The sequence below is a fragment of the Culex quinquefasciatus genome, chromosome 2, assembly GCF_015732765.1.
Source record: "Culex quinquefasciatus strain JHB chromosome 2, VPISU_Cqui_1.0_pri_paternal, whole genome shotgun sequence".
Taxonomy (NCBI): domain Eukaryota; kingdom Metazoa; phylum Arthropoda; class Insecta; order Diptera; family Culicidae; genus Culex; species Culex quinquefasciatus.
In genome coordinates, this window is record NC_051862.1 from 117322086 (window position 1) to 117466264 (window position 144179).

At 37.4% G+C, this 144179-nt stretch overlaps 1 protein-coding gene across 1 annotated transcript; it reads left to right on the forward strand.

Annotated features, from left to right (window-relative positions):
* Positions 1-22206: 22206 nt before the first annotated feature.
* On the forward strand, positions 22207-75410 carry LOC6041327 (lachesin). The gene is made up of 11 exons (XM_038255975.1): positions 22207-24160; positions 44088-44129; positions 58125-58222; positions 58294-58501; positions 58707-58853; positions 58952-59080; positions 59212-59346; positions 71032-71184; positions 72990-73076; positions 73373-73480; positions 74972-75410. The coding sequence occupies exons 1-11, from the start codon at positions 24067-24069 to the stop codon at positions 75136-75138; spliced, it is 1368 nt and encodes a 455-aa protein (XP_038111903.1). The 5' UTR covers positions 22207-24066; the 3' UTR covers positions 75139-75410.
* Positions 75411-144179: the final 68769 nt, after the last annotated feature.

Sequence of the window (144179 nt, forward strand, 5' to 3'; positions counted from 1 at the left end):
TTTTTTATAATTAATGTAAATCTCCTCTGATTGAAATCATCATCCCTAATTCTCACAAATCTGTAGCCACTAGATGATCTTCCAGGCCAGGTGCACCTTTCCAATCAAGTAATCCATTAGTCACTAATCCGAACCAGTGAATGTTTGAAGTTTTCTTCAAACCCTCACTTCCTCGTTTCAAACCACTTCGCACCAAACACACAAACGAATTGGAATTGGGGTGTACCGAAGGCCGAATGAAAATTTGATATTGTTATTATATTAAGAAACCCCTCTCTCGCTGGCCAACATGAACGTGCCCGGTATCAACAATCGTGCACCCGAAGTGGAGCTACGGCGGAACAGAGAGGGCTGGCAGGTTCTCGCTGCTGGTTCTAACCGCCAAGTGTAAGTCTGAAAACATTTAGCGTCATAACAACTTCATCCCACCCACGCACACACCACGAATTGCGAATCGTGCTCTACCCGCAAAAGTGCCCACAGAGCGATCCCAAAACATTTCGGACGAAGTGATTTAGAAACATTCGAAATTGAAAATTGGATTATAGGTTCTTGTCTTTTGGCCCCTCCGTCCAGAATGGAACAGACTCTCGGGTTGCTCCAGGGCGGAGATCTGCTGCTGCTGGCCCGGTTTTGGGTTTCGTAATGTTTTCCACTGCATTTGGCAAATGGATCAGATGAAAGTGCTATTGCTGCTGCTGCTGCTCATCCTGATTCACCACGTGGCCACAGCCAGTCCGGAGAAAGGAAGTCCAAAAGTGGTGGCACTTAAAGAGCCACCCCAAAATTGGAAATAATGCAGTTTAACTTTTTAGGCTTTTAGGCTTTACGATATTGATCCCGGAGAGAGAGGTCAAGATTCGACTCAATCTAATGGGCCTAAGAGCTTCATGCACTCGTTATTGGTCGGCCAAAGTGATTGGAACCGTTTGCCATCGCTGCCATGAAGAACGAGATATTACGACATGCTGATCCTGGTGGCAACTAAACGTGTTCTAAAGGTGAGTTTCTCAACACATCAACCCAGGCACAAGCTAGTTGCACGTTTAATTCATTTTAAACTTAATTAAGCCAATTATTTTTTACGCGCTGTTGAGCACGAAAACAGATTTGCAGCCGCCGCCGACGACGCCGCCTTGTCAACGGCTCTGCCTTGAACTCAACTCGACTAAACTCTCTACGAAAGTGCTGACTAGTTGACTGTCTACTGGTGGAGGTTGGGGGGGAAATTGAGACGATGTCTTTTTCGCTTTCGTTCCGCGAAGCTCTCCTCAATGATTGTAAGTTTAGTCGTACCAACCAACCGAGTCGGCAGACATTTGCGACTTTTCCTTTGAAGGCCTTTTTCGAGAGAGGAAAAAGGCTGAGGTGGCTGCATCCCACACCGCACTGACGACGGTGGTTAATTGAACTAAACATCCTCGTTTTTATCGAAATGTCTTCCGCCTCGATGAAATTGTAGGGCGATTTGTTTGCGGGCAACTGTTTTTACTTGTTGAAGTTGTTTCGCTTTGAAAGTATTGCGGAAAAAAACTGTTGAAATGCAACTTACAGAGGTGCTTTAAAATAATAAGATTTTCAGCACTTTGCACTTTAATCAATTGATTTGACTTGGAATTTGTTATTTACAGCAATGAAATAAATATTACTCAGTTTCATTTTTCAATCACACTCAAGACTGATTTAAGCGTTAAATATCCAGTTAGTTAAAAGCTAGTGCACTTGGAAATATTGTTCGCACAAATCCCAACGGAACGTCTAAAACGGGATTAGAGCGTCAGAATCTGTCTGTCCAAAACTTGAACCAGCAGTCAGCAGTGGTGTACATTTTCCATTTTTCACAAGCACACACATTAACACATTCTGCCACATGCGAAGCTACTCAGTGCGAATTTCATGAACAATCAATTCTCATATATGCAACACGTCGTCCTCATTCATGTTCTGGAGAGCTTGCTTGTGCACAGAGAGCCAGTGTTGCATGTTGTTGAGCATAAAGCAGGAGCAACGTGGTGCAGCAGTCAAGATTGTGGCTGCATCGCAACGAGCGAAAGTGCAGATGGAAATTTTTAGAAAGTGAAAAAGGCGGGCTTTGGAGCGAACGTTTGAACACATTTTGCTGCCTGCACAACAAACGAGTGATGATGGCTGAGCTAACCAGTATTCCCTGATGATGCTCGTTTTTTCTGCTGCTACTATTTTTATAAACATTGTGCAAGTTTGTGTATGGGTGGTAAAGTCAAAGGCATTCTGGAACACAGTTTGACCTTTTTTCGAAAGCCCTTCGTTGTTTGCTTTTTCGCGTTTTTTATGTCGCTGTTGGTTTTGTCAGGTTCAAACTGTTATTGCTATGGTGTCTACAATTCTTAAAAAGATTGGCCAGAGACGCTATCTTGTTATTGACTTTGTTATAAAAAGATTGGCACAAATTAAAAAAATTGGTTGGATAATATTTTGAGGAAATAAGTAAAACACGTGGGCACCAAAGGTGGGAGGAAATAGGGTGTCCAATTTTCCCGGGAAACGAGAAAAATATTTTTAAAATCCCGGGAATTTCCAGGATCCCGGGATTTATTTAAACATTCATTAAATCTATATTTTCATTATATTTGTTTAGTGTTCAAGCTAAAAATCATAGAATCAGCTCAATTCTATTAATTGGTGATAACCTACACTTCAATCTAAACCTATACGTCAGCTTTTAGATAGCTTAAGGGGTTACATAAATGTATATCGGCATAAATGTCAGAGGTTGGTATGAAAACACATTTAAACTTTTTCAAATCTATTTTCAAGACATTAAAATATATATTTTCATCCATCAACAAAATAAATTTGAAAACTTTTGGTTGTACCATTGCCGAGATATAACAATTTGAAGTTGGCAGTTGAAAAAAATGGGTGCCATGATATCTCAACACTGCTTTGACCAAATCGGCTCATAATTTTGGTGAACAGTCGTTGAACTGGTTCCGTGTGCCTGAATAAGGCCGATATTCAAAAAAGTTTATTTTTAAAACAGATGAAAATATTTTTATAATTTGCTTTTGATTCTTGCATTTTGTAACTAATGGTGGGCTACTCCAGCATTAATGAGACCCCCCTCTTTGCCTCAGGGTCGGCATGTTAATCCGGAATCGGTAGGGAAACACTTAATTAGACTATTAGACAAAACAAACCCACTTTATTCAGGTTACTAGCGGTTTATTGGCAGACTCAAGCTGCGTAAGTACCTCACTTCCTAGTTCTCCCACTTCCTTACTAGCTAATCCTACCTCACACGTCCTTCTTCCTTCTTCTTCGTCGGGGCCCCTTTCCGGAACACTTTCAGCTCGCGTTCCTCGAACAACGGCTACACGCCTCCACCGACCTCCGGGACTCGGTCTACCGGGGCGGGACACGTCTTCCTCTCTTGTTGTGCGACCACTATGGGCGGTCAGCTGCTGCTCTCGTACTCGACCCTCTTCTGCGCCACCTGCCTCGACGCTCCCGAGTATGTTGACGGACTCTGGGACTACGGCGGACGAATCCACCGGTCTGCCTGGTTTCCGGCGTCGGTTGGTATAACGGCTGGCGAGGCTGGCGTCTTATCTCGCGACGGTTGGTCAGAAGACCAAAATGGCGGCGTCGCGAGGGCGGTTCCCACACCGGAACGGTGTCGCGGGCGATCCTCGTGCGTGAGCGATCGTGCTCGGCGGTACGATGTACCGCGCGGGGAATACCGCGGGTGTCGGGTGGCTTACGGCGGACGGATGCGTCTGCGCCGGCCTGTACGCGAAGCGTACGAACACCGAGGGGTTCTGTGGGCACAATGGGGACGGAAATTAGCGATGGCGGAGGGAGGTTGGACGGCGATAGATCGGGGAAGCAACGGTATTTACCTGGATGTCCACAAATCAACGCAGGCTCCTCCTGCTTGCGTCCGGATCTCCAGATCGTCGGACGGCTTTCCTCCGGGATGGCGTCTACCGGATCTACTTCCACTTCACTTCCGAAACTTCACTTTTGAAACGGTGATATTACGGGTATCGACCGTTCTTGTACAAAATACCAGGCAAAGTGACCGTTGCAATGGCGGGGTTTTCTCCCTAGTAACATTTTAGGTTTTAAGTAGGCCATAAAAGCCTATTTAGGCCGTATGAGGGTTTTCAGAACCATGATAAAACCTGTAAGTTTAAAAATGTTACTAGGGCTCAGCGATCCTCAACCTCCCCCTTCTGGACTCCTTCGTCCCATCGTCCCATCATCCTGGTCATCGCCGCTACCCAAGGCGGGCGTTTGCGATGATCTCGTGCGCTCCTGGCGGTGACTAGCGCAACTAGCGGTGCAGCTTTGGTAGCGTCCGTAGGGGCTGGACAGCTACGCTAGTAGGTCGTTCTGCCCGCAAGCCTGCTCAAGTGCTCCCTCCGTAACGTGCCGCGGAACAAACGATCGCACTAATCTTGGGATGCAAATACCATAGGTTACAATTTTTCAAATATGCAAAATTCAAAATTCGGACATCGTCATGCACACGAGATGTCTTGTGAGTCTTCTCCCCAATTTCAGCCAATTTGGTCCATCCTATCTTTAAAAAAATGTTCACAAAGTTTGACAGTTTGCTTTGCGCATGGCAAAATGTTTCTGCTTAAATCGTCTCTTACTCAGTTTAATAATAACATATCTTCATGAAACTTTCAGGAGTGACCATCATTCATGTGGATTTAATAAATTTTATGTAATAAGTTTTATTGCTGATATATGCCGAATACAAATTTAAATGCTTTTAAATTCTTGTCGATTATAATGTTTTCAACTATTAATGTATTTCTACAAAAAAAAATATTTTAGGGCCAAAATTTGATTTTTTTTTTAAATTTCGGGAATTCCCGGGACAAGTTTTAAAAAAAATCCCGGGATTCGGAAATTCCCGGTTTTGCAAAGGTATGTAGTTCGATTCCCGTAGTCGACACTTTTGGTTTTTTGTTTGATGGATGATTTTTTTTTGCAAATGAACCTCGCGGGAATAATTCTCTCGCCCATCTCGAGCTGTGTTCTCTGAGTCCGTGTCCACTATTCTCTTGACTCGAGGCCATTATTCTCTCGGACGAGCGCTGTCCTGTTTTGAGTGTAGATAGGCCATTAGCTGTTTTGGAATATAATTTATTTAAAAATTGCTCAGCAAACCACCAACAAGAGATATTATTGGCTCAAGTGTTGTGTAAATCTCTCTATCTCCAGGAGAATACATGAATATCTTCTTAGGTACACCTCCATCAGGCCTACAACAAACTACTCCAAACTCCAGTTTTCTTTTCAATTTTCCCAGGATGGTGAATAAAACATGAACCTTGACGCAAACAGAGAAAAATTAATCCCATTAATGCATAATTTTTGTAAACAAGATAAGGTTGGTGTTCGTTCGTTGGTCCTTTTCCCACAAGATTTCCACTTTACTTTGCTTTCCAGCTACCTTCCTCGAAGGCCGCGCCGAAGTGTGCGAGATGAAACATAGTACACTAATCAAGATGTCGGTGCTAGGGCGAAACAAAAAAAAAGCGAAAGTTATGCTCACTTGACTTGCTGGGAAAACAAAAGCATCACAGTTTCAAACCTCCTAGCAGGGATACATTTATGGTTAACCGAGTGCTTTAAAAAAATTACATGTTTTGTTGTTGTTGAATTCTGTTTTAAATTATTCGTCACATTTTTTTTGCAATTTATATTTCAACTGAATGTAAATCTTTTTTTCGGCAAAAAAAAACCGGTAAGTGAAAAACACCCTGAATGATAAGAGGAAATAACAGGGCGCAAACTTGTAAATTTCAGCACCACATGCCATAGCAGCGACAATTTGCGGTGGTGGCGAAGGAAAGCTGCAGCAAGCAAGGAAGGATAGCATCAGCGCATAAGTTACGAAACTGCGAACCCTAGTGTGTGCGCCCATGGGTGGGGTGGACACGTGGTATTTTGTGAAGCCAAATATAAAATTATCTTACCATTTTTCCCAAAAAAAAAAGATATTTATTATTATTAACTCCATCGCTCTATCGTAATGTAGTGCCACACTCACCACAATTTCAAAATTTTGAAATCAATTGTAATTAGATATTTTTTTAGATATTGGCACTTTGAAATTGAATGAATTTAAGAACAAATTTAAAGTATTTTATTTTAAAAGAACAGAACGTTCCCTTATGACTCAGTCGCAAGCCAGCGACAAGTTAAGACGTGTTTTGCTCGTGTTGTAATCTCGCGTGCTTGGAAGTTTTTTACGGATGGAGGTGGAGGAATCCTCCGATGAGGAAGATTTTTGTCCCGTCCGCGGGAATCGGAAGCGGAAGAAGTCCAGCGAGGTCACTAAAATCGGCATCGAAGGAGAAAAAGTTGAGAAGACCCTGCTCATTAGCAACAAATTCAGCGCGCTTTCGGGCGACAAAAATAACAATGATGTCAGCCCAGCAGGAGGAGGAGACGCGGTTCCAGCACCCGGCCAGTCGGCAAGTAAACAAAAGCAACCACCTTTGGTGGTGAAGAACACCACGGATTTTTACAAGCTCGTGGCGATAGTGGAAAGTTGTAAATTTGGTTTCAATCCGATTTACAAACTAACCCGATTTGGAACCAAGGTGACCTGCTTCTCTGTCAAAGATTTTGACAAGTTGCAGGAGCTCCTCAAGTGGAACAAAGTGGAATTCTACACCCACGAACGGCGGAGCGAACGAAATCATCGGGTAGTTCTTCGTGGTTTACCTGATGAACTGAAACCGGACGAGGTCAAGTACCTGCTGAAGAGGGATCTCAAGCTAGACGCGCTAGAGGTGCATTCCATCAAGCGGAAGGAAAAGTCCACCGTGGACGAAATTCCGTACATTGTGGTCTTCCCCAAGGGATACACCAATCTGAAGAAGCTCTCTGCAATGAAAGTTGTGGCAAAAACTATCATCCGGTGGGAGGCCTACCGGAACAAGCGGCCGAACGTGACCCAGTGCAGGAACTGCTTGCAGCTGGGTCATGGAACCAGGAACTGTCACCTGAAAGGGAGGTGCAACAACTGTGGGGATCCCTACAAGACGGACGAGTGCAAAGTCCAAGAAGCCGAGCCGAAGCGGTGTGCCAACTGCTCTGGAGCCCACGAAGCCACGGACCGCAGCTGCCCTAAGCGTGCGGACTTCATCCAGTGGCGCCAGCAGGCGTCGAAACCGAAACCGCCGGCAAGGAAGGCGGAGAAGCAGAGTACAGCAGTTCCGGCGTTCACGCCGGCGGAGTTCCCTCCGTTGCCGGGTGCAGTCCCGGACGGAACATCGAAGGATCGCCCTCGCCCCGCAAGAAGCAGCCAAGGAAGCTCCCGAGACAGTGGAGCCACGAAAGAGGAAGCCGGGGATATGCTCTACAGTTCTGCTGAGCTGTGGGGCATTTTCTCGGAGTACATCGGCAGATTCAAAGCCTGCAAGACCCGCTTGGACCAAGTAACCCTCGTCAGTTACATGATCTCCAAGTATGAAGTGTAATGAGTTTTTTATATTTTTTTTTATATTTTGATTGTAAACTGATCCTCGGTCCTAACCTGGTCGTAGCACCTAAAAGGACCTAATAAAAATAAGTTATGAATAAAAAAAAAAACGTTCCCTTATATAGGTATATGCTCTTTTTTTTTGAAAATTTCAATTTCTGAATTTTCTGATTTCTCCTGCAATCTAGGGACCATCCATAAACCACGTGGACACTTTTTTGGGAATCTTTTACCCCCCCCCCTTCGTGGACAATTGTCCATACAAAAAAAATCTTTTTTGTATGGATCGTGGACAATCGCCATACCCCCTAAAGTGTCCACGTGGTTTATGGATGGTCCCTTAATGAAATTCTTCGAAAGAAACATATGTTTTCAAACTTAGGGCTTGTTTAATTTTTAATACTAGATATTTTTCATAAGGAGTCTTATTTATTAACATTCCAACGCCCAAGGCTTCAAAAAAGTTGGAACGGTAACTTCAACTCAATGGTTCTCGGGCATAACTCAACCAATCAAGATGATTCTTCTTTCCAGTGATTTGTTAGGATGCCTAGATGATTCTAGACCTTTGCAGAACTTAATTTGATCAAATCTGTATTTTTTGCGATCAAAAACATCGTTCCAACTTTTTTTTTCGCGTGTAAAAAAAAATCGTCGAAAATTCCGCGGAGGCATTCGTTTAAAAAAAGTTGGAACAATGTTTTTGGTCGCAGAAATTACAGATTTGTTCAAATCAAGTTCTGCAAAATTTTAGGATCATCTAGACATTCTTACAAATCACTGGGAACAAGAATCGTCCCGATTGATTGAGTTATGCCCGAGAACGGGCGTGTTGAAGTTAACGTTCCAACTTTTCTGGGAGGCTTGGGCGTCCGTGTAAGTTGGACATGCGTTGGGCGTTCCAGTGTTAACTGATTAAAAAATAAATACATACTAATGTAGTCAATTAAAAAAATCTGAACTTCAAACATCTTTACAAAACTTAAGCATGCACAACTTTCCTCCCTAAGGTAGCTCTTATTACCACTACCTCCCCCAACTCAAACCACCCAGAACCAGCAGCGGCCAAGGTGAAAATGGCCACCAAACATCAAACCGACGCTCAGGAAACAGTACCGGCCTGCCTGCCTGCCTACCTGCGTGTCATTTAGAGGATGGCACTGTGGAAAGGGTGGGGACAAACCTGGAGAGCTTGATGGCGCGACATCGAGGGAAACGAAGCGAAAAAATGCGATGATCAACATGATTTATGCACATGTGATTTTTGAAGCACACTGCTAGGAGTTTCACCATGGTTGCGGAACGGAGAGCAAGTTTTAAGGGGAAAATACCCTGGCCGGGCGAAATGTAAATTACAGTGCGGTGGCCTGTGGAAAATTCTTTTCGCCGTGTCGGTGGAAGCTTTTTTTTATCTTTTTCGTGAATTATCTCAGCCACTGACGGGAAAAGTGGAGAAAGGAGAGGGGGTTCTTTGGTGCGGCTAAGCCGTTAATCATAATGTCATCAGGGTGTACAAGATTTGCGGTGGATTCACACGGTTTCGCGCCCAGCGGTGCGTATTGAGTTGGTAAGTGTTTTTCGGAGGAGGGCAAAGAGCATCTCTTTGTAATTTTATTCACGCACTGTGTGGCGCATGTTATCTTGGAAAGGTATGAGCACAATGTTTGTACATAAATGCTTTTTGGAGAATGCCGCTGGGAAAAGAATTGAATAAAAATTGCTGTAAGTGTAACGAAACAGTTGAGTAAGATTTATGGTCAACGATACATGATTTGTTAATTTACTCTCCTGGAGACAGATCATCTTTTGAGTTTGCAGGAGCTTTGATCTGAGTAATATTTATTGAAGGTTTACCGAGTTAGATAAAAACGACGAGCGCTAAAAAACAAGATTTGAAATAAGTAGCATACAATTTCTCATGTTATTCCTGAAAAAGTTGGAAACCGGCAAAAATGACAAGGGTTGGTATGTGCACACTAGTAAAAGTAAATCTTTCCCAGTTCCTGAAGGGAACACCCTTGAAGAGTATCGGGGCCGGCATTTACAAAGCGGATTCAGTGGCAGTTTTATTCTCAACTTAATGTTAATGTTAATGTTAACATTCCATAGGTCGCATCCCTAAGGTGTCGTGATAAGGTCCAGTTTATGACGATACACTACCTTCCCTTTACTAAGTAATCGCTTCCAGAAGGGAAAAGATCACCAGTTGTGTTGGTACGAGCCGGGATTTGAACCCCGATCTACCGCTTACGAGGCGGAAGCGTTACACCTGGACTACGTGGCTCGGTCACACTAGAGTGTAACAAAAATGACTTTTTGGTGGGCATTCTAGGGTTTGTTCCGGTGAGCTTTATTGGACGTAACAGGAGCTGGAGCTTTGCATTTGAGTTTTAAATGTAATTTAACCCGTAAAAAAGATTTTTTTCAAAAATTTCATTTTGAGGCCTACACGCCAATGATGTTGAAAATAAACGCTTTAGTGCCCAAAATGCTCCAAAAAGAAACATTTTTGAAAAAATCTTTTTCACGGGTTAGATCCCATTAAAAATTCAAATGCAAACCGCCAGCTCCTGTTACGTCCAATCAAGCTCATATTTTGGATTTTGGATTTTGGCTCAAAAGCCTACCGGAACAAACCCTTGAATGTCCGCCAAAAAGTCATTTTTGTTACATCCTAGTGCACACACTTTTTTTGAATCTGTTTGTTCAGAATTAAAAGATACATTTTCAATTGTTAACAAAACACATTTTCGAGCTTTAAATAAAAAGTTCAATTTTAGAGCAGGATTATAGCCTTACCTCAGTGAGGAAGGCAAAAATGAATCTTAGATTGTCGATATCATTATTTCTTTATCTGGTCTGCTGTGTGCTATCTTGTGACATAGATCATTTTGGTCGAAAATGAGTTAATGATGACGTTTTGCTAAACTTAACAAACATTAAAAGATGCTTTAACCCGATTTTGGAATCTCGCTTCCGTTTCCCGGATATCGCAATACACACTTGTTACATAGACCAATTTATCATCAAAATTGTTCTTGTTTTTCACAAATTTATGTTGATGCACACTTTCGAAAGGTAATGTAATCTTTTGTTTTTGAAAGTGTACTGATAAAGTCGGTTAAACTATTGATTTATGCCTATTTAAGTTTGTATGGGAGTTCTGTGCACACTTGTGACACGTAGTACAATTTTACTATTGAAACATACTTGTGACACATGCTTTTCAGATTTTTATTTACATAATTTACTGTACCTTTTAACTGGTGTAACTAAATTAGTTGAAACTTGGAGCGATTGTTTAGCCATAGTATACGAACCGATTGCTTCAAAAAGTTTGACTCTATCATCCATAGTTTTGAAAATATTTATCGTCATACTTTAAAACAACATCGTCATACTTTAAGTCATACAAGATAGCTTAAAACAGACGATCTGTCGATGGATTTTTCGGGCTCTACAAAGTTGCTTAATAGTTTTGATTTAAAACGCAAAAGAGAAATTTGGCAAAAATATCAGTTTGAAAAACTTTCATTCAACTTGCACGAGCAGGAAATATTCCCTGTTTTGCAAAGCCAAATAAGCTAAAGACGGTTCTCTTCCATGTCCTTGGCTAAGACCTAGGTTTTTTGCATTTTATAGCAAAGGCACGTCCACGATGTTTGATGCAAACACAAAGTCTTTGCGGCATGAAATCCGTCCCTTTGATGAATTCCTGCCGAAGCGCGTCCGTCCTCAAATGTATGTGTGTGCGTGTCTGCATCCCCTAATTGTCCTAGTCAATATTTGATCACCGATGAAAATAGTCAAATTGGCAACACAAACACAAAAATCACTTTCCCACGCGCCGTGCCGACGATGTTGGCTTCGTCGCGCAAACAAAATGTTCCAAAGTACGACACACTCCAACACATGCTTGACACATACACACACATACATTTGTTCACACATGAGGTACGCGCGGATGGTGATGCTAATTTATTTAATTTCAACACTTCTGTTTAATCGATGAAACACACACACATCGACACTCACACATGTGACCAGCCCGTACACGAAACTTCGTCTAACATGATAAATAGCGATCATGTTCATGTAGGCGAGCATTAGCTTTCATGCTTGCCCCGATGATGTATCCGCTGCATGACACGGTACATACAACGAACACACACACACACACACACTCGTTCAGATGTGGTGGAAAATTACCCCCCCGTTGGTATTTTCAGTCGATTTGCTTTGCTTGTTCCATGATCGGACCACGTTATGCCCGGAATTTCGCTCCACTTCCTGGCAGAGGTCCCTGCTGAGCAATTCTCTGGGTTTTCATAAAATTAGGTTTATTCTTGCCTATAAATATGCCTGAGTTGTTAATGAATAAATATTTTTTGAAACATTTTATGTTTTCTTTTTGAAAAGTAAAATAGACCATTATTTTAATTATCTAAAAACTTACTATAAAATCGTTTTCAAATAGTCCTGTAAGCATCCTAAAAATACTCTTGAGTGCTGAAAAGTTGAACTTTAAAAATCTCGATTTTTTCAGCACGCTTCATACTCAGCCAACTTTCATAGCCTCGTTGGAGAAATGTTGAACTCCTGCTGAAATGGTCATCATCATCTCGATTTTAATCCTGACATACAGAACAGAAATCAATAAAAACTTCGTTTTTTAATGCCAGTCTTCATGCCTTGAAGCAGTTTTGTAGTTTGACACAATTGCCAAATTTCATAAATTGTATGACTACGAATATTTTTTAAAATTAATGATAGACAGTCAGTTGAAGTTTGTCACACTATTATGCCCCTTATTGTGTGTGTAAATTCTAATTGAAATTTAGTGTTAGAGTAACAAATTACAATCAAATATTTAAAGAATATTAATAATGATGTTATTATTTGCAACGTGTACTCTAGATTTTGTTAGAACATTGAACACTGTTTTTCTCAAAATTTCAAAAAGAGACACGTTAGAGCATGACCACGACGATTGGAGAAAATCAAGTTTGAATGCAAATTTCTAAAGATTTTACGACGATGAAGCCCGACGATGGACGGATGGATGGCTGGAACACGCGGTAAGGACACACTGGAACCACACACACACACACACATACACATCAGACCCTCCCTTCCCCGCCAACATTGGTCGGCTGCCCACACGGGAATAGAATAGCAAATTCCAGCACTTTGCGATAGTGACTGAACTATGTGTTTTGCATAGGAAAACTACAGCAGAGTCGCTCTATCGGCGCGCCTGTCCCCCTCATTGATCTATTCTGAGCTAGTTTCAACGAGGATTTTCCGGCCCTTTTGAAGTGCTTAGACAAAGGTTCGTGATTTTGTTGAAATTTTGATGCGATACACGACGTGAAAAGCATCAAACGCAACACACTTTTTATCGTTGAATCAAAAAGTGAGAAACAGCAAAAAAAAAGTTGCACCGTCAGCAGCGTATACAAACTAATGCGTGAAAAGGGGTTTTCGACACAAACTAACTTGGTAATTCAACAAAGTGGTTATATTTCCTTCTCTTTCACCGGGTAAAAGAGGTTGAAAGGTGTGTAGATAAAAATTGATTTTCAACTTTTTTCAACATCAACTCAATCATATAACACGTATGGCAATGATAGGTAAATAGTGATTTTATCGTGTGTCGAACGGACGACCTTTGTTTGGATTGTGAGTCCAACTGCCTACCTGCGACTCAACCGAGACAGAACCAGCGAGAGGACTCCTACACCTGGACTGAGCAAACGACCTAAGCTTTATAGGTTAGTCCGGGGCCAACATTTACTTCCCCATCCAAAGGAAGGCGTGGTCAGACAAATCTCGTCTCGAAAAATGCCACCGGGACCTTCTGGGATCATACCCAAGCCGACTGGGTGAGAAGCAACCACGCTAACCCCTACACCACGGGTCCCGACATTATTATGAATAAGTAACAACAACACTTTGTTGGAAGAGCGCAACCCCTCACATTAGCTTCCAAGCAGTGAGTTGACGTTTGGCGTCGCGTTTTTCGTTCATTAAAACGATGCTTCTGTCATAGTTAGTAGCATGCGTTGAACGTTTAAACTAAGATTTTGAAGGATTTCGGCGTCGCCGGATGTTTCGGCTCTGCGCAAGCTCAGGGATGACGCGGATGACCATGAACCCTTGAGAAAAATGATCCTTGGACCACCCCCGACATGGATACCTTGTGTAAGTTTGTCGCTCAGTTTGTTGGAGCGTTTGTAGGAGCGTTAAAGCACGCGTTTTCCATAGTAATTTCCATGTAAACTTTGTAACTGTCGTCTTGCGCGGCCTTAGAGTTACATGCTACCAGGCAAGGGCATCGAAGCATAAAACTCAGTGAGGGTTGTGGGAGGTCCGAATTGTGGCATCCTGAACATTAACCTAAGTTAGACAGTTAGCGATAAACGTGTAGAGCTGTGTATGTGTGAGTGTGAAGCTAGCGTGGATCAGAAGAGTCTGGTAGATGAAGCCGAACAATAAAGATGGAGCTCCGCTCCCGTGTTAATGATAAATAGTGTTTAGTTTAATATAAATAAATAGGAAAATATCACATTGGCGATCCTGCCATGTTGGTAAATAGTGATTGTGTGAATGAAACCTGACAGAAAAATACTGGAAAAACAATAAAATAAATAAAAGTTGCGCAAAAGGACAGCATCGGGGCGACGATGGCAGCGGGCAGCCGAGCAGGCATTGTCATTACGAGGCGGTGGGCCTGAGGCCGAGATGCTGGAGTTTCGGTGAGCATGTTCCGGTTGTTTTGTTTGTGTGATGCGAGCGGAGCAGAAATATGTGTGAAAGTATGTGTGTGTGCGAGTGTTATGCGTAATGATTGTGTGCGCGGTCTGATAGGTTAGGATGTTAAAGAGGTTTGAGTGTATGCGGCTCGGTTTGGTTTTGGCAAGAGGGGCTGCTTTGCGTCTTCTTCTCTTCAAATGTAAAAACAATGCCCACGAGCCATGCGCCGAAGTTTCTCCCTTTTCATCTCCCCCGCACTGCGCTTTGCGACCAAACTACTCTTATCTCCTGCATTCGTCACGGAATGCAAAGAACGCAGTAATTCTTTATTTCGCGTTGCGCAGCCATCACCCAGATTTATCGACGCAAGCACATTTTTTTATGGAGCGGGAGGAAGAGGAATCGAAAGTGAGGGGAGCAGGACTGAGTGTGTGTGTTTGATGTTTAATTGTGAAATGTCGTTTTTTTTTCGCGGAGTGAATGTGTGATGCACGAACGGCGCATTCAAGGAGTTTTGTTTACTTGATGCACGATTAAGGGATTCTGATTGAAGTAATCAATTATAACATTACCCAAAATTGGGTGAGCGGAAGTGTGATGTTTACTTTATACACATTGACGAGTTTCAATAGGAATTTTGGTTAATGTTTAGGTGCTGTATGGGAACAACATCTAATTCCAGTGTGCCTCTAATGTTGGCAGGTCAGAACTTTGACATTCAATTGAAGCTAATTAAAAGCGTTTTCAACTGAAATCCAATGACAAATAGCTCAACAGGAAGTGAGCAAGCAAGTTTCTATCAAAAGTTTTGCAAAATAAGTTGTTTAAATAGTGAAAATCAGCAAATTGGATGGAGTTAGGAGCGATTGCTTAACCTGCCAAACATACGAGAATTTCCCGTACTTATTAAACAAAAAGCTTTATAGCCACGAGTGATTTTAGTACAGTTTTCTTCAAAGAACAGGTGTCTTTGTGTGCTTGGGGATGCATAATGATCACTCTTGTCTGATTTTAGATTATCCACTGTAAGGCCTGAGGTAAAAAGGGTCATGAGGGTTTGTGTATAATCATTGGATTTAGAAATACATACTGTATCTATAACATTTTAAACTGACAAAAAGTTTAGTTTCGTAAGGTCTGGTTTGAAGTCCCAAAAGTCCTCAATGGAAAAATATGATAGTTAAAATACTTTAAATTTATAAAACATAAGTTGAAATGTTGTAAATCATAACCAATTTACTATGTTGCGTTTGTTGTTAAATAGTTTGAGAGATATGTACAAATATGTGAAAAATAAAAAGTTGATAGCAGTGGATAACGAATTACTTTTTCATATTAAACTGCCTTTACCTTCACTAAATGCAATTTCGTGTTGAGGGAATTCTTAAGACTTATATTAATCTATTAAACATTAGTACAAGGAATTATAACGACACACTACACTACTTTGTGCGATCAGGGGTAGTACAGTAATACCGTTGCTACTTCAAAAATGCAAAAAACAATGTTTTGTAAGAGAAAATGTATAGAGGGTTTTCAATGAAATTGATGATTTTAGAGCATAAAAAGAGATTTTGGATTTTAGAGCATATAAAGAGATAAAAACAACTGCTGCGAGAAATTGAGTCGGGTTTAGCCCAAGGACAATCGTCCGAAAAAGTTGAGTCGGGTTTAGCCCAAGGCCAACTGCAGCAAAAAAAGTTCCAGAAGGTTGAGTCGGGTTTAGCCCAAGGCCAACTGCAACAAAAGAGTTCCAGAAAAGTTGAGTCGGGTTTAGCCCAAGGCCAACTGCTGCAAGAGATTGAGTCGGGTTTAGCCCAAGGCCAATCGTCCGGAAAAGTTGAGTCGGGTTTAGCCCAAGGCCAACTGCAGCAAAAGAGTTCCTGAAGGTTGAGTCGGGTTTAGCCCAAGGCCAACTGCTGCAAGAGATTGAGTCGGGTTTAGCCCAAGGCCAATCGTCCGGAAAAGTTGAGTCGGGTTTAGCCCAAGGCCAACTGCAGCAAAAGAGTTCCTGAAGGTTGAGTCGGGTTTAGCCCAAGGCCAACTGCAACAAAAGAGTTCCTGAAAAGTTGAGTCGGGTTTAGCCCAAGGCCAACTGCTGCAAGAGATTGAGTCGGGTTTAGCCCAAAGCCAATCGTCCGGAAAAGTTGAGTCGGGTTTAGCCCAAGGCCAACTGCAGCAAAAGAGTTCCTGAAGGTTGAGTCGGGTTTAGCCCAAGGCCAACTGCTGCAAGAGATTGAGTCGGGTTTAGCCCAAGGCCAATCGTCCGGAAAAGTTGAGTCGGGTTTAGCCCAAGGCCAACTGCAGCAAAAGAGTTCCTGAAGGTTGAGTCGGGTTTAGCCCAAGGCCAACTGCAACAAAAGAGTTCCTGAAAAGTTGAGTCGGGTTTAGCCCAAGGCCAACTGCTGCAAGAGATTGAGTCGGGTTTAGCCCAAAGCCAATCGTCCGGAAAAGTTGAGTCGGGTTTAGCCCAAGGCCAACTGCAGCAAAAGAGTTCCTGAAGGTTGAGTCGGGTTTAGCCCAAGGCCAACTGCTGCAAGAGATTGAGTCGGGTTTAGCCCAAGGCCAATCGTCCGGAAAAGTTGAGTCGGGTTTAGCCCAAGGCCAACTGCAACAAAAGAGTTCCTGAAAAGTTGAGTCGGGTTTAGCCCAAGGCCAACTGCTGCTAAAGATTGAGTCGGGTTTAGCCCAAGGCCAATCGTCCGAAGAAGTTGAGTCGGGTTTAGCCCAAGGCCAACTGCAGCAAAAAAAGTTCCAGAAGGTTGAGTCGGGTTTAGCCCAAGGCCAACTGCAACAAAAGAGTTCCTGAAAAGTTGAGTCAGGTTTAGCCCAAGGTCAACTGCAGCAAAACTGAAGGTTGAGTCGGGTTTGCCCCGAGACTAGCTGCAGCTACCGAAAGAGTCAAGTTGAGTTATTTTAATGGGGAGGATTACACAGTAGAGGACAAAACTGTACAAAAGAATAGATGCTAACATGGAGAAAAAAAATACAACAGAAGAACTCCAAAGAAAGTTGTTGAAAAAACTTAGGATCGCGTTTCAATATAATGAGTTAATATAAAAAAAAAGTCGAAAATGTATCGCAAAAATAATCTACAGGAAGGATGGGGCACCATTGCCTGCACAGAACTCACCGAAAAGAATGATGAAACCTCATAACAAATTAAGCTACACAATGGATTTCACAATGAACAGTTCCACTATAAAAAAAGTTGTACAATCAAAGATATTATCCAAACAATGTTCCATTGTATTAAGAGGTAAAGCTGGGATTTATCTACGTATGTTTGACGACTTAATAAAAATAAAGAACAAATATAATCTATAACTACAGTTAAACACACATATACAAAAATATATGAGAAGAGAATGTATAAGACACGAAGTTCGAAATTGTTATCAATCAAATTGTAAATAAATAACATATCATACGTACGTCAGTCAACATTGCAAAGTATGTTTATCTCTGAATCGAGGAATCTTATGTATATGAAAAGAAATACAAAAAGGCAACCGCGGTATGAATAGAAGTATGAATTGTTAAATTTTAACTCTAGTAAGGCTACCACGACAGTATGAAACTCATTTTTGTTGAAGGTAAAGCCTTGAATCACTCTCTCAGAAAAAGCATTGTCATCACAGAATGCTCTCTAATCAATCTCATAAATATATAGGAAGATTCCAGTGATTTATATCAAAATGGTTCCATCTGTAACAGTGTGATAAAGGCTCAATAGGCGAAAATCAATCAAGGTTATGCCAAAGATTTGTAATATAATTTGTTAAAGTAGTGGATGGAAATAGGACCGACTTCTAAAACATATGTAACTGACCACTTGGAAGATAGTAATGTTCTGAAATTCGTTTTATTTAACAATGCTATTGAATAATGTAATGCAAGCCTTATGGCAACGACAGATTAATGTTATGTTTATTAAAGAAATGAGAGATGTGGATCGGTAAAATGGCGTGAAACATTATATTTCTAAGCAACTTTCATTCAATTTATTGCATTGTTTCAGTATTGTTTGTGTACAGTTACTTTCCTTAGTTGATATATAGACTAATTCTCAACAGTTAATAAACTCAAAGTTAAGGAATGATTTAGTAGGCATCTAATACATCTAGTAGTTTGATCACAGGAAAAAGCAGCCTCCGAATTAGAAAATAGAAGGAGTAAAGATAGATGAAAGGAGTTGTATAATATCACAGCTCAAACATTTTTAAGAAGGATGTTCATTGAAGCTTATATTTTAATAACATGGCTCGCGTCTGCCTATGAAAATATGAATTTTAGTTGGAAGAGGAATCCTTAGAGAGTTTTCATTTAAATTGATGTTATAATACGATTAAATATGTTGAAAAGAGGTTTATGATTTTACATACACGATAAACGTGGTTTTCACATTATATTTTACGTTTCAGAGCTTAGTATACCGGCAGGCGTGGTGAAATGGTTACGCTGTCCGCTTTATAAGTGGATGGTAGTGGGTTTCGATTCCCATCTGCTCCAACCATCCATCAGATGGGGAAGTAAAACGTTGGTCCCGGCCATGGTAGTTGTTAGGCTGTTAAGTCATTCCTGATATGGTAGTCGTCTTCCTGCTACAAAGGCAAACAACACACCAAACCAAGCCTGTTCCAGTGGAATCGCTGGGTGCGGTTGGACTCGCAATCCAAAGGTCGTCAAGTCGAACTCTTGTGTGGAAGATTCCTTGGAGTAGAAAGAGGTTTGGGTGCTTACCCCATTCAAGCTTTTAGACTCTTTGGTTCGAGCAGAAACTTGCAATAGAGACCAAAAAAAAAAACCTGGGGGACGTTAAAGGGGATGGTTTGTTAGTTTTTAGCTTGGTATACTGCTGATTTTTTTTTCTTTTTTTTTTTGTTACTTTAGTTGACTCGGAGGAAACCAGGATAGTTGGACGATCAATAATTACGCATAAGGGGAAATGGATCCGCATCTCTTGCATAGTTGATATCGGCAGCCTAAGCCGATAGCCTTCGCTTTACGGGACGGACACTTTACCAGGCGTTGCAAAACATGAGACGAGAAGTGGCAGAAAGGATTATAGTTTAAAATTAACTTTATTGTTTTGTTAGTTTACTTATTATAACATTCAATTTGGCAAGGGGAGGATGTGGCATCCTGAACATTAACCTAAGTTAGACAGTTAGCGATAAACGTGTAGAGCTGTGTATGTGTGAGAGTGAAGCTAGCGTGGATCAGAAGAGTCTGGTAGATGAAGCCGAACAATAAAGATGGAGCTCCGCTCCCGTGTTAATGATAAATAGTGTTTAGTTTAATATAAATAAATAGGAAAATATCACACGAATGACTCCCAATTTCTCTCAAGGGTCGGCATGCGCTCATGCTCACGAGGCAGGAAAACACAATGTGTCGCTTCAAGATAAACTCCTCGGTTTATCCTCTGACGTCACTTTATTACACCGGCTTCCTCTTCTACCTGACCTCCTATCCTTTCCCACTATCCCACTTCCTTACAGGCTACCTCCTACCTCGACCTGCTTCTTCCCGGATACCGTGGGTGGATCTTCTGCTGATGTGGGGCCCCTCAGCTACGCCTGCCGCTGCTCTGCTTCCGGATCTCCGGAACTGACCTCCGGCCGTCTCGTTCTGCTGCTCGCTGGCCTGGGGGTGGACGTTGAACTCACCGGCGTCCCGGTGTCGTTGTGGTTGCTGCTGCAGACTTCGCTGTCCCCTTCGTGTGCCTGTCCCTCGCGCCCTCGAGTATAGTGACGGACTCGAGCTTCCACGTCACCGAAGTTCTGTGGGAATTGCCCGGTTTCCGGCGCTGGGTTTGAGTCGTGGGACAGGTCTTCTTTCGGAACCAGGTGGTTCTCTGGGTGGCTTGCGGTTCGGGGGGTTCCAAAATGGAGGACGCAGACGATCTAGCGATGTCGGCTAAACGCTGCTCGTCGATACCGCAATTGATGACGGTAGACGGTGACGCTCACGGTCACGGATGTTGGGTGGAACCACGACCGAACCGGGGGATGTTCCGTAGCGAAGCTACGCGAACTTTAGTCCTAGACTAAGGGGTTCTGTGGATGAGATGAGGGGGGGGGGGGGGGGGGGATTGTAATGGCGGTCCTATCTAGTCTGGTCACTCGCGGCACAGATCAGGGTTGTTGGAGCGTTCGCGGGGAATTACCTGGAGTTCCTGGAGTTCTCGCTTCTCCCAGTCTCCTCTGTCCTCCGTGAAGTTCTTTGACCGCTTCCTGGCACTGGCACTTCACAACACTCCGTCGAGCTGTAGTACGACGGCTTTCGCGACTTGTCGCACTTCAATACACCGGGCAAATGGCCGATGAAAATCCGGGCCCCATCCCGCGAACCTCTAATCCGGCGAATCCTGGAAAACCCGCCCATCATCATCATCAGTTTCGCCACCCCCAATGGCCGCCCATTCGTTGATCCTCGGCCCTCTGGTGGTGGCTAGCAAAACTGCTCCTCGTTATAGGCGCTTTAGTACGGAAATGGCTGCGTCCGTACACGGGAGACATAAACCGACTCGTTTCACTATCCACGAACACACGCACTCCCCTGCCTCTGTGTCACCGGAATTCTCTCACAACACACCCACTGGTTACAACTTTAACCCCCGAGCGACAAGCCAGTTTTCAACCAAATGAGCTCAAATTTGGTATGAGAGTCCCTATGGGTACCTCTACAAGATGGCCCTTATTTCAGTCGGATTCGATCACTTTCGAAAAAAAATGACCCACCCTAGTATATATATGTTTTAGTTTTTTTTTGTGAAATTTCATTGTACACTTTTTTTTGCATTAACAAATTTATTCTTTTGAAAGTTACCCAGAAAACACGCCGTGAAGTAATTTTACGACGGAATTGCAAAACGTAATATGTTTCGGCATTGTTAAGGAATTTAACACTTATCTTGACAGCAAAGCCGATTCAAGTGAAGAAACAAACCATTCGCTGAAAAAAATCAAATTGAATGGGTGTTTTTCAGGATTGCAAAAAAAAAGTGTATTTAACTAGTTACTTTACATGATTTTCTGAACTCTATTAAAAGTTCCTTCTCGAAACTAGGAGTCCGAAGGTTTTTTAAAAATTTAAAAATTTTTGTATGGGGCGTAACATATAACCTCCGAACCCCCACTCCCCCTCCCCTCTAACTGCGTTACGTAATGAAAGAACGCTCCCAAAGTGTTTTATCAAATTCTTCTAAAACTATGGAAAAATGTTGACCAATTTTGACAATATAATTAATTTTGCGCTAAAATGACTTGAAACCTAAAAATGTTAAAGCTGAATTTAAATTTGTTTGATGTACCCACCAATAATTTGCTAGAATCATTGAATATTTTCTCACTCGGGATAACCAATTACTTTGAAAAACAAGTCATTCGACTGAATATAAAAACTATTATTTTCAACTTTGTTTTTTAGATTTTGAGTAGAACAATGAACCGCCGAATATCTAAATTGGCAATCAATTTCAACAAATTGTTCAAAATTGTACATTTATCTTTTCGATTACCAAGGAAGATTTCCTGATGGTAAACTAAACACTTTTAGCGCAGACAAGCTCCATTCGCATATTGCAAATTTCTCACGATTCTCAAAACCCACATATGAATACTCTGTTTTGCACATCGAATGTATTCTTGTCCGGTTATGTACCAAAGCTTGTGCCCCACAAATGCACTTTGTCCTCGTTTTTGTTTTGATCCGGCACACACGACATCGGTCGACATAGATTTCAACCGTGGACGTCCTGCGAATGAACTCCCAGAGTCGACATCCTTTCGGGAGTGCGCATGTTCACCGGTAGCCAACTTCCCCGATTTGAAAATGAACTCCGAGACCGGTACTTCCCCTGAAACCGTTCGGATTCCGGTTCGTTCGCTCGGAATCATGTGCTTAATCGCGGTGTCGTTACAAAAGTGATTGCATTAGCCCGCTTTCGCTTAGTCCCTTCGCAAGCCTTCGTTCGGTTGGATCTCGGTGTTGGATTTCCAGCAGGTTCCGGTTCTAGAACGTGTGCGGTTTTTGCTGCCTCTGATGTGATCCGGATCGGAAGGAATTTACTATCTACGTGGACTAACTCTTTCGTGTTTTTTTGTTTTTGTTCGGGGCCATTGCTGGCGCCCACGTTTGTGTAGTGTGTTGTGGGGTCATAAAAAAGAATGAGCGCCGCGAATAGTATTGTGACGGGGACAAGGACAGTATGAGGCTATGTTTGTTTATTTTACCAGCTGGCGTTCCATTAGAGCCGTTCCCATCGATATGCACCGCTAGGAGTCGTCACCCAGATAACAACGTGGCGAGCCTGCGATGTGGAGGCAAATAGTATTCAAAATAGTTTGGAGTAACGAGAGTGGTGCTAGCGTATTGGGCCTCCGCAAGGTAGCCCCGTAACTTTGACCGGAATGTGGTGGTCCCCGAGATAAGGGGTCGTTTGGAGAAAAACCAACAACAGAACCAAAGTGAGTGAGCCGAGAAAAATAAATTGACGCCGAGAGTTATCGGGGAAAATTGATTTCAGTGTGCGATTACGGTAATTTTCATAAATTCCTAGTGAAAATCGTGCAGGAAGGAATTAATTACAGCCGAATCTAAATAATGAATTAAGGGTCGACGACGGTGACGACAGACGACTGCTATCAAGCTAAAAGCCTCGCCGGGAGGGGTCGGAGCCAGAACGCATTTCAAAGGTCGTCGTCGTCGTCGTCGACGGCGTCGCGGCACCTATATATTAGGGATGACGAATTTGCTAAGTGGATGAATGAGTATCAACCTTTCGCCGTGCCCGCCGTTGTCGTCGTCGTCGTCGCAAGGACTTATTCGGACTTACGATCCGTGTGCGTGGAACGAGGGGTCCACCTACTTGTTGTGGCAACCGCCCCACAGTGATTGTGGAAGAGATCCAAACCAAGAGGGTAATAATGTAATAAATTTCTGTGGAAAGTACAATTTCGTGACAATCGGCAATAAAAACATTTCAAACAAAGAAAACCAAAAGTGTAAAAACCGGCAGAACAAGCGAAAGCTGCGAATAAAACGGAAAGAAACCGCTCCTCGTTCCCGCTCCTGGTCCTAGGGAGCCGGAAGCGCCCCGCCAACCGTAACCGCCGCCCAACTCAGTGCCCCAGCCCCGCCTTCCCTTAAAGTGACTGTGTGTAAGTGTGTGCGAGAGAGGAAAATATTTATTATGCAAGGATAAAGTGAAGTGAGAAAATTCAAAGTGTTTTATTTTTCCTGCACTCTCGTCGTCGCGCGGTATTCCCAACTACCCGCCCCTGGCACTGATTCTCTGTTTTTAACTCCGGTCTTGGATTTTGGCTCGGTGTCGGAAAATCCGAAAACCGGCACCACCGACGTTTCCCACGATATGGGTAAAGGTGGTGGCGCTTATCCTTGGCTGGGGCACGACTACGACCATCAGCACCAGCAATACCATCATCGCCGTCATTAGAGCCTCCGAGAGCCGTACGACTCCCTCCCTCCTCTCGCATCAGCATACCGGCACACACGAAACTTAAGGAACTGAACCGAAAGCGCAAAAGGCTCCCCCTTAAACGTGTGTGTGTGTGTGTGTGTGCACCTCACCATTTGGAGTACAACTCCTCACACGAGACTTGAGCCCACAAGTACGTACTCAACAGCAACGCTTAGGAGCGCTTGCAGCAGTAGTTAGGAAGAAGGCACTTGCCGTTTGCACACAACCTCCGCCACCACCCGGCAAGCAAATCAAGGAAAGAAATTCTACCACACAAGAACTGTTCTGTTGCACGGTGAAGGAAGTGCAAGTGGCAGCAAGAAGTGTTAGCATGAAAGCATTAAAATCGAATGCAATGCTGCTGGTTGCGAGTGTTTTGCTGATTTTAAATGGATTTCTCATCACGAGCACGCACAGCGAGGAAGGTAAGAAAAGAGTTAACTCGGTACTCTGTTGGCAAAGGGGGTGGAATCTTGGGGGCGGAAACAGATAGGGTGTCTTATAATTGCATGATGTTTTAGAGCACAGTTTAGCAAATCAGTTAAGATGATTTTAACGAAATTGGTTAGAATTATTTCAGCTTTATGTTCAGATATTTTCTCAAAATGTGAGAAAAAAAAAACAAAAAAAAAAATGTTGCCTCCATTACTGATGAAAAAAACTTTTTTAAATATGGATTCTCAACTTTTCCTCGCCTTTACGTACATCCATCAGCTCAGAATTGAGGTATGAATAAATGTCTGAGCGGTTCATTTTTTTTGCTGGATTTGATTTTAAATGCGTTGCGTACTGATGTTAAACTTTAACTTTCTGATTTTTTTAAGATCATTTAAAGCCACTAGAAGTAGGGTTGTTTAATTTTCTGTTTATGTTTTAAGTTTTTTTTATTCTTGAGTTTTTTTATATGCGTTTCTTGTTGACATAATTTACCTGTTTTGCTTGTTTATTTTGGTTGTCATTTTTTTTTTGAGCTTGTTTTTGTCTATTTTTTTTCATCGACCATCCTTTTTTTACAACATAGTCAACAAAATTACTGCATACTTATTTGACCATGACTATGACCAAGAGCAGAAGGATGACAAAAATTCCAATCATATTTATTATTATAACATTTTTATTTTGCTTTTAAAATAAAATGTTGCTAATTGTATAAGTTTTGCCTTTGTATTTTTCGAAATGGGTAATTCTCCGCAAACTCACACAGCAGTTGCCCCGACCCCTCTTCGATTTACGTGAAACTTTGTCCTAAGGGGTAACTTTTGTCCCTGATCACGAATTCTAGGTCCGTTTTTTGATATCTCGTGACGGAGGGGCGGTTCGACCACTTCCATTTTTGAACATGCGGAAAAAGAGGTGTTTTTCAATAATTTGCAGCCTGAAACTATGATGAGATAGAAATTTGGTGTCAAAGGGACTTTTATGTAAAATTAGACGCCCTTTTTGATGGCGTACACAGAATTCCGAAAAAACGTTTTTTTCATCGAAAAAAAACACTAAAAAAGTTTTTAAAATTCTCCCATTTTCCGTTACTCGACTGTAAAAATTTTGGAACATGTCATTTTTATGGGAAATTTACTATATACGCGGTAGGGTGTTCCTTTGGGCGTTCGCTGTGAGTTGTGGATTGCCTGCTTCTCTAATGAAGGTTCGACTAGGGGGGCATGCTTATTAATTTCTCGTCGCTCCATACCCTCAGTGACGTGATGGGAGCAAGGGCGTCTATGCAAAGTGTCCCTACACCCGCTACAAATTTCCGGCGCTTGGGGCGGGAAGAGGGAAATCATTTTATTCTATGCGCCGGTATTTGTAGCATTAAAATTCGTGCAAAAAAACTTATGCACGTGGGTGTACAGATTACGGAGTAAAAGATGATCGAATTGTTCACCTAGCGCTCACATGTGTTCCAGGACCAAGTTGCCTGCGGGTATGGGGATCATACATACATACATACATGTAATTTTTATGGGAAATTTAATGTACTCTTGGAATCTCCATTGGCCCAGAAGGGTCATTTTTTCATTTAGAACAAAATTTTTCATTTTAAAATTTCGTGTTTTTTCTAACTTTGCAGGGTTATTTTTTAGAGTGTAACAATGTTCTACAAAGTTGTAGAGCAGACAATTAAAAAAAAAAATATATAGACATAAGGGGTTTGCTTATAAACATCACGAGTTATCGCGATTTTACGAAAAAAAAGTTTTGAAAAAGTTGGGCGTAATCGATCATGGCCGTTCATGGTCACCCGCAACAGACACGGACGACGGAACAAAGAAAAACGCAAAAAGTAACTTTTTCAAAACTTTTTTTGAAAAGTTTCACGCAAATCGAAGAGGGGTCGGGGCAACTTTTCCCGATTTCGTGTGAGTTGGTAGAGAATTGCCCAAATGATTTTATTTCAAATTTAATCATTCTTTATGTTTGAATTGAATTCTATTCATTTCTATATTGATATATTCCGAATCGATTATTATCCAACATGACAAATTTGCAAAAAGATTGCAAAGAATCACTAAATTTCAAAATTTCTTCAAGTTTTGGCTGTATTTACTTCGAATTGAATTGTAACTTTTTTTGAAGGATTTTGATTGAAATAGATTTTTCATAAATGAGTGAGCAAAAATAATGGATTTTTTAGAACAACTTTTCAATTCTAAAAAAAGCTTTAAAAAGTACACTAATCATATTGAAAATGGATAACACTGATTTTTTTTTATATTAAAAAATGTTTCATAATGAGTCAAAAAATCAATTAGCAATGTGTATTTTTTTAAATACAATAATTCTACGAAATTTGTAGATTGACGCATTAAAAGATCAAATCAAATCAAATTATTCGCTCTACAGCATTGCCTGGGCGTTCTCGATTGTGAGTTTCTTACTCGAAACTAGGTGACCGAAGGCTTGATGGTTGAGACAATTGCAAACCTCTTTTTACACCTAAGCTTCCATCCACCCCGGGATTCGATTTTACGACTATTGGATTGTTAGTCCAACTGCCTACCAGCGACTCCACCGCGGCAGGACCCAGAGAGACGACTGCTACACCTGGATCGAGCTAACGACCTAACCCTCTATGTTAGACTGGGTCCAATATTTACTTTCCCATCCGACGAAAGGCGTGATCAGACAAATCTCGTCTCGAAAAATGCCACCGGGACCGTCTGGGATCGAACCCAGGCCGACTGGGTGAGAGGCAACCACGCTTACCCGTACACCACGGGTCCCACCCTTATCAGATATAAATATTTTACTATTTTTTTATTTCCTGTCTTTCAAAACAGTTTGAAATGTTTCGTAAAATATTAGAATAAAGGTGCACAACACCGCAAAAAAAAATTTCGTTTCGTTTCAATAAATTTGATTATGTCTTGTTGATTTTAAATTTAAAAAAAAATGCAGCATCCAAATTGGAATGTTTTTTAGTTAATGATACAGGGTATAATTACAATACAATTTTAATTAAAGCAAAATAAAAATAATTCAAAAAAATACATCTTTGAAAATAATCTTTGTTTTTCTTTTCTAAAATCAAGATATTTGAATCTTATTTGCAACCCCGAGCAGACGGTAAGAACTTGAGAAGGTCAGTTTTTGATATTGTGAGAAGATCGAAATATGTTATTGGGATGATCGGATTAGTTGTTAAAATAACAAAAATCAACAACAAAGATTTGTTCGAAGGATAACTTAAACTGTTATTATGTTGTTATTGCAATAACAAACCAATAACAAAGAAGGAATCATGAAGGAATAACAAGATTTGTTATTTTGCGCGGAGAGGTGGAGCACCATAATAACAAAAATTGTTATTGAACTTGTATGTCTCCATAACAAAAAAAGTTATTGTTTTGGTTTATTTGTCATTTGCAAATAAACCTAAACGAAACTATTGGCACTACGCCCCCCGGGGCATGGCCTTCCTCTAACGTGGGATTTCTGCTCCAGCGCCTCTGACGAGACAGGAGAAACCGGGACCGACGTTTTACTTCACCATCCGATAGAAGCTCAGTGGATAAGGCGGGAATCGAACCCGCGTCTCATAGCATCATCGGGATCGGCAGCCGAAGCCGCTACCCCTGCGCCACGAGACCCACTTGCAAATAAACCTGCAGTTGCCATAACTCTTCTGGACTAGTCAGAGCTGCAGAGTCGGGATCCTTCAAGCGACTTTGAATCCATACTTTGGAGACAACTCCGAATCCGACTCCAAGTGAAAGTTGCTGAAAATTAGCTTAATCCGATGCCGTCTCCGAGGTCTCTCTCCAGCTCGAACTTCAACGTCAGCTCCGACTTCCTCGCTCTGTGAAAATAATAACAGTTTTTATTATTCACATTTCAAACATTCTCAATAAGTAAATCACTTCCCTTAGAGAATATAACAAACTTAAAAAAAAACAACTTTCAAAAGTTAATTCATGGTTAAATAAATGACCACGATTAAATTGGTCAAAATTATTCCATAGTTCTAACCAATTTTAGTGAAGTCCCTTAGGGGGTATATCAAATAATTAAAAAAATCAACTTTCAAAATTTCAACTTTTTAGAACAATTTTAGCTTAAGGACCTCATTTCATGACTAAAATAATGACCCCGACGAAAATGTCAAAATTATCCCATAGTTCTAGCCAATTTTAGCAAAGTCCTTTAGGGGGTATATCAAATAAAAACAAAAAATCAACTTTCAATTTTCAACTTTTAAGAATAATTTTAGCTTAAGGACCCCATTTCATTGTAAAATAAATGACCCTGACGAAATTGGTCAAAATTATCCCATAGTATTAGCCATTTTAAACAAAGTCCCTTAGGGGGTATATCAAATAATTTAAAAAAAAAATCAACTTTCAAAATTTTAACGTTTTTGAATAATTTTAGCTAAAGGACCCCATTTCACAGCCAAAATAATGACCTCGACGAAAATGGTCAAAATTATCCCATAGTTCTAGCCAATTTTAGCAAAGTCCTTTAGGGGGTATACTGCCGCTCAAAGCAAGTCCGTCCCATATGTATTTTTGTCGATTTTGAGATAAATCCAGTAGTTGTCTTGTTTGAACATCTACTTTAACCCTATTTAATAAAAAATGTATGTTTGTTCTAAACATTCCAAAATAAAAATCACTTTGGTGCTGTCCCATATGCAAAATAAAGGCAAGTCAGTTCCTTGTATTGAAATGTCTCACAAATCAATAGAAAAAATGTGTAATTTCTATATTTACACAGACTATGTACCTAAGTACTCGCAGAACTTAAAACGAAACTATTGGCACTACGCCCCCCGGGGCATGGCCTTCCTCTAACGTGGGATTTCTGCTCCAGCGCCTCTGACGAGACAGGAGAAACCGGGACCGACGTTTTACTTCACCATCCGATAGAAGCTCAGTGGATAAGGCGGGAATCGAACCCGCGTCTCATAGCATCATCGGGATCGGCAGCCGAAGCCGCTACCCCTGCGCCACGAGACCCACAAGAACGCAGAACTTAAAAACACATAAAATTGTTCAAATTGACGGTATATTTTAAATTTGGAAGCGTAATATTCGAAACCATATTCTGCATTTTTTTCCTCATGCATTGGATAATCACGGTAAAAAAATAAACAACCTACCATTGAGCTAATTTTCATTAAAATCAGTACTATTCCTTCTTGTAAGAATAGCCATGGTCTGGTTTTAGATTTAGGATCCCCTTCCATTAAAAGATTCTGGATTACTCAATTTAAGGGTCCGGATGTTGATACATGCAATCAAATGTGAATATCTGTTCTGCAGCAAAAGAAATAAAAATAATACAACATTGCTGGTTAAATACTCGTAGTTGGTAAATTTAATAGAATCATCCGCCAAATTAAATTAACCTGAAACAAACAAAATTTTCGATCATTGATAAAAACAATTTTGAAAATTTCCAAAACAAACCAACAAATGACAGGCAAATTTCTGTTGTAAATGTACATGCCTACCTTGATAACCTGACAGACTTGCCTTTATTTATGGATAAATAAAGTCAGGTCAGTCCCAGCACGAAAATTTACCAAATTAACCAATAAATTTTAACTTTTTTGAGTAAATTTTTGGATAGAGGTACTTTTTGAAACAATATTGAAATAATTGTAGAAAAAAGTTTGTAAAAATTGGTGATTAGAAATGTAAAAAAAGGTGAAACATTTTTTGAGCTTCTCACGGCGATATCTCAGCACTCAATTTTTACATATGGGACGGACTAGATTGGAGCGGCAGTATATCAAATAATAACAAAAAATCAACTTTCAAATTTTCAACTTTTAGAATAACTTTAGCTTAAGGACCCCATTTCATGGTCAAAATAATGACCCCGACGAAATTGGACAAAAGTATATTAAAGATCTAAACATATTTAACAAAAGAAAAAAAAAAACAGATTTTTTTATGTACACTTAAAAACTTTTCCATTTGTGCGATTAATGGTAATTTTATTTCTAAGACAGGATACCAAACGAATAACAAATCTTGTTATTAGGAGAGTTTTTGAAATGTAAAACATTTCCTCTTATTAGCGTTTTATTAAACATTTTCAGTATAATATCACTTCAATACCAAATCTTGTTATTTTATCAGAAACTTTTATTATTTTTTCTTCTTGAAGTTGAAGTTCAGCATAATATAATAACACTTTTTGTTATTTTGACAGGATTTGTTATTGAAATATTATTAATTTAGTTATTACCGTCTGCCCGGGATATTAGAGTATTTTAAATTTGTGTACTTGAAACAACCTAATAAAGACATTTAATGATTTTTTTTCTAATCTTTTACCCGGCCCGACACTGCTTTAGAAAAGTCAATCAATTTTAGTTGTTTTGAACGCAAATGAAAGGAGATAAGTTGGTCTTTCTACGAAAAATAGTCTAAAGATCCAAAAATCAAGCCTAACATATGAAAAGATCGAATGAAACTTTAAACTGCCATTTTGAGGGTGTCTGGACCAATGAGCCAATGTCTAAAAATATTTTTATCGGATTTTACGTAACACACTCAAAAATGATAGGTGTTCATCAACATGATTACGAGATATGATTTTTTGAAAATAAATACTGGGACTTTTGGCACGCCGCGGGTCAGATCGAGAAAATGACGAAAACCGGAAAAAATACCTTTTTTTTTAACTAAAACTGTGATAACTTTAAAGTTTTAGCAATAACTTATAAATGTTTGGGTACCAAAAGTTGCGTTTTTAATTACGAAATTTTGGTATTTAAACTTGTGTAGCTTCTCGAAAAAAATGCCATCAATACTTGCATAATTTGGAAACTCATGATTGCAACACAACTGGACAGGTGTATAATGCATTTTATATGGCTTGCCATTTTAAATTTTCATTTTTTTTAATTTTTTGCCCCTCAGATTCGTGGTCAAAGATCAAAATTACCCCTTATAGCAAAGTTACACGGAAATCAAAGAGGGGTCGGGGCAACTGCTTTTTAAATTTATTTTTAAACAATATTTTTATATTTTAGATCAGTTTTGAGTTCCCCGTATATTTTGTCAGGAACAAGATATATTTTTTTTTCTTCGGAAAAGTTTTAGCAACATTTCTCAATTTGACGCTGTTGTATTAATTTTTCAATTCGCAAACAATAATAAAAATGTAGGGTTTTCCATACGATTCCCAAACAAAGTTGAAATGCTTTGTGGAAAGCATGCTCAGATCGCACCCCAATTTTAGGGGGTTGTTTTGAGGCCTGATTGTGACCAGAAAATGGCTGTTTTGAATATCGAGCCACCCTAGAGGTTATGCAGTAAAGCAAATGAATAGCTTGGCACAACAGAATATCATTCTTTAAAACCAGAAATGATGTCGTGATATTTTTTTTTTTTCAGAATTAGATGAAAATCAAGCCTTTGCTTTTATATTGACACTTTTCAAGACACCCTATTCGTTGCAATGCTCTCATGCTACTGATGTGTTCCCTAGTTGGAAGGTGTTACTATACTGAGCTTCTGCTGCACCCATCCACCCACCAGCACAGTCACGGAGTACATTTGTGTACGTACAGACATTTTTGCATCTAGATTGATAGATAGCAAGATGTAAAGTGGATGAATGGCACCACACTCGAGCATGAATATTCCAGACTGTCGATTACCTACCACACTAAACGATGCAAGCGTAAACTCTTTCCAAGAGTGACTATGTGTGTGTGTGTGTTTGCATTCTAATCGTAGTACTAAAATGTAATTTGGAAACCTATACCACCAGCTTTGATGATAATAATCTCAAGTTGTTGAAAAACGAGCTAAATGGAAGTATAGTTCGTGTTCTTGCGGGATGCCGGATTGTGAAGAACCATACCTTCTGCATGCCTCTCATACTGATAAAGAAATTCAATTTATATATTTGATTGTTCTCAATAGACACACATATCGAATCAATGAGATATCCTGCATACAAATGTTTGCATTTCAAGGGAGCTTAGGAGAGACTTAAACAAATCCTGTTGATATTCTATATTGAAAACAGAAGAGCTTTGCTGCAAATTGATGGTAGATTGACTTAAATAATTGCATTTCTGTAATTGATTACTTTTCATTAGGATTATGAACAAAAAATTTAAACATCAATTCATGAAAATCCATTATGACTAATGAATTGGCTCCAAGTCTGATCTGAAATCATAATTGCTACATATTTTAAAGCTATTATAGCTCCCAAAAACTTTATAAGTCTTCTTCACACATAAGAGACTACAAAACTGTGCAACATTTTCATTGAAATCCTTTCACTCTGAGGTTTGGCCCATGGTTCCTCTACACGTGTACCAAAAGCACATTGAAATGGTTTCCATTTTAAAATACTTTACGGTGCAAAAATTTCATTAACAGTCCCCAGGTAAAATTAATATCGATAGAGTACAAAGGCGGAAATACCAGGCTGGTGGAGGAGCTCACAGCTTCCAGCGCAGAAATATGCGTGTTCCACCTCGAGGCAAACTGACGGCGTAGACTCTTGGCAGAACTGCTGGGCGGCGAGAAAAAGGCGAAAAGTGGTAATAAATTTCCACTAAGAAAACAATAGGACATCATCCATGCTGTGCCAGACTTGATGCTGCTGGAACCGTTCTTCGCCGGTTTGCCTGCGGCGCACACTTTGAGTCAAAGTCCTGGTCCTGGCATCAGGACGACGACGGCAAAGTTGGGCGCTGAACACTCGAAATTGGGCCGCATCAGCTGGAGGTTTCTGGTGGTGTTGAAAAATTGAAAATTTTCTCCTCCTGCTGGTCGGCTGGCTTTGGTCGTGAGCTATGACCTACCACAGGAGACAACGAAGAAACCATATCGCGCTAACATCCCATCATCAGAATCGCCCTCCAAGAAATCGAGCCGCTTTTCAATGTCAGAATGTTCATGTTCTGGGAAATTATGAACGCTTATTAGATTCATGTATCTCGAATGGCGGTTTTTAATTTTTTTTTTTCAAAAATTAATGATGTTTTATAAATTTTTTTCTTTTTCTCTTTTGAATTGTTTAACAAATCGGTTCGACTGACCTAACCTGAAGAAAGATTAATTTTCAAAGATTCAAAATCAAAAATCAAACCATCCACATTAACGACCACCGGGTCTTTTGTGGTCTCTATTGCAAGTTTCTGCTCGAACCTAGGAGTCCGAAGGCCTGAATGGGGAGAGCACCCAAACCTCTTCTACTCCAAGGAACCTTCCACCCCAGTGTTTGAACTGACGACCTTCGGATTGCGAGTCCAACCGCCGCCAGCGATTCCGCCGGAGTAGGCTTGGTTTGGTGTGTTGTTTGTACTTATGGCATGGAGACGTCTCCTACACCTGGAATGACTTAACGGCCTAAAAACCAAGGCCGGGACCGACATTTTACTTCCTCATCCGATGGAAGGTTGGAGCAGATGGGAATCGAACCCAGAATCATCCGCTTACAAAGCGGACAGCGTAACCATTCGGCCACACACTGCCACCTTTCAAAGATTATGAATTTCAATTTTTAGAGAAAAACTAACTTAATCCACCTATGTGGTTGGAGCCTTCCTCACTCTTTTCCAACAGTGCACAACTTAATCCATCTATGTCGTTGGAGCCTTCCTCACTCTTTTGAAAGTATTGGCTTCGCACAGCGTAGAGCATGACTCGGACCGGGTAGTCCCAGGGTCGGCAAGCTACTAGGTGATTCAAGGGAGACGGTGAACAAACAGAAAACACTACGAATTTCAACTTCAAAAACAGCACTTTATTGCGGAATGGTGTGAGTGTGGGTGTGGGGGTGTTTTGTGTGGGTAGTTCAGGGGCAACCTTACCATGCAGCTCAGCTGGATCTCGCCGGTTGTTCGCCGCCAGAGGAGCTTCTTCGCTACCACTCTGCGGCTTCGTTCCGTCCCACGGTTGGGGAGGAGGAGGTTCTTGGCTTGCTGGCTTCGGCGATGGCGGTTGTTCCCCAGCTGCGATCTCCGGTCTTCGTCGCCGGACGCAGCTTCGTACTGCGGCCTTCGGGCCGTCTTCGGCTTCCGTGCCGGATGCGGATGGACGACCAGCAGGCGTTGCTGGCTTCGTTGCGGGCAGGTGTCTTCCCTCCTTGTCGAATCGGCAAGCCCCGGAGTCCACCGATTTGGGCTCGCCGAGAGGGGTCCCTCCTTAGCGGTTAAGGCCAGCGGCCTGAGGGTGTCGTCCTTGGCGTTGATGGCGCGGGGAGGCGTCAGACGACGGGGGTGGTCCTGTTACGGTTAGACGTGTGCAAGTGCCATACTGGACTTACGATGCCCAGGCCGACCAAACCGAGATGGACGCGCGCTCGCGGAACCTCCAGGTCCCGCCTTGTGTGCGGCAATTGACGACCAACACACCGAAGAGCACGTCTTGTCCACTCGGACACCTGATTGGAAGAGCCCGATTTTTCCCCAAAATCGGCGCCTTGTTTATTTTCCCGAGTCCATTTTCCCACCAATTTCCTTATGTCACCTGGACGTTTACATAATCCCCACCCTGGGAAATTGGTGGGCTTTAGCCTCGCTAACACTAGTAAAATTAACCCCCTCACTACTGTATAGTGTAGTGAAATGTGAAGGGACTACTGCAGTTGAAGAGGTAATTCGTCAAGGGTTGTGACCAACGGTTACACTTTTCCAACAGTACACAAATTTCATCTACTTTCAAGATCCGGAATAAAAAAGTACACAAATATCACTTCAGTGGCCATATCTCGAGTCAGGGTTGCCAAATATTCAATGTTTTGGACTCGTTGGAAAGATCTTTTGATAACCTAACCAACGATGGGTCGGATTATGGACCCGGTCATAGTTTACATACATTTAAGTGAGATCCGGTTATATGTGAAAACACATTTTCATACATAACTTTTGAACTACTTATCGAAACTTCAATCTGTATAAAACTCGATCTATAGGACCCTAAACCAAGTCGAATGCAAATCGGTTCAGCCAGTGCCGAGAAACATCAGCTAGTTTGTTGGTCACATACATACATACACAAACACATACACACACATACACACACATAAACACAGACATTTGTTCAGTTTTCGATTCTGAGTCGATATGTATACATGAAGGTGGGTCTACGACGTGTTTATACAAAGTTCATTTTTAGAGCAGGATTATAGCCTTACCTCAGTGGTTCGATACCCATCTGCTCCCAACGAGAAAGTATAGGAAATATAAATCTTGAAACTCTGAAACATGTACGAAAAATCAAAGTCGCTCGAGTCGGGGTTCGATCCCCCGTCCTTTGGATTGGTAAGCAAAAATGCTAACCACTAGACCATCGCGACTTGGTGAGCTATGACTGGAATGAGGAATACTGTTACCACCATCAACTATAAACGCGCTGGGTCCTTGTCCATTTGACAAGGTTTCGGAAGTTCTAAATAACGTTTGAATCCGATTGGTCCAAACGTTCTTCAGGGCGGGGCTTGTCGACAAAAGCTGAAGTACCTCGCGCTCGGCTAGCCAGCGTAGAAATGGGTCACCGAAGCTCGGCAGAGCTAACACCTTCCAAATGCCTATGCGAGTTATTTGCATGTATAGAATGAGAGCTAAAAATACATGGAAACAACTCAATTTGTAAGAAGCGACCACGTGGTCCCGTTTGGTTGGTTGCACACACACACACGCGCACACACACAGGATTATAGCCTTACCTCAGTGGGGAAGGCAAAATGTAACCTTTAAAGCATTTCAAATATTTTTTTTTATCAAATTACATGTAATCTAGAAAAATTGCTTGACCCCTGTTTGATTTTCGTAAAATGTGGTTTAGTGAAAGATGGCTAAAATCGATCAATTTTTCTAACCACGAAACATGGCGCAGGTCACCCTAGCAGCCTCAAAACTCAAACATAAATAGATTGTTGGGCCATGGAACCTTCAGTTTAATTTTGAACCAATTTGGAGCACTTTTTTGGTTTGTGCTATTTTCATATGGAACTGCTTTATTTGTCTGCTCTACAACTTTGTAGAACACTGATTTAATCTCAAACCATAAAGGTCAGTACAATTTAAAATTATACAATCAAATCAACAATCACAGCATTAGGATAATTTAAAAATAAATGAATAAGTTATAAGACAAATCATTGTCTCTTAAGCTTGCTTGTATTTAAAGAAAGCATACTTGAAATCAGTTACATCTGGTATGAATAAGACTCACAACAGTTCTGCTTCCCATCTCGGAAGCTGACATTGACGGAAAGGAAAAACATTCCAGCGAAACATCGTAGATTGGTGGATATCTCATCATCTGTAATGTACAGCGTCACGCGATTCAACAATTGTAAGAAATTCTTCCAAAACAGCAACAGTGGCAGATTCCCAAGCAAAAAGCTTAATCCATTTTCTTCGTGATCTTTTGTCGAAGAAAATTAGCAGACAAAAAAACGAGAACGAGATGATCGTGCCAGGGGAGGAAATGTTTAGTTTTGGTTCGTGCTTGCTGCTCACTAGCCGATTAAATTGTATCACTCCTCGCCAAAATATCCTTTCTTTTGTTGGTCAGGCTTTCCTAGAGTTCTGGCGAGCAATTGGAATGATGCGAGCGAGCAGAAGAAAAATCCATTACCACACAAAAACACGTGAAAATTTGAACGATAACAAAGCTCCAGCAAGAGAGCATTGCAAGAAAAAGCTCAGCGAGTGAAAAGCAGTTGAAATTATATTTATGGAACGTAATAAATCACTACAACAGAGCACATTCATCTCTTTACCACGCGCACTAATTTGGAAAAGAGGGTGTATCGTCCCAGTGGAGCTTTGCCCTCCTTCCAACCCCGTCCAAAAATCGTTCCACCACCTTGTGGCCACCAACTTTGCTGTGTGGGTGGAGGGGGTGGTGTCGCGCGTTTGTTTCAGATTTATTTCTCTCGCCCAGATTTGTCCCCTCACAAATTCCCGACCCGACTCGACCGGGTTACATGTACTCTTGATGAACTGATGGTTATCGATTTTCCGGTGGTGATGATAAATTACACGTGAAGGCCAATTCGTCTATTGAATGTGAATTTTCAACAGATTGGTATCCAAATTTGAGCGATTTATTATCCTCGAGGGGAAATCGGGGGTGGTGGAAATGGTGTCGATATGATGGAAAGTATAGACGGGGTAGCTTTAATAATGGACATTGAAACAAATATGAATTTAGGTGAATGGGTTTTAACTTGAAAACATGAAAGTGGAGATTTTACAAAACTATTGAAATCAATATTAGCGTAAACCGGAGTGCTTAAATAGGATTTCAATTTATGTTTGTAATATTATTCAAACTATGAGACTTGTCTCAAGATTTATATTTTAAAACATGTGCTGAGATAGGCTACACAATGCCCATGCACGTTTTATTAAATAAGATTTTGTTGAATGGCGCCTGAAAACTAGTTTTGTTGAAAATTGTATTTTTTTAAATTGGAGTGACTTTTTGACAGCCAATTCCGCCTACAGGTTTGAAAATTGAATTGAATCGTCAAAATGACCCTAAGTAAACAATCTTTAAATGTTTCATTTGAAAAAATCAATTGAATGTTTCTTTAAACAAAAATTTATCAGCTGTTCAATCATAATTTCAAAGTTTGATCAAAATAATTAAACATTGTCTTTTTCCATAAAAATAACAATTTTAGATGCCATTAACACTAATTTTGAAGCATGATTAAAAAAAAAATACTAAGAATTTGTTCTACTGAAGGCGCCTATAAATCTGTAACATTAAAACTTTTTCAAACTGTTCTTGGGGTAAAATTATCCTCAGAACCCGTAAAGGAAATTCATTTTCCAATTTGAGTTAATTTCCATGGACATTTTTCGAGTACTGAAAAAATCTATTTATCAATGTTACAATAATCATATTTAACAAACTTTTAAAAATTCAAAATTTATTGAAATATTACTTCTTGAATTACCTTGAACAGGACTTCACCGCCCTGGGCTCTTAAGTGTATGAAAGTATGGCACGAAGTGACGGCGCTGAACATCCATATTTTAACAAATAACTTAAGAGTGCAAACGGCGAGATTCGAACCGGAAACCTTTGGATTGTGAGTCCAGTGCGCGGCCCGAACGATCCACATGGGTGGGTAGGGTTAAATTTGCGTTGTTTTTCATGCGATCTGTTAACAAACTTGGAAATCTTCTGACTTGCATGTTTTTCACACATTAATTACAGTCGACTCTCTGGTTGTCAATATCGAAGAGACCGTCGAGGAAGAGAGTCATCAAGTTACAGAGCGATGCAAAATGAAGACTCGATTGAAAATATTTTTTTCTTGATACCCAGCTATGGGAGAGAATCATGGCAACGTCCATCAAACAAAAACAAACTAATGTCAAACACCCTTCAAAGCTTCGTTTCGCCAAGAAAAATGTCTCTGCAAGCCATGAGAAAGAGAAATTATTGACAACCGGAAGAGATTTTCAAAACAAACAGAATCCAAGGGACCGTCGAGGAAAAGATCCTTCAAGCAAGGGAAAATATCGAGGAATGAAGATTATTGAAGTATGCAGATTGAAAGGACTGAAGAATTCATCGATATATGGAGAATTATTGATATCGAGAAGATCGACAGCCAGAGAGTCGACTGTAAATGCTTAAACCACGAATTCCCAAACTAATGTTATATATAAAATTTAGATTGTTTTAAAAATAAATTTTCTAAAATTCATAACTCAGCGGCAGAATTATTGACCATACTTCTCTATGGCTCAAAATTTGCGAGTTTTGGTCCCCCAAAAACCTGAAATCAAAAAAATTCGAATATTAAAAAAAATACATATATTAGGAAATTAAATTTTGGTATAGTTGATTTAAAAATCGGCTAATTTTTTCCGGTAAGCGTGATTGCCTCCCAGTCGGCTTGGGTTCGATCCCAGAAGGTCCCGGTGGCATTTTTCGAGACGAGATTTGTCTGATCACGCCTTCCGTCCGATAGGGAAGCAAATGTTGGTCCCGGTCTAACCAAGATGTGTTAGGTCGTTAGCTCAGTCCAGGTGCAAAGATGCAAAAAGAGGTATGAAATTGCCTCAACAATCAAACCTTCTTACACCTAGTTTCGAGTAGGAATCGAGTAGGAATCGCAATCGAGAACGCCAAGGCAATGCTGTAGAGCGAATAATCAAAAGATGATCAGAAAAAAATAATTGAAAAGTTACAGATTTTCGAATATTTACGTACCATTTGTATGGAGACTTGTATGGGTGAACCAATGACACAAAATAGTTTCTTTGGTCATAGCCTATGACTCATAGGGAAGGCCCTACAAAGAGTGAGCCAAATAAAAAAATAAAAATGGTACAAATCGGCCGATTTCGTAGAGAATTGCTCATTATTTTATTTTTAAACATTTTTTAACATATTTATCAAGAGTTTTTTTTAATAGGTCCTTTAAACGTATGTAACACATATGACATTTACAAAAAAAAATTCTAGATATTGAACATCATCTTGGATTGCACGCTCCCAGATCACTTTTGACGATTCTAGTAGTTCAGTAACCCCTTAATTAGTTAAAATTTACTAGTCGATATAATTTCTTATTTGGAAGTTGTGAATCTTGACCACGAATATCGTGCCACGATATTTAGACTCAGGAGGGTTGAGTTAGTCTAGAACCATCAAAACCAGTCTTTTTACATGATTTGCCCTTCAACGCAAAAATGCATTTTTATCGGAAAAATGTGATGAAAATGTGATTTGCAAAAACGAAATGCAAAAACAGTTATGGTTGAGCTTTTTTTGTAAAATTTCGTGACTTGAATTTCAAAAACAGTGGTGACAAAACGGAGATTTAAATAAATTTACTCAATATTATGTATCGTTTCCAGTTTGTGTAACTACCGGTGTAAGGAGTATGTGACATTAGGGTGTAATATGGTAGTATGGAAAAAAATAAAGTTGTCCAAATTTAGTGAGCACAGCACTTTTTTAGTTCCTTCTGGGGTCCTAAACAACTCCCCAAAGTTTGGGGCCGATTGGTTTAGTCCTCACTTTGCGCAAAGCGATTCAATTTTCCATATAAATTTGTATGGAGAAAACAATTTTTTTGGATTTTGATATTTATCAAATCCACGTTTCATGCTATATCAAAACCGGACTCATATTCGGATGCTCTGGAATGTCCTCTACAACTTTCCCGAAGAAAGTATGGTGCTAGCTTGCCCCTAAAAAAAGATACAACGTTTTCAAAACTCGTCTAAAACGTGTTTTTTGCTCGAAAATCACGTTTTAGACGAGTTTTGAGGACGCTATATCTTCTTTCAGGAGCAAGTTAGCACCTTACTCTCTTCGGCAAAGTTGTATAGGACATTCCAGAGCATCCGAATATGAGTCCGGTTTTGATATAGCATGAAACGTGGATTCAATAAATATCAAAAACCAAAAAAATGATTTTCCCCATACAAATTTATATGGAAAATTGGATCGCTTTGCGCAAAGTGAGGACTAAACCAATCGGTCCCAAACTTTGGGGAGTTGTTTAGGACCCCAAAAGGAACTGAAAAAGTGTTGTGCTGGAAAATCGATTTTGATATTACACCCTAATGTGACATTTTGTCATGCATTGTAAACACGCGCTATGAATGAAGCTGCTGGAATTTTCCCCCCTTCTTCCCAACGTTTCCCGGCAATGTCATTGATCCTTTCACGGTATACCTACCAATTATGCCGATCACATCAGCACGAAAATTAATTATTAGTCGCAAATTTTCCACCCGAGTATGTTGTACGAGGCGAGCTTTCAGTGACGAGAAAGTTGGCGGACCCAGACCGCATCAAAAGGAAATCATAAAATATACAAGAGCGTTGGAAAAAGGCAAACCAAAATCCCTTATTCCATTTAATTAGCAGCTGCCTTACACCATGGCGAAACATCCTTTCATCATCATCATCAGAAGCAGCATCATCATGCTCAACTTCACCGGGGCGTCACCTGAACCGAGAGGCTCCACCGACGACCGCCAAACCAACCAGCCTGGGACGACGACGTCGAGGCCAGAGAGATTGTGGGGAAGAGCCCGTTTTACTCATGGTTTCACAAGGTGGGGGGCCCACCTTCCACATAATAGTAAAAGTAGCGAGAAAAGCGAAACCCTTTTGCCGTTTTCCAAATACTGCTGAGGCGTATAGAGTCAGTGATTTTGTTTTCTCTGATGTGCAAAACCGCGTTTGAGTTTCTTGACAAGAGTTCCCCACCCGGCCCCCCTCGTTCTAACTCAGTCTTTAAAGTCAACCAACGGGGGCTGGGGAAAGCAACTGAGGAAAGGGAAGGGTATTGCGGTTTTGAGGGCGGAATTATAACCAAATAGCTAATTATTTATAATGAAACCAAAATTTATGAGCATTTCGGGTTTTGTATTTTTCTTTTCTAGCGAATCGTTTTGGTTTGGTGGGGTTTTCGTAGCCAGGTTGACGTTAGGAAGCAATCGGTGCTCTCTTGTACTGTCCACTACGTGTCATATAAGTCTTATAAAGATGTGGTGATTGATACTGTCAGGATACTGCATTGTTGATCTAGAAGTCTCGCGATTGATTCCGTTATCAAAAGCTTTTTTTTCCTTGATGGTTAATTTTTTTGGGGAATGAACCTGACAGTTGAATTTTCACGGACGTCTCGTATACTCTTCGTCCCACCCGTGTAGATCGATTGGACCGCGCACTGAACTCACAATGGAACATATGGCATGCATTTTTTGGTTGAATGCAAGAGCGACGAATCTTCCTAATTCTCCAGACAAACTCTGGAGAAAAACGTTACTTTATCCGTTACTTTATGCCTTCCTCTCAATTTATAGTGATTCTAACCCACCTAAAGTGTCCACATGTTTATGAATCTCCCCTAACGTTCGCAGCACCTAAGAAGTCATAATAAAAATAAGTGATGAGTAAAAAAACAGACTACCAACAGACTTTTTGTCAAGATAATACAGACACGGCCTTTGAGGAAAATGGCATCCCTCTAAACGGCTATTTCGTGGCGATCAGATCCGACCAGTTGAGGTTATGTGAATTCAGACCATTTTTTAAACTGCTTGTAAATTAAGATAGGTAAGTCAGATCTTGAAAATTCTTACTCCACCTAAAAGGTCTTCTCATATGCTTTCTAAAAATATATAACATGTGGGGGTTTCATGAAAAAACCACCCTTTTTACCATAATTTTAATTTAATATGAAACAGTTTCTTTAACATAACTTTTTAAATACATGATAAAACTGCATGAATTTAAAAAGCAACTTAGGAGACGTTAAGACGGATCGATTAAAACCATTCCGGTCAAAATCGGTTGAGCCTGTGACGAGATATTCCAGTGACATTGATTTGGTACACATTTCTACATACAGCCAAACACACAGACATTTGCTCAGCTGGTGATTCTGAGTCGATATGTACAAATGAAGGTAGGTCTAGGAGGTCTAATTAAAAAGTTCATTTTCCGAGTGATTTTATAGCCTTTCCTCAGTAAGGTGAGGAAGGCAAAACCATTCGGCCCTGTCTAAATATTTTTGAAAAATACAAAGTGCACGTGTTTCTGGGGATCCAAAACTTCATGCTTCCCCTCGAGTTAAGCCTGCGTAGTCTTTTTAATCATTGTTTGTTGGTCAGTGTAACAGATCATAAATTGATGCCCGTGTGCTCTCTTGTACTAACTAGATAGGAATCCCAGCAAACTTAGTACTAGACACACCGGCATCTAAATACTGACCACTAAGGCAACATTTTATAGATTTATTTCTATTATTTCGGATTATTTAGAACCTTGACAAAAATCACTCAGCTTTTTTACATTTTACAAGCTTGTTTACAAATAATTTACAAGCTCGCAGCTACAATTCCGAACGCAGTTACTACACTCCCATCAAGAGTCGTAAACCCCAGAACAACATCATTTTATGTCGGAGCAATAAGCAATGAATTGAGTCGTCTTGAATTGGAAAAGTCTCGCAAGACTCAACAATAGCAGCAGCAGCAGTTCAAACGAAGGTGAAGATTTCTCAACCAGAAGAACAAGCTATTGAGCGAAAAATGAATCCAAACAAGAGGATCGTTCTTTTTTCTCCTTTTCTTGTGGTGGCACTTTTTGGTGAGCGAAAGATTAGAGGAAGGAAGGTTTGCTCTTTCGGTTCACTTTTACTCCTCTTGGCCCATTCACTCCAGAAGAGGAAACATAAATAAAACGGTCTAATATCCTTTTATTGTGCCAAATATCTTGATCCATAAAGCTCTCTCTCCGTGTTCCGCCGGGGTGCCCTCGAAGCCCCGAGCGACAAAGCGATGATATTTTTTTCACTTTATTTTCCGGCTTTTCCCACACTCTGTTAGAGTCATTTTATGTTTGCTAAATTTTATGGCCTCAATTTATTGAATAATATTCATAATAGACCCATGCTTCACGGAGCGCTTCTGGGGACAGTTTGAAGAAAGACCACCCCCCAACAAACTGACTTTCGCAGATTATGGTGGCGTGCTTGTTTGCAAATAAAGAAGAAAAAGGGGTTGTGGATAAAGGATGGCGCCGGTAGTTGCGTCCCATTCCGGAAGCTCAACTCGGTGCCATCTTGGCAGACCGTTGCGCGCTGCCACTGGACGGATCGTTTGTTGTGTGTTGTCGCACGCTTGGGTTGATAAACTTTTGGAAAGTAACGGACAAAAAGGACCATGATATTCTGCTACTTGGAAGAAGCAAGACTTCCGAGCTAATATTAACTTTTGCTTGTAATAATTGAGCTATAATGGGAGGTTGTTGACCATATCGGGCTTATTTAAGATTTAAAACAAAGTTGAACTACCTATAAGAACAAAGATAAAACGAAAATTTTATTCTTATTTCTCTAATGTAAACTTTATTCCTTTTTTTATTTCAGAAGAACCAGTGGAAGACGGCAGTTCATATATATTAGACAGGGGTAAGGCACATAGCTTTTAAACACTTAACAGCCAATCTCTGCAAAAAAGATTGACATTTTTGCAAATTGATAAAAAAAAATTGGAAAAACGGCACAAACGGTATACAGATATTTGCTTGTTTAAACAATTCGCCATCTTTAATCAGTATTGTATACAGCTATCTACATAATTGTTTAATATTTTAATCAGTATACTTATATATAACTCCTTGTTAGGTAGGTGATTCTAGTATGAGCTAACATTTGGACATTTTTAATTTAAATTTTGGTCATTTCAGCTCAAACAAATCAGCACCCGTTATTGACTATTCTTATCTAGCTAAAACGTAGTGGAGTTATTGTTACTATCAAAACACACAAAAATCATTGAAAAATAAACACAAAAGTTTCGGAGCTGTTAGTGTTCCCTGTAATACAACAAATGGGTCATTAGGGTGGAATTGGATTTTTTTTTCAGCTACTTGTTGTCCCTTTTAAGGTCCCAAACAACTTCCCAAAATTTGGGAGCGATTAGTTAGGCCCACGATTGACGCAAAGTGAATGAAGTTTGTATGGAAATAACTATGGGGAATCATGCATTTTCACATTTTTGAATTTACAAAAATCATGTTTTATTATTTTATGAAACCAATCCCGTAGGAGGGCAGCGAATGACCGAAAGGTTAAAGCTGCCGGAAATAAAGTAATTAACAACAACAACAATCCCGTAGGAGTTTAGCCCTGAATGTCCTGAACAACTCTCCCGAAGACAGTATGGTGCTAAATTGCTTCTAACAAAAGTTCCAGAGCGTTCACGATTTCGACATTTTGAAATACTCGGCAAAATTATACTTTTTGATAACACTGCCAAGTCAGGCGGAAACTTAAAAAACGTTACTTAAACCACATTAAGGTTTAGATCCGACCTCCAAAAAGTTCATAAATAACACTTAAGTGCTTTAAAATTTGAAAGGGTTGTAAGATCCTAAAACTTTTGAACTCTTTGGAAAGGTCTTGTCAATACCTTTCTAAAAATGTATAACATGGTGGGTTTACTTACAAAAACCACCCTTTTTAAATCTTCCGGACTTATGCTAAAATCTTTTTTTAGCATAACTTTTGAAGTATCTTTCTAAACTTCATAATATTAACAGGAACCTTACGGGACAAAGTGTGACAAGGGGGGGAAGGGTGGTCCGTGAGAGTGTGACGTCACGCTAGGCTATTTGTTGAATACTAAAAAATCAGTCTTAAAATATTTTTTTAAAAGGTTTGATAAACTTTACTTATAAATTAAAAATAGAGTTTTTAATAAGGTCGTTGCAAATATTTTTCAAAGTTTATGTCACCCCCTCCTTTCAAAATGTGTCGGAAAAATCAAAGGACAAAAAAAATATTATTTCAAAAAATTTCAAAATTTCAAAGAAAAAAGAAGTTAAATCAACTCAAAACAATCAAAAATGCATTTTCTGCACTGATAATAATATTTAGCATGTTTGGGCTGGATTAAAAATATTTAGATTTTTATATGAAATTGCAAAGCACAACACCGCAAAAACTTTTTTTTCGCGAAAAATAAATTTTAGTCAATACTTAGATATTTTGGAAACTAATGATTGCAAAACAACTGGACAGGTGTTTAATACATTTTAAAATACTTTTTTCATTCAAATGTTGAAACCATGACTCGTAAATTCTTTTTTTTAACTTTTTTATTTTTTGCCCTCCCCCCTCGACTTTGGTCAGAGGCGAAGGACATTAAGTTCAAAAAATATTTGCAGTGGCCTAATAGATTTAAATCATCAATAATAAATAATAAAAAAACTTCCTCGATTGAACTCCAAATTAAAAAATAATCCTACATTTAGAAATCATGCAACAATTGCTAAAAAAAATTCAAAACAACCTATGAGTCTTGGGTTTCTCATGCCGATAGGAACTTTTGAAGATTGAACTTTTTTAGATTGAACAAAAAATCAAGATGGGGGGAGGGGGGTCCGACAAAGCGTGACGTACTTTTCTAGGGGGGGGGGGGGGTCAGAGTCAGCGTGACAAAATGTGACATAGTCGATTTTAGCGTGACATACTTTATGGATGACGCCTAATATATTTGAGGAATTGGGGTGCAACTTAATTGAATAATGTCTTCTGAACATTTTTTCATAACGATTTTAAGTATTTTTGGACACACTTTTTCCGGTTTCGTTTAAGCTGGCGGAGAATTACCCATATGTTTTTATTTTTATTTTTTTCAAAAGACTTTGAGTATCAGAGCATTAAGAATGCTTCTCCATAATATGAAATACTGAATGCTCCAAATAATTCCTCAACATCCAGCAGCGAACAACTGTAATCGACTGGAATTGCAAAACTTTTGCCTCCCCAGCACAGCCCTATGAAGCGTAATTAAGCACACTCCAAAATGCACTTCATCGGGAAGAATCCTTTACACAAAACTTTGTCTAGCTACCTTTCGTTCATTCAACTGCTTTCGCTCAAAATCGGAATCAATCTTCATTCAATCACTGAATCAGTTCTGTGAGGGAGGAAAGTATAAACTCGAAACGTATGCTGATTTTTATCTTCAATACCTCGTTATAACTTTTCCTGGCTTGATGGGAAAAATAAAGAACAAGTACGAAAGCGAAAAAATCAAATGTTCGAACCACTTTCGTCCTCCTTTCCACTGCTGCTGAATCCAACTATACCAGTACACACAGTTGGAATAGTTGGTTCATCCTAGTGGAAGGATCAGACCAGGGAGCTTTCAGTTCAGGGCTGAACTTTGCCACTTTGGTCTCAGTGCACATTAATCGGTGAAAGCACTGAGACCCACCCTGGTAAAATTACTATCCGACGATGGAACAAAACTTTCTCTATAACGTTAATTTGCATAACTTTCAACAGATTACGTGCTTAGTTTACGAAAATCTAGGTTAAAAACTTAATTGCTCCGACTCTTTTGCTCTGGAAAGGGGCGTAAGGTATCCTTTTTTTTCTGTTCACTTTTGCACCCTTTCGTTTTCGTTCCAAAGTCCAGGACCAACCTACCAGTGTGAAGCCGGTTCCCGCTGCGGAAACGGAACACGCGGACCCTTTTGGTTATCTTGGCCTCGCTTGAAAAGCTCCGTCAGGAAGGCGAAGATGAATGCACTTAGACGCTCTATTTAGCATGCCTTTGGTGGCTGCCACGTGGGTTTACTTATTCAGCGTGTTGTAAAAGTGTGTGTGTTTCTGTCTGCGAGGAGAAAAGGGAAAACTTTTCAATTTAACACCCCAACTCTGGTGGTGGTGCGTTTTCTTATATAGTTGCTCTTTGAGCAGGAGGAAAAGCATGGTGCCTGCATGTTTTCAATCTGCCGTAAAACGGTTAATAAGTCAGGCGGATGCGGGTGGATGTGATTTGGGTTGCCCCTTGGCGGAACCCATGTTAACTTGGTCTTAAATTGCATTATGAGGCAGTGTTTTTACGCAGAGGTCATGGTTTTACAAGAATGGAGGTAATCAGTGTCTTGCGAACCTTCGTGGTGAACGGACACTAGAGCTGCGGTATTTTTACTACCTAAGCTCAGAGTTATTTCAAAACAAAATTCACAGTCTTTTTAAAGACTACCTGAGTTATTTTCCAAAATTCTAAACAGTCTTTTCAAGACTAACCCCGCCTGAAATTTTGTTGTATTTTACAAACGAAGCCATCTTTTAAGAGAACTTTGCTTGCAAAATGCGTCAAAACAAAGGTAAACGCAAATCTTCTGAAGATTTGGTCGTTACGTCGGTGAAGCGTTTGAACGCTAAACCGGCTAACGGAAACAGAAAAAGAAAACAGCCTCTTCTGAGGTCTGATTCTGATTCTGAATGTGAGGTCAATCCTCCAATTCCATTGACAAACAGTTTCGGTGTTTTATCCGAAACTGATGACAAGGAACCTTCTCCTCGTACTGAGCCTTCTGCCGTCGAGAAACGAGTAAAGGCTCCGCCAATTGTTGTGACTTCCGTCTCCGATTTGGCCAGCTTTCGAACGCAACTGAAGAATTGCAAGGAAACTTGCAATTTGAAGGTTTCGTTCCAGCTTGGTCGAAGAGGAGAATGTCGCTTGTTGACGGAATCTTTACAAGATCACCAAACTTTTGTTGGTTATTTGAAAAACCACAAACACAATTTCTACACGTATGAGACCAAGAATGCTCGGCCATTCAAGGCGGTCTTGAAAGGTCTCTCCAACGACTTGTCGGTGGATGAGATCAAAAACGAACTTAAGGTGTTGCTTGGCTTTGCCCCATCCCAAGTAATACCAATGAAAAAAATCAAACGGGAATATTTCTCGTTTTGGTTTGACTTCACAATTTTATCTGATTCATTTCAACAGAAATGAAATCAACAATTTGAAACTTTTGGACAAAGTTCAGTTTTTGTTCCATGTACGGGTAAAGTGGGAGCATTTTAAGAAACATGGCGGTAATGGCCAGAATCTGACCCAGTGCCGGCGTTGCCAGGCATTCGGTCACGGTACTGATCATTGCGCCATGGTTCCAAAATGCATGGTTTGCGGGGATTCTTCTCACGACAAGGACAATTGTCCCGTGAAAGAAGTCACCCAATTTAAATGTGCAAATTGTGGTGGAAATCACAAATCAAATTTCTGGGATTGCCCCATCAGAAAAAAGGTTTTGGATTCTCGTGCTAAGCATCAGCCGAAATCCAAACCGAAATTTTCTCAAAGTCAGGTTGTACCTGCATCTTTAAATCAAACGTTCGTGCTGTCTCACTCGAACAATACCCCTACCGTGGAAAAGTTAGGTAACACTAATGGTATTTCTTATGCCAACGTCGTTTCGGGTTCGGGTTCATCCACGAATTTTAAATCCTCTACCAATATTCCTGAAATTGGGCAGGTACCTCAAATCTCATTTGAAAATGTTTCTGCTGGCAACGCTTTGGGATCTTCTGATCTCGGCGATGTTACGTTTGAAAAAATGACTTTTTGCAAAACTCACTGTTTGGTTTGATTCAAACAATGAGTAATGCTACATCCATGATGGAAGCTATCCAGATTGGATTAAAATTTGCGAATGATGTTGTTCTTACCCTGAAGTTTAATCATGGATCTAAGTAATTCCATCAATATTATGAATTTTAATGCTCGCTCTTTGAAAGCGAAAGAAAATGAATTTTTCAACTTTTTACGAGTTCATAACGTGCATGTTGCTGTTATAACCGAAACATTTTTAAAAACTGGCACTTATTTGAAAAGTGATCCAGATTATAAAGTTATAACCAATAACAGAATGAATCGAAATGGCGGTGGAGTTGCAATAGTTATCCACCGTAGTATGACTTATAGCACGTTACGTGACTTTAAGTTAAAAGTTATTGAAAGTTTGGGCATTGAACTTGAAACTTCTTTTGGAAAAATTATGATTGCAGCTGCATATTTGCCATTCCAATGCACTGGGGAAAATAAAAATTATTTCAAAGGGGATTTGAATAAACTTACTCGGCATAGATCTCGATTTTTGATCATCGGTGATTTTAATGCCAAACACCAATCTTGGAATAATTCAAAAGTAAATTCCAATGGTAAAATTCTATTCAGAGATTGCACTTCTGGTCTTTATTCGGTTTTATACCCGAATGGGCCAACTTGCTTTTCTTCTGTTAGAAATCCATCAACAATTGATTTGGTTTTGACAAATCAAAGTCAGTATTGTGGTCCTTTAGTGACTCATGCTGATTTTGATTCTGATCACCTTCCAGTAACATTTTCACTTTCTCATGAAGCAGTTACCAGACCCAATAGTTCTGTGTTTAATTACCACAAAGCTAATTGGGACAGGTATCAGCATCATATTGAGAACAATTTAAATCATGATTTTGTTTTAGAAACCAAAGCTGATATTGATTCAGCCTTGGAATCTTTAACTAATGCAATTTTGGATGCTAGGAATATTGCTATTCCTAAAGTCCAAGTCAAATTTGATTCTCCCATTATTGATGACGATCTTCAGCTTCTGATTCGTCTGAAAATGTTCGCCGAAGACAGTATCAACGTTCTCGTGATCCTGCACTGAAGCGAATTCAAAAGATTTGCAAAAGGTTATTGACCACAGATTCACTCTCCTGCGAAATGAAAAGTTCGCAAGAGATGTCGAACAAATTAAACCTTATTCCAAACCTTTTGGAAACTTTCAAAGGTTCTTAAGAAACCTCAAAACCCATCCCTTCTTTAAAAGATGGTGATAATATTCTATTAACTAATGGGGAAAAAGCTCAAAAACTTGCTCAGCAGTTTGAGAGTGCTCATAATTTCAACTTGAATGTTTTGAGTCCTATTGAAAATCAAATTTCAATAGAATTTCAGAATATTGTTGAACAAGAATTTTCATCAGATGAAGTTTTTAATACGGATCTGAATGAAATAAAATCTATTATCAAAAAATTTAAAAATATGAAAGCCCCTGGTGAGGATGGCATTTTTACATTTTAATTAAAAATTACCAGAAGCAACTTTAAGTTGCTTGGTCAAAATTTTCAACAAATGTTTTGATTTGGCATATTTTCCCAGTAGTTGGAAAAATGCCAAAGTAATTCCGATTTTGAAACCGGATAAAAATCCTGCTGAAGCCTCAAGCTATCGGCCCATTAGTTTGCTTTCATCTATTAGTAAATTATTCGAAAGAATAATTCTTAATAGAATGATGACGCACATTAATGAAAATTCAATTTTCGCTGATGAGCAGTTTGGATTTCGCCTTGGGCATTCAACTACTCATCAGTTGTTGAGAGTTTCAAATTTAATTCGAAGCAACAAATCTGAGGGCTATTCTACTGGCGCTGCTTTTCTAGACATAGAAAAAGCATTTGACAGTGTTTGGCATAAAGGTTTGATTGCGAAATTGAAAAGGTTTAATTTTCCGATTTATATCGTGAAAATTATTCAAAATTATTTGACGGATCGTACTCTGCAGGTATGTTATCAGAATAGCAAATCTGATCAACTACCTGTACGTGCTGGCGTCCCTCAAGGAAGCATTTTGGGTCCAATTTTATACAATATTTTTACTTCTGACTTGCCTGATTTGCCCCAGGATGTCAGAAATCACTTTTGCTGATGATACAAGCATCTCCGCCAAAGGTAGAAGCCTTCGTGTCATCACAAGAAGATTACAAAAGCTTGGATATTTTCAATTCTTATTTGAAAGAATGGAAAATTACTCCAAATGCTGCAAACACTCAACTTATTATTTTCCCTCACAAACCAAGGGCTGATTTTCTTAAACCAAAAGTCATCACATTATAAAGATGAATGAGGTAAATTTAAAGTGGGAGGATCAAGTGAAATATCTTGGACTTGGTTTTGACAAAACCTTACTTACAAGGATCACATTGAAAGTATCCAGGTTAAATGTAACAAATATATTAAATGTTTGTATCCACTTATAAACAGGAATTCTAGACTTTGTCTCAAGAATAAACTGTTAATTTATAAACAAATTTTCAGACCTGCCATGCTTTATGCTGTGCCGATCTGGACAAGCTGTTGCTTAACCAGGAAGAAAAAACTTCAGAGGATTCAGAACAAAATTCTGAAAATGATTCTGAAACTTCCTCCTGGTTCAGCACCAGTGAACTTCATCAATTAGCCGAAGTTGACACTTTGGATGTTATGTCCAATAAGATAATTGATGCATTTCGACAAAAATCATTGCAGTCTTCAGCTGCATTGATCCGCTCTTTATATAGTTTATAAGTTAGTTTTAAGGTATCCCTTTTCCCTTTTGTACATGTAGGACCTCCTACATTTGAAATCACTGAATAGCGAAAGCTACAATATTTCATGAATAAATGAAAGTTGCTAGTATTTAAAATTGAGGTGAAAAGTCATCGTTTGTGATTGGACACTCAATAATATTTTAACTGAATGAATGTACATGGAAAAGAAATTTGAATAAATATAAATTAAAAAAAAAAAAAAAAAAAAAAAGAATGGAGGTAAATTTTGTTTATAGACTTATTAACTCTGTCTTTTCTACAGTTTTTTTTTAAATTTATTTATTCAACTTTTTTATTTCATTCAAAAAGTAAAAAGCTGACTCATACCAACAAACACAGTTGATGAGAAAAAACAAATGAATTTGTTTTGTGATCAGCAGTGGTTAAGAGCCAGTCCACGAGCAAAGCATACCCATCTCGCATCGACCTCACCAATCTGCCTGAAATTTTCAGGGGTTGTTTGTACATTTTATCATATATATGGTAGTTCCAGATGTCCCCTACAAGTTGCAGGTCAAACCGAGTTGATATCTGGATGGAACACTTTTTTATTTGAGTTTGAAAATTGTACTATTTTTTCACTAAAATGCCAATAACTCCCTTTAGATTCAACCAATTGGGATACTCTACCCTGCATTTTGTTGCATTTTTCAATCTCTTTCAGATGCATTTTGAATTTTGAAATTAAATTGAATTTTGCCCAAGTTACAGCCTTTTTACGATTATTGACGTTTTTGAACCTTCAAACTTTGTGTCCTGATTTGCCCCACTTCCCGTTGACCTAGAGTGCTCACATTTTGGCCAGATGCTAGTTTTATATGTACAAACAACCCTTGAAAATTTCAGGCAGATTGGTGAGGTCCAAACGACGTCCCATACAACGGGGTATGCCCTGTTCGTGGACTCGCTCTTAAACTAAATCCTAAACTGTCATTTTTTTTTTTTTTTGATATTTGGAAAATGATACAAAACAGAAATGGTAACTTATTCTTTTCTTCTACTGCCTTTTTCTGAAGACACATTTTTCAACAATATGTAGCTCAAACCCGAGATAAGGTAGTAATTTGGTGTCAACAGAACTTTTTAAAATATGAGCTCAATTTGGTGGCACCACATCGTCGTTGTCGTGCTATCTTGTCGAACGTGCATTTTGGGTCATATTGAGTTAAGAACGCCATTTTGTGCAGCTCTTAATGCCTCACCTTTTGACCTTCAAAGATCCCCAAAACCATGCCCGACTACATTTGTAATTATAACTCGGGATTCCGGCAACCAAATTCAACCAAACTTCGGGGCAACGCTCGAATGGTCAACCAAACCAAACTTGCTTGTTGTGGTTTACATTGCGATTGGGTTGTTCAAGGAACATTAAAACGCGTGTTTCTTGGAACCTAAAAAAGTGACGTTTGACAAGATAACACGATTACGTCATCATGAAAACAATATTTTAGCTGAAATCTTCGTCTGAAAAGTCCTTAATATAGATTATTAGTTGATGTTTATAAACCGTATGTTATTTAAATCGAGTTTTTTGATTAAATAGGGAAAAGAACAACTAATATTGAAAACATGGTGAAAATAACCTTTTTCTAAATTTGCATTTTCGATTAAGCCTATATAAAAAAGTGACTGTCTCCTTTGCAAATTTATTGTTTCAAAAATTTTAGTTTTCCATAAAAACCAAGGGTTTCCAGCAAGGCCTCAGACTGGCAAGTAATTAATAATTACTTTGATTTTTTGCTGGTAACTAGGCAATTCTTCAATTACTTCATAATTCATAGTAATTAGAGTAATTTAAAGTAATTAAATGGTAATTAAAGTAATTTTTGAGTAATTAATGTAATTTATTATTTTTAAATGGTACTTCTTCTACGAAAATTGTTACTTTTTATATATAATCTATTAAAACAGTATTTTATTAATTTCAAAAAAGAGTGAAACACAAAGATTAAAAAAGACTCATTCTGTATGTAGAAGGCCTTATTCATAGTTCTCTTTTAAAAATATCCTACAATTTATTATTATCATGTTGTTTATCGAAGCTGATTAACAACAAAAGGCAACGCCATGATATATAACCCATTGGAAAATGTTTTGTGAATCCGAAATCTATTCATTTTTATTAGGTTATTATATATATATATATATATATATATATATATATATATATATATATATATATATATATATATATATATATATATATATATATATATATATATATATATATATATATATATATATATATATATATATATATATATATATATATATATATATATATATATATATATATATATATATATATATATATATATATATATATATATATATATATATATATATATATATATATATGCTGTATATATATATATATATATATATATATATATATATATATATATATATACAGCAATTCCATTTGGAGCCTAAACTTCGATCGGGCTCGGGGTTCCTTGGCCAAAATAATTAGACCCGTATTTTTTGTTTGGCCATTAGGCCTACATCGTGCTAAAATGGCAATTTTCGTCATTTTCGCAAAACCACTTTTTCTAAAATCATATCTCCGCGCCATTTCATCCGATTTTAGCTGTCTTAGACGCAAAGAAAGGTGATGAGTTTGGCTATTTGGGAAAAATAGTGTTCTCTAGCTTAACTATTGAAAAGTCGTATGAAAACTTAAAATGGCGTTTTGACCGTGTCTGGACCAAAGAGCCTATGTCGAAAATATTTTTATCGGATTCCTCGGAAAATTTCATCATATCAAAAATTGGCGATGTCGAACCGTACGTTTCGAGATATGATTTTTGAAAAAAACTGCGTTTTCGACGCGCCACGCGCAAAAACGGAAAATGACGAAATCGGCAAAATCAACTTTTCCACTAAAACTGCGATAACTTTAAAATTTCAGCGATGACCTATAGATGTTATGGTACCAAAAGTTGCGTCTCTCAATTACGAAAATTTTGGTACCCAGACATGTATAGGTCATCGCTGAAATTTTAAAGTTATCGCAGTTTTAGTGGAAAAAAATGATTTTTTGCCGATTTCGTCATTTTCCCGTTTTTGCGCGTGGCGCGTCGAAAAACGCAGTTTTTATTTTCAAAAAATCATATCTCGGAAACGTACGGTTCGACATCGCCAATTTTTTGATATGTTACGTGAAATTTTCCGAGGAATCCGATAAAAATATTTTCAGACATAGGCTCTTTGGTCCAGACACGGTCAAAACACCATTTTAAGTTTTCATACGACTTTTTCAATAGTTAAACTAGATTTTTGGAACTTTTTACTATTTTTCCCAAATAGCCAAACTCATCACCTTTCTTTTGCGTCTAAGACAGCTAAAATCGGATGAAATGGCGCGGAGATATGATTTTTAGAAAAAAGTGGTTTTTGCGAAAAATGACGAAAATTGCCATTTTTCGAACCACCCTAGAACGATGTAGGCCACCCTAATGGCCAAACAAAAAAATACGGGTCTAATTATTTTGGCCAAGGAACCCCCAGAAAAATTTTGAGCCCGATCGGAGAACTTTTTTTTTGGTTTAGGCTCTTTTCAAATGGAATTGCTGTATATATATATATATATTTTTTTTTTTTGCAAGAACTACAATAGAAATGATATTTTTTTATGATTTTCCTTCTAATAGGCAGTCAGAATTATTTGAAGTTTATGTGGATCAAATATTTAAAACCAAAATGTTCGTATCATTGAAAAAAAACAAAGTTTTCAAGTAATAGCCATTTAAAAATCAATAAAAATAAAAATATGTTTTTTTTAATATTTTTTCACCCTCTGCAAAAATTGATAGTCCTGTAATATCTCTCTATTAAGAGCTAAGCAATTTTCCCGAAAAATGTCCAAATATTTCTGAGACAAATGTTTCAATGTTAAAAATCAAACTCAGTGAAATTAACTTCGACTTATATTCAGATGCATAAATTAAATGAAATGTAAATTTCACATTTCACATTATCCGTATTCTCAGTAACAGATTTTTTTAATTTGCCTGAGAAAAAAAAAACATTTAAAGTAATGTCAAACCAATGTTTGCAAAATATTTTAATTCTGACGTTAGTTTGATGAATTTCATAATTTTCTAATATTGTTCAAAGTTTATGGCTTTTTTGAAACAACTTCTTTAATGGCATTAGACTTCCAATAAACTGAAAATATTATTAAAATTCATATATTGAAGTAAAACAGTACAGTATTTTTTTTTGCTTTTATGACAAACACTACTTTAAAAAAAACGTCAACTTAAATAATCTATTTTTGCAATTGATTGATAAGGGTTCGGTTGATTGAAACGTGAAACATAATGGAATTTAAAATCAGATAATGAACAGGTTTAATTGGCCATGAAACAATTATTGTTTTTATTCATATCCAGATTTGTTTTTTTTTTTTAAAGTCCTATAAGCTAATGAGTTTTATATGTTTATACTGCCCATGATCGCATAAATGTCCCATATGCATTTTCATCGTTTTTGAGTTAATGATGCAGTTTGGTTCAAAATCGTGTGCTCTTTCCGAAAAGCCTATAACATCCAGTACTTTGTTCTAGAAATCAGGAGGAAATCCATTTTTTCACGAAAACTTAACACGTAGCCTTTGTGTGGGACAAACTTTAAATGCGTTTTTCTCAGCATGCTGTTTTTCCATATGGGAAATTTATGCGAACATGGGCAGCTAAAAAAAACTCAAAAAAACTCTAGATATCAATTGAGCTACTTATTTTTTACCAGAAATGTGAAAAGTATTTAAGTAATTTGAGTAAATGATTGGTAGACTGGCAAGTAATAAACGCTTCTGGAAACCCTCGATAAAAACACTTTTTTGATCAAAGTCTCATATCTGAAAAAAATAAAAAATAGAACTGAACGGATTTATTTTATATTTTGGTACTAAACTATGGTATCATAACAAAATATTACTCGAAATATCAGCCAAATCCATCTACTACGAAAAATACCAGAAGTTTGAAAAATAAGTGATTTTTTTAAAATTAATTCCCCTCATTGATTGTCATCTGCGACTTCAAATTAATTTTCACATAACTTTGTTATATTGGTTGTGTCGTGGATTCATGTATGTACATTTACTTTAAAACATTTTACTTAAACTTTTCATGGACTTCCTAAGCACCTGTGAAAAGCAAGGTTAGGCAAATTAGTTTCCTGCATTTTGGGTTAAAATTTCCTAAACAGGTTACATACATTTAAATCTGCAAAAATGCCCAAAGTTGCTACGAGCACACACGTTTTTTAATCTGTTTACAGGGCATTTGAACATAAATTAATTAGAAGACAATTGTTAGAATCATTGCCGAGTTATAGCTTTTCAAAGGTTGGCATTGTCAAAAAACGAGTGCTACGATATCTCAACACTCAAAATTTTGGTGAAGACTCGTTAAACCGTTCCGTGAAGAGTCGTTAAAGCGTTTCGTTTGCATGACAAAGGCTGCTCTTGAAAAAGTTTATTTAACCAAAAGGTTAAAATATTTCAATGCACTTCATTTCAGAAATCTTCAGTTTTTGATTTCTGTATCTAAAACATGCAAAATTGAAAAATGGCTTTGTCTTGCACATGGGAATTGTTCTGACAGTTTTTACTTTACTTACTTTTACTTTTTAGTTTTTACGCTCAGAAAGTTTGGAAGTTTGCTTTGCACTTGGTGATATATCAAGCGTGAATCGTCTGTTACTCACTTTAAGCATAAAACTTTCAAGAGTGATTGGAGATCATCTTTTTAGTAGATTTAAAAAGTTTTCTGTAATCTGACATTTTGGTAATCTGACAATAAAACTGTAAAATTATATCCGGACTTTCAAGCAAAAAACTTCATCAATTTGCCGGATACTCTATTTTCATATACAAAACATTGATAAACTTTAGAGTAATCGTCAACATTGTTGTCAATTTTGAAAACATATACAATGAAATTGTTTTTTTACGATCTTGGAAACATTTCAATGTTTACGAATTTTTCAAGATAGATTTGCCGGATTAGCTGAAAAGATTTGTATCCGTTTCTTGCAAAATGTTTGTTGTCAGAAGAAAACCACAAATAAAATTGAGTGATACACATTTGGAAATTAGTTTTAAAACTTAAAAATATACAAAGGCTTTTTCAACATTATCCCATCTTGGAATGGTTCTCGCTCTTTTTTTACCCACCTCTAATTCACTCGAAAGCTTATTGGAAGTTGTAACAATCCATATTTGTTCTGCAATTTCAGATTTGCCAAAATTTGGAGAGCCCATCCAGAACCTGACGGTTGCCCTCGGCCGGGAAGCAATACTGATTTGTGTCATCGATAATCTTCAGACGTACAAGGTACACGTGTAACATCGTCCACTTTTTCTTAGCCTTTCCTATTAAACCGGTCAATTGTCTCCCCTCCACAGGTCGCCTGGCTGAGGGTGGACACGCAGACGATTCTGACGATTCAGACGCACGTGATCACCAAGAACCACCGGATGACGATAACGCACGTCGAGGGCCGCAAGTGGGTGCTGCGGATAAAGGACGTCAAAGAGTCGGACAAGGGCTGGTACATGTGCCAGGTCAATACCGACCCGATGCGCAATCAGATAGGCTTCCTGAATGTCGTGGGTAAGTTTGGGGAATGACCAAAAATTTTCTTGTTTGAACCGGGGTCATAATTTACGATTACCAATAGGGTTCTGATTCGTGGGCAAATATTAGGGCCCGTTCGTTTGTGTTTGGATTGTGTTGCGAAATGTTTGCTCTGCCGGCGGATGTCGCTCGAGCCTGATGGTCAAAAATATGTGCTCAATCATGCAATGTTTATTTTCAGTACCGCCAAATATCCTAGACTACCCAACCAGCACGGATATGGTCGTGAGGGAGGGCAGCAATGTCACGCTAAAATGTGCAGCATCCGGCTCACCCCAGCCGGTCATCATGTGGCGCCGGGAGGGTAACGAACCAATTAGTACGGGAGGTAATTTGAAGGCAGCAAAAAAAAATCTCTGAAAATGAAAAAATCACATCCATCATGGCGCAGACCAATTATTTAGCTTGTGTCCTTTTTATTTTCAGCTTCCAGTCTGAACGCTTCCACATTCACAATCTCCCGCGTCAATCGACTTCATATGGGAGCATATTTGTGCATAGCTTCCAACGGGATCCCGCCATCCGTCAGCAAGCGCGTCATGCTAATAGTGCATTGTAAGTATCGAGAGAAAAACAAATAATAAAAAAAAAAACGAGTCTCCAACCCTAAATCCATCAACGAACGTTAAAAGCCCTCAATTATGGAGCTTTAGCATTTTTTCCTCTTTTCATCCTTTCATTCACAGTTCCTCCCATGATTTGGATCCAGGACCAGTTGGTGGGGGCAGCTCTGGGTCAGCGGTTGACCTTGGAATGCAACTCCGAAGCCTTCCCAAGATCAATCAATTACTGGATGAAGAACGATACAATCATTACTCAAGGTAAGCCGGTGCCAGGATTAGACTAATACCTTGGCCGTCGTCCGTCGTCCGTCGCCCCATACATAATCATCATCCACGCATCGATGCAAAAGTCACGCAGGAAAACTCAATAGAGCGACCAATCGGAACCTGCAGGTCACACGTGGCACGTCGGGGTCGAGTCGAGGCGTTTGACCAACGTTGGGTCGTTTCTTCTTTTTATTTTTTGTCCTCACTGGAACCGGAGTGGTGGACAAGAAGCAAGCGGCTATCAGGACAACATCCATCATTAGTATTTTCCCTTTCACTGAGCTTGCTTACTGTTTGGGGACAACCCCACCAGTTAGTCCGTTGCCCTGGCAGAGATGTACCGTCAGCTGGGGTAAAATTGAGTTAATTTTATTGATCAGTTTCATCAAAAGTTACATACATTTATGGGTTGTTTTCAACTGGACACTTGTTGCGAGTTGTTTGTGGCTTTCTCAGTCAATAAAATTGTTTGAAATTGCCCGACGTTTCGGCTCGTTGCATTATTTTTGTGGCAATGAACACACACCCAATTTGTCTTCAAGATTCCAAAGTTCTTTTAGGTATAAGTGGTGAATAATATTCCCTTCTTGGTTATAGCTGCGCTAATGAATTAAATAACTTTTAGTTATAGGAAGTATTTTCTTCGTTGCGTCTAGGACATATTTTCTACTTTTTTACTAACACCCAAAATCTAAATAATGAAACTAAATATAGTTTCGAGCAGTTGTGTTGTTGATTTTTAAATCGTAGTTTTTTGTCGTGGTAGGGTACTTGCTGAAATAATCTTGCAATTTTTCACATATCAACGTTGCATAATTTTTTAACATTTCAACATTGCATAAATTTTTAATATTCAAATAATTTCAATTCAATTCGGTTTTATTGGTGAATAATCAAGATACAATAAGTTCTTTTGAGGTACATAACAGAGTTTTGGAGTTCCTTACAGCTGTGTGTTACATCATAATCCATTTTGGAACAGTTATTGCTTGTAAATAAAGGTGTCACCAAGAGTAAGAAAAAAATAAAAAAAAAACTTACTAAAATTGCAAGGGAAAGGGGATAGAAATAGAAAAAGCTTAAAACTAGATCACAGTTTTTTATCCTTTATAGATGTGCTTGATCATCAGCTCCCCAAGGGCCAGGAATCGCTCTGCCTTGTTACGGCAGGTCCGAAACCGCGTCAACATCTCCCCTGTGAGAGCAAAGAACTCTGGCAGGGTAAAGAGATCTTCTCCGGTAACTTCTTGCTGGGCCGTATTGCCACTGCCGGCAGCGACCACGCTGGCGAACGATCGCCCCCATCCAGGAGGGAACGCTGAGTTGTCCGCTGGAACCGTACGATGACCAGCTGCCGGCACGGTTTCGCTCGTACTTCGCTGAGGAGGGTAGGACGCTGCTGCTTTCTTCTTCCTCTTTTCCTGCTCCTCGAGGTAGTTTTTCCGTGCGCTGCATCCACGGTAGTTGCTGGTATGGTTACCTCCGCAGTTGACGCACTTGATGCGCGCCTTCGTTTGCTCTGCCTTGTCCCCCAAGTCCGCTTTGCACGGCAGTGCACACGCCTCAGAGAGGTGTGATTCACCGCACTTCACACAGCGGGGCGGGAGGTTGCAGTTCCGCGAGCCGTGGCCGAATTTCTGGCAACGGTGGCATTGTGCTGCGTCCGACGGGTCCTTTGAGTAGAACCGCCAGTTTACCCAAAACCCATCCAACGCCTTAGTTCGCCACAGGTCTTGAATTTTGACGGTGCCGCGGTCGAAGTACAACAGGTACAGGGTGTGTGTACCTGTGACTGTTGTCTTCCGCGAGAGGACTTTTATGTCACGTGGCGTTATGCCAGCACCCGAAAGGTCCTTCTTGAGGTCGGAGATCGGGCGGTCTTGGTACCCCTGCAAAACGACCTAAACGGCAGTCTTCTGCACGGGATGGAATGTGTAAAACTTGAAGTTTTGACGCTTCAATTTCTCCACAACCAGGTCGAAGTTCTTTTCGTCAAATGTGTAAACTTGCACTGACGACTTACCGATTTTCAGACAATATCCGAGGCCTTCCAGCAACTCGTCAACATCTTCCGCCAACGTGTCCAAAACAAAAATTGGAGGTGGTCTACGTTCCTTTGGAGAATTGTTCTTTTTTGGCGTCGACACTTTCTTCCGTGCACGCCCGTCATCGTCGTCGTCGTCGGTAGTGCTGCTACCGTCGGTGTTGTTGTTTTCTTCGTCGTCGCTCAGCATCTGGAACTCGTTCCAGATGGGGATGTTGGCGGATGTTGATGTGCCACTGGTCGTGGCACCGGAAGTACCGGAACGGGTTCGCACTGGTGATCTCGGAACGTATCCGGGATGTAGATACTTTTTGTCGATTCCATCTGCGCTCACGCTCCCCTGCGCGATGGCGGCCGACACGGCGTTTGTTTGTTTACCTTTTTGCACACGGCCTGACCACCAGACCATCGAGGCTTAGTTGACTAGAAGGATTAAGAATGCTATAAGAATCCAAGAAACTTGATTGGAATATGTGTACCTAAGAACAGGAAATGCAATATTGAATGCAAGTTTAATTGAAGGACTTTTACTGGTTGCATAATTGTTAGGCGAATATTGAACTTTCAACACGAACAGAATTCACCACAAAAAGCTTGGTGAACCGAATTGGAAAGCTTACAAAATGAATACAAGAACATACGAAGAATCAAGGACTAGAAATAGATTTGACCGGCCGCATCACATACCACGGTGAATCCTGGCTTCACACCCATCTTACTAACACCCTCAAATCTCACGTGATACTTTGTCGAAAAAAACGAAACGAAACTATTGGCACTACGCCCCCCGGGGCATGGCCTTCCTCTAACGTGGGATTTCTGCTCCAGCGCCTCTGACGAGACAGGAGAAACCGGGACCGACGTTTTACTTCACCATCCGATAGAAGCTCAGTGGATAAGGCGGGAATCGAACCCGCGTCTCATAGCATCATCGGGATCGGCAGCCGAAGCCGCTACCCCTGCGCCACGAGACCCATACTTTGTCGAAGACGCAGCCGATTCAGCGTCTTTATCACTCAAGTATCGGACTAAAATTCCTATCCACTTCCCCGTTTCTTACCACTGGTCGTGGCCGGCGCTGTGATTGGCTAGCATGATAGGGACATTTGAAAGTTGCGAAGTGGTGATGATTGGTTCCTACTCTTCATCTGTGGTCCACGGAGCAATTCTTGGAGGTCCTGGTCAATAACAGAGTAGCAACCACGGGTAGACACCAATGCTATGCTATGCTAAATTTTATTACACAGTAAAAAAATGTGTAAATTTGGAAGCTGTAATTTTGGAAGGTTGATTATTACTTCTTTTATTATGTAATTTTAACTCAATTTAGACTGAAAAAGTGACACTACACCTTTCTAGTGGTAAAATTACACATTTTCAGAGGTAAAATTACACCATTTTTCTGACATAAAAGATGTACTCCTTCCCAGATGTAATATTACCATGATTTTTTTCCTGTTTAGTTTTCAATTGAAAATCGTGATATGAACTATTTGAAGAATTGTAAGATAAACATACATCAACATGCAATTGATACAACATTTACTAAGAAGTGAATCTGCGAATACTTAAATGATGTTAACAAAAATCAGCCAAATAAGAAAAAATATTCTCGGATTTTTTTTATAAATGTTGTCATTTTCAATCAAAACATGTTGACTGAATAAGTGTTTTGTGAATTTTTTAATTGCCCAAATAAAAAAAAACTGTATTGTTTTATTTTTAGAAATCAATTAAAAGCAAACATTCATGTAAAAATAACATTCTGTGATAAAATTCGTCTTTCCTTTTCCTCCGGTCAATGGTATCACCGGAGTAGCAGAATAAAATTGTTCGACAAAATTAATTCCATCAGAGCAAAAAAAAATATTGAGAAAATAGATTGCTTTTTTCTTGATACTTTAAATAACAGATAATCAATTATTCTTCGGAAACTAACTGAATTTAGCAATATTTTCATTCGTAGTAAAACCAATTTAAATGTTATTTAATTTAAAATTTTATACACCCAGAACTGGACATCGGTACACGAGAGAATAAAGAGCATGATTCGGTTGTAAAATGGTACTGTGTGCGGACTGAGAGAATAAATCCCAAAACTACCGAGAGTACTTTACTTATGGGTTCATCTTCAAAAAAAGTTCATCTGAAAAAAAAAATACCGGTACCGAGACTCGAACTTAAGACCTTCGGCATATTGAACCGTGCCTTTGCCGTGTGAGCCACCATAGGGACGTGGCGTAACATCGTGCTGCCATCTGTTTTTTTTAAGTGCAAGAGTGGAAAAGTGCTGAGTCATCGTCTAAAAATAGACGGCGTCCTATCTCGCCCAGCAAAATGAAGTCGATAAAGTAGTCGGTTTCGATGAGAAAAAGTGGAAAATGTGATCTAAAAATAGCGACGCCATCCCCCTATGGTTCGGTGTCTAAGTGGCGGTCATTTGTCCATATAAGCCACACAGCTAAAAATTTAGCAATCCAGTTGCGTGTAAAAGGCCTGGGTGTAAAATAAATATTGCATTATTTTATGAAATTCTGTATAATATTACACCCTGAAATATGTAGCCCATCAGTATGGGAAACCTACTTGACCGAAATGTCAAGCTCGTATATGCGTTTATCCTTACAGCTTTTCTTCGGTCTGATGGCCGAGTGAGCTAAAGCGCCAGTCCTAACTGTTGGTGCCGGGTTTGAATCTCGTAGGTTGCAACTTTTTTTTGTGTTTGCTAAAAATGTACATGCAGTGTGTAATATTAAGTGTTTATTTTGACGAAGGTGATGTGCAAGCTTTTGCATGCGATTTTTTGCTGTGCACTCAATAAGATGATCTGTTTCAATGAACAAATGAACACTTTCCTCACGTTTCTTTTCGTAAGGACTATCCTCTCGTTCTTTAACTTTGGGTGTAGACATAATTAATTTGGTTAATTCAAGATTAAATATTTTTTTATCATTAAGCCGCATTCAAAGAACATTTGTGTCGCTCTTTGTGTGCATGGGGTGATTGGGCATAATAATTGAATAACGCTATCAAAAGTGCAGTGCTTCTGGGGACGCGCAGTCCTGTTTTTTCGTGATAATTTTCGTCTCTTTTGTGTTGCTATCTGTGTGCATGGGGTGATTGGTTTTATGTGAGTAGGTTTTCTGTGATTAGGTTTTATTTTTTATGTTATTTTCTTTCTCTCCATTTCCTCAGTTTGATTTGCGATGCGATTGCGATTCCGTCGGGTCGTGTTTTTTTCGCGTTCGTCGTCGGTGTGTTTTTCGTTTTTTTTCGCGTGCGTGTATGTGTGTAAAGGTGCGGCTGGCTCTGGTTGTCATCGATGACAATTGAGCCAGTCTGATTTGCGATGCCTTTCGGTCGGGTCGCAGGGTTTTTTCGCGGTGTTTTTTCGGTGTGCAATAACAACAAAACCTTATCATACCATTTCAGCTCGATAAACATCGTACCTCGTCGTTCGCTTCGTTAATCGCACTAAACGTGAATCATGTAAAACTCGTAAAAACATCTCAATTAAAAAGTCAGACTGTTAAATCCTTCATCATTTAATTACAAATAATTTTGGTTCTATCTTTCCACAGCCGGCTGTTTAAGATTAAACCATTTCAATTAAAAGTTAACTGCCAATAAACGGGAAATGTCTCATCTGCAGCATCCGATTGCTTGCCTTGAGAATAAAACATAATACCTTTCAACAAACTCTATGATTTTGGGTCGCATCATCATCTTCTATGATGAATCCTGACCAAACACCCTATCCTACTAACAAATATTCAGGTTCCTGGCGCTTGTGGTGTGTAAGCACAGAGTAAATCAGCTGCCCTAGTAGCAACTTGCGCTAACTAACATTCCCGTCCCTTAAAATCGAGATCTACAAACTGACATGGCGGGCGCCGTTGGTGGCCAATGACTGTTACCTATTCGCAACTGATCTAGCTTTAGCAATCATGGTGTTTTATCTTTTCAGCGCATTCATACATGCTGTTGATAAGGGAAACACCACTTGATAGTCGAAGTCTATGATCAGTAGTGCTGAAAGGATATTACGGTTCTGTTCAGCAACGGAGGGGCAACCATGGGTGATCTCTCATGCTCATGCTCATCATTTAGTCGCATTCAAAGAACATTTCAGATTTTTTCTGAGTCCTGTTTAATTTTCACGATATTTTAGCCACTAAGCCTAGTTATAATGAAAGTTATAAACTAACCATAATAATTGTATAACTTTTTGTGGTAAAATTTATAAATGGACTCAAAACTGATAATCATCTTGGTTTCAAACCCCTTCGGCGTACGGTTTCCATCACATTGGCTCCAACAAGGCAGGAGGCGTTTAGATGAAGGCATCTACGGAACGCAAAAAATTTCCTTCCTTCCCACATTTGTGACGACAAGCACCGGCAACAGCCACGCATATCCGTCCTTGCGTTACGCGTTGGTTGGCTGGGGCTCGAGAGGTGATGGTGATGGGGGACGAGAAGGGCAAAATTGGCGACTAAGCGTAACGAAACAAAGTCAAACGGATGAAAATAATAAGCATGGCGAAAATCTGATAACGAGAAAAATTGTGACAAAATCATCATCTTGTTATTCAATCAAAGTAAAGAAATCCAAAAGGAAAAGGAGCGCGTGCATTCACTGGAAGGAGAATATTTTCACTCAATGTTTTTCGTGTTATTTTTTTTCTTCTTTTGGCAGTTTCTTAGCTTGGAAAAAAGGACCTCCAAGCTTCAGCTCCATTCAATCTCCCAGTGACAGGGTTATAACGAGGGCAAATTACGAAGGATTCATTATAATGCTTCCTTCAACCAGAACAAAGGCAAGTGGCTTGTTGACACACAAAAATGAGGCTGTCTCTGCTTTCGGGCAGCCGGGATTTTTGACATATTACGACGGGACGACAACCGGACAGGGAGAACAATGGGGTACTTTATCTGTACTTCCTATCGGCAAAGCGAACCACTACTTTCACCGGACGGATTGACATTATCTTTTCCTCCCATCACTGGCTGGCACTCGTAGGTGAATCGTGGATCTTGAGACCAAGTGACGACGTCAGTGATTTTCCGGAAAGAAAACTTCGATATATACACAACAGGAAACCTGTTAACCTTTGACACTAGGTAATAGGAAAATTCCGTCAATAAGTTCTTAGAACATGATAAAGCCGAGTCATGCGGCCTTGTGACATGCAACGGAATAAAACAAATTGTTTAAAGTACCTTCGTTTTACAGTTCTCGTGCTTCGTTTTGAACATTTGATTTGAGTTGTCCGTCCTCTAATAAACTCTAGGTGCTCTACTCGAGATGACCGAGAGAATTATGCCCTCGAGTTCTATCCAAAGTAAAGTTCATCCGTGAAAACAAAAACTGCTGTCGAATCGATCCAGAGACCTTTGACAGACTAACTCAATGACTTAGCCACCTCGGCCACCACAGCTTGGCGGTTGGAAGTCTGTGTACGACCCTTGTTGGAGATTTACTGTTTCAAATACCGAATGGACACATTGTTGGTGTTAGTTGGTAGCATTATTATTTCGAATTTAGCATTGAGCTCTCCATGAATTTTAGTGGAACGTATTTTGGGTGTAAGATGCTTTTCCTGAAATAAGTCGTAAAAGTCTTTGACTTCGAGATAAAGTTGTGATGTACCGTCAGTGGGGATGACATTGGGTCATTGGGTGAAATTGGGTCAAAGTGATTTTTTACGGATTTGAAAATTTCTCAGGTTTTTCTCAATGAAATTGAATTTTGTTAAAATGGTTGTGTAGGGGACATCTTAAAATGACTTAGCTAAAAAAATCTTGATCATACAACAAATCCTGTCATTTTGGCAGCTGTCTAAAGTTGAGGTACGTTTTTGGCCAAAAATTTCATCTCGAAAAATCAACTTTTTTATATTTTTGCTGGAATTGCTCGAAAAGTACTTAAATGTTTGAAAATCTCTACTTCAAACATTACAGCATGTTAATACGATTCCCTCGAACACTGTTAAATGACTTGTTTTTACCATTTTGCTGTATTTGAGCTTAATTTTATTTTCATTTGACCAAATGTCACCCCCTCTAAGGGGTGAGATTGGGTCCATTTTCAAACGATTGGCATTTAATGTAGAGTTCATCAAATTCCACCATATTTTGGGAAAATGTTTGTAAACTATCTAAGAATAATTCATAGTTAAAAGATTTTTGATTTTATTTAAATCGTTTTTGTTACTGGGTAATTCTCTACCAACTCACACGAAATCGGAAAAAGTTGCCCCGACCCCTCTTCGATTTGCGTGAAACTTTGTCCTAAGGGGTAACTTTTGTCCCTGATCACGAAACCGAGGTCCGTTTTTTGATATCTCGTGACGGAGGGGTGGTACAACCCCTTCCATTTTTGAACATGCGAAAAAAGAGGTGTTTTTCAACAATTTGCAGCCTGAAACGGTGATGAGATAGAAATTTGGTGTCAAAGGGACTTTTATGTAAAATTAGACGCCCGATTTGATGGCGTACTCAGAATTCCGAAAAAACGTATTTTTCATCGAGAAAAACACTAAACAAGTTTTAAAAATTCTCCCATTTTCCGTAACTCGACTGTAAAAATTTTTGGAACATGTCATTTTATGGGAAATTTAATGTACTTTTCGAATCTACATTGTCTCAGAAGGGTCATTTTTTCATTTGGAACAAAATTTTTCATTTTAAAATTTCGTGTTTTTTTCTAACTTTGCAGGGTTATTTTTTAGAGTGTAACAATGTTCTACAAAGTTGTAGAGCAGACAATTACAAAAATTTTGATATACAGACATAAGGGGTTTGCTTATAAACATCACGAGTTATCGCGATTTTACGAAAAAAAGTTTTGAAAAAGTTACTTTTTGCGTTTCTCTTTGTTTCGTCGTCCGTGTCTGTCGCGGGTGACCATGAACGGCTATGATCTACGACGACCAACTTTTTCAAAACTTTTTTTCGTAAAATCGCGATAACTCGTGATGTTTATAAGCAAACCCCTTATTTCTGTATATCAAAATTTTTGTAATTGTCTGCTCTACAACTTTGTAGAACATTGTTACACTCTAAAAAACAACCCTGCAAAGTTAGAAAAAACACGAAATCTTAAAATGAAAAATTTTGATCTAAATGAAAAAATGACCCTTCTGGGACAATGTAGATTCGAAAAATACATTAAATTTCCCATAAAATGACATGTTCTAAAATTTTTTACAGTCGAGTAAAGGAAAATGGGAGAATTTTCAAAACTTTTTTAGTGTTTTTTTCGATGAAAAATACGTTTATTCGGAATTCTGAGTACGCCATCAAATCGGGCGTCTAATTTTACACAAAAGTCCCATTGACACCAAATTTCTATCTCATCACCGTTTCAGGCTGCAAATTATTGAAAAACACCTCTTTTTCACATGTTCAAAAATGGAAGGGGTCGTACCGCCCCTCCGTCACGAGATATCAAAAAATGGACCTCGGATTCGTGATCAGGGACAAAAGTTACCCCTTAGGACAAAGTTTCACGCAAATCGAAGAGGGGTCGGAGCAACTGCTGTGTGAGTTGGCGGAGAATTACCCTACTAAGAAATTACGAGTGGTGTATCGTTTTTTGACCCATAGTCACCCCCAATGACGGTATTGGACAAAATTGCTTAGGTTGGCAACCCCAATAACTTTCTAGAAATGGAAAAATATTGCTGAAAATATTCCCCTACAGTTATATTTTCTGAAACACCCTAATCGTGGACAACCCTAATTTTCAATGCTGATATCAATTTTGCATTTTTTGTGCACAATTGAGGTAGAATGACACATTTAAATTTCGTCGTTGTCATGCTATCTTCTCGCACGTCCATTTTGAGCCAAATTGAGTTAAGAACGCCACCTCACCTTTTAAACTTCACAAAATTTGATTTTAATTCTGCGATATTCAATAAAAACCGAAAATGCATTGTTGTCACTCTTCATATAAAAGAAGTTTCAATCTTGATGTGCTACCTTGACGCACCCTGAAAATTGATGTAAGTGCGTATTGACGGCCAAAGGGATTTCAGGTCAGAACGCATTTGACACACGTTCAACCAAACTTCGGGACGATTCACAGATTTTTTTTTAAATTTATTTATCAAAATATTGAACTTTCTACATCAGGTGCCAAGAAGGTTTTGGTGACCGTAGTTCGTCGTGTGTCTTGGAATGGTCAACCAAACAAAACGTGTTTGCATTTGTTGGCGGTGGCCAACGGGAGGATTCATCCGATTTATTAATCACAGTCCGGCGAAAATAAAACAAAGCTGTTTGCATGTCTTAGTCGGTATATTTGGTAGATTAATAAATTCCTTCAGCGGTAAAAAACATATATTGTTTAAAAAATAGCCTTCTAAATGGAAAAACGAACTTACGTTTTTGCTCTCTAATGCATTCGGTGGCCAATCGTCAAATCGAGCTTGGTTTGGCTGAACTCATGATCATCTCTCATGGTTCAACGGGTTTTAGGTTATGTAATTTTACATAAAGCTAATTAAGGAAAAAAGTTCAAAATTCATTAGATTTAACCCCAAGTGGTTGCACTGAATCAATTACCGTTCTGAGAACAGAAAATTAAGGAAATTAGTAAATTTTAAAGATAATATCGCTGTGAAGCAGCACACATCAATTTCACTTCTGCTTCTTAACAAATTCGGATGACTTTTGGTCCAGCGCTCATGTCAGTTTGACAGTCGAATGCCGGGAACCGTAGTGTGAGGGTAAGCTTGGTTGCCTCTCACCCAGTCGGCCAGGGTTTGATCCCAGGAGGTCCCGGTGGCATTTATCTAGACGAGATTTGTCTGACCACGCCTTCCGTCGGATGGGGAGGTAAATGTTGGCCCCGGTCTACCCTAAAGGGTTAGGTCGATAGCTCAGTCCAGGTGTAGGAGTCGTCTCCCTGAGTCCTGCCTCGCTGGAGTCGCTGGTAGGCAGTTGGACTAACAATCCAAAGGTCGTCAGTTCGAATCCCGGGGTGGATGGAGGCTAAGGTGTAAAAAGAGGTTTGCAATTGCCTCAACAATCTTAGCCTTCGGACACCTAGTTTCGAGTAGGAATCTCGCAATCGAGAACGCCAAGGCAATGCTGTAGAGCGAATAATTTGATTTTTTTGGAAGTTACCGAGTATCAAATAGTGATAAAGATTTTAAAAGTTGATTCACACCGAAACTAACGGGCTTTTCACCCATTCAGTTTAATTAAAACCAAAATTACAAAATCAAACTGGCAAATCAGAACTTTGCCATTGCTTCGCCATGTGGCACACATCATGTCACATCAAATGAAACAAGGTTCAAGTCCCCCGAAGTTACAGCGTTATTCCACAGTGTAAACACAGCAACAACATTTGAAACCTTCTAACGACCTCGACGAGACCGTCAACGACCGATGCCTGTCGCGTCCTGTCGTATCGTGTAATGTCACCTCAGTGAAATCGAGCAGAAATATTACTGTGCAAACTGTGCCACGCAAAACTGCAAACATCATCTCAAACCAAACACACACACATACACACACACCCACAACAGCATCCAGTGTAGAAGTCAGTAGCCCCCCAACCAGTAAACTGCCACTCACTGGGGCTGTGTTTGTTCTCCTCTTCTCATCTCCACCCAGGCAAACGCTTTGAACCGTCGACGCACGAAGCCAGCAACTACAAGGTGGTGATGAAGCTCACAATCAAGGAGGTCGACATCGGTGACTTTGGCACCTACAAATGTGTGGTCAAGAACTCCCTCGGCGAGACCGACGGATCAATCAAAGTGTATCGTAAGTATCGGGGGCTGACGCTTTTCATTTAGTATGTGTTTGTGTGTTTGCATGCCAATTGTATGTGTGATAACGTTAGTGTGTGTAAATCCAGCTCAAGATGCAAGTTTTACATTGAAACTTGTATAACTTTAAACGAACGTGGCAGAATGTAGGTCCTTGGTGCCTTTTGAGCTGCAATACTATGGGAAGAGGCTCTTGAATTACGACAAATAAGCTTGGATCATTTCGATTTGAAACTCAAACGACAAATCTAACCGCTGACTTACATTTCGAGCAACAATGACAAAAATCACTAATAAACACACATTTCACACAAAACAAGCATTTCTATTTCATCACCGCAATTTTGTCCGCCATCTTGGATCTAAAGAAATTCAAAATCACTTTGGCGTAGTTTAGGGGCCATATCCAAAGTGGAATATTTCCGAGGCCTTCGGATAATCGAGTCTGGACTTGTAACTATTGTTTATCATTTATAAATAAAAAAAAATAATGCACCATGCATCTTCATGAGATAAATGAAAAATGTAGCCTACATGGAGACGCATGGTAAATCAACTTTGAGTCGAAAAAAGGAACTGTTGGAGCCCTTTTGAGACTTTGCATGGATTTCAGCTCAAATTCAATCGAAACTAGCAAAACAAGTTGCAATTGTAACCAGCTACTCCTTTTGTGGCACAAGCTCGAATTAATGAACAAATCTTTGCCCGGTACGAATCGTCGCCCCAGGACACATGACTTTTGTCGTCCGTACCGGGGCTCGATTGTGAGGACTGCTAGCTGTGCTTTCGAAATTGTTTAATAACAAATAAAATCATACACATATCCCACCGCCCAACTGGGGCAATTTATTCTCCTCGTTTGGTAATCGGCTTCGAGGGGCCCATAGCAAGGGTTCATAGTTGAACCTGACGCACAACCACCACCTAGCGGTGGACCCCCCTTGGAGTGGAAAATAATTTTCTCTTGCCATGCTTTGCGGCATGCTCGGGGTTTGGTTTGCTGCTGATGCTGCACCACAATGTATTCGAAATATGCTCCGAATCTCAGTTATGCGTGAGATGCTAGGAAAGAGCAACCGAGCATCAGGAGGAACGATCCTGGTGGACCTTTGTTGTGCCATTGCTACTGCTGCAAACCCCAGAACAAGGCATCCGGAAGGAAGTGTTTCTCTCGGCACTCCGAAAAGGGACCCAAACACACAGCCAAATGGCAGATTCTAGTTTGTATGACTCTATTTCCTAGAGCTTTGCTTGTACTGGCTGCCGGAGCTTGTTCCATTCATATTTATACCTCCCTGGAATGAAACTTGATTTGTAAAGTATAATAGTGCTCGTCCTGTAAACACAGTTCGTTTAATGTTGTGAATCTGTTATTGCTGGCTTATTCGAAGCATGTCCCTTCTCCCTTGAAAATGTGGCTTGTGCGAAGGTGGTTATGAATTTTAAGTGACGCAAACAATGGAATGAACTTCTAAATGTGAATTATATCCCACAGTGGCAAACGGATTCATATTCACACAGCTTCAGCTGTCAGGCGGACAGAAAGTTGGAAGCGTTTTGTCCCTGCAATTTCCATTCTTCTCGGGTATCCATCAGAGAGGACGAATAAATTCGAATTATGAATGGAATTACTCTCAGACCGATTGTTGTATACAGTTGAGTGTCACACTTTGGAGTCAAAGTGCACTTAATTTGCATGAATGACTTGTGAATGTGTTACCAACGAGCCTCTCGTTGGCGTCCAATTTGATGGTCCTAATCATTGATTTTTTGTCTTCTTTCGTTAAACCATTCTTTCAGACATTCCGTCGACCACCACAACTCCCACTACTCCTCCAACAACAACCACGTTGCCAATCACAACGGAAACTCCGTACCGTAAGAACCGTAAGTATTTCAAGTACACGGATAGATATCCTGTAAGCAAATCCGGTAACTCTATGTTGTCGAGTTGGTAAACATTGAACTGTTTTCAAAATCTTCATCAATTATTCCCGTTTTCGCTAAAGGGACCATCCACAAACCACGTGGACACTTCTCAGAGAGCTCATGAAAGTGCAAAATCCTCACTTTTTCGACACGGCAAAAGTCAAACCATAAAAATAATACCCAAAGCTAATTCCCCAACAAAACCTTGGACAAACAATTTTACCTAAATGAATTTCACTTTTTTCCTTCTGCAGACAAAAATAAAATCTATCGGCCATTTGATGAATACTCGTCATCGTCTAACAAAATCCACATGAGTGACAGCGGTGAGCTGCGAAATATGGATCTATCCAAAGATAAAGGTAAATGAAGCTTTGCTATTTAGGTAATTCTCTACCAACTCACACGAAATCGGGAAAAGTTGCCCCGACCCCTCTTCGATTTGCGTGAAACTTTGTCCTAAGGGGTAACTTTTGTCCCTGTCCACGAATCCGAGGTCCGTTTTTTGATATCTCGTGACGGAGGGGCGGTACGACCCCTTCCATTTTTGAACATGCGGAAAAAGAGGTGTTTTTCAACAATTTGCAGCCTGAAACGGTGATGAGATAGAAATTTGGTGTCAAAGGGACTTTTATGTAAAATTAGACGCCCGATTTGATGGCGTACTCAGAATTCCGAAAAAAAAACGTATTTTTCATCGAAAAAAACACTAAAAAAGTTTTAAAAATTCTACCATATTCCGTTACTCGACTGTAAAATTTTTTGGAACATGTCATTTTATGGGAAATTTAATGTACTTTTCGAATCAACATTGACCCAGAAGGGTCATTTTTTCATTTAGAACAAAATTTTTCATTTTAAGAATTCATGTTTTTTCTAACTTTGCCGGGGAATTTTTTAGAGTGTAACAATGTTCTACAAAAATGTAGAACAGACAATTACAAAAAATTTGATATATAGACATTAGGGGTTTGCTTATAAACATCACGAGTTATCGCGATTTTACGAAAAAAAGTTTTGAAAAAGTTACTTTTTGTGTTAATTCTCTTTGTTTCGTCGACCGTGTCTGTCGCGGATGACCATGAACGGCCATGTTCGATAACAACCAACCTTTTCAAAACTTTTTTTCGTAAAATAAGGATAACTCGTGATGTTTATAAGCAAACCTCTAATGTCTATATATCAAAATTATTGTAATTGTCTGCTCTACAACTTTGTAGAACATTGTTACACTCTAAAAAATAACCCAGCAAAGTTAGAAAAACACGAAATCTTAAAAATGAAAATTTTTGTTCTAAATGAAAAAATGGCCCTTCTGGGTCAATGTAGGTTCGAAAAGTACATTAAATTTCCCATAAAATGACATGTTCCAAAAAATTTTACAGTCGAGTAACGGAATATGGGAGAAATTTTAAAACTTTGTTAGTGTTTTTTTCGATGAAAAATACGTTTTTTTCGGAATTCTGAGTACGCCATCATATCGGGCGTCTAATTTTACATAAAAGTCCCTTTGACACCAAATTTCTATCTCATCACCGTTTTAGGCTGCAAATTATTGAAAACACCTCTTTTTCCGCATGTTCAAAAATGGAAGTGGTCGAACCGCCCCTCCGTCACGAGATATCAAAAAACGGACCTCGGATTCGTGGACAGGGACAAAAGTTACCCCTTAGGACAAAGTTTCACGCAAATCGAAGAGGGGTCGGGGCAACTGCTGTATGAGTTGGCGGAGAATTACCCATTTGATTTATTAACCTAATTATGAGGCTTTCTAGCCTACGTTATAATAATAAAATGATAATACTCCTCATACATATTCTTTTCCATTTACAATTTACAATTTCCCTTTCCAGATCGAGACCGCTACAGGGAAAACTCCGCCAATCTTGAGGATCAACGGGAAAAGGAAGCGTTTGTCGATAACGACACAAAGTCGGACGCCTCCGTTGGGCGACACTTTACCGCCCGGATGGACTTGACTGTACTGCTCGCGTTGCTTATGATACATTTTCTGAGGTGATTTAATCCACGGATTGAGTCGTAGGTGCAGTAGAAATAACACACACAGGAATAAAAATCCATGCTAAATAAAGAAGAAAAAACAAAAGAAAAATAATATAATTGAAATATTTACTTGATCATAATCTCGTCAGATGCAAAATAGAGAGAAAAAAAACCAGATTAGCAAATCAAAATATAGTGAATATTGAAGAAAAGGATAAATGCGACAGGCAAACTTCGAGAAGATAATGTTATACAAATAAAGTCAGACAAGTTTTGTAATAAAATAAATCATTGTTTGTTCTTACTATAATCCGAAAACATCCATTTACTTTTTGTAATATAAAGCATGCGTACTAGAATGTAACAAAAATGACTATTATGTGCAATATGAGACTTTCAGTAACACCGTAAAGATTAAGTAGAGGTCATCCATAAACCATATCATTAAACTCAAACCACCCACATTAACGACCACCAGGTCTTTTGTGGTCTCTATTGCAAGTTTCTGCTCGAACCTAGGAGTCCAAAGGCTTGAATGGGGAGAGCATCCAAACCTCTTTATACTCCAAGGAACCTTCCAACCCCAGGGTTCGAACTGACGACCTTTGGATTGCGAGTCCAACCACCGCTAGCGATTCCACCGGAGCAGGCATGGTTTGGTGTGTTGTTTGTTTTTGTAGCAGGGAGACGACTCCCACACCTAACAACAACAATGTCGGGACCGACGTTTTATTTTCCCATCCGATGGATGGTTTAAGCAAATGGGAATCGAACCCATGATCATCCTCTTACAAAGCGGACAGCGTAACCATTCGGCCAAGCCTGCTGCCATAAACCATAAACTCTAGATATTAGGATGTAACAAAAATGACTTTTTGGCGGGCATTCAAGGGTTTGTTCCGGTGGGCATGCTAAGCCCTAATCCAAAATATGAGCTTGATTGGAAGTAACAGGAGCTGCAGCGGCGCTTTGTATTTGAATTTGAAGTGGGATTCACCCGTATAAAAGATTTTTTCGAAAATGTCACTTTTTGAGGTATTTTGGTCATTGAAGCGTTTACTTTCAACATCATTGGCGTGTAGGCCCTTGCACATCTTTTGGTATATATAACATTGAAATTTGGAGCACCCTGGAGCTCGGTACAGACCTTCAAAGTTTGGAATTTAATCGAAAATCGCTAATGATGTTGAAAATAAACGCTTCAGTGGCCAAAATGCCTCAAAAAGTGACATTTTCGAAAAAATCTTTTTTATGGGTCGAATCCCACTTAAAATTCAAATACAAAGCGCCAGCTCCTGTTACGTACAATCAAGCTCATATTTTGGATTTGGGCTTAGTATGCCCACCGGAACAAACCCTTAAATGCCCGCCAAAATGTAATTTTTGTTACACTCTACTAGATATGCTCTTTCCCCATAGGTTTTTTTTTCGTTTGTAAACTAAAGAAACTAAAAGGTGAAAAGTATCCCCTAAATGTTTTATTAATTTACTCACACCTGGGGGTGTGCTGAATTTTATTTACTAACCTCTTGGCACTTTTAAAATTCTGCGCTCCGAAACACCCAAAAGAAACTACAGCAAAGCACCATAATCGGCGGGTGTGTATTTTTTTTTTTGCCACGTGAAACAAAGAAGTAAAATTTGAAACATAAATCACAACTTTATCAAAATGAATTCTTAACTAAACACTAAATAAAAAGCTTTTCTTCTGTCTCTCTCTCTCTTGCTGTGGGCCTCTACTCTGGCGCACACACACACGAACTTCCTCTTTGGCGCCACGTGGGAAAAAGGTGAGTTTTATGGTGGTAGGTACAACACACGAGGATCGAAAAGTTTCTCTATATTTTGCCCCGTCTGCCACACACACACACGCCCGTAATGTTGGGCCCTTATGGGTGGGGCCGTAATCTGAGCTGCCTTTTGGGTCACATAAAATAATTAAAATATCTTTTATACACGAGACACTTCTCTTCTCGAGGATGAAGTTCCCCAAAAACTTTTGAGCTCACTCTGGCATTTAATTACGTAATTGGTTTGTGAGCGCCATAAAACTCACCGTAGTGAAAATCGCAAGAAATTTCCCTCCGTTTGAATCAATGGCACCACTCTCCATTTCCAATCTCGGCTCATTTTGCTCACTACTCTAAAGAAACTTGATGTCATCATCATTATCGTTATCATTATCACCATTATACTCGTCTCACTCTCGCGCACACTTGGAAATGTTATATGCTCACTCGATATGCCCTTTCTTTCCCATCACTTTACGTGCTTTTGCCACTTGAAACTTCTTTTGCATTTCTTCATTCAATAATTTTCGCACATCATCATTCATCGTTTCCGGGTGAAAAGTGCTCCTTATCAATGGGAAACTTTGCTCTCAATTTAATTATGTTCGGAATGAAAGGCAGGCAGGCGATTATCCCATATATAGACACGTCACCGTAATTGAATTTATGACGATGGCTTTTGTGGAGAATTTCATTTACGTTTTGAAGAGGTATCAACTTTTTAAAGTGGGAATTAATGTCAGCCTTAAGTTTAGATTAGTCGATGATAAAATATTGATATACGATTATTTAAAAATGTCACAACTTTCCTGAATAAGCTCCCAAAGTCATATGTTGTGGAATATCAGAGAACAAATTTATAATAACCAGCATCAGGAATTGGGTCATACAAAAATTTTGAAATTTGTATGACGCACTCATTCCTGATGACGGTTGATTTATATGCAAAATATCAGCAACAAAAAGCTGATGTTCGAATCAATCGTGGTGCTTTGTTATAACACCGACAGTTAACCCTTGAATGCTCAAACGTAGTATCTTGCGTTTGGCAAAATATGTTTAAAGTTCAGCTTTACCTGAATATCAGTTAGGCCGCTGCATTTTTTTAAAGTTTATGTCCCTCGACTCTGGTCGGTAACAAGTATGGAGGGGGGGGGGAGGGGGCTAAAAAAAAATGAAATAACATGCCATGCTCTCAACTACTTTACCGAATCCCGTTTATGAATTTTAAAACTTTAAATTTGGTTATTAGAAATTTTACCAAATTCTGTATAAAATGACAAGGCCAGTCATTTCTGGCCTTGTCCGACTAGACAGAAATTTTATAATTTTATTTTAGTAATTTCTTTGGCAATCATTAAAATTTGTATATTTGCATTTATAATTTAAATATTAAATTATAATTTATCGGCGGAAAATTCAATAAAATTCAATTTTGTCTTTGGAGCGAGATCCCAAATCTATCATACCTTGATGAAAATGTAATAATTACTGAGAACAACTTGAAAAATGTCTCGTTGTGATACCAACAATTTGTAGTTTTATTGAAAAAAGTGACTGGCGGTTTCTGCTAGAGATTTTGAAGTTCTGATGATACTTTATTGGCCATCCATAAGCCAAACAGATTTTTTTTTAAATTCAGACCACCCCTCCCTTTTTGTAGCCACGGAGTTTATGGATCGCCCCTTACCGATTCCGATCGTTAGCTCAAAACTAAACATTAGCGAAGAATTTAGTTATTTTGATGTATAATCTTCGGCTTCAATTAACGGATACTTCGGTAATCTGAACTTTAACTGAACAAATTACCGAACGTTTAGCAAAATCTTTGATATTTGTACCGAATTCGGTAAACAATCTAAATGCATATTAGTATCAGCAATCAACCAAAGTTGAAGGGTCCAATAATCAATTACCTGAATTGCCTTTGCCGAAACGACTTATGGCCCAAGCAGTAACTTACCTGAACGTTCAATCACAATATTTGCAGCCTGATATCCTGATACAAAAAAATAAAAAGGTAATTTTGACAATATTTTTGAAGCTTCCTGTTTAATTTTAAAACAAACCGCATTTCAAAATATTGTTTGCAGATGTTGTTTATAGTTTTTCGCGATATTTGACCTCAACACCCTGTCACTTCTGTACCTTCAACATGGGTTGTCACAAACTCTAGACCCCCTTCAACCTTTATCTAGGACGATATTTTGAAAGCTTAATATGTTTGCGATAAGAAGGATAAGACTGACCTTCCCCTGGGGTGAATCAGTACAGCATTTTCGGGGTGGTTCGGATAAGGCGGATTCTGACCTACAAAATGTGTGCAGATTTAATGCTTGTTGTGCTTTTACTAGACATCTATTGTAAATTAACCACTTTTGGCTACTTTTGCTTTGTCGACGAGACATCCCGTGGTCATCAACTTGCTCGTCGTGACGGTTTTCCTGAGTCCCGATTCATCCCAGTTAACAGCACATGATTAACATGTTTATATTGTCAGCGGTACATTCCAAATCTCTTGTTCCAGCATAATTTAAAGTATTTCGTAGCATTCCATCAGCTGCTTTGAGAAAATTCTCGCAGTTTAATGAGTTTACAGATAATTGCACAAAATTAAATCAACTTCATCGTTAACACTCGAATGCTCCACGGAGGGAGGAGTGGCTCAAGTGCCGGCAACGGCAGCGATTAGTGAATTCCGTGACGCTTTAATTACATTAATCAAGAATGACGCCCACAAGGTGGATCTCTTCTAGCGAGCAGCACCCACGACTTCCACCGCTCGTTAGGAGTATCAAGAATGCAATAATTTTAATTAACAAGCTTTTTACAAAGGGAATATGAAAATTATGACGCCCAACACAATGCTTGTTATCTTGTTAACATTCCACTTTTACCTTCCACCCCTCGCGAATGCCAATCTTTGCCGTTTTCCCTCGTGGGCCACGGTTTCATCACCTCATTCAAAGCGCACCATGGCTTGGGGTCGTAACAACAGTCACCCAGGCTCTGCTGCTGCTGGCATCACCCCCAACACCACGGTTGGTCGGTTGGTTGGCTGGGCTTCAGGTATTTCAACCAACAACGAGGGGTGGCAGGACATTGGCGCGTGAAAGGAAGGAGATCAAGTGAAAATAATTACCATAATAAAAGAAAAATTATTGCTCCTCTAGATTCGCAGCGACAAGAGAGCTTAAGAGCCAGCAAAGGCTAGATTTAGGAAGGTCTCTCCACGTTTCAGCATCGAAGGAAGGGGTTGGTTAAAAGCTGACAACAAACATCTCGAGAGATTTAACTCTCAACAATAACCGCTGGTGGGGGAAGCAGTTGGAATATTTCCATGTAAAATATTATCTCGCAACGTTGGCAATAAAAGGCAGTAAAGCCTCCGGCGATAAAGGTGCGAGTTGCTCGATGAGTTAACGCATAAAGACTACAAATTTTAGTTTAATTATTTGCTTTTAAAAAATCTGCATATACAAAAATCATAATTTGCAATGAAATCTCATTGAAAGTTTGATTCATGAAACTGGCTTAGTTATCTCCGAATTCCGTTTTGTCATGGATTAAAAAGCAAAGCAATCCACTTTAACGACCCCGGGTCTTTTGTGGGCTCTGTTGCAAGTTTCTGCTCATTTCTAGGCGTCCGAAGGTTATGTGTGATGAGTCACCCAAAACCTCGTTGGACCTGCATGTTTAATTTTCATAGCTTTTCATTAAATAAATTTTTTTTTAGAATACTTTGATTTTTTTTTGCTTCAATCAATCGAAACAGTTTATGTGAAAACCCCAGAGACGTGTTCGCATAGAAAAAATCAAATACTTGCGATTACTTATCATGAATTAAACTTTATACAAACGCTATTTAACACATTTTTTCTGGGAACGGACACATCTTTTATGTCACAAAAAAATGTGTAATTTTACATATAAAAATATATAAATTCACCACAATTTTAGTGTTTCGCCACTTTTCAGTCTCAATTGAAGTAATATTAAATCATGAAAGTGGTGATATTACACCTACCAATTTGAAACCTGCCAAATCTACACAATTTTTGCTGCATAACGTTTTGGTAAAGTTTGCCAACCTTTTAAAAAATGGAAACAACTGTAATAATGACAAGATTTTTCCAGCGATGTTTTTTGTTTTCAAGCTGCCCGCAATCCAATTTAAAATTACATTTTTATTTAAATGTCTGGATAATAAGAAATTGCCAAACACCTTGAAAAATAATTATGGCATAATCTCACTAAGATTATGATTTTGAAAATTTGTTTTGAAATTCCTAGAAATTTAAAAAAAAGAAATGGTTGCTATTGTGTTGTTAAGTATGGCCAAAGTTTATTTTTAGGCTTTATGATTTTTGTTTCAAGTTTGTTTCTCATTGAATCAACAATAAACAGGGGCTAAGTTAATTATAAAAAAATCAACATGACTTGTTCTGCGATTCTTGCATTACTGTGAAAAAAAAAGTTTTCCGGATAGTGAAAGCTGTTTCATCTGCTTTCGCAAGTAGAACATTCGCAGAACAGATGCTGCTTTTTTGCCAAGCGAATATTTATCAACATATTTCACCTGCGAACATTCAAGCGTGAGTCAGCATGTGTTAGGGTGGATCTCTTTCGGTGATTGGTTCAAAAATGTTTTATTAGAAACCTTGGTATATTTTTAATATCTATTAAAGATTTATCGAATTAATCAAATTTACAGTAACGAATTCACATTTTGGTTGATTCAAAAAAGTCCCTCCACATACACACACACACACACACTGTCTGCAAGGTGTACGACACAATGGTACATTTCCCTTCCATTTGTTCGAATCAATTGTACGTGGAAAAGCGCTTTTCCTTCGTCTCACTTCCTTCCGTTTGCTTACTCGTAACGGTGTCGTGTTTGCTCTTTTCGGGTGCGTTTCTCCTTTTTGCATGAATGAAGTGGTGGTGGTGGTGTTGTATTTTTTTTTGCGTTCTTGAGCCAATTTCGAGTCACCTTTGAGACGATTTCTACTCTACACCCCCAACTCAGGTTGGCATTCTGGGGGGAGGGGTGGATTGGCTTCTGCTTATCCTGGCTATGGGAAAAGACCATCCACTCAGTAGCTTAAAAAAATAAAATAAAAACTTTGAATGTGAATAATGAATTTTTGTTGGTAACACTACACAGAAAAAAAATCGAATTTTGGAATGTTGAAAATTTGGTAGGTTGAATATTAACTCTTTTTTTGAGAAATATTAAATAAAATATGTGTAAAAATGTTAACCTGATGAATATTCATCAAAAACATATGAAAATTCATCATTTTCTGAAGTAAAATTACACAAAAAAAGTTGAATTTTGGAATGTTGAAAATTTTGGTAGGTTGACCTCTTATTTGAGTAATATTACATAAAATATGTGTAAAAATGTGAACCTGATGAATATTCATCAAAAACTGATGAAAATTCATTAACTTCTGGGGTAAAATTAATCTTTTATTTTGACACCATATCTGTCTTCATTTCCTGATGTATATTACCATATTTTTTTCTGTGTAATTGAGATAACTTTAGGCATGATAAAGCGACAAACACAACAAAAGTGTGATATATTTTTGTCTTCCTCACTGAGAAAAGGCTGTAAAATCACTCGAAAATTGAACTTCCTAAGTACACTTCTTAGATATACTTTAACGTATACACATCGACTTAGAATCATTTTCTGAGCAAATGTCTGTGGATGTGTGCAGACATGATTTTCTTTTCACACGCATATCTCAAAACTGGCTGAATCGATTTTGACCGGGTTTACCTTTTCATGACCGCTTTGGGTTCCAATAAGATCATATTAAAAGGTATTTAGTTTAGTGAAGTATTTTAAAAGTTATGCAATAGATTTTTTTAAAATACAAAGGCCGAGTCTTTTTGTTTACGTGCGAGAGTTGCCACATTGCTACAAATTAGAGTCAACATGTTTTCTAGAAATGTCTGTATCATGTATATTTTTTTATTGATAAACTTATTTTTATCGGGTATTTTCGGTGCCGTAAGTCCGTAAACAATGCAAATCTGAATTGGGACAACTTAGGAGTTGAATTGCTTTGTATATGTGAGGAAGGCACAAACCAACTAATAGTGGATAAAGGAAAGTTTTTACCTTATAAAACTAGATAATATTCAGATTTTACCAGTTTCCTGAGTATAACCACCCTTGTACTCTGAAACCGGTTTGGTACAGGTCTAAGATATGCGGTTTTGGGCTCTGGTGTCGGTATCATTTGCAAGTACATGATGATCGTATCAATTTGCATAAGCATGAAGTCATTGCCGAGCCGAGCTCTGTGTGTGTTATTACATATCACTCTTGGCTGAATGTCGTTCTTGACAATACGATATGCTCCAGTCTGTCACCATAATGGAGAAATTCAGCCTTGCTGTACACATTTGGACAGGCCAAAAGAAGAGGCACGGTACGTCACCCTCTTCCTCACCGCAGAAGCTTAATTTACTCAATTCTCCGAAAATGTGCTGGAGTTATCTTCACCCACTTTTGCCCCAGTGAAACCCTAGCCGCATGCCGCAGCCGATGAACAAGCACTTGTGTGTAAAACCACAATCCTGGTTGGTCTTACACACGTTACCATATTTTCCGTCGAACCTTAACTTGTGACGACAGTTGCCATTGCCACCGTAAACTCCTCCCAACTCTTGTTTGCACTTCTTTATTCTTGGGTTCCTCTTTAAGTGCTTCCTCGACTCAAAAGCTCTTCCGATTCAAAGAACACGTAAGGTGAAGAAGGAGCGGAAGCTTCACCCGCAACTCTCGATATTGTGCTCTGGAGACCTTAACGGATATAAATTGCAGAGTGTAGTGCAATAATTTTCACACTCTCGTGTCGTCCTGAACTGGCGTTGCACTTTGCCATGGCAGTTGCAGCAGTGCAGGTTGACGATATGCAAAGGCGCTTGTGGCGTGTCAACTGAAGGTATGTTGATTGATAGTAAGTCAAGATGAGTAACTGTTACTGATAAACCATATACATTTACATAATAGTGCAGACTCGAGGGGAAACCACACACACACACAAACACCCACACACGTACACATTCTCGGCAAAGCAGGAAATGGATCGCTGGGATTTGGCCATCGTTGCCGGTGCGGCGCGCTGGACATTATTCACTACACCTAAGTAGGTACATGGCCCAGCTCAACCGAGACGCGCTCGATAACAGTTCAATCTATGCTTCCACATAAATTTTGCAGCCGATGCGACGTGTCTCTCTCTCAAATGTGTAACACATGGACATCTTGTACCGCAGTGCTGTAATTTCATTAGCTTTGTGTCGGGCCAAGATTTGATACACTTGACAAAATGAACAATGGATGAATTTCAATAGAGTAGATTCCTTAAATCTTGGTAATAGTCTTGAAATTCTATTTATAGAAAAACATTATTCAAATTATTTTAGTTGAGCTTTACATAAATTAATCTTTTTATTTAGCTGTGCGAGTTACGGAATTTTTAAGTTAATTTATTTGAATCTTGCTGATTTGAGCTCCATATTTTTTGGAAATTCTAAATTTAATAAATCAAATTAGCAATTCTCTACGGAATCGGCCGGTTTCGTCCATTTTAATTTTTTGTATTTTTTTATTTGGCTCAAAGTTTTTGGGGGCCTTCCCTATGACCAAAGAAGCTGTTTTGTGTCATTGGTTTGCCCACACAAGTCTCCATACAATTATGGCTGCCCATACAATATTTAAACAACTGTTGCTTTTAAGTGAATTTTCGAGATTTTTTGAAGTTTTAGGGAAAAAACTCTGCAACTTTTGAGCTATATAGAAGTATGGTCGAAAAATCTGAAACATTCGTGAAATTTTCCGATCTTTTCGAAAACAATATTTTGAATTTTTTTGAATTAAGACTAGCATTTTTAAAGGGCCAAACATTCATTATTACGTACTATTGAAATGTTAGTTCTGATTCAACAAATTTCAAAATATTGTTTTGGAAAAGATCGGAAAATTTAACGAATGTTTCATGTTTTAACATTGGAAATTGGACCATTTATTACTGAGATATCAACATTAGAAAATGGTGGGTTGTTTCGGTGAGACTTAGGAAACTTCAATTTTCATGTTTCTTTTTCTTTTAGTCGCTGTATCGCAGAACCAGAGGTCCAATCTTCAATGTCTCTTAGACAATTTCATAGCAAATTTTATGAACTTTTCAAAACAAATATTTAAAAAATGGTCTCTCATGGTCACTCAACGATGCCAGATTATTTTATAGGAAATCTGTATTTTCCTAAAAATAAATCTTTATTTTATCTTTAGCATCTTGAATTCGAAGCCACAGAACATGTTTTGAATTTTTGAAAGCAGATTTAAGCTTTTCAATCATATTAAAGCATAATTCAATGACTAAATTGTTGAAATTTTTAAATAAAATCATATTAAAAAAATCTGTACATACAGATTTTTGTGACTTTTAAGATCGAAAATTCTGTATAATACAGATTTATCTGTATATCTGGCATGGCTGTGGTCACTATTTTTAATAATCGAAGAACTGTAAATATTTCGTTAAAATCAAACTTTCGGTGGCTATATCTTGAAAACAGAGCCAGTTATCAAAAAACCTGTAAAGTACTTTTAGATTGTAAATTCAATTTAACATAAAAAATTGAGGTCAAGTTTTGTTGGTATAAAATTTGGATTTTTTTTCCAAAAATCACTATTTTTTCAAAAATCATAAATTTGTGGCAGTTTTTTTTACCATACTTCTCAATGGATCAAAAGTTGCGGGTTTTTATCCCCTAAAACATATAAAAAATCTCGAAAATCAAACAATTGACATTTTGTGAAAAAAATTAATAAAAAAAATCGGCAAATTGTTTTCCGTGTACACGGAAAAAAAAGTGTTCCGGAAATCATGCAAATCGTACCATGAAATCGTGAATATCGTGATTTTTGCTTTACGAATTTTTGAACTATGCATAATGGGCACGAATTATCCAGGAATCGTGAATAAATATGCATGACTTTCCATGACCGATTTCACTCGTAAACGTGAATAATATTCATGATTTCATGAAATGGATGCATGAAGTCGTGAAAAATATTCACGATTTTATGAATAAAAATTCATGATTACGATCAAAAAAATATACCTCGTGAATTAAAATTCATGATTTCATGCATAAAATTCATGAAATCATGAATTTTTATGCATGAATTCGTGCACAAAATTCATGAGTTCTGGAATATTTTTTATGATTATTTTTGGCAGGCGTAAATAAAATTCGTGATATCATGTATAAACTTCATGAAATCATGCATAAATTTCATGAATTCGTGATTTTTTTTTATGAAATCATGAATTTAATTCACGTTTACGAGTGCATTCGGGCATGTCTAATCATGCATATTTATTCACGGATCCTGGTTTATTCGTGACCAATATGCATAGTTCAAAATCGTAAAGTAAAAATCGTAATATTCACGATTTCATGGTACGATTTTCACAATTTCCGGATTACTTTTTCTGTACATTTACCATATCGTGCCACTGGGGCACATATCGGAATTGACAAGGGAGCCTGTTTTAATAAAAAAAACGGAGGACATTTTATGTGATGCCAATGTACTCTGGCCCCACCTGGCCACTTTGGAACCGGTCACCGGTTACCGGTGGTCACTGGGGACATTTCGGAATGTGCAAGGAACCCTGTCTTGTGACATATCAAAATTCATGAAATTTAAAACTGTGGCTATTTTATGTGATGCCAATGTAATCTGGCCCCACCTGGCCACTTTGGAACCGGTCACCGATTACCGGTGGTCACTGGGGACATTTCGGAATGTGCAAGGAACCCTGTCTTGTGACATATCAAAATTCATGAAATTCAAATCTTTGGCCATTTTATGTGATGCCAATGAAATCTGGCCCCACCTGGCCACTTTGGAACCGGTCACCGGTTACCGGTGGTCACTGGGGACATTTCGGAATGTGCAAGGAACCCTGTCTTGTGACATATCAAAATTCATGAAATTTAAAACTGTGGCTATTTTATGTGATGCCAATGTAATCTGGCCCCACCTGGCCACTTTGGAACCGGTCACCGATTACCGGTGGTCACTGGGGACATTTCGGAATGTGCAAGGAACCCTGTCTTGTGACATATCAAAATTCATGAAATTTAAAACTGTGGCCATTTTATGTGATGCCAATGTAATCTGGCCCCACCTGGCCACTTTGGAACCGGTCACCGATTACCGGTGGTCACTGGGGACATTTCGGAATGTGCAAGGAACCCTGTCTTGTGACATATCAAAATTCATGAAATTTAAAACTGTGGCCATTTAATGTGATGCCAATGTAATCTGGCCCCACCTGGCCACTTTGGAACCGGTCACCGATTACCGGTGGTCACTGGGGACATTTCGGAATGTGCAAGGAACCCTGTCATGTGACATATCAAAATTCATGAAATTCAAATCTTTGGCCATTTAATGTGATGCCAATGTAATCTGGCCCCACCTGGCCACTTTGGAACCGGTCACCGGTTACCGGTGGTCACTGGGGACATTTCGGAATGTGCAAGGAACCCTGTCATGTGACATATCAAAATTCATGAAATTTAAAACTGTAGCCATTGTATGTGATGCCAATGTACTCTGGCTCCATCTGGCCACCTTGGAACCGATTACCGGTCACTGTGGAAGAATTCTGAATTTACAAAGGTCCCAGGTATGTGATGTTCAAAAATGCTTTAAATAAATTAAAAATACAATCATAAATTTAGTAAAACCAACATTCAAAAACTTGACATGAGCATTTCGGAAACGTTAATTGGGTACCGATCGTTACTAGACTATATGGGTCTCGTGGCGCAGGGGTAGCGGCTTCGGCTGCCGATCCCGATGATGCTATGAGACGCGGGTTCGATTCCCGCCTTATCCACTGAGCTTCTATCGGATGGTGAAGTAAAACGTCGGTCCCGGTTTCTCCTGTCTCGTCAGAGGCGCTGGAGCAGAAATCCCACGTTAGAGGAAGGCCATGCCCCGGGGGGCGTAGTGCCAATAGTTTCGTTTCGTTTTTTCGTTAGTATACAAAAATACAACGAAAACTTATATTAAATACAAAAAGACCTAAGGGATTTCTTGTACAGTCCAGACTCGATTGTCTGATGTACTAATAATAGAATAATCGATAATTCGTATAACAAAGCCATATTTTTTTCTCATTAATAACTTCAATTACAATAAAGTGATTAATTACAATAGAAGGATTTATTTTTGTAAATGCAGATGATCAAACACTTTAATTTGACGCAAATAGAGTCATAGAGAGTTGAATTGAAAATTAAAAAAACACCGAAATTCTTAAAATACTCAACAAATTAAAAATCTTAAAAACTTCAAAACTCAAACTAATTAAAATACGCAAAATAAATTAAATACTTCACAAACTCAAAATATTTGAAATACGCAAAATACATAAAATAAATAAAATGCTCATAAAACTTAAAATACTTGAAATACCTAAAATACTTTTTGTATACTTTATTATAGAGTATTAAACTCTTTACTTAAAGTAATTAAAAACTTTGAATACTTAAAATACTTCAAATACTTAAAATAATTAAAAAACTTAAAATACTTCAAACACCTAAAATACTTAAAATACTTAAAATGCTTCAAATACTTCAAATACTTAAAATAATTAAAATACTTAAAATACTTCAAACACCTAAAATACTTGAAATACTTAAAATACTTAAAATACTTAAAATACTTAAAATACTTGAAATACTTGAAATACTTAAAATACTTTAAATACTTTAAACACTTTAAATACTTAAAATACTTAAAATACTTAAAATACTTAAAATACTTAAAATAAAAACTTCAAATACTTCAAATACTTCAAATACTTAAATACTTAAAATACTTAGAATACTTAAAATACTTCAAATACTTCAAATACTTTAAATACTTCAAATACTTCAAATACTTCAAATACTTAAAATACTTAAAATACTTAAAATACTTTAAATACTTTAACTACTTTAAATACTTAAAATACTTTAAATACTTTAAATACTTTAAATACTTTTAAATACTTTAAATACTTTAAATACTTTAAATACTTTAAATACTTTAAATACTTTAAATACTTTAAATACTTTAAATACTTTAAATACTTTAAATACTTTAAATACTTTAAATACTTTAAATACTTTAAATACTTTAAATACTTAAAATACTTAAAATACTTAAAATACTTAAAATACTTAAAATACTTGAAATACTTGCAATAAATAAAATACTTGAAATAAATAAAAAACTTAAAATACTGAAAATACTTAAAAAAACCTAATATTCTTAAAACTTAAAATACTTGAAATACTTAAAATACTTTAAACACTTGAAATATATAAAATACTTAAAATACTTTAAAATACTTAAAATACTTGAAATAATTAAAAATTTTAAAATACTTTAAATTCTTTAAATACTTTGAAAACTTTAAATTCTTTAAATACTTTAAATACTTTACATAATTTAAATACTTTAAATACTTTAAATACTTTAAATACTTTAAATACTTTAAATACTTTAAATACTTTAAATACTTTAAATACTTTAAATACTTTAAATACTTTAAATACTTTAAATACTTCAAATACTTTAAATACTTTAGATACTTGAAATAATTAAAATACTTTGAAAACTTAAAATACTTAAAATACTTAAAATACTTAAAATACTTAAAATACTTAAAATACTTAAAATACTTAAAATACTTAAAATACTTAAAATACTTAAAATACTTAAAATACTTAAAATACTTAAAATACTTAAAATACTTAAAATACTTAAAATACTTAAAATACTTAAAATACTTAAAATACTTAAAATACATCAAAATACTTCAAATACTTCAAATACTTCAAATACTTCAAATACTTCAAATACTTAAAATACTTAAAATACTTAAAATACTTAAAATACTTAAAATACTTAAAATACTTTAAATACATTAAATACTTCAAATACTTTAAATACTTTAAATACTTTAAATACTTAAAATACTTAAAATACTTAAAATACTTAAAATACTTAAAATACTTAAAATACTTAAAATACTTAAAATACTTCAAATACTTCAAATACTTCAAATACTTCAAATACTTCAAATACTTCAAATACTTAAAATACTTCAAATACTTCAAATACTTAAAATACTTAAAATACTTAAAATACTTAAAATACTTAAAATACTTAAAATACTTAAAATACTTAAAATACTTAAAATACTTAAAATACTTAAAATACTTAAAATACTTAAAATACTTAAAATACTTAAAATACTTAAAATACTTAAAATACTTAAAATACTTAAAATACTTAAAATACTTAAAATACTTAAAATACTTAAACTACTTAAAATACTTAAAATACTTAAAATACTTAAAATACTTAAAATACTTCAAATACTTCAAATACTTAAAATACTTCAAATACTTCAAATACTTCAAATACTTCAAATACTTCAAATACTTCAAATACTTAAAATACTTAAAATACTTAAAATACTTAAAATACTTAAAATACTTAAAATACTTAAAATACTTAAAATACTTTAAATTCTTTAAATACTTTGAAAACTTTAAATTCTTTAAATACTTTAAATACTTTACATAATTTAAATACTTTAAATACTTTAAATACTTTAAATACTTTAAATACTTTAAATACTTTAAATACTTTAAATACTTTAAATACTTTAAATACTTTAAATACTTTAAATACTTTAAATACTTTAAATACTTTAAATACTTCAAATACTTTAAATACTTTAGATACTTGAAATAATTAAAATACTTTGAAAACTTGAAATACTTAAAATACTTAAAATACTTAAAATACTTAAAATACTTAAAATACTTAAAATACTTAAAATACTTAAAATACTTAAAATACTTAAAATACTTAAAATACTTAAATACTTAAAATACTTAAAATACTTAAAATACTTAAAATACTTAAAATACTTAAAATACTTAAAATACTTAAAATACTTAAAATACTTAAAATACTTAAAATACTTAAAATACTTAAAATACTTAAAATACTTAAAATACTTAAAATACTTAAAATACTTAAAATACTTAAAATACTTAAAATACTTAAAATACTTCAAATACTTCAAATACTTCAAATACTTCAAATACTTCAAATACTTAAAATACTTAAAATACTTAAAATACTTAAAATACTTAAAATACTTTAAATACTTTAAATACTTTAAATACTTTAAATACTTAAAATACTTAAAATACTTAAAATACTTAAAATACTTTAAATACTTAAAATACTTAAAATACTTTAAATACTTTAAATACTTTAAATACTTTAAATACTTTAAATACTTTAAATACTTTAAATACTTAAAATACTTAAAATACTTAAAATACTTTGAATACTTAAAATACTTTAAATACTTTAAATACTTTAAATACTTTAAATACTTTAAATACTTTAAATATTTTAAATACTTTAAATACTTTAAATACTTTAAATACTTTAAATACTTTAAATACTTTAAATACTTTAAATACTTTAAATACTTTAAAAACTTTAAATACTTTAAAACTTTAAATACTTTAAATACTTTAAATACTTTAAATACTTTAAATACTTTAAATACTTTAAATACTTTAAATACTTTAAATACTTTAAATACTTTAAATACTTTAAATACTTTAAATACTTTAAATACTTTAAATACTTTAATACTTTTAATACTTTTTAATACTTTTAATACTTTAAATACTTTAAATACATTAAATACTTTAAATAATTTAAATAATTTAAATACTTTAAATACTTTAAATAATTTAAATACTTTAAATACTTAAAATACTTAAAATTCTTAAAATACTTAAAATACTTAAAAACTTAAAATACTTAAAATACTTGAAATACTTGAAATACTTAAAATACTTAAAATACCTAAAATACTTAAAATACTTAAAATACTTAAAATACTTAAAACACTGAAAATACTTAAAATTATTAAAATTCTTTAAATACTTTAAATATGTTTAAAACTTAAAAATACTTAAAATATTTCAAGTTATTGAAATATTAAAATACCTATAAAAAATTAATTGCTTAAAATTATTTAAAAGCTTAACAAACTTTAAACACTTCAATTATTTCAAATACTTGAAATCCTTGAAAACTTTAAAAACATTTAATATTTAAATACCTGAACAAATGAATATACCTAAAAAAAATATTTCAAATACTAAAAATATTTTTAATACTTACAATATTAAAATACCTTGAAAAAATTAAAGCTTAAAATTATTTTAACACTCAACAAACTCTTAACACTTGAAATATTTAAAATACTTGAAAATTGAAATGCTTAAAATTATTTACCTATGTCCCCATTTCTAGCTCAAAACAAAGCACCAAAATGTCACTCAGCGCATCCACGAGAACCGATAAAAACGGGATTTTTCGTTTCCAAAATCAAAACAAACCTCACTGTCTGTCACACGCGTAGAATGCTCCGGCAATTGAGAAAAAACCGAGATCCCTACGAGTCCACGACCAAGAAACTGTCACACGCGGAGATAAAACACGGGAACTGTCTTATGGACCATGTTCCCCTTGATTCGACAATCGAAACAAACTGGGAACTGTTCTGTCTCTTACCTTGTTACTCCTCCTGCCGCCTGGTCCTCCTCCCGCGCTCGTTCCTCCTCCTGCCACTCGGTCCTACTCTAGCCGCTCGGTCCTCCTCCTGCCGCTCGGTCCTCCTCCCGCGCTCGGTTCTCCTACTGCCACTCGGTCCTCCTCCTGCAGCTCGGTCCTCTTCCTGCTAGCCCTTGGCTCCGTTGCCATTTCCAACGGAACGGCCGCAGATCTTTTCCCGGTTCCGGTGGACAGCACCTCCAAATCCCGGGTCCGCAAATCACGGTCACTTTTACCGGCAAACACAACAGGACGCGACAAGTCACAACGCGATTGACTTCGTGGCAAATAAACACGCGGCTGAACTGGCAAGCGAAAAACAAACTTGACAGTTCGAACGAAACTGTTCTTGATTGATCAAGATCACTCGTCATAAACATGGATAAAAATTCATAAACTCATGAATGTTATGCACGAATTCATGCATTTTATTCATGAAAACATGTAAACTTTCATGAAATCATGAAAAACACGATTCATAAATTCGCGAATAAAATTTTACGACGTAAAATTTACGCATGCATAAATAATCGTAAAATCATGAATATTTTTCATGAATTCATGAAGTTTAGTCATGACTTCATGAAAATCAGTCATGAAATCATGAATAGTGATATGCATGATTTCATGAAGGAAAATTCATGAATATTCGTAAAAATATTTTTGCCATGAATTAAATTCATAAATTCGTGCATTTTTATGCACGATTTCATGAATAAAATTCATGAAATCATGAAAGGTATCACGAAATCATGCACAAAATTATTCACGAATTCATGAATCGAAATTCACGATTACTCGCACACTTTTTTTTCCGTGTACCTATTTTTTTCTCAATAGTCCTCAACAATACCTACAACTTGGCCGAAGATATTGATCAGAAATTTCACTCAAAAGATACAGCTGTTTAAATATTTACATACATGAAGAAAAAAGAGTTCCCAAAATTGTGGAATTGAAATTGGGAACCACGAACAAAGTGTACAAATTTCATGGTACGTTTTTCAAAATCGTACCATGGGATTTGAACACTTTGTTCGAGGTTCCCATTTTCATGAACACTTGTTCACGACTTTGGGAACTCTTTTTCCTCCGTGTACCATTTTTGTATGGACAGAAAAAATTGTATGGAGATTTGTATGGCTGAACCATTTATACAAAATAGCTTCTTTGGTCATAGGGAAGGCTCCCACAAAGTTTGAGCCAAATAAAAAAATACAAGTAAAATTTATTTCCGGTTTTGGTAGAGAGTTGCTCAAATGTATAGCAAGAAGTTTGCCTGTACGCCAATGATTTTGGCACGAACCGCATGTCCCATCGAGCTCATATTTCGGATTTATGTTCTGTAAACCCATACAACTCAGCTCAGTAATTAAACGCAAAAACTCAAATGTAAACCACCTTATTGCGTTATGCAATTTTCAATTCTGCAAATCATCCTTTGAATATGATTTTATTTAATTTGAAGACGACAAACGGAAAAAGATTGACCGAATCGATGTATCAAAATTAGAGCGTCCAATTTCCCGTCCCGGGAATTTTTTTTTCCTGAATTCCCCCCAGAATTTCCAGTAAAATTTGTAAATTTCACTGGAATTCTCAAAATTTGAGCGGAAACATAAATTTCCTTAACTTTTTGGCACAACTTGAAAATTAAGTGACCCCTTTGAAAAATAGAAATTAAAACAATAAAGAAGCTGCTTTTTCTGGTAACATCTAAACTAAGAATTATGGTGGGTACGGAATCTGAAAAGTTTTCAGATCAAGTTCTGGTGTGGTTCCCTTGTAGGGCATAGCCATAGGGACTCTCACGCCAAATATCAGCTCATTTGGGTGAAAACTGGCGTGTCTCAAGCGAGTTCAAGTTTACATGGGATTTACTATAGGAAATTTTGAATTTTTGTTCATTCGCTCCTACAGGCCTGGGGAAAACATGAAGACACTTCTAGGAAGGCCAGAAATGAGCGGAATCGTCTGGAGAACAACTTTCCCGAAGAGATCAGGTCGATTCGTGCAACCCTGATCGGGCTTAACGGCAATACATCCGGGGTTTGTGGTTTTCCCCAGAAAAGCTTCAAAGTTTCTTTAGCATGCTATGAATTCTTGATGAACACCGCGGCGCCATATGTCAAACAGCTACCACGTGGACTAGCATCTTCTGTAAAAAATGACTTTTCATTACTTTTTGAACTTTTCAATTATCATTTATGGTGATCCTGATACTATTTAGCTGTATTCTAAACCTCCAAATAAGAAAAATAACTGTTATGGTGCAAATTTAACAATCACGTGGTAGCTGTTTGACGCCGATTTAACCAATTGGGATGCTTTACCCCGCATTTTGTTGCATTTTTTAAACTCTTTCAGATACATTTTGAATTTTGAAATTCAATTGAAGTTTGCCCATGTTACAGCCTTTTAAAGATTTTTGACATTTTTGAACTATCAAATTTGTGTCTCGATTAGCCCCACTTGTCGTTGACCCAGAGTGCTCATATTTTGGCCATGAGTACAAAATACCGCTGGAAATTTCTGGCAGATTGATGAGGTCCAAACGACATTCCATTACGAGGGGCATGCCCTTTTCGTGTAATCGCACTTCATAGTTTACGGAGGACAAAAGAAAATAAAATAACACCACGTTTTTGAACTTAAAGTTAAAAGAAAATATATTGGGAGGGAAATGAGAGATGATATTAAATTTGCGAAGTTGTGATTAAATGATTTATTTTGAAGAAAATTCACAAAAAGCGGTGATAAGTAAATCGGAATGGTCCAATTGGCTTGGGATTTCTGTTCGATAGATGATCGTTCCGTCCAAGCTTAGTCCAAATCGAAGTTAGAGTCCATGAGTATTCCAGTTGATATGGATTGACCTTTATTAGTAAAATGTTTGTAAAGCAACTGTATGTAAAGGTATAATGATGCATGAAACAACTCTTCGTTTATTTTAAATAGACATTTTTTGTTCAGTAAAAAGCTATTTCCTTTTTTGCTCCCATCATTAGTTTTTCATAAAGAAAATCCTAGGTTATGTAGAGAGGTACTGAAAAAAAATAAGTTATGAAAAATCAGGGCTGTGGAGTCGGAGTCGGAGTCGGAACCGGAGACGGTGGAGTCGGGTCTTTTTGGGAAGCCTGGAGTTGGAGTCGGAGTCGGAGTCGTCAAAATTCGAACAACTGGAGTCGGAGTCGGAGCCGGAGTCAGCTAAATTTTATAAGCTGGAGTCGGAGTCGGAGTTGGAGCTGACAATTTCTGATTACCCGGAGTTGGAGTCGGAGTCGGAGTTATCTTAAATTCAACAAAAAATATGTTCTTTTATTTATTTTTTAGGCTTTACTTTAAAACAGCTTAATTTACAAAATTTTTTATATTTTCAATTGTTTTTCAAGTCGCATGCGCTACGTTGCAATTTTTCATTTTTTTTAGAGATCTTTGATCACTAAATGATAACCTGTTAATCAGCTCTTACCCAAGTATGTAGTATCATCATAACTCAAAAATTTAGAAGCAATACTGGTTTTGTAGTAAGATATATTTAATTGATTTTTAACTGCATCCTTTTCCCGATATTCATGTACCATTTAAATTCAAACTTGACCAAATTTAATCTGGTTCTTTCTGAAAAAGTACTCACACAATCATCTTATACCCCGATAGCGAATGTCTTGGAGGTTTCAAGTAAATCAATGTTCAGGAAAAAAGTTACGAGGTACATCAAAAGATAAAAAATAATAATCACTATTTATGGAAATCGGAAAAAAACACTGACAGTATAACTCTTACAACAGATATTCAACGATTATAGGGTAATTCTCCGCCAACTCACACAGCAGTTGCCCCGACCCCTCTTCGATTTGCGTGAAACTTTATCCTAAGAGGTAACTTTTGTCCCTGATCACGAATCTGAGGTCCGTTTTTTGATATCTCGTGACGGAGAGGCGGTACGACCCCTTCCATTTTTGAACATGCGAAAAAAGAGGTGTTTTTCAATAATTTGCAGCCTGAAACGGTGATGAGATAGAAATTTAGTGTCAAAAGGACTTTTATGTAAAATTAGACGCCCGATTTAATGGCGTACTCAGAATTCCGAAAAAAAACGTATTTTTCATCGAAAAAAACACTAAAAAAGTTTTGAAAATTCTCCAATTTTCCGTTACTTGACTGTAAAAAAATTTGGAACATGTCATTTTATGGGAAATTTAATGTACTTTTCGAATCTACATTGACCCAGAAGGGTCATTATTTCATATAGAACAAAATTTTTCATTTTAAAATATCGTGTTTTTTTCTAACTTTGCAGGGTTATTTTTTAGAGTATAACAATATTCTACAAAGTTGTAGAGCAGACAATTACAAAAATTTTGATATATAGACATAAGGGGTTTGCTTATAAACATCACGAGTTATCGCAATTTTACGAAAAAAAGTTTTGAAAAAGTTGGTCGTCGTAGATCATAGCCGTTCATGGTCACCCGCGACAGACACTGACGACGAAACAAAGAGAAACGCAAAAAGTAACTTTTTCAAAACTTTTTTTTCGTGAAATCGTGATAATTCGTGATGTTTATAAGCAAACCCCTTATATCTATAAATCATTTTTTTTTGTAATTGTCTGCTCTACAACTTTGTAGAACATTGTTACACTCTAAAAAATAATCCTGCAAAGTTAGAAAAAACACGAAATTTTAAAATGAAAAATTTTGTTCTAAATGAAAAAATGACCCTTCTGTATTCGAAAGATTCGAAAAGTACATTAAATTTCCCATAAAATTACCTGTTCCAAAAATTTTTACAGTAGAGTAACGGAAAATGGGAGAATTTTTAAAACTTGTTTAGTGTTTTTTTCGATGAAAAATAGTTTTTTTCGGAATTCTGAGTACGCCATCAAATCGGGCGTCTAATTTTAAATAAAAGTCCCTTTGCCACCAAATTTCTATCTCATCACCGGCTGCAAATTATTGAAAAACACCTCTTTTTTCGCATGTTCAAAAATGGAAGGGGTCGTACCGCCCCTCCGTCACGAGATATCAAAAAACGGACCTCGGATTCGTGATCAGGGACAAAAGTTACCCCTTAGGACAAAGTTTCACGCAAATCGAAGAGGGGTCGGGGCAACTTTTCCCGATTTCGTGTGAGTTGGTAGAGAATTACCCTATAACAATCTATTACTTGGAACCCAACATGCGCGTTTTGTTTATAACTTTGTACAAAAAAAATCAAACTGTCGCGTTTAAAATATTTAACTGACAACAAATATCAAAAAAAAGTTGTGACTAGTTTTAAAATCATCATTGAATATGTTGAATACATCGATTATATTAATATTTACTATTGAGCAGTTCTCTAGGATTTCGGTCATTCGATTTTTTTTGTATTTTTTAATCCGACTGAAACTTTTTTGGTGCCTTCGGTATGCCCAAAGAAGCCATTTTGCATCATTAGTTTGTCCATATAATTTTCCATACAAATTCGGCAGCTGTCCATACAAAATGATGTATGAAAATTCAAAAATCTGTATCTTTTGAAGGAATTTTTGATCGATTTGGTGTCTTCGGCAAAGTTGTAGGTATGGATACGGACTACACTGGAAAAAAATAATACACGGTAAAAAAAATTTGGTGATTTTTTTATTTAACTTTTTATCACTAAAACTTGATTTGCAAAAAAACACTATTTTTAATTTTTTTAATTTTTTGATATGTTTTAGAGGACATCAAATGCCAACTTTTCAGAAATTTCCAGGCTGTGCAAAAAATCATTGAGCGAGTTATGAATTTTTGAATCAATACTGATTTTTTCAAAAAATCGAAATATTGGTCGCAAAAAGTTTTCAACTTCATTTTTCGATGTAAAATCAAATTTGCAATCAAAAAGTACTTTAGTGAAATTTTAAACTTTGTTGATACGACCATTCGTTGCTGAGATATTGCCATGTAAAGGTTTAAAAACAGGAAAATTGACGTTTTCTAAGTCCCACCCAAACAACACACCATTTTCTAATGTCGATATCTCAGCAACTTATGGTCCGATTTTCAATGTTAAAATATGAAACATTTGTGAAATTTTCCGATCTCTTCGAAAAAAATATTTTTGGAATTTTCAAATCAAGACTAACATTTCACAAAGGCCAAACATTCAATATTACGCCCTTTTAAAATGTTTGTCTTGATTTGAAAATTCCAAAAATATTTTTTTCAAAGAGATCGGAAAATTTCACAAATGTTTCATATATTAACATTGAAAATCGGACCATTAGTTGCTGAGATATTGACGATAGAAAATGGTGGGTTGTTTGGGTGAAACTTAGAAAACATCAATTTTCCTGTTTTTAAACCTTTGCATTGCAATATCTCAGCAACTAAAGGTCGTATCAACAAAGTCCAAATGAGCAAAATATAGAGAATTTTCTCAGCTTTTCAAAAATATTTTTTTCAAAACTGGGCAAACATGTGCACTAATTTAAAAAAATGAAAAACTGCGACTATTTTCAAAAAAGTCACTTAAATATGGACTTGAAAACGGTGCACTTTATCAAAATTTCAGTAAAGTACTTTTTGATTGCAAATTTGATTTTACATCGAAAAATGAAGTTGAAAAATTTTTACGACCAAAATTTCGATTTTTTGAAAAAATCAGTATTGATTAAAAAATTCATAACTCGGTCAGTGATTTTTTGCACAACCTGGAAATTTCTGAAAAGTTGGCATTTTATGCCTTCTAAAACATATCAAAAAATAAAAAAAATTAAAAATAGTGTTTTTTTGTAAATCAAGTTTTAGTGATAAAAAGTTAAATAAAAAAATCACCAAATTTTTTTTACCGTGTATTATTTTTTCCAGTGTAGTCCGTATCCATACCTACAACTTTGCCGAAGACACCAAATCGATCAAAAATTCCTTCAAAAGATACAGATTTTTGAATTTTCATACATCATTTTTGTATGGACAGCTGCCGAATTTGTATGGAAAATTATATGGACAAACTAATGATGCAAAATGGCTTCTTTGGGCATACCGAAGGCACCAAAAAAGTTTCAGCCGGATTAAAAAATACAAAAATTAAAATTGAAGAAAAAAGACCGATTTCGTAGAGAATTGCTCTATTTCTTTAGTAAAATCTGAGAATGTTGATCTTTAGGCAAACTATTTTGATATCGTTGAACAAATTTCAAGATTTCAGGACAGGGTAGGATTTCAAGATAAATAAAATGTGTAGAAAATTATAAGATTTTAGTATATATTTTAAATATTATTCAAAAAAATCAAAATCAAAACATATTTCAACCGGTAAGAATTTTCACATACTGTTTGTCCCACGCCAATATGACGGAAGGTGATAACATTGCAACAAAATGTATCTAAAAAAATCTTTTTGTAAGGAGCTTAAGGATCCTTTTGAAATATCCGTGACCTAGAAAATATTTTACCTGTGGTTTTTTTTTGTTTTTTATCCAATTCAAAGCTTTTTCATATATTTTGATGCAGGCTTACGAACATTCATAAAGCTCCGTTTCAGGTGAAGATCAAGAAGTAATAATAATATTCTTCTTCAGTCATGGCGTGATATCCATGTACGTCTTAAAAATATCAATGGAGTTTTTAAAAAATAGTTTCGTTTAAAATTGTTATTAAAAAAACAAGGTGATTTTGATAGTCACTGTGCTTCATTTAAATGTCAACATACAAGTGAGCAAATTGAATTTATATGAAGATTTATCTGTTAAATCGATCATTAAGGCTTGTTTTCTTTTAATGATCATTCAAAAACAATTTAATATTTTAGCTTTTCATAAATTAAAATTTAATTTTTGGTTAAGTAAATAAATCAAATTTACTTGCCAAACTGTTTTTCTGAAAATTCCTTCAAAACTAGAATTTATGTCTGTTTCAATAACGTATAAAACTTGTAAAACTAGACTTTTTTTCACGTAGAGAGTTTTGAAATCATCCTATTTATCAATGGTTACGAAATTATAGTTAACTAACTTTTGAAACATTTAAAAATATGTGGAGTCGGAGTCGGAGCCAATCATTTTTTGAAAGCTGGAGTCGGAGTCGGAGTCGGAGTCGGCTAATCTCAAAAAGCCGGAGTCGTAGTCGGAGTCGGAGTCGCTTGAAATATGACCCGACTCAAAATTCAAAGAAAAAAGTTAAGTTAGGAAAATGCATTCAAAAATGTTCTCGATTGCATATCTCTATAAACATTTTAGTGCTCTTTGATAGTTTTATGCCTCCTGATTTCAAACCAATGTTGATTGAGTAGGGGAAGGCAATGATATAAACTTTGAAAAATATTGGCAGTGTCCTGCTAATCATAATTTTGTTTTCTGTTCTATACTTCTTGGAAATGATTTCATCATATTGTTATTATATCAAAGGTTGAAATTGTTGAAAAAACGGAATTTTTTTCATAAGTATTTTTTTCATTGTTTGGTATAACTTGAATATAAAAAAAATTTCTTCGCGACGGATTGAATTCAGTGCCACAATCCCCACCACATTTTTTTTTTCATTCTTCCAAATTGTGACTTTTTCCTTCCTGCGATTCATTTGTATCGTATTCGATAGTGGATTTTGTGCCGCTTTTTGTCCCCGCTATTTTCGGGAAGCTTTTCCCAAATCATGAAAAATAAAAATGTCTAAACATATGGGACGCCACGTTGTCTGTTCAATACACACAAGACGCTATTTACGTATTGTTCCAGCCAAAGAAAAGGTGGAGGGGGCAACGGGGGGATTCAACGAGGGTACAACAACTGCTCCGGCTCTGGCCGTATGCAAAATTCATATGAAGTCAAACGTTCCGCTTGGTGTGCACTTGGTTTGTGTTGGTGAGCAAATTCGTCGTTCGAATCGCTTTCCGACAGCCCGCAGGGAGGAATCGAGAGAAAACAGACCAATAAAACGGAAGCTCCTCGAAAGGAATAAAAAGTAAAGAAAAGATGAAGAAAAATAGCCCGGAAAAAGCACCGCAGCAGCAGCAGCAGCAGCAGCCAAATGCCACACATCTCAAGATCTAAAGGGTGCCGGGTTGATGTCGAGTTTTTTTTGGCAGCCAAAGAAATGGAAAATTGAATAAAATTCAAATTTACAGTAAAAATATTTTCCCTACACTTATGTCACTTTTTTCGGCACTGTCTATTTGCCTCCTTATTTGGTTCGGCGCATTCGGAACGTATGGGGAACCGGTTGCGACGACTATTTTTTCGCTTCTGGTATTTTCCTTTTGAAAATTGCCGAGATTTTCCCCTCTATCTGGGGATAGTTCAAAAGGAAAAATCCTTTGCAAAATATCAACTCGTAACAGTTGAGATGTGAATTAAAAGAAAGTTTGTTTTTTCAGGTTGTTTTCATTTCAATCAATTTGCTTAGTTCGACAAGACATGATTATAACATTTTTAATTTTCTTCTACTGTCAGAATATTCCGAATCGGATATTTTCATTTATTTCAGGTAACTGTTGGGTTTATTTAAAAATTATATTTGTTTTGGTTGCAGCGTCACAATTCCCTAGTAGTATTTTTCCAGGTATGCCAACTATTGAGCGGTTACTTATAGAGTTATTCGAAGGAGACTGAGATTTTTTTCACTAATAAGCAATCGGCAAAATAAAAACAACATCAAAAATCAACTTCAACATGGTTTTACCTTACTGACGCTTGATGTCACTTCCGTAGTCGAAGTCGACAGATGGACAATTTTGGTAATTCGCTAGGTGTCGGTAGAGTCGCTGGTAGGCAGTTGGACTCACAATCCCAAGGTCGTCCTGGATCGATTCCCGGAGTGGATGGGAGCTAAGATGCAAAAAGAGGTTTGGAAACGAGAACGCCAAGGCGAAAAAAAAAATTGTCTAAGTATCACCATTTTTTTCAATTCCAAATACTATTATGTTTCGGTCCCATATTTGAGCCTTATCGGTTAAGGTTTAAGGGTCACTGTTGAGCGTAAAAGTTTGTATTGGAAAAATCGTTAAAATGTATGAAGATATAAAAAAAATCAAATTTAAAAAAAAACAGAATCAACTCGGATCGTTTTGCACCAGAACTAAAAAGTGAGAAGACTGATTTATTTTCCAGAGAATCACTCATCGGAATCAATGCAGCAGCTCCTGTGGCTCAAGGGAAGAAAAAAGCTGGTTGAGTGGCGTCAACTTTCGGCGCGTTCTGCCCAAGGAAGAAAAACGTTAATGCCAAAAAAGTGTTCCAGCCTATGGCCACACACTTCCAGCCAGCACTTATTGTTCGCAATTATGTCATCTTGGGGCATCGAATGAGTGGCCTTGGGCCTCGGATTCAACACTATTAGGAAATCACATTACCATCCCATTCGGCACATGTTACACATCTCTTCGTTTTTTTATTCTGTTCCGATGGCATTTTTATAATGTATTATTTATTGAGTACCGCATCTGAAGTAGAGCGATAAATCTTTTCCGCCTGCATGGAGTCAAATGTCGTTTATGTAGTTTTTTTTTCGCTTCAACCAACCAAGAAGCAAAAAAGCAAATCTGGGATGGTACTTTTATAGGCTTACCGCAGTGCACTCCAGATATCGGACGGAACGACGCAATCTAGTTTTGAAAAATTGAAAAAATCTACGTCAACGTCGCGAGCATATGTGGACGAAAAATGTGCTGAGCTTAATAACCCGTTACGAAGAAGTAGGGCATCACCGTGGAAGGGGATGCATCAGAAAACCCTTTAGCGTAATTTATTATCATTGCCATCGAGGACTGCCAAATCACGCGTCCAGGAAGCTAGGCGAAGCACCTTCCCCGACTTTTCCGCAGAATCTTGTAAAAATCAAGCAGCAGATTTTTCTGACACTAATTGTTGAAAAATTTTGGGAGCAAACTTTTCCTACTCTCACACACTATTGCTAATGCCAAAAAGAAAATATATGCAAGCCATCAAGACACACACATACGACCGAGGAAAAAAAGGTCAAAAGTTTGCGCTGCCATAAAAGGGGCCATAATATGCATGCAGCAGAAGCACCGGAAGCTAAAGTTCAGACCCACAGGTGACATCTCTCTGCACTGCTTCTGTACGTAAGGATGATAAATTAGTTGGCAAAAGAAGAACGGAGCTGGCTTTCTGCTCGTTGCTGGCAGCTGGATGGTTGGCACTCTATTCTAGGACGTCAGTTCGTCGCCGTCGTGCTGACTTGTCGTGCGTGCATTTTGGGGAACGCCAGATCACAATGCCCTCACCTTTTGACCTTCACAGATCCCCAAAATTCGATTTCAATCCTGAGATATTCAACGAAATCCGAAAAAAAACTCCGTGTATTTTAGTCACTTTACTTATGAAAGTAGTTTCAATCTTGTCACTCCCTGAAAATTGATGTAAGTGCGACAACTGGCCAAAGAGATTTCAGGCTAGAACGCGTTTGACACACGTACAAGTTAGACTACCGTAAACATTTGCAATTATAACTCGGGACTCCAGCAACCAACTCAACCAATCTTCGGGAAAATGCACACAATGGTCAGACAAACAAAACGTGTTTGTTATTGTTTACATTGCGTGCTCTCGTTTTTGTTTATTGAAACGCGTATTTCTCGGAACGTCGAAATGGCGGGTGTGACAAGATAGCACGACGACGTCGAGTAGAGCCTCATGTCGTCTCTAACAAAAAAGTCCCAAAATATGTTACACGTAGGACACATTTTGACTGGTCAAGTGGTCACTTTGAAATTCGAGACGGATGTGTTAAGGAGAAACATATAAGCTTTGCGAGCATGCGATAGGCATGTTGAATTTATACGTTGTTGCCAGAATGTTCATATTTTAAAAGAATTTGAACCAACACAAAGTGCAATTTGCGCAAACAAAACGCTTATATTAAACTAGAGTCCTCCGATATAAAAATGTTGTGTAAGATCAGGGTTGCCAGGTTGCCAGATATACCTGGGAATGACAGATTTTTCAAGTGTCAGTGACAGATTTTGCCAGATTTTTCACTTTATGCCTATTTTAAACCATTTTATTTTGGGAAATGAACGAATGTATTTTTCTAATGAAAATGTAAATTCAACAGTTATTAGGCCATAAAATCAGTTAAACAATCAATAAATCAAATCAAATTATTCGCTCAACAGCATTGCCTTGGCGTTCTCGATTGCGAGATTCCTACTCGAAACTAGGAGTCCGAAGGCTTGATTGTTGAGGCAATTGCAAACCTCTTTTACACCTTAGCTGTGTTCATCAAAATCCACCATATTTTGGGAAAATGTCAGTAAACTATCTAAGAACAAATCTACGTTAAAAGATTTTCGATGTTATTTAAATTGTTTTTGTTATTAAGAAATTACGAGAGGTGTATCGTTTTTTGACCCATAGTCACCCTCACTGACGGTACCGTAAAACGGTTTGATAGCCGGAGTGACTTTGATAGGTTCGCGATTTTTCCGCAAAATGAAAAGTACCATTAAAATACTTATGGAATGGTTTAGAACCATACTGACCATGGTAGAGAAGTGTTCAAAGTACCTCAAGAAGAACATTTCATAAAATTTTGAAAAGTTGAAAAAGTTAGTTGACTATAGTTAAGAAAATGTTGGTGAAAGTCATTATTTTGAACTTCTCAAAGTGTCATGATTTTCTCAACGAACATGATTTTGAATCGGTAAACGGAATGCATTTTCAGATTCATTGGACAATTTTCCACTAGGAGAAGGTTAAGTAAATTTATAAATAATAAATATATGTGTTTTTAAAACACAATTTTAAAAAATCTCCAAATTTACAGGCAATTTCATTTGAACAAATTTCATTTAAAATGTGAAAACTGCTTCAAAATCAGTAGAAAATGCAATATAAATCGATAATTTTATAAACAAAACGAGTATTAAGAAAAATTCAGGCAAAATTCCGACTTTTTAACAATTTTACCTGAAATTTAAATGTATTTTGTTAAAAAGCTTATAAACTTAGTTAACTAAATATAAGCATTAATTTTTTTCTTGAAAACTATATCAACTTTTTTAGTGATGGTACATTTAACGTACAAATTAAGTTTGAACATCTTAAATATGATTTTAACAAGAAAAATTATGACTATCAAAGTTACCCCGGAATTTAAACTAAGAATTGTTAACGTAACTATTTTTTTAAGCACTATTAAAAAAACTTTTTTTTCTAAAATAGTGCATGGACTTTGTGTGGCCTACCCAAGTACAGTATGTAAAAAAAGTATTTACACCCCTTAGGGCACAATACACATTTTGTGATGAAACATGTAAACAATTTAAAGTTTGACAGAAACCTAGTACTGCGTTTTGTTCAGAAACTCATGCCGAACATTTTACTACAAAAAGCTCATGAAAAGATGATTTCTATATAAAGTTATATAACAAATACTATCACAAAAATAAAAAAGGTGCAAAAAAAGTTTGTACCTCTTTCGAAAAATCAACAAAAATAAAGTTATTTGTTGACAAATCACCATAAATCCAGTCACCCTTTTTTAAATAGAGCAGTTCTCTAGGATTTCGGTCATTCGATTTTTTTTGTATTTTTTAATCCGACTGAAACTTTTTTGGTGCCTTCGGTATGCCCAAAGAAGCCATTTTGCATCATTAGTTTGTCCATATAATTTTCCATACAAATTCGGCAGCTGTCCATACAAAAATGATGTATGAAAATTCAAAAATCTGTATCTTTTGAAGGAATTTTTGATCGATTTGGTGTCTTCGGCAAAGTTGTAGGTATGGATACGGACTACACTGGAAAAAATAATACACGGTAAAAAAATTTGGTGATTTTTTATTTAACTTTATCACTAAAACTTGATTTACAAAAAACACTATTTTTAATTTTTTTATTTTTGATATGTTTTAGAAGGCATAAAATGCCAACTTTTCAGAAATTTCAGGTTGTGCAAAAATCACTGACCGAGTTATGAATTTTTAATCAATACTGATTTTTCAAAAATCGAAATTTTGGTCGTAAAATTTTCAACTTCATTTTTCGATGTAAAATCAAATTTGCAATCAAAAGTACTTTACTAAAATTTTGATAAAGTGCACCGTTTTCAAGTTATAGCCATATTTAAGTGACTTTTTGAAAATAGTCGCAGTTTTCATTTTTAAATTAGTGCACATGTTTGCCCAGTTTTGAAAAAATATTTTTGAAAAGCTGAGAAAATTCTCTATATTTTGCTTATTTGGACTTTGTTGATACGACCTTTAGTTGCTGAGATATTGCAATGCAAAGGTTTAAAAACAGGAAAATTGATGTTTTCTAAGTTTCACCCAAACAACCCACCATTTTCTATCGTCAATATCTCAGCAACTAATGGTCCGATTTTCAATGTTAATATATGAAACATTTGTGAAATTTTCCGATCTCTTCGAAAAAATATTTTGGAATTTTCAAATCAAGACTTACATTTCACAAAGGCCAAACATTCAATATTACGCCCTTTTAAAATGTTTGTCTTGATTTGAAAATTCCAAAATATTTTTTCGAAAAGATCGGAAAATTTCACAATTGTTTCATATATTAACATTGAAAATCGGACCATTAGTTGCTGAGATATTGACGATAGAAAATGGTGGGTTGTTTGGGTGAAACAGAAAACATCAATTTTCCTGTTTTTAAACCTTTGCATTGCAATATCTCAGCAACTAAAGGTCGTATCAACATAGTCCGAATAAGCAAAATATAGAGAATTTTCTCAGCTTTTCAAAATATTTTTTCAAAACTGGGCAAACATGTGCACTAATTTAAAAATGAAAAACTGCGACTATTTTCAAAAAGTCACTTAAATATGGCTATAACTTGAAAACGGTGCACTATCAAAATTTTAGTAAAGTACTTTTGATTGCAAATTTGATTTTACATCGAAAATGAAGTTGAAAATTTTACGACCAAAATTTCGATTTTTGAAAAATCAGTATTGATTAAAAATTCATAACTCGGTCAGTGATTTTTGCACAACCTGGAAATTTCTGAAAAGTTGGCATTTTATGTCTTCTAAAACATATCAAAAATAAAAAAATTAAAAATAGTGTTTTTGTAAATCAAGTTTTAGTGATAAAAGTTAAATAAAAAATCACCAAATTTTTTACCGTGTATTATTTTTCAGTGTAGTCCGTATCCATACCTACAACTTTGCCGAAGACACCAAATCGATCAAAAATTCCTTCAAAAGATACAGATTTTGAATTTTCATACATCATTTTTGTATGGACAGCTGCCGAATTTGTATGGAAAATTATATGGACAAACTAATGATGCAAAATGGCTTCTTTGGGCATACCGAAGGCACCAAAAAAGTTTCAGCCGGATTAAAAAATACAAAAATTAAAATTGAAGAAAAAAGACCGATTTCGTAGAGAATTGCTCAATAGGCATCCTCGATTGATTAAAAAATAATTATATTGAATATATAGTTTACTAACTACTTTCTATAAAAGTTTATAAAACTTTGGAAATTCTATATAAAATTTATCCAAACTGAATTTTGCAAACTTTCAATTTAACTAAATGTCAGTTTATTACCAGAGAATTGCTAAATAAACATTTTGGAGTGGGTATAACACCGTTTTGGGGGCTTTGTATCGATAGAATAGATTTTTCGTTGGATTTTCGTACCAACCCGGAAATACGATTGTTAGCATGTTTCATCACAAAATGTGTACTGTGCCCAAGGGGTGTAAATACTTTTTTTTACATACTGTACATGTTTTAAAAATAATTACCTTGAGAAAAACCTTACCTGTTGGAATATATTCCAAAAAACAATATGAAATCCTATCAAAGTCACCCCGGTTTACGATACCAAATAATGCTTACTTGTATTTAGAAGTACAGCAATTATCTTGTAAACAGATATTAGTGACACATTCTGTGAAATTCTTCAAAGTGGCCACAACGTTATTTATTCGAACATAAACTTAAAACACTTCTAAAACTAACTTAACCCACCTATATGATTGGTGCGTTGCTCCCTCCTTACCAAAAGATACGGACAATCCAAAAAGCTTGGTTTGTGGTATGGATCTTGGTATGGAACAAACTAAGTTTAACTTATATCCGGCCTCCAAAAGCACTCATCAATACTCGTAAGTGACAATAACATGAGACAGGGTTGCCGGATCTTCAAACGTTTACAACGATGGGCCGGATGATGAAACCGAACATATCGTTTACATAACGATAAGTGAGTTCCGACTTTAAAAAAGAGTATACATTTCACTTAAGACGTTAATCTTCAAGACTCATTAGAAAGGTACAAAATTTGACGGGGTACAGAGTGATATGAATATAACTGTGTCGTAAAATTAACTTCACAGAAAAAAAATCATGGTAATATTACATCTGGGAAGGGGTACATCTTTAATGTCAGAAAAAAGGTGTAATTTTACCTCCAGAAATGTGTAACTTTACCACTTTTCTGGTGTAATGCCACTTTTTCAGTCTAAATTGAGGTAAAATTACATCATAAAAGAGGTAATATTCAACCTGTCAAAATTACAGCTTCCAAATTTACATTATTTTTTACTGTGTACTTTATTCATGAAGATTTAACCGAAAAGTTGCATGCAAAAAATCAATTCAAATTATGAAGTGCTTGAAAACATGTTCAAGGATAAAAGCTATCTAAGGTTAGCTGAAGAATTTGATTATTGTTGATCTATTTTGGCTAGAGGTGTGATTAGATTGTGAAGATAAAGGTAACTCCGTTTTAATCGTGTGGACCTTATCTCAAAGCTTGAACTTGGGAGTCGAGCTCTACACAACACTTGAAATTTGAATCATGCTCAAATATTGGAACAGAACTCAATGCAACCTTTGTTTTAAAACACAACGTTTCAATAATTTGTTTTGATAAAATATTTTTCAAATAACTATCACTCATCCAAATTGAACCTGTCATTCGAACAGTTAAACAATGGCCTTGTCACTGAAACCATTTCTTCGAAGTATTCGCACCTTTCTCCGGGACAGGTCTACCATCAGGGCGCAAAATCTTCCCGCGTAGGCCATTGTGTCTGCTGCCGTGTCTTCCGCGGAACAATAAATATATCACGTTGGCGCGGACACTTTTCCCATCACTCGAGGCCACCACGCCGCCGCTGTGCCATTTGAGGGAAGAGTTGAGGGAGAAGGGGCGCTATTAAAGAATGTAAAAACTAAAAAAGTACATTTGAATTTTGGTCACGCATCGAAAATCGTTCTTGTCATGAAATAAAGAACAGTGACGAAACTTTTTAAATAAAAATCCTTTGTGTGCAGCATATACAAAGAACGGGTTTGAAAATTTATGTCTCGAGTATGGTGAGAGTGAAAAAAAGCGAATGAAAAGCTTTCTAGGGGGCGCACCCCCACGGGCCAACCCGTTCCGGAGGCCAATCAGTTGCGTGGTGACCCCTCGTTTGAATCTTTTGGAACTTTGGGAATGTGTGGTTCACCTGCAGGTTCTACCCTGTCCCACCTTTGCCGACACCGCCAAGATCATAAGTCAAAAAGGTTGGCCGTCACACTTCCGAGAGTCGAGTCGAGTCCACGTGGTGTGTTGGCGCCCTTTTTTAGGTTGGCGAGGGGTTTCTTCATGTAACCGGTTGTTCGCCGTCTTTCACCGATTCCGCCAATCTTTTTCTTTTACCAACAAAACTGGTGTCAGCATCAGCACCACCGCCGTCGCAGCAGTGTGTGTGTTTGTGTGCTGTGGCGAGGAAAAGTTTTATGGGAAAATTAAACGTATTGAAAAAGTTGTTTGCGGAAAAGGGAAAACCGGTAGAAAAAAGTGGGGTTGCAAACAATGGAATAAAGGGGGAAAAAAGGATTGTGTCTCGCCGTGGCAACACGGCTGTATCTTTAGTTCCGGCTTCGCAATTCCTGTTTATAAGTGGAAAATCGGTTGACAGACACTTTATTAGGTGCTATGAATATAAAGTCGTAAAACTCTTTCTTTCTTCTAATGATCACTGAACTGTGTTTGGTTAGCTGAGAGGAAGTCAACAGAAATTTATTACGGAACCCCACAATTGTACGAAGTGGAAAATAGGCTTTCCATTGGGGAATTCTCTACAAAAACAGACAACTGTTCAAAAAGATTAGAAATTATGAGCGGTCGTGGCTGACTGGTTACGGTGTTCGCTTTGTAAGCGAATGGTCCTGGGTTCGATGCCCATCTGCTCCCAACGAGAAAGTTTAAGACTTAGAAATACTTGAAATACGGAACATGAACGAAAAATCAAAGTCGCTCGAGTCGGGGTTTGATCCACCTGTCCTTTGGATTGGTAAGCAAAAATGTTAACCAATAGGCCATCGCGGCTTGGTGACCTAAAGCGAAGCAATCCACTTTAACGACACTTTGCAAGTTTCTGCTCATTTCTAGGCGTCCGAAGGATATGATGTGTGGTAAGTCACCCAAAACCTCTTTTATGCAAATGGACCGACGTTTTACTTCCCCATCCGATAGAAGGCCAGGAGGATAAGGCGGGAACCGAACCCGCGCCCCATAGTAACTTAAGGATCGGCAGCCGAAGCCGCTTACCATCGCGCCACGAGGCCCTGGGCTTGGTGACCTATGTCTGGAATTAGGAATACTGTTACACTGGACTCTCTTGTTGTCGCAATCAAAGCATTTAAAGGGAATGAAACAATAGGAGGATGGCGTCACTATAGGGACGTGGCGTTACATCCTGGTTTTTTTTAAGTGCAAGAGTGAAAAGTGCTGAGTCTTCTTCTAACAATAGACGGCGTCCTAGCTCGTCCAGCAAAATGAAGTCGATAAATTAGTCGGTTTCGCTAGAGAAAAAGTGGAAAACGTGGTCTAAAAATAGCAACGCCATCTCCTTTTTTTTGAACTCAAGAAGCGGCCGCGTGGTCCCACAAACACACACACACACACACACACACACACACACACACACACACACACACACACACACACACACACACACACAATTGTTCAAAAAGATTAGCATTTTATTTTATCATAAAGATTCTTACATTACAGAACGCCTATAAAATAAAATTGTTCACTCGAAAACCTGTTTTACATCTAACTTTCATCTACTCGGATTCGAACTGACCACCTTTGAACAAGAAAGCGGTTGTTTAACACGTGGGTGTTTTATTACTAATCTTACAGTGATACCCAACCAACCAACAAATTCGATGAAAAATGGATTTGAACACATTACAAGAAGTTCAATGATTTCTGAAAACCCAGAGAACCGGAGCGGTGTAGAAAACTTTGCAAATGGAAATGAAAAGAATCAATTCGAGCATTCCATAAAATAGAGACTTCGCCGGCAAAGACAAACAAACGGCCGGAACGAAGACAATTTCAAATATAACTCAAACAAAAACCAACTGAAAAGCCCCATACAATTATAAAACGCGTGAAACTCGGTGGAAAATGGGGAAAAATCCAAACTCACCGTTGGAAAACAACACAGCCAGGCAGGAACTCATCATCATCCTTCAGCAGAGACGCGGGACAAAAAAAGTCAGAGCGGAAGCACGCAGCGTGGAGTCCACGCTCCGATGGGGACCACTGAAATTGAAAATCATTGCGAAATATATTTTTCTGTTGATCCAATTAAAACGATAAACTGAAGCGGCACCGACGATGAGAATGTATCATTTCACTGGAAAATTCGTCGGCATCCGAGATATACCCCTACCTGGACTAAATCCGGAAACATCAGATATAAGCGGAACGAAACGGAACCTGCCACGAGAGGAGCAGCATATGTGAGGGTGTGAATCGGGCGTGAGCTGTCACCGCGGGCCGGATAATTCAAATTTAATCCGGATATACGAGCATCCGGGGCTGCGAAAAGATAACAAAATCTTTGTTTTGCACGCACTTGCAGCCGTGGCATTCCAACTGCTGCCATGTTTCCGAGCGGAGTGAAAAACTCGCACTGCTGGGTCACGGATCGGTGCGAGGTGTTGATTTTTCCAGAAATTTAATTGGTTGATAGATGGAAATAAGGATTGATTTAAAAAAAATCTTTGGATGTGAAAATCAGAGTTTGGCACTATTTCGCTCCATAAGAAATACATTGTAGAAAAAGGCAAAAACTGCTCGACGGCGGGTGCTCCATACTTGAGTTTTCTTTTATTTCACTAAAAAATATACCGTAAAACGGGGTGACTTTGATAGCCGGGGTGACTTTGATAGGTTTGCGATTTTCCCGCAAAGTGAAGAGTACAATTAAAATATGTAAGGAATGGTTTAGAAACATACTGACCGTGGTAGAGAAGTGTTCAAAGTACCTCAAGAAGAACTTTTCATAAAATTTTGACAAGTTTAAAAAGTTAGTTATTTATAGTAAGTAGTAGTAAGAAAATGTTGATGAATGTCATTATTTTAAACTTCTCAAAGTGTCTTGATTTACTCAATGAACATGATTTTTAATCGGTAAACGGAATGCATTTTCGGATTCTTTGGACAATTTTCCACTAGGAGCAGGTTAAAATAGTTTGTAAATAATAAATAATATGTGTTTTTAAAACACAATCAAATAAAATCTCCAAATTTATGGGCAATTTCAGTTGAACAAATTTCATGTAAAATGTGAAAACTTGTGATTCGTGCTTCGAATTCAGTATAAAATGTAATATAAATCGATAATTTTATAAACAAAACTAGTTTTAACAAATTTCAGGCAAAATTCCGACTTTTTAACAATTTTACCTAAAATTTATATGTATTTTGCTAAAAAGCTTATACGCTTAGTTAACTAAATATAATCATTGATTTTTTTTTCTTAAAAACTATATCAGCTACTTTAGTGATGGTACATTTAGCATACAAGTAAAGTTTGAACATCTTAAATATAATTTTAACAAGAAAAACTATGACTATCAAAGTCACCCCGGAATTAAAACTAAGAATTTTTAACGAAATTATTTTTCTAAACATTATTAAAATCTTTTTTTCGAAATAGTGCATGGACTTTGTGTGGCCTACCCCAGTACATGTTTTAAAAATAATAATCTTGAGAAAAACCTTACCTGTTGGAAAATATTCTAAAAACAAATTGAAATTCTATCAAAGTCACCCCGGGTTACGGTACCGTCATACAGTTTGAAGTTCTGGAAGCTCTATCTACTGTAATGGCTAGTCAACTGATATTGATATGTTTTTTTTTTCTTCAAAGCAGCAACCACCTAAGTAATGTTTCGTTTAATTCGTCTAGTAAATATGTCCATGACTTGACGGGATCAATAACAAAACCCGTGATCTTAAATTAACCCATGCAAGTACGTCCCTTTGATGAGGGTCTGAGCACTCTACTGTGTAAAATTTATCACCCAGACATCCTGCATAGGAAGGAGATCCATCTACTCAGAATTCCAAAAAAAAAAAACAAATTGTTTATAAAAAAATAAAATAAATTCAAAAATTTAGGTTCTTTTTATTTTTCGACTGTATTTTTTTTGTTTTAAGGCATTTTATGGGAAATTTAATGTACTTTTCGAAACAGCAATAACTCAGAAGGGTAATTTCTTAATTCGAAACAAAATTATTCATTTTAAAATCTAGTTTTTTCTAACTTTACTGGGTTATTTTTTAGAGTGTAACAATGTTTTAGAAAAGTTGTAGAGCAGACAACTACAATTTTTTGATGTTTTAAAATAAGGAGTTTGCTTGTAAATATTACGCGTTATCGCTATTTTACAAAAAAAAAAGTTTTGAAAAAGTTGGCCGTTCAACCGTGACTGACACGAACGATGAAACAACAAGAAACAAAAAAGGTTACTTTTTTAAAACCTTTTTTGTCGTAAAATCGCCACAGATTTGTTGTATTTGTCCGCTCTACCTTTGTAGAACATCGTTACCCTCTTAAGAAACTCAGAAATATTACAAAAAAAACTAAAAATTTTTAAATTCTAATGTTTTTCAAATTAAAAAATACCCTTCTGGGTTATTGCAGATTCGAAAAGTAGAGTAGTATGGGGCAAAAGTACGCACCGGTTTTTTATGCTTATTTTTTAACTAAAAAGTTCATATTCGGTGTTTTGTTTTGTCTAATCTAATCTAATCTAATCAGACCCTAGCGCAGCCAATCTTTCGAAGGGATCCTGGAGAGTGCCTTAGGTTAGATGACGCCTAGCACTCTTCTTGTCATTTATTAACATTTGTAGTGCGCCATTGCATTAGAATGCATTGAAACATCACAAGCGTTAAAGCGGCCAGGCCTACTGCGTAAAGCCATATCGCAGAGATGACTCGTAATTGGGTTGAGTTTGAGCACTAAGTGTTCGAACAACAACACAATTCTGAGTCGACAGGGGAGGAAGAAGCGTGGGGACACACCACCATACGCTCCGAGATTTGGTTGTATTCGTTGGGAGCACCATGCTAAGAAGGTTTGGTACTCCATGACCCTCTGGGATGGGACATTGTATTTCCACGAATGCCCTGGACACTTTTTGCCGTGGTTATAGCGCCACAACTCGCTCTCATATTCGGTGTTTTGTTTTGTTGTAACTTTTTGGCCATATTGATCTAATATTACAAATTTCAAAATAAGATTTGCAAAGCTCCAGGTTCACGAAATCTTTGAACTGTGTATGTTTAGCCTTGCCAATTACCTTGATATCCATCAAAGATTTTTTGAAATTCATCTTGTGTTTATTTTTTATCATCCGTTTTCCAAAATGAAATTTGCGGGGAAAAGATACGCACTAAAATGTTCATGCATTTTTATATAAAAAAAAATCAAACACATTAGATAACTTTTACTGCTGATAGTATTGATTCTAAATCACTTAAAATAAGAACTTCTGCCAAAATCGGACCAAAAAAGTTAATCTTAAGCAAAAATAAAATGCTTTCTAACCATAAAAATTTAACTTTAGTTATACAAATACTACTTTGTTTAAGAAAGTCAATGTACCATAAAATTATCTTTATTTGGGGTAAAAACGACTCCCTATTGAAAACTAGATAAAAATAAAGGTTTAAACATAAAATAAGCGAAAAATACCTTTGCAACGCGCGGTGCGTACGTACGCACTTTATTTTTTTAGAGCAATTGCCTGGTTTCCGAGATACAAGCGATTTGTGGTACATCCTAGTACTACGATTTGGAGGCAAGTTATAAAGGTACACTTTGGTAAACAGGTTGAATCCGAAATATTTAATGGTCATCGGGTACAGAGTTATGGCCATTAGGTGCGTACTTTTGCCTCGCTCTACAATAAATTTCCCATAAAATGACATGTTCCAAAAAGGTTTACAGGCAGGTAACGGAAAATGGCAAAAATTTTGAAACTATTTTTGTATTTTTTTTTTCGATAAAAAAAATACGTTTTTTTCAGACTTCTGAGTTCGCCATCAAATTGGACATCTAATTTTATATAAAATAACCTTTGACACTAAATTCCAAACCATCATCATTTCAGGCTGTAAATGATTGAAAAAACGCGTATTTTTTTCGTATGTTTAAAAAATGCAAAGGGTCGTACCCGTCACGAGATATCGAAAAATGAAGCTCGGATTCATGATCGTTGATAAAAAATTAGCCCTTAGGACATAGTTTCACGTTCGGGGCAACTTTTTCCGATTTCGTGTGAATTGGCGTTGATTTACACACCTGTCATTCGCATGTCATCGCAGTAGTAGTTTATGCAACAAGTTGCAAAACGAAGATTTTTTCAGCACGAGTCGTACATTTATCCAATGAAGTTCACCGAGTTGGATAAATACGACAAGTACTGTTAAGTCAAGTTTTGCTACGAGTTTCATGCAACCATTTCAGTGTTGAAAAGTAGAACTTTTCAGCATTTATTTCGATTCTGTTTAATTATGACACAGAAAAGTAGGCTTTTTCGTCGTTCGAGAATGACAGGAAAAGTAAATAGGTTCCCGACGGAATGGCAAAAAGTCAATTTATGAAACAGAAAAAAATGAAAACAAAGAAAATATGAAGCAAATTGTGTGCGTAATGCAGTGGTAGCCTGCTCCGGTGGGGTCGCTGGACGGCGGTTGGACTCACAATCCAAAGGTCGTTAGTTCGTATCCTGGGATTGGACTGTTGGCCTACCAGCTTTTGTGTACCTAGCTTAACAATCAACATCATTTCATTCAGGCCGTATGCTTAGCAAATCAATCCAATCAATAATTCACAAAATAATTTCCAAGAAAAACAACATAATGTGCACCCTTCACAACAAATAAAAACTGGTGCTTTTAACTTCAAAAGCCTTGTTAAAAAGATGAAGCATTAGCGCTAGTATAAATAAAACACTATGAGTGCCATCAACAGCACCACCAAACGAACTAACCGCAGTCTCCGAGGTGGGAGAAATCCGCACACTAATGGTCATGACGTATTAAATTTTATGGATTAGATCAGTGTGCTAAGAACTCGTTGCTCTCAACGAGAGCTTTCCTGGTCCCGACAAAAGTCTCCGACAAACAGCAGCAAAAGTTGCCGGCTGCAGAGTGCTTCTCGCTGCCAACAGTATGAGTAGAGCCAGTCCGCAGGGATTAAGCAGCTGCTGTGGAAGCGAGAACGACGACGACGAGAAGAATGATAGTTTAATCTCCTGTGACATTAGATGTTTTAGCTGGCAGAACTACACTAAACTGACATAATAAACACCTCCGCTGCGGAGAATCAGTGTGTCTCGGTGGCCTGCCGATCTTCGTATCTATCGTAGCTATCAGACACGGTGTCGATTACGGTTCGGGCGATAGGGCTTCCATTCTCTCGATAGCTGAAGAATCAGGTACGGTTCAAAATCGGAGAGCCAAGCCAGCAGCCAGCAGGTTCCACTCCCAGAGGAAATCAGTGCCTGATAGAAAGGAAAGGTTGTTTAATTAATATCACGTTGAGTTGTTCCTTTTGGAACGTCGAGAATATATTATGACTTAAATATTCATAACGGAATCCAACATGAAGTCATCGTGCAGTGTGGCTGAAACTTTGGGTTCGAATATCGTTGGGTTAGCAGATATTTGAATGAATTTATGAATTTGAAAGAATTTATGAATTTGCTTACTCGGGGCTACCTCCTGAAATCAAAGATTGACCTATCACTAGGCTGTATTCTAAATTTGAGCTCATTCTGACCACGGAAAACCCTCCCTCTAAGCCTTTGAAGTTTGTATGGAAAAACATGTTTAAATGGAGAACAGCAACTGTTTCAATTTTTTCCTGTGGAAAACGCGATAACTATCAAATGGTTACTTATTCTCGGAACTAAGATCTTCATTAAATTTGGAAAAAAAACTTTCCCGAAGACACCATATTATTAATTTTATTTGTTAAAAGTTATTAGCCTCCAACCTAGATAATCTTGGATAACATTGCAGATTCAGATATTTAAAAATTTCAAATTGTCTTTTCAAGCCCAGTTTAAAAAAAAGTGCTTAATCCATTACACAGTGATCCAGATCTCAAAATCAGGTGGAAAATTTATTTTTCGCAAAATTGTGAAGTATTGAGGAATGCGAGTTGTGGCGTTATAACCACGGCAAATAGTGTCCAGGGCATTCGTGGAAATACAATGTCCCATCCCAGAGGGTCCCGGAGTACCAAACCTTCTTAGCATGGTGCTCCCAACGAATACAACCAAATCTCGGAGCGTATGGTGGTGTGTCCCCACTAGGGTGCCCAGAAAAAATGAGCCCCTGCTCCACATGCGGAAACCGTTTTTTGGGTTATTTTAAGTATCTGTGTAAATTTTGAGCGAAATTGGTTGGGATTAACCCATTGATACTCGAGCCTAAAGTTTATGAAAAAAAAGTTTTTCATACAAAAATTACATTTTTAAATCGCTAATAACTTGTAAGGATTGAGTTTTACAGCTTTAGTATGTTCTACAAAGTTGTAGAGCATTGAATTGTCTATAAGAATCTCACTTTTGGGAATATTTGGATGGAAGCAGCGTGCCCTACAGACAAACCCGAAAGAAAATTGGGTTTTCCATACATTTTTTTCCATTTTTACCATACAAACTTCACCTTTGAGTATCAATGGGTAAATGTTGACCGATTTTGCTCATAATTGATCCAGAGTCCTAAAATAGCTCAAGGAACAATATTCAGCTTGTGGAGCGAGGTTTTGAGAAAAAATCCCATATTCTGGGCACCCTAGTTCCCACTCTTCTTCCTCCCCTGTCGATTCAGAATTGTGTTGTTGTTTGAACACTCCGTGCTCAAACTCAACCCAATTACGAGTCATCTCTGCGATACGGCTTTACGCAGTAGGCCTGGCCGCTTTAACGCTTGTGTTGTTTCAATACATTCCGATGCAATGGCGCACTACAAATGTTAATAAATGACAAGAAGAGTGCTAGGCGTCATCTAACCTAAGGCACTCTCCAGGATCCCTTCGAAAGATTGGCTGCGCTAGGGTCTGATTAGGTTAGATTAGATTAAATTGTGAAGTATTGAGGCTTTGGTTTCTCAGAAGAGTTGTTGCAAATGGAAAGGGGCAACTTTTGGTTTGGTTAAAAATTAGGATGGTTCAAGATTTGAGTGATTTTGAGAATACAACTTTTCAGAAATATTTTTGGATTTTTTTGTCTTCTAAAAAGTTTTTGGGCTTGCAAATCCAAGCAACTTAATCGATTACATAAAAAATTATCTCGCAATCTACGCCTCACGGCGTGTTTTATGAGCAACCTTAAGGATAAAAAATAGTCACCACTACTTTCATAAGTGTCTTATAGGAAATTTTCTCAGCTTTCCAATGCTTCTAAGAGCGAAATGTTTCATCGGGAAATCTCTGAGATATCTCTATTTTAAGTTTTTTTCTTTTAAAATCCTTGATCATTTATTGGAAACTTTTAAATAACAGTCCAGGAAACTTGTCAAATGATGTTTTTCATGTGTATTTTACTGACCAAAATGTGCAAAATTAGACAAAAAACAACTTTGTAGAAGGTTGCAAACAGCTAAACATTTTGAAAATTAAGTTTTAACCGAATTTTTGAATATGTGGGATTTATTCAAAAAATATTATAATAAAACCGTATTGAAATATTATTTTTACAAGAACAAATAGATTATTACATAATTGTTGTGACAAATGACGCCGGTCTGCTCCGATTCAGCTTGGAATTAGATGATACAACCGAAATTTCTACAGGTTTGAGATTGATAGGGTATTACAAGATTTTTATGAATAAATATCATATTTCCTTAATCAAGCACTAACTAGTTGCATGGATACAAAACATGTTTTATACTCGAAATTATACTGCAAATTACCGGTGCTAGCTTTAGTAGAAATACTTTTCATTAGTATGCAATGATTGTTTCAGCTTTTTTGCCTTCCTCACTGAGGTAAGGCTATAATCCTGCTCTAAAAATGAACTTCGTATAAAAACGTCGTAGACCCACCTTCATGTATACCTATCGACTCAGAATCGAAAACTGAACAAATGTCTGTGTGTATGTGTGTGTGTATGTATGTATGTGACCAACAAACTAGCTCATGTTTCTCGGCACTGGCTGAACCGATTTGAACCGAACTTGTTGCATTTAACTTGGTTTAGGGTCCCATAGATCGAGTTTTATACAGATTGAAGTTTCGATAAGTAGTTCAAAAGTTATGTATAAAATGTGTTTTCACATATATTTGGATCCATCATCCGACCCATCATTGGTTAAGTTATCAAAAGACTTTTCCAACGAGTGCAAAACATTGAAGATCTGGCAACCCTGTCTCGAGATATGGCCACTTAAGTGATATTGATATACTTTTTTGAAGCCGGATCTCACTTAAATGTATGTAAACTATGTCCGGGTCCATCATCCGACCCATCGTTGGTTAGATTATCAAAAGACCTTTCCAACGAGTCTAAAACATTGAAGATCTGGCAACCCTGTCTCGAGATATGGCCACTTAAGTGATATTGATGTACTTTTTTGAAGCCGGATCTCACTTAAATGTATGTAAACTATGTCCGGCTCCACTATCCGACCCGACGTTGGTTAGGTTATCAAAATACCTTTCCAACGAGTCTAAAATATTGAAGATCTGGCAACCCTGTCTCGAGATATGGCCTCTTAAGTGATATTGATGTACTTTTTTGAAGCTTGATCTCACTTAAATGTATGTAAACTATGTCCGGGTCCATCATCCGACCCATCGTTGATTAGGTTATCAAAAAACCTTTCCAACGAGCCCAAAACATTGAAAACATCTGGCAACCCTGTCTCGAGATATGGCCAATTAAGTGATATCGATGTACTTTTTGGAAGCCGGATCCAAAAAATAGATGAAACTTGTGTACAGCCATTGTTGTGAGGAAGGCTCCAACCACATAGGTGGATTAAGTAACGTTTTTGTATTCAATGATCAAGGAATTAGCAATATTTTAGAAGTTTATAAGACTCTCATTTCAAAAAATATATGTCTTGATTTTTGTTCAAATAGTTTGGAAAGAAAGTTTCTGCTAGATTTTTTTTTTGTAAAAAAACTATTTAATTTTTGTTCAAACAAAAATAAATGTTTGTGACGGTGTTTTCAGAATTCTGAATTGGAAGACTCGAGTTTTATTGCTACTTTTAAGTGCATTTTCTACAGAAAACATTTTATAACATTTTATCTTTATTTTATACTCATGAAAATATGACTTTTGAAGCTTGCTACAGTAATATGTAGTACATTTTCGATTTCAAATCATATTTGTTTTTATGTTCCTGGTTAATGTTTGCTTAAAAAATATCAAATTTATTCATTAAAATTTAATAATACCATTAACAATCACAAACCTGCCAAAGTTTCGGTTGAACAAGCTTAATCAGAGTAGACAAGTGATATTTGTATGCAAAAAATATGTAATTATCAAATAATTCTTGTAAAAAATACATTTTTACACTGTTTTATGATTTTAATTTCTGAATAAATCCCATATATTCAAAAACATAGACAAAAAATAATTTTCAAATTGTTTAGCGGTTTGCAACCTTCTACAAAGTTGTTTCATGTCTTACTCATCAAAATGTGCAAACATTTTGATGAGTAAATGACTCATGAAACACATCATTTGTTTCCAATAAATAATAAAGGAATTTAAAATCAAAAACTTAAAATAGAGATATCTCAGCAATTTCCCGATGAAACATTTCGCTTTTAGAAGCATTGGAAAGCTGAGAAAATTTCCTATAAGACACATTTGGAACTGGCGATGACTATTTTTTTCTGATAAGGATGTTCTATAAAACACGCCGTGCGCCTTCTACGACCAAATTTTGAGAAAGCATCTGAGCAAACCATCAAAAATCAGTCAATGATTGGTCAAAGAAGTTGAAGCAAAAAGTGCTTCAATTTGGCCTAAAATAAAAGTCCACAAAATGACAATTTTCGTCGATTTTCGCAAAAACCACATTTAAAAAAAATAATAATAACTTCGCACCATTTTAATTTATTTTAAATCTCTTGGACGCTATTAGTTGAAATTTAAAGGAAAATAGTTTGGAGTTGGAAAAATCTAGCCTGCCGTTTTGACAGTGTCTGGACAAAACATGCTAAAACTGACAATATTTATATCGGATTCCTAAATACATTCGTTTGTTTGAGGAGCGCTTTAGCCGAAGATAAGCACGCGTAAATCATCTGATGACATTTATTTTGCTGATTGAAGAGTAATCAAATCAACTTTCAATTTTGTATTGCTAGAACGAATTCGTCAAAAGATGACTCTTGCGCCATTTTTTTAAATTGTGTTTGTTTGGACATCATTTTAGTTGTTTAGAGTTAGACCATTTTAATTTCAACATAATGATGACCAGGTAAGTATAATCAGTACTCTGCACAATAGTGATTTTCTTTCAAACACCCCCGATCTCAATTGCAATCTAACCAAATGCACATTACAGGACAAACTTCACCGGAGCACTCGGAACGAGACACCAGCTCCTGTTTCTTTGCTTTATAGATCTTTTCTCTATAATTTATGTACAGTTTGTGTACTTTTTTGCCACCCACTTGGGCGTCTTCTGGCCCTGTTTCCAGGTTCTCTGCGGCTTGGAGACAAACAAAACTCAGCACTGGCAAGAGCGTGTGGCATGCAAATATTTAGCATGGCGAAATCTAGCTTCTGCAACTTGAGAACTTTACTCCCTGCTCCATTCCGGCTCGGTGTTTTGCTTCTCTCATGCACCGAGTAACAAGCAAACTTTTAGCATACAACACGACTTTGCCAACAAGTTCGTCCCACAAGCTTCGTCCCTCTTTTGCCGACCTCCCAACCCCAGTAAACTGGAGTAATTGGTTAACTGCTCGAAATATGATGTCGGCAATTTACAAAAGCATGAGTCTGCAAATACCAAACAATAAATCGGGTAGTTAAACTTTGCAAGCGTTTAAAATTAATTTTCGGAAAGTGTTTGACCACCCACTTTGGCCCGGAACATACGTCGATTCTTGCTCCTCTCTTTCCATGGACCAAAAAATTAATCCACACAATTGAAAGACTACAATAGCCGGCATTCTCGATCGCAATCAATAATACTTTTCATACCACAACTCCACCACCACCGCTGCTTTTAAACTTTTCATTGATTCAGGCCCTCTTCTCTTTTTCAGATTCTCGTCGAACGCTTTTCCCACCCAACCCTGAGAAATGTACACTTTCTGTCTATTGTTCCATTCAGGGGAAAAAGTCTCCCATTGAAAGAATTTTCCTGCTCTCAGGACCATAGACGGCAGCGGTTACAAGGTCCTCGACAGTTGATTCCGGAACAAATTTACAGCGCAGCAGCACAAAGGTGGACTCGGGGAAAGGTCTGCGCTGGGAATGCGTTCAAAAGTGTGAGTTTGGTGGATAAATGGATGGATGGATAAGTGTGAGGCGTAGAATGAACCAGAAGAATTCCCGTTTTGGACCAACTACAATGCCTGTTGTTGTTGGTCATCCCAGGAGCAGTGGAAGAGGAAAGTTTGAGTGGTTTATTGTTCTCACACGATATCGTTCTAACAACAAAGAATGGAAACGTTTCTATGAGCTGATGGTAGAACTGAACGATTTGGAAAAGCGTATTGAACTTTTTGAAAAATCAATCGGGGTTGTCTTCGAGCGTGAGCGATAAGGGCTTTAAAAAAGCATTCACCCTTACAAATGATACATTAAACATTCAATACATTTTTCCATTATATTTTTTATTTTTAAATGCATTTTAGTTGTTTGATAATCTTTATAGTATCATATAGTATATTTCAAAACTTATTTTTATTATTTCTTTTCTATTTTTTATTTTTTATATCTTTTCAGTCACCTTTAATTTTTTTGGCTTGTTGTTCACGCGTATTACTGTAAAATTATATCATTAGATTAAATAATACAACAAGTTAGAATAACGCAAAGTCTGTGATATAGCAATTAATACACTGCATCCTAACTGTGTCTTGTAAGAGTTTGTCTTTGAGTTCACTTTTCTCTTCGTAAACAGCACATTTAATCAAGAATTTTTTACCGGAATAAAAAAATATGTTCAATAGATTTTTGACGCCCTAAACCAAGGGTGCCAAAAACTTTTGGCCCGGAATCCATGTGAATATTACGTGCAATTTTTGGATTGCATGCAAGACAACCACCCCAATTCTCCATACATACTTTGGAGAAAAACCATAAGGCCATGTCTAAATATTTTTGATAATTTCAAAGTGCACATCTTTCTGGGGACCCCTATTGTTCAAGCCTCTCCAGAAGTTAAGCCTGGGCAATTTTTTTTTGTAAATTTTTGTAAGTCAATGTATCTGGAAAAAAAACTTATTAAATTAAATGTGTACTCGTTGAAAAACATATTCCAACGCCTTTTTTATTATGATATTGAAAATTTTCAAATAAATACAACAAAAAATTCGATCACAAACCCGAAGAAGACGAGGAACATAAGGAATAAAATATTTTGTGCATTCCTTATTGATGTAGAAGCGTAAACTAGAATGTTTTGTTAATTTTGGAACTATTAATCAAATTTGAATTAGTTGAACTGGGAATGAAAAAAGTCTAAATAAAACTTTCCTGATAATATTTTGCACAACACAAAAATGTCATTAAAATTAAAATAAGCAACAATGTTTAAAAGTTACAGTGCAAATAATAAAACCTGAAAGGCCAGCCTCTGAACAATTCTCAAAAGGGTTCGCGGTCCGAGTGAAATTACGTATCGATCTTTTACAACCGATCTTTTTAGAAAAAAAAAATGATAAGAGCCGTTTTTCAATTTTGAGCAGCTCAGCCCTTATGATTCCAAAATGAGTTAGGTACTATAGTTGCGTTTGAAAGCAAAAGATAAAAAATGGTTCAGTTGTTACAGCTCATAAAAACGAACGGTTTGGTGGCAGTTGCTTAAATTTTTCTTCACAATTTTATCTGAGATTTCAATTTTTAATCATAGTTTAGTCCACGAACGGCAGTATACCGTATATTGGATGGATAGGATAATTTAGAACTATTCATTTACATTCAAGAAAATCAAAGGATTTGACAACTTTACGATTTCAACGTGATGTTTTTTAAAGGCAATATTTTTGTTTCTTTTACTTTCTGATGTGTTAATATTTGAAAATACAGTGGACTCTCTGGCTGTCGAGTGATCAAGAAGATCAATATTGCTCCAACTGTCAATAAAATTTTCAGTCGTTTCAAGAAGATTGCTTTGATTTTTTTACTGCTTTTTTTACTCCCTCTCTTGACTGCCCCTTCAATATCGACAACGAGAGAGTCCACTGTAGATGTATTATGATTTGATTTTATAATCAAAAAATCACCGTTATTCTATTTAACTAGATAAGAAAGGCTCTATCTCACTCGTGGTTGATTAAATCAAGGCTTAATATATTAAGAAAACTATAAAAAAAACGAAGCATAACCTAAAACATAAATATTTTAACACTAAGAAAGACGCATAAAACAAGTCAAACAATTGCACCAAAAACATCACAACAAAATAAAAAGGCGGGATGTCGGGACCCGTGGTGTAGGGGTAAACGTGGTTGCCTCTCGCATAGTCGGCCTGGGTTTGATCCCAGACGGTCCCGGTGGCATTTTTCGAGACGAGATTTGTCTAATCACGCCTTCCGTCGGACGGGGAAGTAAATGTTGGCCCCGGTCTAGCCTAGAGGGTTAGGTCGTTAGCTCAGTCCAGGTGTAGGAGTCGTCTCCCTGGGTCCTGCCTCGGTGTAGTCGTTGGTAGGCAGTTGGACTCACAATCCAAAAGTCGTCAGTTCGCATCCCGGGGTAGATGGTGTAAAAAGAGGTTTGCTATTGCCTTGTCAATTAAGCTTTCGGACACCTAGTTTCGAGTAGAAATCTCGCAATCGAGAACGTCAAGGTAAAGCTTAGAACGAACAATTAATTTAATTTGTTTATTTAAAATAAAAAGTAGCTCATTCAAAATAAAATAAAATATTTTAAAACATTTGCTATCAAGATAATTGTTAAACTGTGAACTGCTTAAATGAATTATAACATCAAACAAAACTTTTTATTACCTGTTTGACTTTCGCATTATGCAACTTCACCTCGACGGGGCAAATTCGCTGCCTGAAAACGTCAGACCCAGGTGCACATTTCCAAACTACCCAACAAACTGGCTCGGGAAAGCGAGCGCCGCTACTTTTGGCAAAATAAGTAGCAATAAACTGTTGCGTTGGCACGTACGCCACGTAGTCTTGGAAGCAGCAGCAGATCTTCAGTTCGTACAATTTCTTATTTCCATTCACGGGGCCACAAAACCCCACCGCAACCCCATGTTCACATGGGTAAAAAACGTATCGTAAGAATCTTAAATTTAATAGCTGACTCTTCTCCACGGACTGCCTTCTCCTGGTGAAGTTTTTGCACCCCCAATATCGTGGCAGAATACCTCTATTTCTGGCGATGTTGAAACCCTGAGAAGGCACAGCACAGGTTTCTCGCTCAACTCAATTCCATTTCATCCTTTTGGCTCCTTGGCTGCTTTTACTTGCTGCTGCTGCTGCTGCTGCTGCTACTGTTGGAGCGTGGCACCACTAATGCAAAGGATCGGTGAGCCATTATTTAAAGTTCTGCAAAAGCTTTGGTGCGCCGTAAACTATAGTGATAGAAGTTCATGAAGCATAAATAATTTTCCTGATACACCTTGTGTTATACTCGAACAGCTTACAGCTACCTTTGGGAAAAAACGGAGGAAGCATTTTAGCCACTTTATTCATAGTCTGGTGGACATCAAGGAAAAAGGCACTTTACGGGCAGATAGAGAAGCAACACTTTACGTAAATATAAGCGCGTAATCAGTAATAGTGAAGCTTCGCTCAAGCATTCACCAAACTATTAATAAAGCTTTCAAAGCTAGCGTTAGTTGAGCAACTAGTTAATTGAGCAGATATTGGACGAGGAAAGCATTTTCCAGATGGATAATGCATCCCTTTGGGATTCACTAGTTAATCCATTTAGTTTAATGGCTTCACAAAAACAACATTCTAAGGTGATTAAAAAACTTAAGTTTAAGTTCCATTGGCGCCAAATGTACCTAATCATTTTTTAAGGAAGATGGAAGATGGAAGATGGACAAATAATCTTTAATAAACATAATAGTTGATATGAAACTTTATAATAGTTGATATTAAACAAATTCTAACGGTGGTTTCAATCCTGCTGTGATTGAAGCGATTGATATCTTAAGTTGACTTTTTTTGCGAATCGAATAAAAATACATGTATTGTGCCCGTTTGTGCAATGACGATGGTTCCCAAGACAGCTAGTTAAGGGGTTACATACATGTAGAAAATCACAAAATTTCCTTTTACAGAAAATTTATTAAATCCACTTAAAAGATGATTTTCAATCACTCCCGAAACTTTCATGAAGATATTTCATGATTTAACTGAGTTAGAGACGATTTAAGCTCAGAATTTTGCCATGCGCAAAGCCAACTGAGCAATTCTCTACGAAATCGGTCTTTTTTCTTCAATTTTAATTTTTGTATTTTTTAATCCGACTGAAACTTTTTTGGTGACTTCGGTATGCCCAAAGAAGCCATTTTGCATCATTAGTTTCTCCATATAATTTTCCATACAAATTTGGCAGCTGTCCATACAAAAATGATGTATGAAAATTCAAAAATCTGTATCTTTTGAAGGAATTTTTTGATCGATTTGGTGTCTTCGGCAAAGTTGTAGGTATGGATACGGACTACACTGGAAAAAAATAATACACGGTAAAAAAAATTTGGTGATTTTTTTATTAAACTTTTCATCACTAAAACTTGATTTACAAAAAAACACTATTTTTAATTTTTTTTATTTTTTGATATGTTTTAGAGGACATAAAATGCCAACTTTTCAGAAATTTCCAGGTTGTGCAAAAAATCATTGACCGAGTTATGAATTTTTTAATCAATACTGATTTTTTCAAAAAATCGAAATTTTGGTCGTAAAATTTTCAACTTCATTTTCGATGTAAAATCAAATTTGCAATCAAAAGTACTTTAGTGAAATTTTGATAAAGTGCACCGTTTTCAAGTTATAGCCATATTTAAGTGACTTTTTGAAAATAGTCGCAGTTTTCATTTTCAAAATTAGTGCACATGTTTGCCCAGTTTTGAAAAAATATTTTGAAAAGCTGAGAAAATTCTCTATATTTTGCTTATTCGGACTTTGTTGATACGACCTTTAGTTGCTGAGATATTGCAATGCAAAGGTTTAAAAACAGGAAAATTGATGTTTTCTAAGTTTCACCCAAACAACCCACCATTTTCTATCGTCAATATCTTAGCAACTAATGGTCCGATTTTCAATGTTAATATATGAAACAATTGTGAAATTTTCCGATCTTTTCGAAAAAAATATTTTCAAAATTTTCAAATCAAGACTAACATTTTAAAAGGGCGTAATATTGAATGTTTGGCCTTTTTGAAATGTTAGTCTTGATTTGAAAATTCAAAATATTTTTTCGAAAAGATCGGAAAATTTCACAAATGTTTCATATATTAACATTGAAAATCGGACCATTAGTTGCTAAGATATTGACGATAGAAAATGGTGGGTTGTTTGGGTGAAACTTAGAAAACATCAATTTTCCTGTTTTTAAACCTTTGCATTGCAATATCTCAGCAACTAAAGGTCGTATCAACAAAGTCCGAATAAGCAAAATATAGAGAATTTTCTCAGCTTTTCAAAAATATTTTTTTCAAAACTGTGCAAACATGTGCACTAATTTTAAAAAATGAAAAACTGCGACTATTTTCAAAAAAGTCACTTAAATATGGCTATAACTTGAAAACGGTGCACTTTATCAAAATTTCACTAAAGTACTTTTTGATTGCAAATTTGATTTTACATCGATAAATGAAGTTGAAAATTTTACGACCAAAATTTCGATTTTTGAAAAATCAGTATTGATTAAAATTCATAACTCGGTCAATGATTTTTGCACAACCTGAAATTTCTGAAAGTTGGCATTTATGTCTTCTAAAACATATAAAAAAAAAAAAAAAAATAGTGTTTTTTGAAAATCAAGTTTTAGTGACAAAAGTTAAATAAAAATCACCAAATTTTTACCGTGTATTATTTTTCCAGTGTAGTCCGTATCCATACCTACAACTTTGCCGAAGACACCAAATCGATCAAAAATTCCTTCAAAAGATACAGATTTTGAATTTTCATACATCATTTTTGTATGGACAGCTGCCAAATTTGTATGGAAAATTATATGGACAAACTAATGATGCAAAATGGCTTCTTTGGGCATACCGAAGGCACCAAAAAAGTTTCAGTCGGATTAAAAAATACAAAAAAAATCGAATGACCGAAATCCTAGAGAACTGCTCAACTGTCTAACTTTCTGAGCGTTATTCTCTGAACACCAAATTGATTTGCGGGTGCCACGATATCTCGAGATGGGACGGACCAAATTGGTTGAAATTTTGGGGTGAAGACTCCCAAGACATGTTCCGTGTGCATGACGAAGTCCGATTTTAAAATTTTTAATTTTCAAAAAATACTAAAATCAAAAACTGGAGATTTTTTTATATGAAAAACAGAAAAATATTTTTATCTTTTTTTTTAAATAAACTTTTCAAAAATCGGCCTTCGTCATGCATACGGGACCGATTTAACGAGTCTTCACCAAAATTTTGAGCTGATTTGGTCGAAGCAATGTTGAGATATCGTGGCACCCGTTTTTTGAAACTGCTAACTTCAAAAAGCTATATCTCGGCAATGATACAACCAAATGTCTTCAAATTTGTTTTGTTAATAGATGAAAATGCATATTATAATGCCCTGAAAACAGATTTTGAAAAAAGTTTAAGTGTGTGCTCAAACCGACATCTGACATTTTTGCCGATTTACATGTATGTAACTCCTTAATATATTAAATGTACCAGGGTAATTCTCCGCCAACTCACACAGCAGTTGCCCCGACCCCTCTTCGATTTGCGTTTTTCGAAATTTTGAGTACGCCATCAAATCGGGCGTCCAATTTTACTTAATAGGAACCAAAAAACGAACCTCGTATTCGTGATCAGGGATAAAAGTTACCACTTAGGACAAAGTTTCACGCAAACCAAAGAGGGGTCGGAGCAACATTTCCCGATTTCGTGTGAGTTGGTAGAGAATTACCCACCAACAAATTTCCAATTGATAAATTTCCGTAATATTGATCTAGTGCAAGGTTTTTGAATCTGATCAATTCCAACATTATTAATGTTTTCTTTGTTATGCTATCTCGATTAATTGGTAAAATATATTTGTATCCGTTTTAACTTCATAACTGAAGTAATACAGTAGCATGTTATAATGCCTCAATCAATTTTATCGAGTCTTCAGTCGGTATATAAGTCCAAGACAACATGATCAGTTTACGACCTGAGGTGCATGTCGAGACTGCCGCCTACATCTCCACCACCAGCACTAAATTATGCAAACTATATGGCTGCTCGCTCTTACCTGATTTACATTTCACAACATATCAGAGGGTGATTTCATATCCGATTTACAGATCATGGCACGGTTGAATCAAAATGAAGTGGTTGTTAAGTTATCTGCAAATATCCTTGGAGCCTGTGTTTCAATAATTCATTTCAAAACGGCTACTCGAACGTCTACTCATAAATTTATACGATCCTTTACGAAGGTCCCTTTGTCTGAATATTATTTATTCAGAGATGTACGGCAATGTAGAAAGGCGTCGTAGTAGTAACTAACCTTGTGTTCAAATTCTGGCAGTCATAAGAAGACTTTTGGGAAGCCGGAAAGTTGAAACTTTTCGAATTCAAACAGAAATGATCTAAATTTTCAACAATTTTGCAATAGATTAACTTTCTGCACTGAATTTCACTTACGCACTTTATTTAAATATTAACCGGTACCCGTTTCACTCAGTTTGCCACTACACTGACCAACTCAATTTCAGGTGGACCACCCCTCCCCCTGAGGTGAAGTGACACACAACGCAGCCACGAAAATGCGTAACTTGGACACGAGTCGTATGCCAGAGTGATACACACTCCAGCAGCTACTAACTGAAACCCCCGAACCTGGAAGAGTGTCCTGCCGGTCGCCGCAAACCACTGCCAATATACCTCCGGACGAGTTGTTTGGGCGGCCATATCGCATTCATTAACGCACTCTTGATGGCTGATGGCCACAAAAAAGCTCTCTCTTTTTGGTTACGGAACGCGAACGGCCTATTTAACGGAAAATTGGCAAATTGTTGACGTCGTTATTGGAAGCCTCGAGCCCAGCGGTTCGTTAAAACAGTTTTCAACCTGCGTACAATTACCTGTGCTGGATTGAATCAGCGTAGGTGAGAAGCTTTGCATTTCGTTGATTTTCAGTCCATTGTCACAGTGTAATGAAATAAAAAATAAAATAAATATATCAAAAGACAAAAATATAAAGCGCATCCCTGCCATTTGTTGTGCTAGTTGAATGGAATAATATGGTAATTTATTTAATATTAGAAGAAATGAAAAGCATTCAGATCGTGCTATCTTGCAACACCACGCAGAAAAATGTTTTGTAGAATCAGCCTGTACGAGGTTTGAATCAACAAAATTTTTGTTGAATATAATCAACGCCGATTTTGCGTTGAAACAAACCTTGATTTTCTCAATTCCACAAAAGCCTTTTGTTGTTTTGAAAAATCTGCTTTGACGTTTAGCGTTGATTCAACAAAAATCATGATTTTCAAATCAACAAAACGTTTTGTTGATTCAAATATGCCTTATTTTTCTGCGTGACCCTACGCGTACATTTTTAAAAATCTCAGACCCACCCTTGTGAACAAGCATATAAAAAACACTTTTTTATATGGATCATGGATAATGTAGGATGTTATCCCTAAATGGCTGTGGAGTTTGGTTAGGTTTCAATCATTGAAATTGCATATAAATATTCTCATAGTTGATCTCAATCTCAACCATAATATCAATCATTCGTGAATCAGCTTCAGCTGCTGAAATTTACCCTTGCATGGAACATTGGTGTAAGGCTAAGCAGGATCCACAAAAAAACGAGACAACTTCAACCTTTGACTTGTGAGGCAGTCATGAACCGTTACTCTCGTTGACGTGTCGTGTGTTCAGTGTTCACCCTATGGAACGATGTACTACAAGAAGACCATAAATCTGAGATAATGTGGCGTGCTCAACAATAAACGCCACCATGAGATGAGTCTTGTCGTTTACACACATACACTTGCCAAAGAACACCCACAAGGAAGAAAGGACGGACGGACGGGGTGTTATAATGCGATAATTTGCCCCTCATTCATATCTTCATCACCGTTCCTGTGTAATCACCTAATCTTGGCTTCCCACGGGGTGGCCGGTCGCGGGGAGTTGAAGAAAAAGCTTTCCAGACGCCTCATTGTCAGTCAAAGGCAAAAGAGTCCTTCGAAGGACCTGAACAATCTGGGTTGAGGAAGCACTATAGCTGAAAAGCACACACAATAGAAATCTTTTGCAGTGTTCGTAAATCCTTGCTAATGCTGTCAAGGAAAATCCATGTGAGCACAAAAAACAGAGTGAGTTATCATCCATTTTTCCTTTTTGATTCGCAGCCAAAATCTCAACAGGATTTAAAAATTTATACGCACATGTAGTTGCCTTTTTTGTCAGAGGGATGGCTTTCCAGCCAAAAGGAAGAGAAGGCACATTAGTTTCCTTTTGTGCAATCACGCCTCTTGGATGGTTCACGCGCGCGTTTGCGTATTATCTGGGTGAGTGCCTTTTTACGGATCGAAGGACATTCGAACAAACGGGTCCGGAGGACCAATGCAGTGTACGCTGCCCGGGAATGTATGCACACATTTGGATACAACACAGAGCGACACGCTTACTCATATGGCTATACCATTCATTGTGAGCCTGCGACTTGAGTGACCCCGAAGATAAGGGAGTGTACCGCAGACTGGTTGGCGCCCCAGAAACTACCATGGCAGGGCCTTGAGAGGGATATTTCGAACTTTTTTTGCAAGTCAATTTAAAGGGTTTCAAAAAATCATGCTGTCAAATTCTGTCAAAATTCTTTCAACTAATGGCCTATCTACAATCACTTAGCTTAGAACATTTAAGTAAGGTAAATTAGATATTTTACTCAGGAAAGTACGCAACTTAAGGCCGTCATCTACAATCCATCCAGAAAACTTTCTGGGCTGATATATGTTACACATTTAAAAATTGTGTAAATTTGGATGGTGTAACTTTGAAAGTTTGAAAACTACTTCTTTGATGGTGTAATTTTACCTCAATTTAAGCTGAAAAAGTGACATTACACTATAAATGTAGTAAAATTATACATTTTCAGAGATTAAATTACATTTTTTTCTGACATAAAAGATGTTCCCCTTCCCAGATGTGATATTAACCTGAATTCTTTTTTTCTTTAACTGAACTGGCACAACCAAGTAAGCGGAAATATGCCTACTTTAATCATATTATATGATCGAATTTTAAGAACAATTGTTTTTGTGTCATTTAGGCTCCTAAAAAACATCCCAAAATATGACAGCGATCCATTGCATCCATAAATCTAATATGGAAATATGTTTGAGGAAACCAAATTTATCACATTTTGGTTTTGAATATTTCACATTCCTCAAAATTTTAAAATTTCAATTTAAAAAAAAGTATGGTGTTATTTTGCCCTTGTCCTTGTTTGTTCAGCATGCTCAAAACATATTTGAAACACATGATTTAGACCAGTTTTTTTTAAGAAGAGCATAAAAGCACCATTCTTTCTTAGGGAAAGTTCGAGTTTATTTTCATTTTGAATACACCAAACTTTGAAATGTATTGCGTAAAGTGGAGACTCAACCAATTGGTCCCATATTTTGGAAGGTTATTTTGAGACCCTAAGGCATATAACAATGTGTTCCGGTTTGATTTGATCAATTTAATAAGTCCAAAGCAATCTGCCCGAATTGCACAACAAAGATGGAGAGAATTTCCAGAGCAACATTTGAAAGGGGCGGTACGACATTGCTCTTACGGCCTTTCGTCCCATTTAAACGCGTGTAATTAAAGGCCGTAAGAGCAATGTCGTATGTCGTCAAATGTTGCTCCAGATTTAAGCCAACCACTTGACATGTAAAGAATGTGTTTAAAAAAAGTATAACTTGGGATAGACCAGTTGAGTCACCTTTTGTTTCGCATTTTTATCAGTTCTCTAATTCTAATTTTTGAGGAAACGGTTAAATTGTTGGGATAGATTTCTTGCCACCATCTGCACGGAGAAAAATCCATGGTACGTTTTTGAAAATCGTACCATGGCATTTGAACACTTTGTTCGTGGTTCCCAATTTCATGAACGGGTGTTCACGATTTTGGAACTCTTTTTTCTCCGTGTGGCTTTACAATTTTGGGGAGATTTTCGAAATAATTGCATTTTTTTGCACGACGTGCAAGAAGATATATTTTGCCTTCCTCACTGAGGTAAGGCTATAATCCTGCTCTAAAAATGAACTTTGTATAAAAACATCGTAGACCCACCTTCATGTATACATATCGACTCAGAATCAAAAACTGAACAAATGCCTGTGTGTATGTGTGTGTGTATGTATGTATGTGACCAACAAACTAGCTCATGTTTCTCGGCACTGGCTGAACCGATTTGACCCGAACTTGTTGCATTTGACTTGGTTTAGGGTCCCATAGATCGAGTTTTATACAGATTGAAGTTTCAATAAGTAGTTCAAAAGTTATTTTTAAAAATGTGTTTTCATATATATCCTGATCTCACTAAAATGTATGTAAACTATGTCCGGAACCAATATCCGAACCATCGTTGGTTAGGTTATCAAAAGACCTTTCCAATGAGTCCAAAACATTGAAGATCTGGCAACCCTGTCTCGAGATATGGCCACTTAAGTGATATTTATGTACTTTTTGGAAGCCGGATCTCACTTAAATGTATGTAAACTATGTCCGGGTCCATAATCCGACCCATCGTTGGTTAGGTTAATAAAAGACCTTTCCAATGAGCCTAAAACATTGAAGATCTGGCAACCCTGTCTCGAGATATGACCACTTAAGTGATATTGATGTACTTTTTGGAAGCCGGATCTCACTTAAATGTATGTAAACTAAGTCTGGGTCCATCATACGACCCATCGTTGGTTAGGTTATCGAAAGACCTTTCCAACGAGTCCAAAACATTGAAGATCTGGCAACCCTGTCTCGAGATATGTCCACCTTAGTGATATTGATGTACTTTTTTGAAGCCGGATCTCACTTAAATGTATGTAAACTAAGTCCGGATCCACCATCGAACCCGTCGTTGGTTAGGTTATCAGAAGACCTTTCCAACGACTCCAAAACATTAAAGATCTGGCATCCCTGTCTCGAGATATGTCCACTTAAGTGATATTTATGTACTTTTTGGATGCCGGATCTCACTTAAATGTATGTAAACTATGTCTGAATCCACCATCCGACCCATCGTTGGTTAGGTTATCAAAAGACCTTTCCAACGAGTTCAAAATATTGAAGATCTGGCAACTCTGTCTCGAGATATGTACACTTAAGTGATATTGATGTACTTTTTGGATGCCGGATCTCACTTAAATGTATGTAAATTAAGTCCGGGTCCATCATACGACCCATCGTTGGTTAGGTTATTAAAAGACCTTTCCAAGGAGTCCATAACATTGAAGATCTGGCAACCCTGTCTCGAGATATGTCCACTTAAGTGATATTGATGTACTTTTTTGAAGCCGGATCTCACTTAAATGTATGTAAACTAAGTCCGGATCCACCATCCGACCCGTCGTTGGTTAGGTTATCAGAAGACCTTTCCAACGACTCCAAAACATTAAAGATCTGGCAACCCTGTCTCGAGATATGTCCACTTAAGTGATATTTATGTACTTTTTGGATGCCGGATCTCACTTAAATGTATGTAAACTATGTCTGAATCCACCATCCGACCCATCGTTGATTAGGTTATCAAAAGACCTTTCCAACGAGTCCAAAACATTGATGATCTGGCAACCCTGTCTTGAGGTATGGCCACATAAGTGATATTTATGTACTTTTTTTAGCGGATCTAAAAAATAGATGAAATTTTTGTACAATTTCATCACATCAGCCATTGTTGGTAATAAGTGAGGAAGGCTCCAACCACATAGGTGGATTAAGTTAGTTTTTTTGAAAATATTTACCTGGGCAGACGGTAATAACAAAGTTCATGCCATTTCAATAACACATTCTGTTAAAATAACAGAAAGTGTTATGGAATCTTCCTGAAAAGTCCATTTTTGCATAAGGGTTTAATAACAGTTTATGTTATCATAACAAAATTTGTTATTGGTCTGATATTGGTTGAAAGCCAAAACAACTTTGGAATATTTTTTTTTGTTATGAAAGAATAACTCCAACTGTTATTGGGAAGATCGGATTAGTTGTTAAAATAACAAAAAATAATAACAAAGATTTGTTCGAAGAATAACTAAAAGTGTTATTAGTCCGTTATTACAATAACAATCCAATAACAAAAAAATCATAACGACGAATAACAAATCTTGTTATAAATAACGTAAAATGTTATTGGCCTAGTATTTTCAAATATCAAGAAACGTTATTCCCACGTTATTACCGTCTACTCGGGTAACGCCTAATTACGTCGTGTGTCATTTCCATGTATTACAATGTAGGTACCAAAATTTGGATGAACTTTGTTGCAGGAGTCCAGAGGTTCAATAAAAATGCAAACAAATTATAGTCATAAACACTGCATCAAACGGCAGCTAATTGAAATAACCACGTACATAATTGTTTCAGATGCGACAAAATAGCACGACAGCGACGAAAATTTAACATAATAAAATTAAATAGATTCTGCTCCATAGTACACACGCTAAATGATGTATAGGTTAAACAAAATACGAACGTGTCACTCATTAAGAGCTACATCAAATTTCGACTGCCAGCTTGCATGACGCCTAAATTGAGATGCACACTTCCGGTCGCATAAAACGGCCAATTCTCCACACAGATGACAATAACTGGTGATTTTTTGTAGGCCATTTTCGCAGTTCAGTTCCCTATCCACTCAATTGCCTCAAAGCGACGTCATCCTGGTGAGCTGTTGAAATAAAACAATACAAAAAAATATAGAACTACAATGGCAAAGCGCACAAAACGGTTCCAGTCCAGCCGGAAGAGACGTGACAGAGCGCTCTCGGTGATACCGATCTGTCCCCGGTCCTGCAAAATGTGCAATGAATGAGTCGTCCTCCGAGGTGACGCCGACCAAAATCCCAACGCACTACCCCGGCCCCTCTTCTTCTGTCCTATCCTGCCCTGTTGTCGGTCCATTTGTCCGCGGTTCCGGACCTCGTAGAACTCAAATACCCCTCACCTCTTTTCAGCTCTGTCACACATACAGACGCCCCCACCCCCTCCTTTCAACCCACGGGAACGGAAAGTGGGTGAAATTTAAATTGCTTTTCCGTATCGCCGTTCGGCAAATATTTGCCTAGCGAAATAACGAAATGTTTTATTCCATTTAAATTCAATTAAACAATAATAAAATTATTCAGGGAAATAAATTTAAAATAAATAATAGCCAAAACTAACCGAAGCCCAGCCCAGCTGAGGAATGCTTCAAGTGAGAGAGGGCCAAACGCTCAGCCAGAAGTGAATGCTGGGAGACCAGTTGCTGCCCGGGGGATGTTTGTTTGGTCTGTTTTGAAATGTTTCATGATTGACCACAAGTGTAGAGAGACTGATGGCTTTTTGAGTTTGGAGGACATTTGGCTGATGTCAATGGCAATGATGTATAAAATTTGGTTTGAAGTCTTATGAATAATCTGTAAAGAGTGGAAAAGAAGTAGTAGGACCATAAGTTTCGGATGAATTTTACAAATTATTTTAGGTAAAAAAACAAACTTTATCCACCTACGTGGTTGATGCCTTCCTCAATACTTCCTAAAAATTGATAAATTGATGGAAATATTTTTCATCTGAATTAAAAATTCTTTGCAATAATAATCATAACATATCATAACTATTAGCTTCTAACAATAGGTCGGTTGATGGATCCAGAAATTGTTTACAAACAAATAAGAGAGATTCGGCCTCAAAAAAGAACATAAATATCACTTAACTGGTCATAACATGAGACAGGTTCAGCCAGTGCCTAGAAACATGAGCTAGTCGATATGTCTGTCAAAGCATCTTCCTTTAGTTGAAGAATACCCAAAAGCACAGCTGTAAGTAGAGTGAAAAAGACAATTAGTGTTGATTAATGTTAAACTAATGTTGAAATACTTATCAGCTGTGCATGATGCTTGAAGAATGGCACCGTTAATCGTACTGTCACTTGGCGCCACCTAGGACGGAGATGATAATCTGAGAAGAAATATAATTAATTAACCTAGTGTAAACATAAGGCAGGAACTGGAACAAGAGTAGGATTCGAGGGGGTCAAGGTAGGAGGTTTATTGTGAAGAAGAAGACTTATTGAGTGAGTAGAAGGAATGAATTGATATTTGTATAAAATAATTATTTGCTTATATTGGCAATTAGCGGCGAGAAATATTAAACTAACCTAGGACAGAAAGAGAAGAGACAGAGTTGCTGATCGCGACAACAGTTTTTTCAAACCTTTTGTCACATGATGGATAGGAGCGAGTTGTGGCGCTATAACTACGGCATATAGTGTCCAGGGCATTCGTGGAAATACGATGTCCCATCCATGAGGGTTCTGGAGCACCAAAACTTCTTAGCATGGTGCTCCCAACGATTCATTGCCTAAACAAACGGGAACGTGAGCGGGAGATCCCCACGTTTCTTCCTCCCCTGTAGATTCAGAACTGTGTTGTTGTTTGATCATTTATGCTCAAATTCAATCCAATTCAACGAATCATCTTTGCGGTAAACTTTACGCAGTTGGCCTGGCCGCTTTAACGTTTACGATGTTTCAATGCAATTTAATGCAATGGGGCACTGCAAATGTTAATAATGACAAGAAGATGCTAGGCGTTAATCAACCTAAGGCATTCTCCAGGATGCCCTCGAAAGACTGACTGCGATAGGGTTAGATTAGATTAGATTAGATTAGACCTTTTGTCACATGGTGGATAGATCCAGACAGGGCGCTGGCAGTTGTAAGGGGAAAGGAGGTGAAGAAGCTAAGGGCCATTCATTCTAAGTGTAATATTTGGTTGAACTAGCACTTTAGGGGTCTTCCATTAACCGACACAGAAGGTGTTGGAGAATGAGAGTTAGAGATAGCTATTTTCACAACCGCACCACTACACACTAAATCGCGATACCTTAGGTAGATAGCCATTGGCGTCGCGAGCATTGAAAACTTTGAAAACGATATAAAGCTTAGAAGCTTAGAAAGCTCCTATTGGAATCCAATGAACTCTGCCTACTTAAAGGCGATTTTAGGAGCACACGGGAAACAAATTGTTTGTAGCCGGATGAATGTCCTATGTCACAAAAGTTTTTTGCATAAACATTGGACAGTTATGCAAAAACGGACTGGGCAAAAGAAACCGAAAAGCTACGATATCTTCACCCAAAGTTGAAGATCGAGGGGATAGTCCTCACGAAAAGAAACGTGAGGAAAGTGCTATTTTGCGAGAGTATAGTCCTCGTTAACCTTCATTCGTTCATTGGAACATCCTATTGAGTGGCTTATATGGACAAATGACCGCCACTTAGTCACCAAACCATGGTGGCCCATACGGCAAAGGCACGGTTTAATATGCCGAAGGTCTTGGGTTCGAGTCTCAGTACCGGTACTTTTTTTGATAGATGAACTTTTTTTGAAGATGAACTCATGAGTAAAGTACTCTCGGTAATTTCGGGATTTATCCTCTCAGTCCGCACACAGTACCATTTGCTCTTTATCCTCTCGTATGCCGATGTCCAGTTCTGGGTGTTGTAGAGCTCGAAAAATGCAGTTTTTGAGAAGAATAAAAGATATGAAAATAATTTTTTTGACCATATTTTCATTTAAAAACTGTGTATTTTGTTGAAAAGTCTGGCCACATTTGAGCGGCAACTCGCCCAGGTTCAGCACACTAGCTTTCATCTGCATTCAGAAGAATCAACATTGGATTCTGGGGAGCTGAGAACGACGCGACACAATGTTTGGCAAAATTTTACTTATCGTTCTTCCGTACAACTACCATTTTAAAGACTAAAAAACAAACCATTCAGTCGAATCATGGATTCTAAAAACAGTTATGCCCAGTGCCTCTCAATTTCTAAGCCATCACTCATCCCATACAGATGACGCAGAAGATCAATCGTCACCAACCTGAAGGTGTGAAATGGCTTTCGAAGATAACCAAAACTCATTTAAATCACTGCCAAAATCGTGAATCACCGGTGACAATGGGAAAGAAGCCTTTCGACGAAAGCAAAAAAAAACCTTCGATCGGATCTCAACAAAGGTCACTCCATCAGTCACACGCATCACGTGTTGGTCAGTTTAGACTTCCGAGCCAAGCTGCTTTAAAAAAAAACGAGGAAGAGACTAAAATTAAAGAAGGCACAACACAACCTTCTGCAAAATGTGGTGTTGATAGATGGGTGATGGTTAGGAGAACGAAAAAATAAAGTGAGAAGGCAAAATCCGGAACCGAAATGACTTTTGAACCTGTGTGAAGAGTTGTTGGTGGGCTTCTACTGGCAGCCTCCCTATGGCAGAACAAAGCCACGACCACGCAATGCACTGCTGCAGTGACAGCAAGTCTAGCACACAAAAATAGTGCCAATCCTTCCGTCCAAGCGTCGTTTTGCCGGTCGTCGTACCACCGCGTTGATGTGGCATTCTTCCGATCTCCGGCGAGATGAGAATAGCTCCGGGAGAGGTTTCTCGAGGATTTGGAAAAAAAACTTTCGTTTCTTGTATTTTAACATATTTTGAGGCATTTTTTTAAATTGTCTTGGTAAAATCTCTAGTTTGTAAAGATTTCATAGAACTTACTGGCTCAAAAATGTTGTTTGAATGTGAAATGAAGTTATACATCTTAAATATGGTGGAGTTGTTATTACCATTTAAACATGTAATTATCACATTTTTCGTCATTCGTTTCTTGTTTTTGAACATAATTCGGCGTAGAGTTGTTCCGCAAAATCAGAGGAATTGTACACTCAAACTTTAGTTTATTTCAATGTTAACCTCAAAATTGATACGCGTGAACTAAAATTCCAACTGAAGCACTTTGGGTAAGAGTCTTAATCGATTCCTGAACTGCAAGGATGCTGAGATCATCTTATCATTGATTTGCTGCAATTTTTAGTATACTTTACTAGAAATTCGGTGCGGTTGGCTTAAAAAGGTCAATTTGTTATGCAGCAGAGAAATATCCTACCTTTTAAATACCGATACGCGATTTATTATTAAACTCTTACCATTATAATTCAATAACTCGTGAACTATAAGGAAAAATAATTCAATATCTAAATTTTCTCAGGAACAGAATAGTGTAGTCAAACAAATGTTGAAATATGCGCTCAATGTGAGAATTAAGCAACAAGTTTTATTTTGCTCAACTCAGTCTGAAAACAATTCAAAATTTTAAAATGGACTCACCCAGTTGAATCTAGGTCCAATTTTCTTCAAATTGAGCCCTGGATCAACCTTCGACATTCCAGTTATATCGCAGTTTTTATTTCCAATAATCGCGAAAAATCGGTTGATCCGTTTAGGATGAAACTCGGGTTTCATGCATTTTACAGTGGTATGAAAACAGCTTCATCAAATATGTTGATCAGAAAATGTTGATTGAGGTGGAGTGACCTTATTGGTTGGTTGATGGTTGAGGTGACCCTATTTTATTTATCATATCCAAAAATTGTTGATTTTCAGTAAAACAGGATTCCGAGATATGATAATTTATTGGATTTGGTAACATCAATCAAAAGTAGCATTCATCTCCAAATAAATGAATTCCCAGCAATTTTTTTCCCAGGATTCTGACTTATGACTTTTTACCAAAAGAACCATGCATTTTCATACAAATGAATTCCTAGTAATTTTGCTGGAGACGCATAGTGCTTAGAGTTCGGTAAATGTACCGGAAATATTTTCAAGATCATCTCCTACGTAAACATGCAGAAATAATATAAAATGAAACAAAATATGCTTGTCAACAAGACCCTCTTATGAGCAAAAATGCGAACACCCCTATTTTTGCAAGCAATTTCTACCCGAAATTTACAATTTTATTTATAAGTTGAGAATCCACTACAATTCAACTCTGTCGATTGAAGTATGTTCATGTTTACTCACATCAACCTTAAAAATTTCGATATGTGTAATTTGATTATTATCATCATCACACGCTCTGTTTAAGTTTGAGTAGGAATTGAAGAACTAAAAAATGATTATTTAAAAATTTCGTTCTTGAACATATTTTTTCCTAGAGAACTTTCCCGGAGAAAAAAAAAACGCACGAACAAAATCTGTCGAAAGCCACATGGCACTGACTAGCTTTGGGTTGGCGGAGATTGTGGTTCTAGCGTTCATATTTATGCATCCGGTGGTAGAGAAGGAGCTGTGCGGGATGGAAGAATGGCAACTAGGTGGCGCTTTGTGGATGGTGTCAACTACGGACTCAACACCTCGCCATGATGGCCAGTTGACGGCGATTGACGACACGATACACTATGGGAACCTTTGGTGCTGTGCGGGTTGCGAGCCACAGAATGCCACGTGCACGAGAGGGCAGGTCAGGTTCAGCATAACAATTGCGCGCAAAGTCTTGAGCTACGTCACTTTATGGAAAATGTGACAAGCGGTTTACGTTCAAAGCTTGGTGATGAAACTACAGGTTTATAGAGTGATGTAGTGGGATTTTACGATTACAGGAATTTTGTTGTTTTTTGGACGGAATTCCTAATAATTATGAACGTTTTATTTGTCAAATATACAATATTCACAAGCAAACCAATTTTTTATCTATAGAGCTGTTGAGAATAAAGTTGCAAGTGAAATCCTTGAGAGCTCTGAAAAAATATCCCTTTTTCCAAGCTTCTAAGTGAAAGCTACAGCTTTTTTGCAACACTTTCCCAGCGGGACTATCTTTTATGCCATCGAGACAATCGGACGCCAAAATCTTCATATATAAATATTAATAATAAATTCAAAGCATTTCAAGATCCCCCGTCAGATGGATAAAGTCTGTCATTGCAACATCATCAACCAGCCAGCAGTCAGCAGCAGCGCCAGGGCAAGTCATTTGAAAGGCATAATCCGAAATGAACATTTTTTTATTGCGTTCGCCGGAGGGGCTGCCACTGCATCTCGTAAGCGGATTAAAGTGCTTCAAGTCATCACGGTCACTATGGCACCAGCCAACCCGTTTTCGACGACGACGAATCCGCACTGCTTGGGAACGGCAAGCCAAAGCCAGGAAGGAACACAATGAATCCCAGTTGCAAACTTCCGCTTGTCGAGGAGTTTTTAATACCAGGCTGCGAACCATTCTTGAAGAATGAAGGAATGCGTTGGAAGAAATTTTCGCATCTGGACTCAGTTGAAATAAATAAAAAAATTGAGAAGAATTCCACTTTCGCACAGATTTTTAAAAAGTCCTTGAATCATATTACAAAAACTGAATATCGCAGAGATTTTTTTAAATACATTTTCTCTATGGGTGAACGACACAAAGACAATCTAAAAGTTTTCCAATACGTGCTAGAAACTTTGCGAACACAATCAATGCTACTCTAATCAGACCGCAGATTACGGCAACTTGAGACACGTTTGCTGTGCAGAGCCGGTCCTAAGTCGATCGCAGTTTTACAATCCTTCTTCATAGTTTTAGGTTGGATTTCGATTTCACTTTTCCTACGAAAGCTGGGACACTGCTTGGTTCGTCCAGCACAAACTTTGTTTTTGCACGACGTTTTTTCATGATTTTGACCCAATGCCAGCATCCCAAGTAACAATTTCAACTTTATAATATTTTCAAAGAGTTTCTGTAGAATTCTAAAGAAAATTCAAATGAAATGCTTTTTGGTTTTATATGCTGAGTTATACACGAATTAAATCAACATTAAAGCCAAAATGGACAATTTTAGGAGGTTATCCAGAGTATTTTGGAAGAGC

Excerpts from the sequence above, each read along its gene's own strand:
- LOC6041327 (XM_038255975.1), top strand. The coding sequence starts at position 24,067 with ATGAAAGCATTAAAATCGAATGCAATGCTGCTGGTTGCGAGTGTTTTG. Across the intron at positions 58,502-58,706 it reads AGGCTTCCTGAATGTCGTGG|TACCGCCAAATATCCTAGAC; the intron begins GTAAGTTTGGGG and ends GTTTATTTTCAG. Across the intron at positions 58,854-58,951 it reads CGAACCAATTAGTACGGGAG|CTTCCAGTCTGAACGCTTCC; the intron begins GTAATTTGAAGG and ends TTTTATTTTCAG.